The sequence below is a fragment of the Ursus arctos genome, unplaced genomic scaffold (genome assembly GCF_023065955.2).
Source record: "Ursus arctos isolate Adak ecotype North America unplaced genomic scaffold, UrsArc2.0 scaffold_6, whole genome shotgun sequence".
Taxonomy (NCBI): domain Eukaryota; kingdom Metazoa; phylum Chordata; class Mammalia; order Carnivora; family Ursidae; genus Ursus; species Ursus arctos.
This window is the reverse complement of record NW_026623078.1, coordinates 9,834,990-9,979,168: the sequence shown is the minus strand read 5'-3', so window position 1 is coordinate 9,979,168 and position 144,179 is coordinate 9,834,990. Positions and strand designations below refer to the sequence as shown.

The 144,179-nt window shown below is 35.8% G+C and overlaps 1 pseudogene; it reads right to left on the bottom strand.

Annotated features, from left to right (window-relative positions):
* Positions 1-143,333: 143,333 nt before the first annotated feature.
* LOC113268140 (ribosomal protein L18-like) overlaps positions 143,334-144,179 on the bottom strand; it is a 2,142-nt pseudogene continuing 1,296 nt past the window's right edge.

Here is a 144,179-nt window from a genome sequence, read left to right as displayed (position 1 = left end):
AAAAGGTGCTGGCAAGAATGTGGAGAGGAGGGAACTCTCTTGCACTGTTGGTGGAAACCCAAACTGGTGCAGCCACTCTGCAAAACAAAGAGTATGAAGGTTCCTCAAAAAGTTAAAAATAGAACTACCCTATGATCCAACAATTGCATTACTAGGTATTTACCCAAAGAATACAAAAATACTAATTTAAAAGAAAAAAATTCTTTAAATGAATCTGAAGGGTAAAGGAGGGTTGCAAACAATGAACCTAAAGGGAAAACTTACTTGATGTTTCAGTGATACCTCATGACATGGGCATGTAACACGTACTGAACAGATATATATATGACCGAAGGGCTAAATCAGACCCAAATTATATGAGCTCAATTAAATTAAAACCATCACTTATAGTTTTAGGTCATCTTATTATATATATATTTGGCCTGAGATACTAAAATTCACTCAAAGTTTCCAAATAATTTTTTATGAATCAATAATATCTTGTAAGTCAAGGTGTTAAACATGACTTAACTGTATTTAGCATGCTTTAAAAGAAAGCTTGGTCAGTGCCAAAGATAGCCAATATACAAGTCATTTATTATTTTAACCACCTATGTTTATACACATAATGACTTTCCTAACATTTTGATTTCTGCTTTTAAAGGAAAATGTCTGGTTCCAAGATTTATAGAACAAGAATGTAAGGCTTTTCCAAACACAGAAATGAGTGAGGTATTTGCCCGTCTATGTCTGACTTACTTCACTAAGCATAATGCCCACGAGGTTCATTTATGTTGTCACAAATGGCAAGATTTCCTTATTTTTTATGGTTGAACAGCATTCTGTTGTATATGTATATATATGTATATGTATATATATGTGAGTGTGTGTGTATATATACACACACATATATATATACACCACATTTTCTTTAACCATTCATCTATTGGTGGACATTTACGTAGCTTCCATATCTTAGCTATTGTAAATAACGCAATAGACATAAGAATGCACATATCTTTTTGAATTAGTGTTTTTAATTTCTTTGGGTAAATATGCAGTTGGTATTATTGGGTCATATGGTATTTCTATTTTCAATTTTTTGAGGAACTTCTATACTGTTTTCCACAGTGGCGGCACCAATTTACATTCCCTCCAACAGGGCACGAGTGTTCCTTTTTCTCTGTCTTTGCCAACACTCGTTATTTCTTGTCTTTTTTTATTTTAGCCATTCTGACAGGTGTGAGGTGATGCCTAATTGTGGTTTTGATCTGTATTTCCCTGATCACTGGTGATGTTGAGCACTTTTCTTGTGCTTGTTAGCCATTTGTATGTCTTCTTATGGAAAAATGACTTATTCAGGTGCTCTGCTCATTTTTAAATTAGATTGATCTTGTTGCTGTTGTTATTGAGTTGTATGAGTTCTATATATATTTTGGATATTAAGTTCAGTAGATTGCCTTTTCATTTTGTTGATATTTCCTTTGCTGTGCTGAAGCTTTTTAGTCTGATGTAATTCTACTTGTTTATTTTTGCTTTTCTTGCCTTTGTTTTTGTAATCTGATCCAAAAATTCATTGCTAAGACTGATGTCAAGGAGTTCACTGCCTGTGTTATTTTCTAAGAGTTTTTAGGTCTTTCATTCAAGTTAGAGAACAACAAACACTGTATGATTTCACTTACATGTGGAATCTAAAAAAAACAAAACAGACGAACAAATCAAATGAAAGCAAAACAAAACAAAATTCAAACTCATAGATATAAAGAATGGATTGGTGGTTGCTAGAGGGGATTGGGAATGAAAGGTGGGTGAAATGGGTGAAGGAGTTCAAAAGGTACAAGCTTCCAATTACAAAATAAATAAGTCCTGGAGGTGTAATGTACTACATACTTACTATAGTTAATAATATTGCATTGCATATTTGAAAGTTGCTAAGAAAGTAAATCTTAAAAGTTCTCATCACACACACACAATTTGTAACTATGTAGGGTGACAAATGGTAACTGGACTTTCTGTGGTGATCATTTTGTAATATATACAAACACCAAATCATTTTGTGGTACACCTGAAACTAATAAAATATTATATGCCAATTATACCTCAATAAAATAAAATGCAAAAAAGAGAGAAATTATTGAGGAAGGTGCAGTCTATAATTATTTGAGGCATTTTTAGTGTAATAATTTCTTGGATTTACTTTTAGAAAACCAAAGAAGTAATTCACTACCATACATGAAAACAAAGTATAAAATAGTCTTTCTGACAGTGCAGCTACATTTCTGTAGTTGTTTTGTCATTTTTCTGTAAGTTTTCTCAAATTGATATTACTTGAATTGTAATCAATAATTTACTTTCATTTTTTCATTTTTACAAAAAAAAGGATGCCTTCGATATTACAGAACAGTAAAGGTATTTCATTTAAGAATAGAAGAATGTACTATGGCTGCCAAATATACATTATGTTATTTATAATTTATGGCTTTAGTTACTGTTGTGTCTACTGATATGGAACCATATGACACAGAGGGACATTGTTAACTTTGTTTCCCTTGTACTTGTACTTATCTGATTTTTTAAACCTTACTTTCATTCATAGAGGAATTAAAACTAAAGAATCAAAGAAAATTAAATACTTAATATTATATTACATACATATGTTACTTGATTATACTTTTACTATAGTTAAGGGCAACTTTAATTAAGATAGCCTGAAAATCATTTGTTTTTTGAGACTATGTTAAAAAATAATATTTGTTTACTAACTAAAGATGGCTCGGTTTTTGTTCTCACTAAATTCTACACAAAGACCGAAAAGATTAATATAAAATTACAGCCCATCCTATTACATCTTCTTGCCGTGAAATAGATTTTATATTGCTAGTATCATCATATTTTTTTAAATTACAGTCTCCTTAAATTCCAGTTCGATGAAGAATGCACCAAAAGCCAAAATAAACTATAACAAATATAATCATAATAGGTAATTCTCACATGTTTTAAAAGCTCCAAATGTTCAATAACTAATGGTGCAGCTAATATTATAAAATATATGATAATTTAAATTGCAATTCTAATTATTTGTGGGCTTTCTTGATAATCCTACAACTAAAGATAGGAAATTTATTTTGAAGTCATTGACAATTTTATCTGCAAATTAGTTTATTTTTACTCCATCAGTCTAGACAACTTACCTAAAGTTTTCATGTGCTTCAAGGACTGTTAGAATAGCAGTGTACCATGAACAGACACATGATGTGACGAGACAAAAAAATGAAAAACATTTCCAAATTCAGGTCCAAAGTGTTATGAAAATCTAATTCCAACCCTGAGGTAAATAAAATATTTTTATTTAAGGATTGGCATACTCATGTTAATTTCATAAATATACTCTTCCATAATGATTGCTCTAAATCTCTTGTATCTTTAGCATTAATTCTGAGAAAAAATAATTTTTGTACTGTTTACCTGTTTGTAGGTACCTAGTATTGTAAATATAATTCAACCACAATGTATTGAATTTCCACCAATTTCTTCTTGGGTAAATGACCCAAATTGGGTGCAATGAAGATATAAAGATGAAAAAGATTCTACCTCTGCCTTCTAGGAACTCATAAGAAAAATTTCTTCAAGTATTGTATATTAAAATACATTATGTGTACACATATATACACACACTTAAAACTGAAATATATGTCTATCTTACCCATATACTTCGACACATATTGTCAAATACTTATGCCTAGAAAGTGCATACACAGACACATACACTCTTTTTGACAATTATTGTATCATTTGATTCTCCAAACAACTCTTTAAAAAATGAATATCGATATTATCATCTTATTTCCGTTTTATAGATTAAAAAAAAACCCTCAAAGATGAAATGTTATTTCAGTTCACATGGTGTCAAGGGTGCCTGGGTGGCTCAGTCCATTAAGCATCTGCTTTTGGCTCAGGTCATGATCCCAGGGTCCTGGGATCAAGCCCCACATTGGGCTCCTTGATCAATGGGGAGTCTGCTTCTCCTTCTCCCACTCCCCCTCCTTGTGCACTCTCTCTCTCTCTCTCTCTCAATCTGTGTCAAATAAATACATAAAATCTTAAGAAAAAGAAAAAGTTCACATGGTTTCTGAGTTTCCTAAGTCTGCCATAACAAAATAACAAAACCTGAGTGGCTTCAAACCACAGAATTTATTGTCTTAGTCTGGGGAAAAGGAATCTGGAATCAAGATGTCAGCAGGGCCATGCTCTCTTGGAAACCTGGAGGGTAAGGATCCTTCTTTGTGTTTTCCTAGTTTCAGCTGGTTTGCTGTCAATTGTTGGTATGTCTTGGCTTATACATGCATCACTCCATCCTCTGTCTTCATTTCACATGGCCTTCGTCCCTTTGTGTGTGCCTGTGTCCAAATTTCCTTTTTTTTTTTTAAATAAGGACAACAGTCATACTGGATTAAGGTCCACACTAATGACCTCATTTTAATTTGATTAACTCTGTAAAAACCCTGTCTCCAAATAAAGTCACATTCTAGGGTACTAGGAGTTAGGACTTCTAAATACCTTATAGAGGTACACGATTCAACCCGCAATATGGCAAGCAAGTAGACAAGCTGAAGCAGAGCTCAGGTCTCTTGCCTCTTAGTCTCAAACTTGTGTGTAAACTCTCAAAATCAATATATTCTTGCTACTGGTGCTGCTTGCAGTATCTGTCAAACATAATTGTTAGATAGGATATCTGAGTGGTACTAAATTTGATAATCAGATGAACTACCCAACGATCAATTGCAAATTTTAAAAAAATTACTAAATGTCTTCTCATTCAATCCCACGTAGTAAAAAACACTTCCTATAGAACAGCAAAATTGTGCCAGATTTTTCACCACTCATGCAAATACCTTTCTACAAGTTCTGGCCTTATCTGTCAAATAAATAGCCCACGCATAATAAATTCTGCATATGAGATGATGAGTATTCATTTTAAATTTTCTATAGAATACTTTATAAGATGGGAAGCTATCCTTTTTTTTTCTAAAAGGATATATTTCCTTTTACAAGTGTAGGAAATATAATAATCTCTAGCACTTTAAGATCCTAAGAAGCAAATTCTGAGAAACCCATGTAACATTTCTTGGAGATACTGAAACAAAGATAATATGTCTAGAAACCTACTCCTGGAAAACAACCAGGACCTACTAAATATCCCACAAGAAAAGACTGTAAGGATGCTTTTATTGAACTTTTATTTTAGATTCATGCTGTTATTGTGTATCTGCAGAAGAGGTCAACCTGTTCAGTTTACTGGGTTCAAAAACCTTGCTAATATCTGAAAAGGATACAATAACTAACATTAGATGAGTAACATTTTGTTTCTGCTTTAATTTACAAGGCTTAGCATGTGTTGATTTTAATTTGTTCAATCTTGGTCAAAGCTTTAATCTTATAAAAACAGGCAAAACTATATTTGCATTTCCAAATATCTTGCATTCTGTAATGCACACCTGTTTTGTGTGGAGTGTGTGGACTCAGTCAGACATTGAAAACAGCCACAATTAATGCTTTCTTTAACACTTAACTATCCATTGTAACAGACATATCAAATGGAATTTAATTTCTTTGCTAATTATATTTTCTTTGTCCAGACATCAACCTGATTTAAATCTTTAACAAATGCATATAAAATGTTTATAATAGTGTAATAAAATGTCTGGCAAAAAGAATAGCACCAGAACAGTATCTGATATAAAAGGAAAAGGAAGGAAGTATATAGTTGGAGTAAAATATTTTGGAATAAACAGTTAAACAAAAATGAATCTTAAACGAATCTTACAACATTTATTCCTGAATGTTAGTAATGCTCAACTATATTCTGTTCTATTTTTAGCCATTCTATTTTTAGCTTCACATTACTACTCTCAAAATCATAAGGGTCACAGAACAATGTAACTAATGAAATATATCTTAGACTTCTGCTCAGAGTTCAGAAAAGAGACAACAAAATGTCTCATTCTGTATGTTGCTAGATCATCATTAGCCACACTCTTGGGATCCATCCTTATTTTGTTCAGTTATCCACACAAACGGATCACTCTTTCTTTCCATGGTTGCTACAGATTTTCAGGAGTGGGGATACTACTAGACACAAATCGCCAGCCATTTTATAACTAATTTCTCAAAGTGTTAATATTGGCTGTACCCCTTTTCTGAATCATACTACAGATGCAGATCTAAGTAAATTCAGGGAATTAGATAAAGGCTTATCCATAATTACTCCTAGGTTTATAAAGTTATAAATGTAAGGAACATGAGAAAATAACACTTATTTTGTATCTAATACATGCTACAGTACTACAAGTTTTACACACTTACATGTAATTTTCATGGCAATCATTATGAGAGTATTTTTATCACTCTTTTGTGGCTGAAGAAATTGAAGTTTCAGCAACTAGAAGTAATTCCTAAAAACCAAATACCCAATTAGCTGTATAACCCTAATTTGAACTAAAGACTGTCTCTGGTCCCCAATCTGGGCTGGTTATACCCTGTCAAAAACATATAATTAAATACATTTATCTTAGGTATAAAAAAAAGAAAATAACTGGGTAGTGGTATGTTTGGGATGGGCAATTTGAAGTTAGAAATCTGGGTATAAATGGGTTATACCTCTCTAACCTTATACCATACTATTCCTCTATACTGACACTACAAGCTAGCAAAAAATATTCATCCACTGTACCCAAGCTTAACAATCGTATACCTTTCCAGTATCTTTACTCACACCAGTTAGGTGTGTCTGTGCCATTAGTATTGTGTGTTTTATCATTTCATCATTTATGGTTATGCACTACTTTCTCTAAACCCATTAAAAATATAAACCATTCTTCATGTAACATATCCATCCATAATGAAAACAACAATAATGGTAATAATATGTTCTGCTGTCTTACCACATGTGTTAGGGATTTGGATATAAACAGAACCTTACCCCTGTCCTTAAGCTGTTTTCAGGCTCATACTGTGAGCTTTGTCCTAACAAATGTATAAACACAATAGATGGATATACAGAAAGTGTCACGTTATTTACGCTTAGAGGAATAAGATATATTTTAATTTAAAAAGGTTTGTTTTTAAGTAAGGACAGATCTTCTAGGTGTAATGTGATTGGAAAGATATTGTAGACCAAGAATTTCAAGTGATGTGGATCCAAGCAGATGCCCCATATTTGACTCTGAGCACAAACATGCTCTTTGTTGTTGTGAAGTTATAATGGTTCTGCTTGTTGGAGGGATAAAGGAAACTCCAAGGACTAAATGGGAAATACACATAGTGTACTTTGTATGTGGCACTAAGTAAAGTTAAAAAATGTTTTACCACCTGCCTTCGCTATTATTATTATAAGTATTTGGTATTCACAAAGATATATTCAGTCCCTCAGCTGAGTGTTAACAAGCAGGTATCAAGAACATGGTGGTATGAGTTTAGAAGAGAATCCACATAATTTATAGGCATCAAAGCATAACTTAATAAGCATAATTTTATAAGCATGAAGTTATGTACCTGTCAAGAGTCATTTTTAATAATCCAAAAGAGAAAATAAGAGAAGCGGCAATAACTGACTTTTATTTTTTTTGTATTATGGTAAAAAACAACAAATTTACCATCTTAACCATTTTAAGTGTATAGTACAGAAGTGTTAACTATATATGAACATTATTGTGCAAAAGATCTCTAGAACTTTTCATTTTGCAAAACTGGAACTGCTGTTTGCACCCTCCTGGAGCCCCAGGCCACCTCCATCCTACTTTCTAACATTCTGACTAATTTAGATACCTCATAAACGTACAATTATGCAGTATTTCCTCTTTGCATCTGGTTTATTTCACTTAGCATAATGTCCTCAAGTTCCATCCATGTTGTAACACATGACAGGATTTCCTCCTTTTTTAAGGCTGCATAATATTCCATTGTAGGTATATATTATCTTTTCTTTATCTAGTCACTCATCGATAGACATTTAGGTTGTTTCCCTTTCCCAACTATTGTTATTAATATTGTAATGAACATGGATGTGAAAATATCTCTTTGAAATCTTGTTTTCAATCCTTTTGGGTATTTATCCAGAAGTGGAATTGGCCAATCATAGATTATATGGTAATTCTATTATTAATTGTTTGAGGAGTTTGCCACCTGTTTTCAGTGTTATGATTTCAGATCTTACATTTAAATCTTGAATCCATTTTTGGTTAATTTTTATGAGTGATATAAGAAGAAAGGTCTAGTTTCATTCTTTTAAATGTGAATATCCAATTTTCCCAGCACCATTTTTTGAAGATACTGTGTTTGTTCCACTCAGTATCCTTGACTCCCTTTTCAGTGTTTCAAATATTAGCTGTAATATGTTTTGAAATCAGAATGTGTGAGGCCACCAGCTTTATTTTACTTTCTCAAGATTCTTTTGGTTTTTTGAGGTCTTTTTGAGTTTTGAATTTTAGAATTAAAAAAAAATTCTGTGAAGAAATTCCACTGGGATAATGACAGGGATGCATTGAATCTATAGATTGTTTTGAGTAATATTTACATTTTAACAGTATTCAGTCTTCTAATCCATGAGCAGAAACTGTCATTCCATGTATTTGTGTTTATTTCTTCTAGCAATGCTTTTTAGTTTTTAGTCCTTTACAGAGTGTTCAGTGTTAATGAACAAAAAACAATTGATTTTTGTGTGTTGATTTGTATCCTGCAAATTTGATGAATTTATCAGATCTAACAATTTTTATTTTGTAGAATTTTTTGAATTTTCATATAAGAGCATGTCATCTTCAAACAAAGGTGAATTTACTACCTCATTTTCTACTTGGATGCTTTTTGTTTCTTTTTCTTACCTTATGTTATGGCTAGGATTTCCAGTACTATGTTGAATAGAAGTGGAGAGAGTGGGTATCCTTGTAGTCCTGAGAGAAAGCTTTCCATTTTCCACAATTAAATATGATGCTACCAGTAGGCTTTTGATATATGATCTTTACTATTTTGAGATAATTTCCTCTTATTCTTAGTCTATTGAGTATTTTTATTATGAAAGACATTGGGTTTAGTCAAATGCATTTTCTTCACCAGTGGATGACTGTGTACTTTTTGCCCTTTATTCTGTGTATTATAATGATCAATTTTCAAATGTTGGGTCATCTTTACATCCTAGGAATAAATCACACTTGGTGTTGGTGTATAATCCTTTTAATGTGCTGTAGATTTCAGTTTACTAGATTTTACATAAATATTCATCAGAGATACTGGTCTGCAGTTTTCCTCTAGTATCTTTGTCTAGTTTTGGTATCAGTGTAACCCTCACCTCATGCAGTGAATTTGGAAATATTCCTTCCTTTTCAGTGTTTTGGAATAGTTTGAGAAGGACTGGTGTTAATTCTTAAAAGTGTTTGGGAGAATTCTGCAGTGAAGCCATCTGGTTCTGGCCTTTTCTTTGTTGGGAGGTTTTGATAATTGATTCGATCTCCTGATTCATTTTCAGTCTGTTCAGGTTTTCTAATTTTTTGTGATTAAGTCTTGGGAGAGTTTATGTTTCTGGGAATTCATCCATTTTTTCTAGATTAACCAGTTTGTTGGTATGTAATTGTTCATAGTGGTCTCTTGTGATTCTTTGTATTTTTATGGCTGTTGGAATGTCTCTGATTTCATTTCTGAATTTTTTTTATCTCTTTTTGTCATTTTTCATAGTCTACTTAAGTTTTTTCAAATGTGTTCATCTTTTCAAAAACCAATTCTTTGTTCCATTGATTTTTTCCTACTCTTTTTCCATTCACCAATTCACTTATTTCTGCTCTAATATTTATTAGATCAAATAATTTTCTACTAACTTTGGGCTTAGTTTGTTATTTTTCTGGTTCTCTGAGGTATTAAGTTTAGGTTGTTGATTTGAGATGTGTCTTTTGATGTACATGTTTTCTGTTGTAAACGTTCCTTCTTAGCATTGCTTTTGCGACTTCCCTGTAAGTTTTGGCATAATATGTTTTAATTTTCATTTGGTTCAAGATATTTTTTAATTTCCTTTGTGATTTCTTCTTTGACCCAGTGGTTGTTCAAGGGTGTGTTGTTTAATTTTCACATGTTTTCCAATTTTCATCCTGCTATTGATTTCTACTTTCATTCTATTGTGATTAGAAAAGATATGTGTTATAATTTCAATCTTCTTAAATGTGTTAAGGCACGTATGTGGCTTAGTATGTGATCTATCCTGAAGAGTGTTCCATGTCCCTTGAAATGAATGAGTAGGTTGCTGTTACTGGGTGAAGTGGTCTTTATATGTCTGTTAGGTCCACGTGGTCTATAGTGCTGTTCAGGTTCTCTCTTTCCTTATTGATCTTGTCTGTCGTCTCTGTTATTGGAGGTGTGATACGGAAATCTCCAACTATTATTGTATTATTGTCTATGTCTTCTTCTAATTCTTTCAGTGTTTGCTTTATATATTTGGGTCCTCTGCTATGATGTCCACATATATTTATAATTGTGATATTTTTCTGGTGATTTGACACTTTTATCATTTTATAATGTTTTCTTTGTCTTTTGTGACAGTTTTTGACTTAAAGTCTATTTTTTCTGATATAAGTATGTACAACCCTGCTCTCTTTTGGTTATCGTTTGCATGGAATACCTTTTTCTACCCTTTCACTTTTAGCTTATGGGTGTTTTTACATCTAAAGAGACTCTTTGGTAGCCGCATATAGTTGGATATTTTTTCATCCATTCAGCCACTCTATCTTTTGATTGATGAGCATAATTCATTTACATTTAAGGTAATTACTGGAAGGGAAGGACATTCTATTGCCATTTTGTTAATTGTTCTCTGAAGGCTTTGTAGTCACTTTGAACCTCTTTACCTCTTTTCCTCTTTTGTCATATTCCTCTGGCTTTTGTGAATCCTTTTTGTGGTGTGCTTTGATTCTTTTCTCATTTTCTTCTACACTTCTTCTTGTTTTTTTTTTTTTTACCAGAGGGGTTATAGAAAACATCTTGTAATTATTACAATATAATATTAACTTGATAACAGCTTAACTTCAACTGCATACCAAATCCACTATAATTTACATCTTCCCCCACTCTACTTATGTTATCAATGTTATCTTTTAAAATATTTTTGGGGCACCTGGGTGGCTCAGTTGGTTAAGCGTCTACTTTTGGCTCAGTTCATGATCTCTGGGTCCTGGAATCCAGCACTGCATTAGTGTTCCTGCTCTGCAGGGAGTCTGCTTCTTTCTTTTTCTCTCTCTCCCTCTGTCCCTCTCCACCACTATTTTCTTTCGCTCTCTCAAATAAAAAAAAACAAAACAAAATAAAATAAAATATTTTTATGTATTAACATGGGTTTTTTTTGTTACACTTTTTACATGCTTTTATCTTTTAAATCTTATATCAATAGTGAAAATAATTCATGCACCCTCATTACTGTATTACAAAATCCTGAATTTGTCCGTCTACTTATCTTTAGTGGAGAGTTTTATATTTTTGTATACTTTCAAGATACTGTCTAGTGCCCTTTCATTTCAACTTGAAGGATTCCCTTTAGGAGTATGTGTTAAGCAGATATAATGATGATGAAACCCTCAGCTTTTGATTATCTGGAAAGGTCTTTATTTCTCTTTCGTTATTGACAGGTTTGCTGGATATAGTATTCCTGGTTGGCAGGGTTATTAATTAATTAATTAATTTTTAAATTTCAGAATTTTAAATGTATAATCTCACTCTCTTATGCCGTGTAATGTTTCTGCTGATAATCTTATGAATGCTCTTTTGTGTGTGATAAGCCACTTTTCTCTTGCTGCTTTCAAGAATTTCTCTTTATCTTTGGCCTTAGTCAATTTGGGCTGCTATAGCAAAGGCCCACAGACGGAGTGCACAAAAAAACAAAACTTTATTTCTCACAGTTCTGGAGACTTTATGTCTGATTTGAAGGTATGAGCATGGTTGAATTTTGTAAGGAAATTCTTCCAGGTTGTAGACTGCCAACTTCTTGTTGTATCCTCACATGGCAGAGAGCAAAAAGGAGAGGCAAGATTTCTTATGACTTTTATAACCCCACCCATATAATCCTAATTAATGATCAAAGGTCCCACTTCCTAATATGATTACACTGGGGACAGATTTTCTACACATGAATTTTAGGGTGACAAATATTCAGTCCATAACAGACAGTTTACTTACAATACGTGGTTTAGTATGGGTCTCTTTGAGTTCATTCTACTGGAGTTTTTTAGGCTTTGTGAATTTGGATATCCATTTCCCTCTTATATTCGGGACATTTTCAGCCATTATTTCTTAAAATTAGTTCTTTGTGCCTCTCTCTGTCTCTTCTCCTTTTGAGACCCCCATAACATGTAATTGGTCCTTTTTCAATGTTCCATAATTCCCTTTGGTTTTATTTACTTTTCTTTATTCTGTTTTCTTTTTTCCACCTCTGACCAAATAATTTCAAGTGGCTTATCTGAGTTAACTGATTCTTCTGTTTCATCAAATGTGATGTTGAATTTTTCTAGTGAAGTTTCAATTTAGTTATTGTACTCTTTAGCTCTAGGGTTTCTATTTGGTTCTTTTTTTTAAATTTTCTAGTTTTTAAAAAATAATTAATTAATTAGACACAGAGAGAGAGAGACAGAGAGCGAGCATGAGTAGGGGGAGAGGCAGCGGGAGAAGCAGACTCTCCCCTGAGCAGAGAGCCTGACATAGGGCTGGACCCCAGGACCCCAGGATCATGACCTGAGCTGAAGACAGACCCTTAACCAACTGAGCCACCCCAGTGCGCCAAATTTTCTATTTCTTTGGTGACATTTTCATTTTCGTGATTTCATTTAACTGTCTGTATTTGCTTGTAGCTCATCTTTAAGGTAACTTAAAGATATTTTGAGGGGCACCTGGGTGGCACAGCGGTTATGCGTTGTGATCGCGGCATTCTGGGATCGAGCCCCACATCAGGCTCCTCCGCTAGGAGCCTGCTTCTTCCTCTCCCACTCCCCCTGCTTGTGTTCCCTCTCTCACTGGCTGTCTCTATCTCTGTCAAATAAATAAATAAAATCTTTAAAAAAAAAGATATTTTGAATTCTTTGTCAAGTAATTAATAAATCTTCATTTCCTTAGGTTCATTTTCTGGAGATTTATCTTGTTGCTTCTATTGGGTCATGTTTCTCTGACTCTTCATATTCCTTCCCATTTTTTCCTAGGAATTGGACATTTGGAAAACATCACTTATCCTGGTCTAAAGATTGTCTTTGTACAGGGGAAGACCAATCAGCCTGGCTAGAGATTCTGGGGACCGTTCAACACTTTCTGATGATGTATCTTCTCTGGGCTGGGGCAAATAATTCCCCATGTAGAGAGATTTACTAGTTTTTTTGTTTGTCTTTTCTTTTTTCTAGAAGCTCTTAATCTCTTGCTCTTTCTGGTTTCTGTCCATTATACTGTAGGTTCTTTGATCCTGCAACAAGTCACTGATCTCTCCTGTTTTAGTGGCCCCCAGGCATTCAAGATATACTGATTTCCAGTCAGCACTCTGAATCGGGTGAGGCAGAAACCAGTCTTGGTAGCAACCTGAAAAGTCAAAACATTGGATGTATGTTCTGCTCTTTTTCCCTCCCAAGGGAGAAACCATGAGCTGTGTGTTTTCTCCTAATTGTACTAGGCTGTGCCAGTTTGCGGGTGGGGTTATTGGTGTGAAACATAGTACAATACCTTTCAGTGCAATACAATACAATACCTATGCACTTTCCTAGAGTACTGGGGCTTTATAACTTGTTTCTGAAGTTCTTATAAAGCCTTTTTTTATTGCATATTGTCATTAAGTCAGTGTCTTTGAGGGAAAACAACACTGGGGTTTCCTATTCCACCATCTTATTCAAAACTTACCAATCCAATTGTCTTTCTTCCTCCTCCTCCTCCTCCTCCTCCTCCTCCTACTCCTCCTCCTCCTCCTCCTCCCTCCCCTCCCCCTCCCCCTCCTTCTTCTTCTTCTTCTTCTTCTTCTTCTTCTTCTTCTTCTTCTTCTTCTTCCTTTTAGCAGGCTCTATGCCCAGTATGGAGCCAAACAAGGGGCTTGAACTCACAGCCCTGAAAATGAAATCTGAGCTTAGATCAAGAGTTGGACACTCAACTGACTGAACCACCCAGGTGCCCCACCAAAGGTCTTTCTTGTAGAGAGGGAGTAATGCTTGTGCTTTTGGTTTCATATAAGAGGACAAAATCTATGGCGTATCTCAGGGTTTCAGGTATCAGACTTAAATAAAATCTGTGTGCATAGGAGAGTCCTAAGTGAGTAAAGGAAAAGTAGATTTCAATAGGACTTTGTGCCATGTTCTTGGTGCATTTCAGTTTTCTCATTTCTGAAATGGGAATGACAATGGAGACATACCATTGAGGAGACACTAAATACCTAACTAATGTTTACAAAATATAATAAAATCCCATTATTATGTGAAATACTGCTGCAAACCTGAAGTAAAAATTAGTTATCCTTCTTCAAAGTTATGTAGCAATTTAATTACTTAAACATGATAGAAATCATTGCCCAAACCTTCAACAGACCAAGGACTTAATTACAGAAATATTATACAAGAAAAAAAGACAAAGCAATTTCACGAATAATTTACCATAATCACCCACATCATTAAATACAGGTGCTTCTTGTGAAAATGACTTTCCTTGAAACAGATTCAAAAAAAGATATAAATTATTGATGTTCATCTTAACATATATTTGTTTAAGATCCTAATGTCAGAATTGATACTCTGTCATTCTGATATTATTGCTTAGGTTACTGTCAGGAGTAAAACAAAATCATTCTATGTTCCAAGGCAGAGGAAATACTTGTCACACACACCTTTTTTTTTTCTAACCACCAAGAAAATTAGTCTTTCACATAGAACATTTTCACTGTATTCCAATAACTATCTCCACAGGGGGCTACTTGAAGCACTTGGAAGAGTTTAACAGCTCCCTGAAGGGCAAGTTTTTCTCTCTGTCTTTTGTTTATCAAGGAGGTACAATAGCTAAATTTGCAAATGTTTAAGACTCATTGTAATTGGCAAGTGTGCTGAGTGCAAATTTGATTATTTACCTTGTATTAGAATGTGAAGAATAATCTTTCTTTTTTTATAATAATTTTTTATTATGTTGTGTTAGTCACCATACAGTACATCCTTAGTTTTTGGTGTAGTGTTCCATGATTCATCATTTGCGTATAACACCCAGTGCACCATGCAATATGATGAAGAATAATCTTGAAATTTTTGTACAATAGTGACAAAGTTTTTCACTAAGTAGATGACTATATAAAGTTATTCAAGTTTATTTTTAAATGCTTTGGCTGAATAGTATGTTATTTGAAGGACAGTCTAACTTTTACGCTTTGATATTGGAAATTGTATTCCTCTTTTGGGGTTATAGACTCAGCCCTTTCTAAATAATCTCATTGAATCCTTAAATTTTAACAAATGACAACATGGTGATGACTCCCAGATCCATGCTGACAGGTATGGTCTTCAGACTTCAGATCCCAGGACTTTTTGGATACTATCCACACTGGAGTGTTCCACAGGCTCCTCAAAGGTCTTCTGTTCATATCTCCAATCTCAAGAAACTAGGGGACCTTCTTACACACACACACACCACACACAAACACACATCCTTCATCACCAATATCTGAACAAAATGCTCTCAAATCTTGATGGTTCTATCTCTTAAATACTGAAACTTTACACTTACTTCTTAGGTTTAATTCCTCCAGATCCCTCCTTGTTTGCAATAGAATTTCACTCATCTGCCTGACTTGACTTAATATCCTTCTTTCAGTTTCTGAGGAGTAAACAATTTGTAACATTCATATGACCACACTACTCCCTGTCAACAAGACCACTCAAGGTTCTGTCACTCATTTCTACTCTTTGAGGATGAGTGGCTGAGGGCTTCTGGAACATGCTACTCAATGACTTTTCTAGTTTGATACCTGTCTGGGCTTCAGTTTTTATATTCTAGCAGCATATAAGTGATAATCTGAAATAATTGTTGCTTAAATTTTTTTTCTGCATCATGTGCACACATTGTTAGAAGCATTTATGCCAATGCTAAACTTCACCCCCCACCCCCAAACTCTGTTGAATTTACCCTTCACACTTGAGCAAGTTTCTCAATATGGACCAATCCTTAGTTCCCACACTATGTCCTCATTTGCACAGGAGACCTCAGAAGCTTTCCAGATGGCTTCCTTTTTGAGTTTCCTGCCCCATCTTTCTTCTAAAAGCACATCTTTGAAAGACTGTCACAGCACTTCCTTTCACAACTTACTATAATTATGGGTTTTGTGTGTCTTTAATGTTGGCAGAAATTCAACTTTATTTCCCTTTTTATTACTTGAGACTGAGACTGTTATCTGGAGGCATTCCTAAAAGTTCTGAATAAATGCTTGTCTTTTTTTCTTACTGATTTTCAATTTGAGAATAAATGTTTATTTTTTAATTGCTGAGTAGGATGAAAGGTTGTGGAAATAGCAACTAGGTTTAAGATCAAAATATTTTCTAGGCATCAAAGAAATATTCATGCCACAGAATGGGTTTGGATGATTAACATTTCAGGAAGAAAATGAACAAAGCAAGAATTTCCTAGAGTTAAAATTCAAGACATGTTCTAATGATCTATGATCATAAAGTGGTATTGAAAATAATTTTATTGGTTTTCTTGTTGTTGTTGTAAATTTGTATTGCTATTTCCCCCAACTGATTGAGCCAAATGATTGATAAAGAAAAGTGTAGTGAGCAGCTTTGAAAATAACCATCACTTCCTAGAACTAACTACTTGATGCTTTGGAATTGGCTTAAAGCCTGTTAGCCTGTTAGCTTATGTCACCCAGAGGTCCAAAGCTTGCAAGCTTGAGGCATGACTATGCAAAGCCTTTTTCTTAGAATTTGTATTTCTCAAAAGAATGTGGATTTTACTGGCATTATATTTTGTTGTCTACTCTGATAATCAAACTAAAGAGCTTCCTGTTAAAATTGACAACACATAGCTCAAAAGTAATCGAAGGGAACAACAAATAAAAGCAAATTTGATAAATAGATTTGCTAAGAAAGGATGTGATTCATTTGAATTAAATATCATATTACTTAATGCTCATTCATGAATGGTATTTCTACTGAGTAATATTAGCAGGTAAAAATGAGACATCTTCAGTTTATTGTAAAAGAACTAAAATTTGTTAAAAAGACAGCCACAGATCCAAAATGGAGCCACTTGTGCTAGGCCCACATGAACAAACCGGGGCTTAATACCTACTAATTGCAGTTTTAACCTTCCCCAGAAATGGAGTCCTAACCAGTCAATATGGAATTTCCTGGTCGGCACTGGTAGGTTATCCAGCTAATAAGACCCTTCTGTCTCCAAAGGGAAATGATCTTGCCTGAAATAATTCCTTTTTTTTTTTTTTTTGGTTTGTTTTGTTTATGACTTCCTTGTCCTGTTTTTAAAAATCTTTTCCTTTCTAAGGGCCCTTGGAGCTCTTTTCTACTAGCCAAATGGGATGCTACCTGATTTGAATTGTCGAGTGAAGCCAATTAGATCTTTAAAATTTGCTCAGTTGAATTTTTGTTATTTAACAGAGCATACAAACATATGTTAGAAACATATATTATGCCAGGAACTTATAATACATTATCTAAATTAACAGTTGCAAAATCTTTTAGAGGCTTAGAGTAAGGAATTGTTTTTTTTTTAATATACATTTTTAAATTTAAATTCAATTAGCCAACATATAGTACAACATTAGTTTCAGATGTAGAGTAAGGAATTGTTAAAGATAAATTTCAGGAAAAGGTAAAATCATGATTCTCATAGAGATATAAAAATGAACAAATTTTAAAGAACTTATTTACTTAGATGGTTTGAGGGAGCCAGGCAGTTGATATAGCCTGTTCAAAGGAAAACTAAAAATTAACACAAATTTATATGGAGTAAAGAAATGTTGAGACAAATTACAGATGGGACAAAATTCATTTTCCTCAAGTGGAGAGTCAATTCAAATCACTACCTGACAGGACAGAAACTGTAGAATCTGATAGTTTCGAAAGGTTTACTATAGATAGCAGATGGTTTTTAAAAAATAAGATTTCTATATAACTAATTTCTGATTACACAGCTAGTACCTAGAGGAAAGGGATAAACCCAGATGAGTTTCCCTTTTACCCCAAATTATTCATCACCATGATTTATAAAAACTGTAAGTAGATGCTTCAAGTATTACTAAAATGTTATCACATCTTTTTTTGTTAGTTTGCTCTTGTGACAAATTGTTTTTGATAGAATTTATAAAGTCTATCTTCTTATATATAATTACATTATTTATGCAGCTGCAATCAGAATTGAAAATAATTTTGCAACTCTTGCTATTTTTTGGGGTAATGGGTATTAAAAATTAATTGAAGAATAATTACTCAAAAAATAGATTACTTTCTACTTTCTACTAATGTCTTTTATTTCATGAATTGACAGTTTATTATTACCTTTATTTTTTTTTCTCAAGACAGGCTCATTACAGGAATTATTTCATAATAAAACAGTTTGTTACAATTATGGGAAAAACACTGGATTTGGTGTCCAATCAGAAGATCTAAATTTGGTTGCAGCTATGGTATTAACTAGTTAAGGGAAGGTGGACAAATAAATTTCAGTATGTCTTAGTTCAGTAATCTGAAGGGGTATTAAATAAATCTCTCAAATTTCTTCTAATTTTATCATTATGAGAGTGTTTTAAAGTAGGATTATTACTCTATAGTTTTATTGTTAAGGCATAACTTTTAAAGGGCAAAATATGATTTTCATATAGATATGAAACTAACACATGTTCAAGATTTTATTTAACTTGCCATTAATGAGAGACTCTATTATATACGACAACTAGTTCAAAGGAGAAACCAAAAAAGCAGAAGATTTATAGATCACAAATTCTGAGTGGATTGCAAATGGATATAAAATTGGCTTTTCCAGAAGTGGGGTGGGGGAAGATAGTCAATGAACCTCATCCAGACAGAAATTATTTGCATGTCAATAGACAAGCCTCATTTGCATTTCCTTCACTTGTCTATAATTTACAGAGTTGCAAAATAACTCCAAGGCAGTGAGAGACACAGAGGCCCCCTAAAATCAAAATCAAAATCAAAATCAAATAACCCCATACAGTATGCTCTATCCAATGAAACACAATTTTTCTCTACATGAGCATGTAAACAAACTTTAAACTTTATCCTTCTTGTTGTCTAAAATGAGAATGTTAACTGTGGGAATTTCATGCATACTGAAATATGAGTATATGGTCATCGGTTCAGTATGGCAAGTTTTAATTTATGTGACATTTGAACATTTTTAATCCATTAATAGATATTAGTCAAGAAGAGTGGCCTGTGAGAAAGAGAAAGATTTGGTATCAGATCAGCTTGGGTTGACATACTGACTCCATGTTTCACGACCGGTGTAGTAAGACAGTTCAACTTTAAGTGTACTTTTCTTCACATGCCATCATAATAACATTTCTCTTTAAGAGGTGTTGTGAGTTTACCTGTATGATTACAGGAACACATTTGTTATGTTGTGATGGAAGGAGAACTGAGAAAGCGGGGAGGGGAAAAGGAAGGAAGAAGTGGCAAAGGAGTAGGAGAAAGAGAGAAATCACAGTGATTGCAGTAGATGTTTTTAAGAAACACAGAGTAAAAAGGAAATTGGACTGCCTTAAAGAAATGGAGAAGAATAAAGGAAAAAACATAATTAAGGGTAAAAATATATGATGCAGATAGTAAGTACTTCAAGAAGACCGGTAACGAGGGAGTTTGAGGATTTCCTTAAGACTGTCAACTCAGTTATGAATGAAGACTGCCCCCATGCAGAATTTGGGATTTAACATTTCCCTTCAGAATTAACTGTGGGAGAGCACACAGCAAAGGCAGATGGATGAACTGGGAAGACCAACGACGAAGGCAGCAGATTAAATACCTTATCAGAAAGTTCTTAGATAAAGGGTAAGGAATATGGAAGAGGATTTGAAAACACAGGTGTTGCAGGACAAGGCTAAAAAAGGCTGTATCTGACATGACTTTAGAGCCAAGTCCTGACTATGAGAACTCCCTCTCCTTCCCCATACCCCATCCGTTCCACTTGGTCCTCAACTGTGTTTCAGAAGAAAAACCTCTCTGCCAACTTAGTTCTGACTGGCTGGGGGGCTGGGGACCTGTGAGTTAGCTGACATGCATGTGAGAGTATTCAGTAATGACTAACTCCCTGAAAAGCCAGGAGTAAGGTCTATATATAAACTTAACAAAAAGAAAATTAGGAAAGAGGTTTATGGCTTCAATGGGAAAGTATGGAAGGTTCTATTTGGCTTTTTGATACTAGTAAGTAGTTGAATTTACACTTACTTTCTCGTCCTAAGGGTCAATCTTCTTCTAAACAGGAAACTCCCTCAGAGAAGGATGAATGGCAGCTATATTTTTGGGAAGCTCTGCTCAAAATGAGGTAATGTTTCGTTCTGTGGCTGCTGATTGTTCAAACACTTTTGGTTTAAAGTCATTTTCATACCACTTTTGTAAGCTATTAATCCCTTGATTTCCCCCAAATAAGACTTCCCAAAAAGTTTCATAAAGAAGAATCTGTGTTGGTTTTTGTGGAGAAGATTCAGTTCAGAAGTAAGACACCTGTAAAGGGAAATAAGAACATAAATTAGAACAAAGACGAGTAGGCAGGAAGTAGCAGAGCTATACATTATCACATATTCTGTTGAATCAGTCTTCAAGTCCTGTCAGTAGAGGGTGTTTACTGGATGTTAAGAATAATGAGGAATTTAGTGAGGGACATTTTGATGGAAAAATAAAGAAGAATAAAGACTAATCAGAGCAGACTACAAATCCAGGTTTTGGGTCCAGAATTCAGCCTAGTCAAAATGATTTTTAAAGGTTGGATTCAAAGTGTTTTCAGATGATTGGAGTGAAGATGGCAGTGATTTGCAGTTTACAGGATTTCTTGGTTTGCAGTTTGAGTGTATTTGTTGATGGCATAAGCATTAGTGTTACAATCACTGTTATTTCGCAGGGAATAGAAGATACAGGTGTTCTGGAGAACTACTTGAGTGGCCAGACAATTGTGGTGATGAATCCTTTGTAGTTTGTATCAACTTACCAGTTTCAGCTCACAGGTCTTCAGGAAAGGGGCAGCTGCATTAACCTAGAGTGCCAATAAGGATCTGGGCAGTCAGGTTTAATCCTTTTTGGCATTGTTAAAGATCTGATGAGAGTTCATTTTTAAAATAATGCAATTCAACAATGAAATTAGGTGGCTTTTATAATGTACAACATTTTATATAATAACTACAATTATGACTAATAACATTATTGTTATTAGGCAAGCAAGTATCAGAACATATGGACATAGAGGACACTTATAAATTTCTAGGAATTTCATATAATTCCTGAAATATTTATATTAATAGCATTTGTTCATATGAAATTTAGGGACAGATTAAACATCTCTTACTTGACAATGATTTTCATGCAATTCAGCATATCAAATAAGCCAACGTATTTTAACATTCCCATTTTACAAGGTGAAAAAACAAACACTTGGCATTTTCCAGGGACCCTCTGGGAAATCTTAAAGACAATTTATGATCAATAGTTCATTTAGAATTTGATGTTGGTCTAATATTATTAACAAATATGAGATCAAATCTTACTGATCTGAAAGTTATACATTATACTTCCTCTATTCTAGGGATTACCTTTTAAATTTCACACAAATACTATAACTTGAATTTTTCTTTTTTTCTTTTTTTTTAAAGATTTTATTTATTTATTCGACAGAGAGAGACAGCCAGCGAGAGAGGGAACACAAGCAGGGGGAATGGGAGAGGAAGAAGCAGGCTCATAGTGGAGGAGCCTGATGTGGGACTCGATCCTGGAATGCCGGGATCACGCCCTGAGCCGAAGGCAGACGCTTAACCGCTGTGCCACCCAGGCGCCCCTATAACTTGAATTTTTCTAATAATATCTAGATTAAACTTGACCAGAATCTACAAGTGTATTTCCATCTGCTGTAATGACCTTGACATTCAATGTTATTATTATCTTTATTAGTTGTAGATCGTTATTCATTGTTAAATCAATACCTATTCAAGCTTAACAAAATCAGGCTATCGTTCACTAGTGAGGAAAATCTCTAAGAAAAGGAAGGGGGGCCTCAGGTTTTATAAAGGCAGATGCAGAAGGGAATTAGTTATGAGGAAGTATGGAGAAAAGTCTTACCTAGGAATATGTGTAGGCAAGATGGTCCTTTGTGTTTAGCTATTTCTTGGAACAAAAAATTTCTGGGTGAATTTCTTAACCGCTGCTGTTTTGCAAGAATAGAGAGCTCGGGTGAAGCTCAGCATTGCCATATGTGACAAGTCTAAATTTATTGGTTTTGTTTTTTTATTTTGCTTCCAACTTTGAAGATACTCTGTAGTGTCTTCTTGCATTCAGTATTCTTTCTACTTCCTTATATATAATCATTTTTAAGCTGTAAAACCTCATTATGATTTTTATAAAAAAGAAAACCCAATTCAAAATAGACAAAGGATCTGAAAAGAGGTTACTTCAAAGAAGATATATAAATGGCCAATAAGCACATAAAAACGTGTTCAAAATGTTTAATTGTTGGGAAAATGCAAATCAAAACCACAATGAACTACCACTACACACGCAGTAAATGACTATGATAAAAAAAATAATAATAACAAACATTGAAAAGAATGTAGTAAAATTTAAGCTCTCATACCCTACTGGTGAGAATATAGAATAGTGTGGTTATCTTGTCAGTTATAAATAAAGCGGTATATCCATACAATGGTATATTATTCAGGTAGAAAAAAGGGAATGTAGTATTCATATATACTAAGGTATGGATAAATATTATGATAAGTGCAAGGACCCAATCAGAAAGGGCAGAAATACCATGTGATTATATTTATTTAAAATTTCCAGTAAATCAATACCAACAGAAAGTAGATTGGTGCTCATCTAGGGCTGAAGAGGTCGGCATCAAATAGAAACTAACTGCTAGGGGGTTCGGGGTTATTTTTTGGGGTGATAAAATGTTCTAAAATGGATTGTGGTAATGGTTGCACAGCTCTGTGAATATACTAAAAAACAATGAATAATATACTTTAAATTAATTGCATGGTATATAAGTTGTGTCTCAATAAAGTGGTAATAAAAATAAGTTATATGAACTTGTCAAATTTACTATATAAAAAGAAAAATAAACCTTAATTATAGTATTTTTCCTTGGATTTAAATTTTTTAATTTTTTAATATATGTTTCTTAGGTCTTTTATTGTTCCTTAATTCTGATAAATTTATTTGGTCTTTTTATTTTTAATATTGCATTTTCTCCATGTTGTTTGTTCTTTTATTCTGAAAATTGTGTTGTAGATTCTGAACCTTAGAGCTTATTTTCAATGTTCCTTAAAATTATGTATCATTTCCATGTTTAATCCCTCTTATGTAATAGAAAAATTCTTTGTTTGGATACTTCAATTTAATAATTTGCTATTCAACTGTTTGCACTCCAATACTAAGGTTTTGGTTTTATCAACATATATAAATTCTAAGATGGAATTATTTTTTTCATACATATTTTTCTCTTTTCAGTTATACAATATCCTTCACAATCATTTTTTCTCTCCAGGAGTAAGAGTCTATTTTTGATGATACCTATTAGGGTAAATAACACAAAGTAGGTTTCCCCGGGCCCCACCCTACGGGGTCTAGCATGGGTGCTTAGTACAGCTTCTTTCCTCCCTAGTCCTCTGCCTTAGTGGGTCTTTCCTCCCTAGTCCTCTGCCTTAGTGGGTTTCCCGAGGTGGTTTGCTGCTTCTTTTTTTTTTTTTAAAGATTTTTATTTATTTATTCAACAGAGATAGAGACAGCCAGCGAGAGAGGGAACACAAGCAGGGGGAGTGGGAGAGGAAGAAGCACGCTCATAGCGGAGGAGCCTGATGTGGGGCTCGATCCCATAACGCCGGGATCACACCCTGAGCAGAAGGCAGACGCCTAACCGCTGTGCCACCCAGGTGCCCCCCGAGGTGGTTTGCTTCTTAAACACAATACTCCTGCTTTCATTTTGAAAGGAATCCTCATAGTCTCTGTTCTCCTAAAGTTTACTTTGTCACTTTTAAGTGGAGCACAGCCAGGTATTTATTTTTATATTTACCATTTCTTTTCTGTCATTTTTCTAGGACTTATTGACAGAGGGTAAAACCATAACATGTTCAATTCCTCATGTTAATAGCTCAAATTAATAATGTTTTAGCTAATCTGAAGGAAAGAGTAAAGACAACAGAATTGACACCATGTTAGAAGAGTAATATAGAATTTAAACCTAATGTATAATAAAAAGGAGGTAGAAATTATAGGAACTTTGATTTGAAAATCATATGTTCAGAAGCTCCTAGAGTGCTAAAGAGGATCAGTTGGAGTTAAAGAAATTATTAAAAACTATAGATTTATCTTTAAATTAAAAAACAAATTTTATGAATAATGGTCTATATGTCAAAAGTTCTCCTATCTCATAATTTATAAGTGTAATGCAAGGAAAAGCAGAGATCCCATAATGCTTGGCTCAGTCTTTCATTAACATATGGTCTATTGAAGTTTACTTCCCACCAATTAAGTTAGAGTATGGATTATATCATTTTTTGAGTTAGTTTTCAATTTTTGTAGGATTAGTTATAGAAATCATTTAGACTAAACAAATTTTCACTGACTTTTTGAAAAACATGTTGCTAAACATAAAAATTTTATGATTATTTTAAACAAAGAGAAAATAAGTGATCTAAATTTGCTGATCTTTTCTATGATAAAAAAATGGAATTTAAAAGTATACCATATATCACCTTACTTCAACGCAAGGGTGACATGTTAGCACTGAAAAAAATCACTGCTTTTGAGAGAAAGTCATGATATGGAGAAATCTTTTAGGTATAGAGGCTTAGAAATGTTTCTTTAAAAAAAAAAAGATTTATTCATTTATTTTGAGAGAGAGAGAGATTGTGTGCATGTGCGTGAGCAGGGAGAGGAGAAGAGGGAGGGGGAGAGGGGAAGCAGGCTCCCCACTGAGTAGGGAGCTTGACTCAGGGCTTCATCTCAGGACCCTGAGATCATGATCTGAGCCAAAACTAACAGTCAGACCCTTAACAGACTGAACCACTCAGGCACCTTTTAGAAATGTTTCTATCATTATGTGATTTTGTTGCTGTAAACAATGTGTTACACACCCCCCCCCCAATATTTTATATTTCCAGAATTTCAAAACTTGTAAATGGAAACTTTTAACTTATTTAAAGTTCTTCTAAATGAAGGATTTCAGAAAATTTGAGCATATTTTCTAAACATATAAATATGTAACATTTTCCTATTAGTTTTAAAAAACAACCGACATCAGGTATTATGAAAAAGCACAATCTGAGTGTCAAAAATAACTTTTGCATAATTGACAGAATTTAACCATGGGCATCATGGTTAATCACAGTAATCACAGTCAACAATGTAGTCTATTCCTTTAGATCTTTCTATACTCTGAGGAATTTTTTTTCAGCTCTTAAGAAACATCAAATGGCAATCATCACACGGTAAATGGCCACATGTTAAAATTTGCTACTTTTCAGAATGATGGTTGCCAGCGGCTGGGGAGGAGGGGAGAATAGGGTACAAATTTTCAGTTTTGCAGATGGAAAGAATGCTGGAGATGGATGGAGGCAATTGATTGCACAACAAAATGTACTTAATGCCACAACAATGGTTAAGATGGTAAATTTTGTTGTGTTTTTTACCACAATTTAAAAAAATGTTACCTGTAGGTGGTGAGATCAGGAGAAAATATTTTTGTTCTTTAAATTATCTTTCTCAATTTTTCTATAATGAATATATTTGTTTTTATGGTTAGAAAAATAAAAATTAAATACTTTTATTATTATAATTTGCAATATGTGCTTTTTAATATATTCAGAAGGAATTTATTCAATGGAATGCAAGTGTTTATTGCAATTAAGTATCATCAAGAAGCAGATTCTCCATTTAGGATTAGTCCCATGAACTTTGTAATAAATCGTTAGAGAAGGGATACGTCCTAGTCACCTGCTGGGTCACGGTTCCTGCTTACCCTTGGGGACAGAGTGGAAAGACCAGGTGGAAAGATTGGCAGCCTGATATGAAGACACTTTTTAGTAGATGGGGGTGAGGTGGGACAGTTGCCAGGAGACCATGGCTGAGTTTGGGCACAGAGAACAATAAGGAAGCATTCAACATGATTTTAACATGTGGAGACAGATCTATGTTTCATTCCTTTTTTTCTCCTATCAGATCTTTTCTCTAGATTGAACATACTTATTTCCTTTAGGTTTTGTACCCTGAGCATGTTTTACAGAACTTCACCCATCTTCACCATTCTCCTCTGATTATATTTTATTTACATCTTTTCTAAAGTGGGACCAAGAGAAAATAAAAGTAGGTATATTTTGCATATAGTCATTCTTCATTATTTAAAGATTCTGTATTTATGAATTCTCCTAGTAGCCAAAACTTATTTGTAATTCCAAATCAATACTCACAGCACTTTAATGGTTATTTGTGGATGTGTGCAGAGTGGCAAATAATTTGAGTTACCCAATATGGATGTTCCCACTTAAGGTAGAGAACAAAGAAATGCTCTGCCTTCTTATTCCAGCTATAACAGTGTACTTTTTAATGCCATGGTTTTGTACTTTTTGTTGTCAATTTCTCTATTTAAAATGGCCCTTAAGCTTAGTCTGAACTAGTGTTCATAAGCACAGGAAGTCTGGTTTAGAGAGAAATTATGTGTATTAGATTAGCTTTGTTCAGGAATGAGTTACAGTACTGTTGTCCATGAGTTAGTGTTAATGAGTCAACAGTGTAAAAATTAAATAAGCTGTCTTTAAAGAAATAAACACATAAAGCAAGGTTATATATTTATTGGTTGATGAAAATATTGTGACTAGAGTCTCACAAGAACCTAATCTTGTATTTCTCCTGAGAACAATGGTTCAGTGTTCACTATTTCAGTATTCATGGTAACTTTATAGAATTTAACTATTGTGAATAATAGGAACTGACTGTACATCCACTAATGTAATTTATAGTCATGTTAGTTGTGGCAGCTAAATCACATTTGTTGTTTTATCTTGAGCTTGCTATATACTAAAATCTCAAAGTGTTTTCACCAATGATATTCTCCTACCACTTGGATTTGGATTTACAAAGTTAGTTTTTGAGGCCTTAGTATATATAGAATATTGTTTAAATGTTATCTGTTTGTCTACATCTCTAGCCTTAAAAATGTTCATATTCTGATTTTGTTATACAATTTATTTATTATTTTTATTTTCATAAATTTGATGAATATATCTTCATTTAGTTCATTCATAGAAATATTGACTGGGATATCACCAAGAAGGGCACTCATGTTCCATTACTAGAAAGAAACCTCTCTCCTCATTGCTGTAGCACTACTGGTCAGTAAGCGTACTTTAACTGTGGGCCAATCCAATTGTTTTGGCATTCAGGTCATCTAAATTCTTCCTGTTGAGAAAATTATTAACATACTTTTAGTGAAACAATACTGAATCAAATGATTTCAACTTGACATATTCATTGCACAGATCAATTACTTTAGAAATGTAACCAGGGTAAATGAAAAACTCATGGTCAACATTTTACAATGCTTTACAGAACTGCCTATCCCCTCCTTTTAAAACTCATATAGACCTGGGGTTTCTTCTTACTGCAGTAGCAATTGAAAAGTCTGTCTTTCCTAGAGGGTGAGCATAAATATCTATCTCTATCTCTATCTATCATCTATCTATCTATCTATCTATCTATCTATCTATCTATCATCTATCTATCATCTATCTATCTATCTATCTATCTCTCTATCATCTATATCTATCTATCATCTATCTATACATTTCTGAACACTTATCTGAAAAAAAAAAAGGATCCTTGCACTTGAAGGCTGATTCCACCATTGTATTCCGTAGGGTATTATAAGGTAGAGCTGTATAGTTTTTTTAAATTTCTTCTATGTAGTAGTCTCTATTTTGAACTCAGTCTATATTTTTTTGCATGAGTTAAAAACAATAAAATACTGGTCATCTTTCTTTATTTTTGACAGTGTCCTTTTCTTTTTAACTCTTTTGTATTGTGGCTATAAAATAGCTATGGCTATTTTGCTGTATAAAATATGATATGAATCAAACTAAATTTGATTAAATACGAATGTCTGATACTTCAGTTAGGAAATAAAAAGTCATTAATTTTCCTAACTAGTTGAGTAAAAATTGGAAATCTCTTTGGCTTTCATTTTTAATGCAGAAAAAATTTTATAATCAATCAAGAGAAAGTTTTTTGCAGATCAAGTTTGAGCATACTATGGACATAATAAAAAAAATAAAGAAGGTAATACAGTTACCATAGCTATTAATTCATCAGGTAGATTACATTAAATAATGCTCATCAATTGAAGTAAAGAAATTTAATTTGAAATCTAGATAGAATTGAAGAAATTTCTTAACTTTCTAGTTCTTGAGATCCGCCTTTCTGACATCACTTTAATAAGAATATTCTGATAACAGAAGCATCCTGATTCTTGCTGCAGATGGAAGTAGAGTAGTGCACGTTCATGTGCACACATGCGTGTGTGTGAGTACGTGTGTGTGTGTGAGAGAGAGAGAAGGAGAGAGATTATTCTTCTTCAAACTGCATTGTGGTGAACACATGAATAAAGAGGAAAATAGCAAGGAGAAGTTTGGTTACATATCTCATACTTCTATCTCTAGATCAATAATTTATTAAATTATTGCTTCGATATTTGTGAGCTGTGTGAGAAAGAGGAAAGAAATGAGAGAAATTTTCATCTCTTGTTTTTACTGTTCTGTCTCTTAGTATGAAAGGACGAGAGAAATAAGACCTGTTCAAAAAAAAACCAAAAACAAAAAAATGCCTTAAATTAGAGGCTTGATTAAAAGAATAAATTAAAATTTTTTAGCTAACCTAGAAATAAATTTTTTCTCTAGGGTTTATGAGATTAATTTTGGCCTAGAATTGAACCTTTTTTGCTGATCACCAGAATTTGTCCCCAGATCTAAAGCACTGTGACTGAGAGCAAATAAGAGACTCAATATTGTGATTTCCTTGAAACTGAGTATCCATTTACAGAAAAATAATGTGGGAAAAAATCAATACTTTTCTCTGAGCTAATCATCAGTTCCAATAGAATATTGACTTTTTCTTAATTGGGAAATAAACTCCTTTTATATGTTTGAAAACACAGCTCTTCATATCAGTTATCTTCCAAATATAACTGTGCTAAGCTGTATATAACTTAATTTCTATTTGCAAAAAAGAGTTATAGAAGCAGAATATTGATATATAATAGGACAATAATACTGCAACATTTTAGAGAAAATAAACTACTAGGGAGGATTAATGATAAATGAAAATTATTTTCAGCCCTTTCAAAGGGCAAAGAGATGATTTCCCCTTCTCTTTATTCAAGTGGCTCCTTAGAGAAACAGTGAATTGTAGTCCTTACACTAACCTTTGGAATAGAGATAAATGTCCAGAATTAAGCCTAGTCTCCAGTTTTTATAATTTAGAGTTATCTCCAAGGGCACAGGCCAAATAACATCTACATAGGTAAAAAGAGCAATTCAGGAATTAGCCTAGGGTATCTCAGGAGATGTACAAGAGACATACCAGAAGAGACAACCAAAGTCATTCTTTGTTCTGCTTTCCTGTATCAAACATATGAGGTTTTGTCCTGAATTCGCACTTTCCTTCTACCTTACATGCATGTAAATCTGTTCGTAATTACTCACTAATAAACTTATTCTCTTTCTACATCTCTTTGTCTGTGTGATTCTTAAATTAGTATCCTCATCTTAAGAGTCAGCATAAAGTTGTTTGCCAGCAAACATTTCCAAAATGACATTTTTAGGTCTCCAGAACCTTAATCAACTCACAAAGTCTATTTAGATACAAATAAGGTCAGAAGCAGAAGCCTCAGGAAAGTGGGTATGATGCTAGAGAATAAATAGCTATCACATGTTTGCTACTTAAATCATTAGTTTTGATGGATAAAACTAAATTCGAGAAGTTTGCTGTGTTGCTACCAGGGCTTTAATAATCAAGGACAGTGTAAAATCGGATTTGAAAGTGTTTCATCTCATAATCTGTTTCCTGTTAGAGAGATAAGGCCACAAGCAGAATAAATAATGAATTTTCCTGCGTTGCCATGACAGTTTATTTGATAGACTAGTGTGGTTCCCGGCATCACAGTCCCTTTTCAAAAATATATAAAGCAATCTCACTACGTTCTTAACATCTACTGAATTCCCCCCAAATTGTGTTAGTCAATTGATCAATGCTCTTTAGGACTGAGGCTTGAACTAAAGCCAATTGTTCCATAAGAAACCTCTCTTGGCCACAGCACACTATTCAACTGTGCTTTCTGTAGCTTTCAAAAAAAGATGAGTGAAATCAATAATTTGACCTTGCTTATCAACTGACAGAGTCTAGGTTGCCTGGATGTCCAAATAGATAGGTGGTGGGAAAATGAGGGCATCCCGGAGCATGTCCTTCCTGTTGCTTAAACGAGGTGGAGCACAGGACACCTACTAGGTCAAGAGGTCACAATGACCCCTAGCCCGAGGGACAAGTGACAGCAATGAAGGCAAGCAAACTAGTCCTTACTATGTTATTCCAACTAGAAACTAATTTGAATGTTTTATGCTGTGAATGATAAGGAGAAGGGGCAAAACATTTAATGTAAGCAGAAACTAGTCAGTTTCTTAAAGGTGAAGAAAATTTCTCTGCCCCCAAATTCAGTTTATTGGGAAGAAAAACATTTTATTTTTTATTTTAATACTTTATTTATATTTTTTCAAGTTTTTATTTAAATTCTGGGTAGTTAACATATAGTGCAATATTGTTTCGGGTGTAGAACTTAGTGATTTATCATTACAACATGCAGTGCTCATCACAAGTGCACTCCTTAAACCCCTCATCTGTTTAACACATCTCCCACCCACCCCCCTCCAGTAACCATCAGTTTATTCTCTTTAGTTAAGAGTCTGTTTTTGGTTTGCCTCTCTTTGCCCCCTGCCTCCACCCCCCACTGCCCATGTTTACTGGTTTTGTTTTTTAAATTCCACATATGAGTGAAATCATATGCTATTTATCTTTCCCTGACTGACTTATTTTGCTTAGCATAATAATCTCTTGCACCATCCATGTCATGTCATTGCAAAGGGCAAGATTTCATTCTTTTTTATGGCTGAGTAATATCCATACACCACTGCTTTATCCATTCACCAGTTGATGGACACCTGGGCTGTTTCCATAATTTGGTTATTGTAGATAATGCTGCTATAAACATCAGGGTATACGTATACCTTCAAATCAGTATTTTTGTATCCTTTGGGTAAATATATAGTAGTGCAATTGCTGGATGATAGGGTCATTCTATTTTTAACTTTTTAAGGAAACGCCATACTGTTTTCCAGAGTGGCTGCATTCCCATAAACAGTGTAAGAGGTTCCCCTTTCTCCACATCCTCACCAACACCTGTTGTTTCCTGTGTTAATTTTAGCCATTCTGACTGGTGTGAGGTGATATCTCATTGTAGTTTTGATTTGTATTTCTCTGATTAAGAGTGATGTTGAGCATCTTTTCATGTATCTGTTAGCCATCTATATGTTTTCTTTGGAAAAATGTCTATTCATGTCTTCTGCCTATTTTTAAACTGGATTATTTGTTTTTTTGGGTGTTAAAGTTGGTAAGTTCTTTATAGATTTTGGCTAATAACCCTTTATCAGACATGTCATTTGCAAATATCTGCTCCCATTCCGTAGGTCACCTTTTAGTTTCTTTGTGGTTTCTTTTGCTGTGCAGAACTTTTTATTTTGATGAAGTCCTGCCAATACTGCATTTTTGCTTTTGTTTCCCCTACCTTAGGAGACATATCTAGTAAGAATTTGCTGCAGGATTTTAATTGTTTCCTGTCTCACATTTAGGTCTTTCATCCATTTTGAATTTATTTTTGTGTATGGTGTAAGAAAATGGTTCAGTTTCATTCTTTTGTATATTTTCCCAACACTATTTGTTGAAGAGACTGTCTTTTTTGCATTGAATATCCTTTCCTGCTTTGTCGAAGACTACTTGACCATATAGTTCCAGGTCCATTTCTGGGTTTTCTATTCTGTTCCATTGATCTCTGTGTCTGTTTTTGTGCCAGTATCACACTGTCTTGATCACCACAGCTTTGTAATATAACTTGAAACCTGGAATTATGATTCCTCCACTTTTGCTTTTCTTTTTCAAGATTGCTTTGGCTATTTGGGATCTTTCGTGGTTCCATTTGAATTTTAGGATTGTTTGTAGAGCTCTGTGAAAAATGCTGGTGGTATTTTGGTAGGGATTGCGTTAAATGTGTAGATTGCTTTGGGTAATAAAGACATTTTAACACATTTCTTCTTCCAGCCTATAGGCATGGAATGCTTTTCCATTTCTTTGTGTCATCTTCAATTTCTTTCACAAATGTTTTATAGTTTTCAGAGTACAGATCTTTCACCTCTTTCGTTAGGTTGATTCCTAGTTATCTTATGCCTTTTGGTGCAATTATAAATGGGATCAATTCCTTGATTTCTCTTTCTGCTGCTTCATTGTTAGTATACAGAAATGCAAGAAATTTCTGTACCTTGATTTTGTATCCTACAACTTTACTGAATTCATGTATCAGTTCTAGCAAATTTTTGGTGGAATCTTTTGGGTTTTCTATGTAAAATATCATGTCACCTACAAATAGTAAAAGTTTGACTTCTTTGTCAATTTGATGCCTTTTATTTCTTTGTGTTGTCTGATTGCTGTGCCTAGGACTTCCAGTACAATGACAAATAATAGTAATGAGAGTGGACATCCTTCTCTTATTCCTGACTGTAGAGGAAAAGTTTTTCGCCATTGAGGATGATATTAGCTGTGGGTTTTTTGCATAAGGCCTTTATTATGTTGAGGTATGTTCCCTCTAACTCTATGTTGTTGAGGGTTTTTATCATGAATGGATGTCGTACTTTGTCAAATGCTCTTTCCACATCTATGGAAAGGATCATATAGTTCTTATCTTTTCTTTTATTAATGTGGTGTATCATTTTGATTGATTTGCAAATATTGAACCATGCTTTTAGCTAAGGAATAAATCCCACTTGATTGTGGTGAATGGTTCTTTCAATGTACTGTTGGATTAGATTTGCTAGTATTTCGGAGCACCTGGGTGACTCAGTTGGTAAAGTGTCTGCCTCCAGCTTAGGTCATGATCCCAAGGTCCTAGGATAGAGCCCCATGTCAGGCTCCCTACTCAGTGGGGAGCCTGTTTCTCCCTCTCTCTCTGCCTCTCTCTCTCCCCCTTCCCCACTCATTCTTGTTTTCTCTCTCAAATAAATAAATAAAATCTTAAAAAAAAAGGTTAGCTAGTATTTTATTGAAAATTTTTGCATCCATATTCATCAGGAATATTGGCCTGTAGTTCTCTTTTTTTAGTGGAGTCTTTATCTGGTTTTGTTATCAAGGTAACTCTGGCTTCATAGAATGAATTTGGAAGTTTTCCTTCTTTTTCTATTTTTTTGGAATAGTTTGAGAAGAATGAGTATTAACTCTTTTTCAAATGTTTGGTAGAATTCTCCGATGAAGCCATCTGGCCCTCGACTTTTGTTTGTTGGGAGATTTTTGACTATTGATTCAATTTCTGTGCTGTTTATTGATCTGTTCAAGTTTTCTATTTCTTCCTGTTTCAGTTTTGGTAGTTTATATGTTTCTAAGAATTTATCCACTTCTTCCAGGTTATTCAATTTGTTGGCATATAGGTTTTCATAATATTCTCTTATAATTATTTGTATTTCTGCAGTGTTGGTTGTGATCTCTCTCTCCTCTCTCACTCCTGATTTTATTTTTTGGGGTCTTTTCTCTTTTCTTTTTGAAAAGTCTGGCTAGGGGGTTATCAATTTTATTATTTCAAAGAACCAGCTCCTGGTTTCCTTGACCTGTTCTACTATTTGTTTGTTTGTTTGTTTCTATATCATTTATTTCTGCTCTAATATTTATCATTTCCTTTCTTCTGCTGGCTTTAGACTTCATTTGTTCTTTTTCTAGCTCCTTTAGGTGTAAGCTTAGCTTGTGTATTTGATACTTTTCCTGCTTCTTGGGGTAAGCCTGTATTGCAATATACTTCCCTCTTAATGACCACTTTTCCTGTATTCCAAAGGTTTTGGACTGTCATGGTTTCATTTTCATTTGCTTCCATGTTTTTCTTTTTAATTATTATTATTTCTTCTTTGACTTCCTGGTTGGCCCATTCATTCTTTAGTAGTATATTGTTTAACCTCCATTTATTAATGGTCTTTCCAGGTGTGTGTGTGTGTGTGTGTGTGTGTGTGTGTGTGTGTGTGGTTGACTTCAAGTTTCAAAGTGTTGAGGTCATAAAATATGCGTGTTATGATCTCAATCTTTTTGTACCTATTGAGGCCTGATTTGTGATCTGGTATGTGATCTATTCTGGAGAATGTCCTGCATGCACTTGAAAAGAATATGTATTCTGCTGCATTAGGATGAAATGTTCTGAATGTATCTGTGGAGTCCATCTGGTCCAGTGTGTCATTCAGAGCCACAGTTTCCTTGCTGATTTTCTGCTTAGATGAGCTGTCCATTGATGTAAGTGGGGTGTTAAAGTCCCCTACTATTACTGTATTATTATCAATGGGTTCCTTTATGTTTGTTATTAATTGTTTTATATATTTGGGTGCTCCAATAGTGGGGGCATAAATATTTGCAATTATTAGATCTTCTTGTTGAAGATAATTAGACCCCTTGATTATGATATAGTGCACTTCTTCATCAGTGTTTGGCTTAAAACCTAGTTTGTCTGATATAAGTATTGCTACTCCAGCTTTCTTTTGACTTCCATTTGCATGATAAATGTTTCTTCATTCCTTCACTTTCAATCTGCAGGTGTCTTTAGGTCTAAAATGAGTTTCTTATAGGCAGAATAAATGGGTCTTGTCTCTTTATCTATTCTGACACCCAAAGTCTTTTGATTGGAATGTTTAGTCCATTTACATTCAGAGTAATTATTGATAGATAATATGTATTTAATGCCATCTTATTACTTCTTCTGTTGTTTCTGGAGTTTTTCTCTGTTCCTTTCTGGCCTTTGTCACTTTTGGTCTTACTTTCACACTCAAAAAATCCCCTTTAATATTTCTTACAGGGCTGTTTTAGTGGTCCTGTACTCATTGAGTTTTTGTTTGTCTGGAAAACTCCTTATCTCTCTGTCTAATCTGAATGATAGCCTTGCTGGATAGAGCATTCTTGGCTGCAGACTTTTCCTATTCAGCACTTTGACCATATCATGCCACTCTCTTCTGGCTTGCCAAGTTTCTGTTGAGAAATCTCCAGCTAGCCTAATGGGTCTTCCCTTGTAAGTTAGGGACTTTTGTCCTGCTGCTTTTAGGATTTTTTTTTTTATTGCTGTATTCTGCAAATTTAATTACAATATTTCTTTGTGTTGTCCTGCTTTTGTTGCTTTTGTTGGGAAGTCTCTGAGCCTCCTGGATTTGGATGTCTGTTTCCTTCCCCAGATTAGGGAGGTTTTCTGCTATTATTCCCTCAAGTAAATTTTCTGCTCCCTTTCCCCTCTCTTCTTCTTTTGGGACTCCTATAATATAAATGTTATTCTGTTTGATGGAGTCACTGAGTTCTCTAAGTCTATTCTCACTATCCCTAATTCTTCTTTTTCTCTTTTGTTCAACATCATTATTTTATCTTCTATATCACTTATTCATTCCTCTGATTCTTCTATCCTTGTGGTCATTGCATTCAGTCTGTTTTGAATCTCGGTTATTGTATTTTTCATTTCTGACTGGTTATTTTTTACCTCTTTATCTAGGTGATAAGGGTCTTCCTGAAATCTTCCATTCTTTTATCAAACCCAGTGAGTATCCTTATGATTGTTGCTTTAAATTTTCCATCAAGCATAATACTGATATCTGTTTTGTTCAGTTCTCTGGCTATGACCTTGTTCTTTTCTTTTTTTTTTTTTTGGAATGAATTCCTCCATCTTTGCATTTTGTCTAAGTCTTTGTCTTCTTCTCTGTGTTAGAAAAGCCTCTTATGTTTCCTGCTCCTGAGAATAATGGCTTTATGATGAAGAGATCATATCGTTCCCAGGAACTGGCATTTCAGGGAGTATTTCTGGTGTATGCTATGTGCACTCTGTTGCTGTGTTTTGGCTGCTCTATCTTCAGACCAGTCATCTGCAGAGGCCCTCCTTGCCTGCAGTAGGCAGTGCTTGGACCTTGGCCAGTTTCTAGTGAGTTTTATCTAGGTATGCTCTGGTCTGCCTGTTAAAGAATATTGGATCCTACTTCTACTAGAACTGAGGCCCTGCAGATCTCTATTCAGGAGATGTGGTGGATGCAGGGTTTTCTGCTAGTCTTCTGGGGAAGGGGGCTACTGCACTGGGACTTAGCTTACTAGCACAAGAAGGACAGTACCAGCAGAGTGCAGGAGGGTAGTGGTAGTACTTTGTGTAAGCAGGCTAGGCAGTCAGTATTGGGGCTCAGCTGCATTCCACAGGTGGCTCTGTGTTTCTGTTGAGGGGCGGGGGAGGGAAATGGCACCAACTAGCCCCTTTGTCTCCAGAGAGGCATCTCCATGCTTGTTGCTCTGAGGAAAGCACTCCCAGAAGAGTGAATAATCTCCTCCCTTGCATCCCAGACATTTCTCAGATCACCATTTTCGTGCTGTCCCTCTCCAGGTTGCTTGCCTTCCTGGAGCAGTGCAGTGCACTTTGGGTTCTATCCCAGTCAAGCCTACTGACTTTTAAAACTCCAAACTTTAGGGACATGTACTGGTCTTCTGGGGGAGGGTTTAGCAGTGTTGGGATGCATGCAGGTTTGACAGAGAAGGGCAATTGTGCCAGAGCATGAGGGTGTCAGACTTGGAGCAAGCTGGTGAGGCAGCCATTGTCAAGGTGAGCTGCCCTCAGCAGGTGTCTCATGTCTATGCTGAGGGGGTAGGGGAGGAAAATGGTGCCTCTTGACTCTTTTTCCCTTGAGAAGCTTCTTTATGAATGCCCCCTCTACCAAGAAGAGTAAATAGTCTTCCCCCATGTGTCTTCGATGTTCCTGAGATCGCACCATCTGCCCCCAGGTTACCTGATGCCTCCTCTCCAGGAGTAGGGCAGTGCCCTGAGGGCTCTATCCCAGCCAAGCCACTGACCTTTAAAACACCAGTCTTCAAGCCCCACTGGTTGCAAAAAAACTCATGAAAATCAGCCCCTCTCACTTTCCCAGCCAATGGTTTTGGGGAACTGTTCTCCTTGTGTGTATATCTGTGTGTTCTTGCCTTTCTCCTTAACCAGGGCTCCCTCCTTTCCACAGCACCAGTGAGCCATTCTCCCTCAAACCATGTTCCACACTTCCTACCTTCCTCTATGTGGCGCCTTCTCTCCCTCTAGTTGTGCAGTTTGTTTTGTCAGTTCTCAGATAGATTTTATGGGTATTAAGAATGATTTGATAGTTATTTAGTTATGTTCTTGGGATGAGATGAATGTAGCGTCCTCCTACTATACCACCATCTTAACTCCCCTTAGAAAAACATTTCTTAGGGGCACCTGGGTAGTTCAGTCATTAAGCATCTGCCTTCGGCTCAGGGAATGATCCCGGCATTCTGGATCGAGCCCCACATCAGGCTCCTATGCTGGAAGCCTACTTCTTCTCCCACTCCTCCTGTTTGTGTTCCCTCTCTCGCTGGCTGTCTCTTTCTCTCTGTCAAATAAATAAATAAAATCTTAAAAAAAAATAAAAAATAGAAAAGCATTTCTTAAAAGCCCATCAACTGTCCTGTTAGTAGCAAGATATTTTAGGTGAAAAATGAAAACGGTACTTTTTTTTTTTTTAAGTAGGCTTTATGCTCAGTGTGGAACCCAATATGGGGCTTGTACACATGACCCTGAGATGAAGACTGAGCTGAGATCGAGAGTTGAACACTCAACTGACCGAGCCACCTAGATACCCCCAAAATGATAGGTTTTGGTCCATATAAAGACAATCTTAAAAAAAAAAAAAGACTATCTAGATTCTACCAGCATTTAGGTCAGTCTCATCCTCTAATAGTATATAATAGTCTAAATTAGCACTATTGCAAAAGACCAAAGGAAAAAGATAAGATAAAATAAGAAGTACAGGGGCACCTAGGTGGCTCAGTCATTAAGTGGCTGCCTTTGGCTCAGGGCATGATCCTGGCATTCTGGGATCAAGCCCCACATCAGGCTCCTCTGCTGGGAAACTGCTTCTTCCTCTCCCACTCCCCCTGCTTGTGTTCCCTCTCTCGCTGGCTGTCTCTCTCTCTGTCAAATAAATAAATAAAATCTTTACAAAAAAAAAGAAAAAAAAGAAGTACAAATAGTGTGCAAAACGTCCTTATTAATAATTGAATTTAATAGAAAACTTGCTTCTTTTTTTTTAATGATTTTTTATTATATTATGTTAGTCACCATACAGTACATCCCTGGTTTCCGATGTAAGGCTCAATGGTTCATTAGTTGCGTATAACACCCACGCACCATGCAATACGTGCCCTCCTTACTACCCATCACCGGTCTATCCCATTCCCCCACCCCCCTCCCCTCTGAGGCCCTCAGTTTGTTTCTCATAGCCCATAGTCTCTCATGTTTCATTCCCCCTTCTGATTACTCCCCCTTTCTTTATCCCTTTCTTCCCCTACTGATCATCCTAGTTCTTATGTTCCATAGATGAGAGAAATCATATGATAGTTGTCTTTCTCTGCTTGACTTATTTCACTTAGCATTATCTCCTCCAGTACCATCCATGTTGCAGCACATGTTGAGAACTCGTTCTTTCTGATAGCTGAGTAATATTCCATTGTATATATGGACCACAACTTCTTAATCCAGTCATCTGTTGAAGGGCATCTCCATTCCTTCCACGATTTGGCTATTGTAGACAATGCTGCTCTGAACATTGGGGTGCATATGGCCATTCTCTTCACTACGTCTGTATCTTTGGGGTAAATACCCATTAGTGCAATTGCTGGATCATAGGGTAGCTAAATTTTTAACTTTTTAAGGGACCTCCACACTGTTTTCCAGAGTGGCTGTACCATCTTGCATTCCCACCAACAAGGTAGGAGGGATCCCCTTTCTCCACACCCTCTCCAACAATTGTTGTTTCTTGCCTTGTCTATTTTTGCCATTCTAACTGGCGTAAGGTGGTATCTCAGTGTGGTTTTGATTTGAATTTCCCTGATGGCTAATGATTTTGAACATTTTCTCATGTGTCTGTTAGCCATTTGTATGTCTTCATTGGAAAAGTGTCTGTTCATATCTTCTGCCCATTTTTTGATTTGTTTATTTCTTTCTCGTGTATTGAGTTTGAGAAGTTCTTTGTAGATCTTGGATACCAGTCCTTTATCTGTAGTGTTATTTGCAAATATATTCTCCCATTCAGTGGGCTGCCTCTTAGTTTTTCTGACTGTTTCCTTGGCTGTGCAGAAGATTTTAATCTTGATGAAGTCCCATAAATTCATTTTATCTTTTGTTTCTCTTGCCTTTGGGGATGTGTGATGAAAAAGGTTGCTTTGGCCGATGTCGTAGAGGTTGCTGCCTATGTTCTCCTCTAGAATTTTGATGGATTCCTGCCTCACATTGAGGTCTTTCATCCATTTGGAGTTTATATTTGTGTATGGTGTGAGATAGTGGTCAAGTTTCATTCTTTTGCATGTAGCTGTCCAATTTTCCCAGCACCATTTATTGAAGAGACTGTCTTTTTCCCACCGGATGTTTTTTCCTGCTTTATCAAATATTAGTTGCCCAAAGAGCCGAGGGTCCATTTCTGGGTTCTCTATTCTGTTCCATTGGTCTGTGTGTCTGTTTTTGTGCCAGTACCATGCAGTCTTTGTGATCACAGCTTTGTAGTACAGCTCGAAATCCGGCATTGTGATGCCCCCAGCTTTGTTTTTCCTTTTCAACAGTTCCTTGGCGATTCGGGGCCTTTTCTGTTTCCATACATATTTAAGGACTATTTGTTCCAGCTCTTTGAAAAATGTCCTTGGTGTTTTGATCGGGATAGCATTGAAAGTGTAGATTGCTCTGGGTAGCATGGACATTTTAGCTATGTTAATTCTTCCGATCCATGAGCATGGAATATCTTTCCATCTTTTTATGTCTTCCTCAATGTCTTTCAAGAGTGATTTATAGTTTCTAGAATACAGGTCCTTTACGTCTCTGGTTAAGTTAATTCCAAGGTAACGTATGGTTTTTGGTGCTATTGTAAATGGGATGGATTCCCTAGTTTCTCTTTCTTTGGTCTTGTTATTCGTGTATAGAAAGGCAACCGATTTCTGAGCATTGATTTTGTATCCCGCCACGTTACTGAATTGCTCTATAACTTCTAATAGTTTGGGAGTGGCTTCTTTTGGGTTTTCCATGTAGAGTATCATGTCATCTGCGAAGAGAGACATTTTGACTTCTTCTTTGCCGATTTGGATACCTTTTATCCCTTTTTGTCGTCTGATTGCTGTTGCAAGGACTTCTAGTACTATGTTGAATAATAGTGGCGAGAGTGGGCATCCTTGTCGAGTTCCTGATCTTAAGGGAAAGGCTTCCAGCTTTTCCCCATTGAGAATAATATTTGCAGTAGGCTTTTCATAGATGGCTTTTATGAGATTGAGAAATGTACCTTCTATTCCTACACTCTGAAGGGTTTTAATCAGGAAAGGATGCTGTATTTTGTCAAATGCTTTTTCGGCATCGATTGAGAGGATCATATGGTTCCTGAGTCTTTTCTTGTTGATATGCTGTATCACGCTGATTGATTTGCGAATATCGAACCACGCTTGCATCCCAGGTATGAATCCCACTTGATCATGATGGATAATGCTTTTAATGTACTGTTGGATTCTATTAGCAAGTATCTTGTTGAGGATTTTGGCGTCCATATTCATTAGGGAAATCGGTCTGTAATTCTCCTTTTTGAGGGGGTCTTTGCCTGGTTTGGGGATCAAAGTAATATTGGCCTCATAGAATGAGTTTGGTAGCTTTCCTTCTCTTTCTATTTTTTGAAATAGCTTTAGGAGAATAGGTATTATTTCTTCCTTGAATGTTTGTTAGAATTCCCCAGGAAAACCGTCCAGGCCTGGAGTTTTGTTATTTGGAAGGTTGTTTATCACTGACTCAATTTCTTCATACTTAATTGGCCTGTTTAAGAAATCAATTTCTTCCTGTTTCAGTCTTGGTAGTTTATAGGTTTCCAGGAAGGATTCCATCTCTTCCAGATTGTTTAGTTTATTGGCATATAGCTGTTGATAAAAATTTCTAATAGTCCTTCCAATTTCAATGGTGCTGGTCGTGACCTCTCCTTTTTCATTCATAATTTTAATAATTTGGGTTCTTTCTCTTTTCTTTTGGATAGGTCTTGCCAGTGGTCTGCCAATTTTATTGATTCTCTCCAAGAACCAGCTTCTAGTCCTGTTGATCTGCTCTACTGTACTCCTGGTTTCTGATTGATTGATTTCTGCTCTAATTTTCGTTAACTGCTTCCTCGTGAGTGGATTAGGCCTGTCCCTCTGTTGCTGTTCCAGCTTCTTGAGGTGAGAATATAAAAACTGCATTTTAGATTTTTCTATTCTTTTGAGTGAGGCTTGGATGGCTATGTATTTCCCCCTTAGGACTGCTTTTGCAGTATCCCATAGGTTTTGGACTGTTGTGTTTTCATTCTCTTTGGTCTCCATAAATTGTTTAAGTTGATTTTTGATTTCCTGGTTTATCAAGTCATTCCTGAGCAGGATGGTTCTTAGTCTCCAAGTGTTTGAGTTTCTTCCAAATTTTTCCTTGTGGTTGAGTTCCAATTTCAGAGCGTTGTGGTCTGAGAATATGCAGGGGATAATTTCAATCTTTTGGTATCAGTTGAGACCTCTTTTGTGTCCCAGAACATGGTCTACTCTTGAGAATGTTCCATGGGCATTAGAATAGAATGATTATTCTTTGGTTCTGGGGTGTAGTGTTCTATGTATATCTATGAGGTCCAACTCGTCGACTATGGCATTCAAAGCCCTTGTTTCTTTGTTGATTTTTTGCATGGGTGTTCTGTCTATTTCTGATAGTGGAGTGTTGAGGTCCCCTACTATTAATGTATTTTTATCTATATGTCTCTTTATTCTGGTTAAGAGTTGGCTTGTGTATCTTGCTGCTCCCCTGTTGGGGGCATATATATTTATAATTGTCATATTCACTTGTTGGATACATCCTTTAAGAAAAATATAGTGCCCTTCTGTGTCTCTAACTATAGTCTGTAGTTTAAAATCCAATTTATATGATATGAGAATTGCTACCCCAGCTTTCTTTTGAGGTCCATTTGCATGAAAGATGGTACTCCATCCCCTTACTCTCAGTCTGAATGTATCTTTGGGTTCGAAATGAGTCTCTTGTAGACAGCAAATGGATGGGTCATTTCTTTTTATCCAATCTGCAACCCTGTGGCTTTATGGGAGCATTTAAGCCATTCACATTGAGACTGAATACTTAGAGATATGATTTTAATGATGCCATGTTGCCAGTCAAGTCTTTGTATTGGTTGTGACTCTCTTTTCTGTATCACTCTTGGGGCCTTTTTGCCTTTATAGAACCCCCCTTAATATCTCCTGTAGGGCTGGTTTCATGGTTATGAAATTGGTTAATGACTGGCGATTCTGAAATATCTATTTCTCCATCAAATCTGAATGACAGCCTTGCTGGATAAAGGATCCTTGGCTGAATGTTTTTCTCTGAAATAGCTTTAAAAATGCTCCCCCAACCCTTTCTCTCATTCCAGGTCTGTGTAGACAGGTCTGACATAATTCTGATGCCTTTGCCTTGGTACGTGAGAAATTTCTTTGCCCTGGCCGCTTTCAATACTGTATCCTTGGATCTCATATTTGCGAAATGCACTATGACGTGACGTGGCGTAGGTTTGTCGTGGTTGAGCTTGGGAGGGGTCCTCTCTGCCTCTTGGACACGAATGTTTGTTTCCCTTGCTAGATTAGGGAAGTTTGCAGCTACAATTTGTTCAAATATCTCTTCTAGACCTCTGTTTTTCTCCACCCCCTCAGGGATGCCGATGATTCTAACATTGGATCGTTTCATTGAGTCAGTAATCTCCCATAACCTACATTTTTGGGTGTGGATTTTTTTAAGACCATCTTCTATTTTCATTTTTTCCTCTATTAACCCATCCTCCAATTCACTAACACGTTTCTCTGCTTCGGTGACCCTGGCCGTCAGAGCCTCTAGTTTTGCCTGCATTTGGCTCATAGAATTTTTAATTTCTGTCAGATTCGCTCTCATTTCTGTCCTTAGGGATTCTATATTCTCAGTAACCTTTTTCTTAATACTTTTTTCGATTCTACTCATCATTTTGACCATTGTTACTCTGAATTCCATTTCTGATAATTTGGTTACATCCATATCCATTATTTCTGTGGCAGAGGCCACAGACTCACTGTCTTTTCTTTGCTGGGGGGGCTTCTCCTTCTTGTCATTCTATGAGGAGAGGTTGCGGGGTTGTCCAGAGCCTAAATTATTGACTGGGTCCCAGGCCGTGCCCCTTATTTTATAGGGATCTTAGGGATGTGGGCTTCTTCTTTAAAGATTTTATTTATTTATTTATCTGAGAGAGAAGACAGACAGCAAGAACGGGAACAGAAGCAGGGGAGTGGGAGAGGAAGAAGCAGGCTCCCAGCAGAGGAGCCCGATGAGGGACTCCTTTCCGGAACGCCGGGATCACGCCCTAAGCCGAAGACAGGTGCTCAATGACTGCGCCACCCCGGCGCCCCGGGTTGTGGGCTTCTTGATTTTTCGGCCTGCCTTCTGTGTTCTGGGGGAGGGGCCTGCCACGCAGATACTCAGGCAACCCTGTTTGGGTAGAGTCTCCGTGTCCCCTACGAGGGGGGATGGGGATGGGCACGCTGTGAGCTGGTATTTCCAGGCTTTTGTTCTCTGGCAGCTTTCCCTGGTGGTCTGCTGTGCCTCTTCTGAGAGTCAGAGCAGCAGCGGCCTAATCCCAGCCTCTGTCTCAGAACTGAGGGCTTGCGGCCTGTTCTCCACTGATGTTCTGGCCACTTTAACTCCGTTACTGTTGGTGCTGCTCAACCCTGCAGCGTCCCTGCCCTCACTTCCAGGGCCGGCGCGTCTCCATCCTTTGTGTTTCTAACGCCGCCAACTGCCAGTCGCCAGCCGCCCCCGCGCGCTCCCGGATCTCCGGGTCTCAGTCTATTTCTGGTGAGCACACCGGGATTCCGGAGTTCCGTGAGAAGTCTGGTGGCGCGCGCACCCGGTTCAGGGTCTCAGTCTACTGTTTCGAGGGTGCCGAACTCGAGTCCGCCCGGTCCCCCGTGCAGGTGGCTACCGCTTCCCAGCACCCAAACATGGCGGCTCCCTCCCCCTTCCGTTTATCTTCCGATATCTGTGCGCGGTTTCACGGCTCCCGGCTTGGTACCTCAATACTCAGCACTGGAGATGTTCATTTGTAGAGATCCAGATGTATCTTCCTGTGTCTCAGGCTGATTCCGTGGTTGTTTAGGCTGGTCTGGTACCTATCCCGCTTGACTCAGGGGACCAGCTGAAAAAGGGGTCCCCTACTCCTCCGCCATCTTAACTCTCTCTCTCCACTTAATTTTTTAAGGAGTTAGACTGGGTTCCAATAATATTGCAGTTTTTACTGTAACGTGCATAGATCCTTCATTCAAGAAGTATTTACAGAGCCTCTACTCAGTTGCAAGGAATTGCTCTGAAGACAAAAATAAGAATTAAACCTTTAAATACTTGAAGTTGAGTAGAAGGTACATAATTTGATCTATCCTAGGTGTATTTTCTTCACTGTGGCTGCCGAGGCTCCTTGGGAGAAAACTTGCTTCTTTTACCATAATTGCTATTGCTGACACTTATCAAATTGCTTTCTAAATTCATAATAAAAATTGCAGGACCATTAGCTAAAAATAATCTTTAAAAAACAAGTCATTCTTCCTCTACTTGCTACCAGTATCCTCAGTGCCCCTCACCCACTGCAATCTTCTTGCATGTTTGCTTTGCAAACTTAGGTTAATTATGGACTCATCAGAGTTCACTGCATAAAGTGACACTCAATGCTAACACCTTACCTGGCAGGGGTTCTGGGAAAATTAATTAGTGCTTGTGAAATGTTTTGAAGACTTAAAAGAGCATTAGATGTAATACACATCATTATCGCTCCCCAAATGAACTAATTTGTGTATTGGGTAGTTACTGGATGGAGGTGCTATTGTCTAATAGCCATAGGCAGTTATAGATCACTTCTTTGAATCAAGTATCACCAATGAAGATACAACACTCACAGGTTTTATCTTCTTCTTTGAAAGACAGTCATTCTGTAGCAACTAATGTACTACTTGAAAACATGTGCCAAAGTCCTGTTGGGTGCTACACTTTAGGTTCCACTCTGCGTTCCATGTGCTGGAGTCTGTGTGCTATCTTGCATGAAATCCAGGAGATAACACAATATGATATAAGAAAAATGTTTAAAGACCCTATCTTTAAGTACTTAGTCTGCAATCTAGTATGAAAAACGAAGCATATAATTATTTATAATGCAGCAATCACATTAGTCATCACTTAGATGTAATCCATTAAATGCTATTGGGGCAGAAGGATTCAGGAGAAAGGGGAAATCCTGCAGTTACTTTTAATAGAGTGGGATGAAATGGTAAGGGGTTCAAAGGGTAATGAGTGAGAGAGAAGTGTGGAGATAGAGGCAGAGGCCAGTCCATGAAAGGGTTCTGCGTGAAGACAATGGAGAAGGATCAAATGAAGATGACCATGGGGGAAGCATTGTGGGATTTGAATTTTAGAAAATTTCTGTGGTGACAGAAGGGGGGAGGGGCAATTAAGCGGGAGTTTTTTTTTTTTTTTCTTTTTAACAGTTATGTATGCATATAGCTCTCATTTTTACTATCATAAAACTGAGTGCATAATTTTAATGGGCAATGTGTTGACTTTTTATACATGTGACACCAGTGTTTCCACCAACCAGACTGAGTAAAGAGTATCTCCAGGACTCAGAACTGTGAGTTCTGCCTTTTCAGTCAACACCTTTCCTCCTAAAAGAGAAAACTGCTTTTCTGACTTCTGTTCATTATACCTGATTTTGAATGTCATGTAAATGTAATGTTAGAGGACACATGACTTTACATCTGGCTTCTTTTGCTGGGAAATTCTTATGTTTGGGAATTCACCTACGCTGTTGCATGAAGCAGTACTTCACTATCCCTCCTTCATTTTATTGTATATCATGTTTTTTTAATCCATTATTCTGTCTGATGGACATTTTGGTTATTTCCACTCGGGCCCTACTGTGCAAGTTGTGAAAAACGTTTTTGTACATATCTTTTGATGGACATATATGTTTTTATTTTTCTTGGGTTAGGGATAAAATTGCCAGATTATAAAATAGGCAATTGTTTAGCTTTAATAAACATAGTTAAAGAGTTGTCTAAAATGGTTCAATCACTTCATACACCACCAGCCATGAATGAAAACTCTGCATTCTTCTCAACACTTGCTATTGACAATCTTGTCAATCTTAGTTGGTGTGTAGTGATATCTTGTCTCTCATTAAGGTTTTTGTTTGCATTTCCCCAATGAGTTACTATGTTGAACACCGTTTCTTATGCTTATTGCCATTCGCTATCCCTTTTTATAAAAGACCTATTCAAATATTCCCCCCCAAAAATAAAATTAGGTTGTTATTTTTCTTATTGATTTGGAGATACATAGTCTGGACACAATTGCATGGGTAGATAGTGCAAATATGTTCTCACAGAGTGAGGCTTGACTTTTTTTTTTTTTTTTACTCTTTTAATGTTACCTTTTTAGGAACAGAATTTCCTAATTTTAATGGAATCCGTTGTAATGAGTCTTTTTTTTTTTTTTTTTTTTTTTTTTTTGGTTTTAAGACCAGGAAAGTCATAGCAATATTCTCTTATGTGTTCTTCTGGAAGCACTATTGTTTTATTTTTTATGTTTAAGTTTATTGTTCATCTTGAATTGTCGATTAATTAGTTAATAATTGTGCATAGTGTGAAATACAAATTATGTTTTGTGTTCTCCCGCATGGAAAACTTTCATAGGAAAGGTCATCATTTTCCCTTTTGTAGGTATTTAACAATGTAAGAAAGATAATTATAGCCTGGACTAAGAAAGTGTTATAAAAGTGGAAAGAACAGAACACATTTACTTGGTCAAGGAGATATAATTTACTGCACTTCATTAGTGATTTAGTATCAGTTTTGAGGAAGAGGAATCAAAGATTACTCAGGAATTTGCTTTGGGCAACAGTATAAATAGTTGCGTTACCTACAAAGATGGAAAGTGCCAGAGGGCTAGGCTGGGCAGGGAAGGGCAGAACAGAAAGGACATCAGTTTTCGCAAATTAATTTGAAGCTATGGATAGGAATGCATGTTTGGTTGGCTGTCTGCCAGGCAAGTTTCACAGTGCAGATGAGAGTCACCCAAAATAGAAACTAAAGCCACAGAATTGGAAAGAGAGCATCGTTCTAAGAAGAGATGGCTGTTATACTCAACAAGCTTACCGACAGTTTAGATATTCCAGACCAGTACAGGAAGAACCGAATAAAATAGTAGTAATCAGTAATAGTAAATAGAGAACTTTAGAAGGTTATACAGTACTGTACTCACACAAATCCTACTTCATGTAAATTGCTACCAAAAAAGGGACATTTAACAAAATCTAGATTTGGAAAAATGGGTCAAGTGTAGTAACATAGAAACACACAAAAACCCATTGTGTGAATGTAAATGGTGACGTGATACTGCAAAGTGGATCTCCTTTCCACACAGGACAGTTTTTCTCATGGCTTCTGTTAGGTTGTGGTGGGCCATCCTATGATCCTCAGCAAGTGCAGATTCTCAGGCTCTGCTCACCTTTTACATTCACCATCTGCTTTGAGCAGGCAGCACTGTCCCCATTAGGAGGCCTCTGGCTGTGGAACTACTGTAGGAACACAGAGTACAGGGGCTCCAGAGCTCAAAGGAGGTCTCCTACCAGTGATGTGAAACAGCCCGCAAAAGCCTGGAAAATTGAATGTAGGGCATCTGTAGTTCTAAGAAAATAACATGGGTTCAGGGACAGGGCTTTTTCATTTTTTTCAAAAAGAAGTTCAATCCCAGTTTTGCTGTCCTAATAAATGACTTCTAATTATTCCCTGGTATTTTAAAATCTTTATCTATACAAGAGTTCCATTTACGTAAAGTGTTGTAATCAGAGCTAATTTACAAAAATAGAGTTTTGTTCTATGTTTTCAATGAATAATCATATTAATGTGACATAAACATATAAATAAAACAATGCATTCCGAATTTTCCTTTTAATGATAGTATAATATTTTATCCGAAAGTTAAACATTTAAAATACTTCCATGTATTGTGCTTACAGAAATATGTTTATATTTGTAGTTCTTTCTATTCTTATATATCAAATTTATATTCATAAAATGGAAAATAAATTCTTGGTGAAGAAAACAAACTCATACAGAAGGAATGACAGTAACCCAAGTATGGGCCTCTAAGTAGACTTGCCAAATACATGCTTTAAAATTTGTTATTTCAATTTAAAAATCTTTTAAGAATGGTGAAGGAAAGTGGATCGAAATGCATAAAAACAATGGCTAATGTTAGTGACAGAGGGTGAGCATTTGGCAGGAGCTTGGTTGGTCTGGTTCGTTAGCCGAGCCAATTCAAGCTAGCTTGTTTGTGAGGCAGCTTCTCCCCCTCTGACAGAAGGTGTGCCAATTAATTGAACACATGAGGCCCCTTGGTCTAAGCCTAACATTTCTTTTAAACTGGTATTTAAACTTATGAAAGGAAAGCTACAAACTAGGATAAATACCTGCCAATATTGTCTCCTTTCAAAATTAATAAACTTGTGGATTTTACAGTCATGTTAAAAAGTCCTGTGTACAAACAGTTGGAAAAAGCTATAATGGTTTACTCATCTCAGTTGCTTTGGGGTGACTGTATAAAATATTCAATACTATTTTCTCCTTAAAAATCAGATTTTCCTTTCAGTGGTATTTCTTACAGGTGAATGTAATTCACAGATATTTACATGACATACATGAATCATATTTTCTTTAATTTTTAAATTTTTTATTGTGGTAAAATACACATAGCAAAAACTTTACCATTTTTAAGTGTTCAGTTTCACAGCATTAGGTATATTCACATTGTTGTGTAACTATCACCACCCTCCATCTGCAGAACTTTTTCTATCTTTGTACACTGGAGCTCTGTACCCATAAAAACACTAACTCCCCATTTCCCTCAGCCTCTAATAACCATCATTCTACTTTCTGTCTTTATAAATTTGACTACTGTATATGTGGAGTCATACATTTGTCCTTTTTGTGACTGCTTTATTTCACTTAGCATAATGTCTTTAAGTTTCATCTACATTACAGCATTTATCAGAATTTCTCTTTAGTTTTTAAAGGACATACACATATTATGAAAATAACCATACCTAACCCATAATAAATGGGTTGTGGTATAGTAATGTGAAAAAATGCAGAAATAATGAGATAAAAAATGAGTTTATACTTCCCCAAAATGCTGAGGAGAGATTTTGAAATTCAGATTAGCATCAAGAAGGTGAAGAAATACAGGTTTTCTTCCAGTGGGTGGGAATGCTGAGGGGAAAAGTAATTGAGGGAAGCCAAGGAAGGTAAACACACTGGGAAATAGCACCATGTTATTGTCAAGAATTAAACTTCTTGTCTCTGGTGGTACCTCATTTAGCCCTCAAAATGACCTTAAAAGTTGTGCCTCTTCTATCCTGTCCATGGTAGCATCAAAATTGTTATTACCAAGGGGTTAAGCTGAAGACCAAGAATCATTTGCAAATAGAGTGAATTTCTGATGTATTTTTAAAAAAGATAACAAGGGAAATATTTTCTAAAAGGAGAAAGGTATTTAGCATAAAATGGTGGGTTTGATAATCATTTTCAACTAGAATTAAGAATACATTGTTTAAAATTAAGCACCTAAGAATGGAACTGTAATATCTAGGTCCTCACTTTGGTTCTAAAGATTTTTGGCTCAAGGGAAGAAGAGGCTTTTTTATGTTTTTAATAACTCTCCGAGGATTCAATGAGTTATTTTGGACACAGTGACTTCCACATTCCTGGAGATGTTGAGCAACAGTAAAGAAAGAGGAATTGTTCTGAACACAGTCCAACATTGCATGGGTTCCAAGATCAGAGGCTCTTATAATGCTCTAGCCCAGTGATTCTCAAACTTGAGAGTGTATCAGAATCACCTGCACTCTTGGTTGTCCTGTGTTGATGACCATTTTTTGATTCAGTAGGTCCATGGTGGAACAGGAAAATTTGCCTCGCCTGAGTCCCGGATGATGCTGATGTTCCTGGACAAGAGAGAGATTTTGAGAAATTCTACTCTATCACATAACACACAGTTTGGCAGATTAAACAATTTGAAACCTTGGACCTTGTCTTTAAAGAGTTAAAAATACAAGCTAGCATATACTATTGAATGATACAGCAATGACAACAGTGAACAAACTTCAGGGAAATTGGTTCTATATAGTGTACATTGTTTTATTTTTACTGCATACATGGAGTCTAGACAAGACTTTGGAATTTTTCCAGTGTTACTGACAGAACATTCTTAAAAAGCTTTCATATATTAAGGAATTTAATAAAAAGGCATGAATGTATGTTAAAATAGGACACTTGGAAAACAACTTTTAGTAATTAAGTCTTACTCTCAATTATAGGTTTTAAAATCTTGTTATTTAGACAGACAATCTCATTGGCAATGACTCAAACACCTCAACTCTGGGTATGCTCGTGACAGAGGCAGATTGGTGACAGTTTTCAATATTTTGGCCCTTATATATTGTGAACAAACCTGCAAGATCAAATTATCTTAAAAGTTACTAAGCCAGTGATATTTCCAAAGGTCAACCTGTCTCTTGAAATCCCCTTTTGGATAATAGTAATTGTTGTGTTATGGTCACAGTTCAATTTCATCAGCCATCAGCAGAAGAAGATAATCTAGATGTGAAGGGACTGCATGCCCAGGGGTGGTAAGAATCTTGGGTTACTGAAATAGCAGTGATCATAGATTCAATATTAAGTTTGCACCATACCTAAGATAAAAATGAAATTCTTTATGGTTGTTTTGTTCTTATCACCACAGAACTTACCCTTAAAATATTCAGAAGCATAGTATTTATTGAACGACATTTTATTTCATCCAACTCCCCATGTGGTCATGGTAGCAGGGCAAGCCTATGCCAGTGAAGAGAAACCAAGAGGCATTTTCTGAAAGTTGATGATGTTTGACATCTTGCAGAGAGGGAGGAGATGCATGGATGAATTCTTCTCTTCCCTGATTTTATCACTACTGGACTAGGGTCATCCAAACTCAGTCAAGTCCAGCAAATACTATTCTAATAAGATTTGAATTTCTTAGAGAATTGTTTAGATATTTGCTCCTTTTAATAATAATAAAAAAGCAACGTCTTTGATTTTCAGTGAAAAATCTGAACATACATCTTATTAATGAAATACGTGATGTATTGGTAAAAATATATCATAAGCTATCCTTAGTCACTTGGGTCCAAAACTACCTCCAATTCTTGCCTACTGGAACATAGGACTCTCCAGAAAGGATTTATATCTTTCATTTATTGGGCCGCTTCCTCAAGGCCAAGGACAATAGTATGCAATAAATAGTTACTCACTAAAAACTTGTTGGATTGAGTTATTAAATGTATTAATTATACTTGTAAACCTTTAGTGATAAAAAATTGACTTATTAAAATAGTTCAATTAATTTATATTTCTAAACATTATAATATTTAAAAAAGTAAAAAATAAGAACCATGGGTTTATCAGTCCAGACATGCAATTTCTGATATGGCAAACATTTCAAATATATGTGGAATTGTCTTTGTTTTGATCTGTGTAATTGAGTTTTAGGTTAACATTTAAAAATACTGTGAGTCCAACCTGAAAATGTCAAGCTTTCTTTTGACGTACTGTACTACCAAGTTTCCTAATTTGGAGCACATCAGGATTAATTTACACATTAATAAAACATATAAATTACTCCATTATCTGACGAACTGTCAAAGACACCAGAGGCAAATATATTGTATGTGATAAGTTGAATGATGAAGTGGGGAACATGTTACTTAAATTGAAATGTTCCATTTAAAGCTCAATGTAGTTTTTTAAAGATTGGATTTTATCATTGTTATATAATTGTAAAAGTGAATTTCATGTTCATTTCAATTTTTAATGCTATACATTCTTAAATATTGACTGGGGAGTCAGTTTCAAATCAAGGACAGGAATGTTATTGGGAAAAGTCTAATGGTAGTTTAATATTTTCCTCCTAACTTGTAGAAGTTTGCATAGTTTCATACTTCTGTAATAACAACTTTAAGAATGTAAGTCCCATGTAGCTTTGTGCGTGTGTGCGTGTATGTATATGTGTGTGTACACCCACAAACTGATAATCTTGGAAAAGGCTTCACTCTTTAATCACAAGATTTTAACAAACATTCCATCAAAAACTTACTTGGAAATCTTTATCATGTGTATTGGACAGTCTTAACACAATATGAATTGGTCATTCATTCCTTCAATAAAAATTATTTATTTCTTATTCTATTTCATCCACTGTGGTTGATATAACTGGCATGTTCTGTCTAGCTCCTAATAATCCCAAAGCTCTGTGGGATTATTGTAAACAAAAAACAGTGGACTCATTGAGTACACCAGCCCTTATTCACCAGCTGGTATTGAAGAAGGAGGGAATCACTTCTGTGTAAGACTCCTATTGTTGCACAGACATGAGGGAACCACATAAGACTTAGCACCAATAAATGTACCATTAGAGAGGACAGGTGATACACTAAATTTAGATAATAAAAGGTTAAGGCCTTAAAATATTTGCAGTAAGAGATTTGCTTTCTATGAAATTATAGCTAGAGTTATACCTAGAGTAACTAAATCTGTGAAAAGGATAGAATTAGCAATCTAGAATATCATTAACCTGAAATTAACCTCGGACACCACAATTCCGTGATGATAATTTTAAAAGGCAAGAAATTTTGAAAAGTCCTCATCCATGTTCTAGAGGAGCACTTTCCAGTAGAACTTTCTGTGATGTTGAAATTATTTTGTATTTTCACCATTATTTGGTAGTTACAAGATGCATATATAGCCATTCAATGCTTGGAATGTGGCAGCACAACTAAGGAACTGAATTTTAAATTTTATTTAATTTTAGTTTAAATTGAAATTAAATAGCCACATGTGGCTGGTGTCTATTGTATTTGACAGCATAGCTCTAACAAGAAAGTGAGCCTTTTTTTAAAGGTGGTTTAAAAAAGGTATTTATTAGTATAAACATCAGCATGTGGTGAGATAGGCAGTTTCCCTACTGGACTGGATGACATGGAGTAGGAGGAATAAATTCATTAACAGCAATCATATGAGAAAACAATCCCATGACAAAGATAAACTTCTGCAAGCCACTGGGAGAACCCAAATCACTCCTATTAGCCAAAATTGGTTCTTGTCTAAGCCTAAACAATCTGGCAGGATGAAATGAGGACTCCCATTAGGCTCATATTATAATTCATTTAAGATTTTAAAAAGTAGAGGTCTACATTTCTTGAGAACATTTGGGTAACTAAGGGACATTCTAGGGACATGCACAGGGTGGTATTGAGATAATCTCTGCCTAAGTGGTTCCTTAGTTTAGATAATTCAAATTAGCTATAGGTAGCTTCCAAAGTTTCCAATGAGCTTTTGAAACTTACGAAGACTACTGCTTACCTGACTGCTGAACCTTTACTCTTAGGGTTGTTTATACCAATATACCAATACACACCCAAGTAGTGAGCATCACTATAATCTAGATATAAAAACATTTGCATTACATCAAATGTTTCTTTGTGTCTCTTAGAAATCAACCTCTTCCTCCTTGCTTCCAAGCAAACACTGATCTGCTTTCTGTCACCAGGGGTTAGTTTTGCCAATTTTAGAAATTCATATAAATGAAATCATTGTTTGTTGTCTTTTGGGGCTGACTTCTTTAACAGTATGTTTTGAAATTCATTCATGTGTATGTGTGTTAGTATTTTATTCTTATTTATCATTGAATAATACTCTATTTTATGACTATACCAAATTTCTTTATCTATTGGTGAACATTTGTCTTGTATCCAGTGCTGGGTTATTATGCAAAGCACTTCTATAAGTATTCCTTTACAGCTTGTGAGAGAGAGAGAGAGTGTGTGTGTGTGTGTGGCACCTGTGATCTGCAAGCACGCATACATTTACCTGTGTGTTCTAATTCTCTTGAGTTAATACCTCAGAGTGAAATTTCTGGGTTTCAAGATAAAATATTTTTATGTTGGAAATTGTGTCAATAAATTAAGGAATTTTCTGGTTATTTGGAAGGTAATTTAATGTTAAATCCAAAACTCTTAATGCTATCATTTTAGGAATATTTATTGCTCCTTCTCACAGAAGTATCTTGATATCCTATTATTACGATCTTCTATTGTAATGGTTACTTTTACCTATGCCTCTTAAGGGGTGTTAACATAACGTATTATGGATACAGATGCAATATAAAATAATAAAACTGAAACCAAAATTCCAGGCTTGTGCCACTTAAAGTTTTCGGTCCTATTAATATGAAAAAAATACTTTTATTTGTAGAATATATATTTAGGAACTTTAAAAAAATAGTTTACAGCTTTTGAGGTATTTTCACAGATATCACATAATTTCACTGGCACTCAGTGTCACTTTATTTATTTGATTATATCAAAGGTTTCATTTCCCAACAAAATGTAGTAGTGATATTAAGTGCTATGACTTTAATTAATACAATTTGATAGAAACTCTAACATTTTCAGTGCAAAGACCCTGAACAATGTTAGACATTGGCACTGCATATTGGCTTTCCCCTTTTCCACAAGGAAGTCATAGATGACCACCCTGGATAGAGAGGACTATCTCAGTACAGGCAGGGAAAATGATTAACAGACTCGTTGAGCAGTCTCCGGGCTGTGCAAGAGACAGCACTCTCATTTGTTTATTGCAAAACCTTCTACTTCCTGGCAGCTGGCTAATTTTTATCCCAAAGATGCCTGTTTTATCTTGGCTCCCATCTTTAAATGACATCATATTGAAATGCTTGGGATTAGAGGCAAGAAACAGAGGCTTCAGCTGCCAAAAAATTAAAAACATTTCAAAGGCAAACACATTCTGTACAAACTATCAAATAAACGAAATTGCTCGTCCTGCTGGACAATCAGTACCATATTCATCAGCCACCTCCTTAGTTCATTTTCACCTATACATGCACAATTGTGGTCACGTCTTCAATGCTTCCTTTCTTTGATTTTCATCTGGACATTCAGTCAAGAAATAAGGCAAATGGACTTGTCTTTCTAATTATTTGTGGGCCTTTCCTCACAAAGCACACTTGAAAAGTTTAAAAGTTAATAATTTTAAAAAATGCAAAATTCCAATTTTAAGTTATCTTGCATAGTTGGAAGGGACACTGATGGATCTGGAAACATTGTGTTGCACAAATGCTTTGACTTGACCTATATAAAATAAAAACAAGCATTATTTTCTCTTCTTTTTTCTTCTTCTTCTTCATCTCATTTTTGTCTTATCTACAAAGAGCTACATTTGTTAAAAGCTTATAGAAAAAGCAGCAGGACCAAACATGAGAAAGTTATTCTGAGTTGGCACAAACTCAGAAGAACTTTGTAGACCTGGAAATCTCATCCTCATGATATCAAGCTGTTTAAATTAATGCCATCCCACATTCAACTATATTTTATATAATGCTATTTAAGAGTTGAATTGAGTTGCAGTGACAAGTTGATATAATGAAATATAATAAAGACATTTCATTATGTACTAATTTTTTTGCAGTTTTCAATTTGTATTTTGGAACCTGATTTTTCCCCCCAGACACTTAAAAAAGTTAAGGTCTTGAGCAGTGTGTTGTTATCAAAGACTACTAAAGGAATGTGCTGTGAGAAATGGTACTCGGAATAAAATGGATATTGACACATCTTTTCAAAATCCACCTGAAGGGTTAGGTGGTATTCCCCTTCCCTTCTCAACCCTTCCCTTCCCATCCCCTCCCTTCCCTTCTTCCTTCTTTCAATATAGTTAATATACAACATTATATTAGCTTCAGGTGTACAATATCATGATTCAACAATTCTATACATTACTCAGTGCTCCTCAAGATAAGTGAACTCTTTTTTTTTCAAAAGATTTTCTTTATTTATTTGACAGAGAGAGATTGAGAGCACAAGCAGGGGGAGCAGCAGAGGGAGAGAGAGAAGCAGGTTCCGCACTGAGCAGGGAGCCCGATGCGATGCAGGGCTTGATCTCCCTGGGATCATGACCTGAGCTGAAGGCAGACACTCAACCCACTGAGCCACCCAGTTGCCCCAAGATAAGTGCACTCTTAATCCCCATCACTTATTTCTCCCATCCTCCCATCCACCTCCCCTCTCTGGTAACCATGTGTTTGTTCTCTATAGTTATGAGTCTGTTTTTTGGTTTGTCTCTTTTTTTTCTTTGTTCATTTGTTTTGTTTCTTAAATTCCACATATGAATGAAATCATATGGTATTTGTCTTTCTCTGAGTGACTTATTTAGCATTTAGCATTTAACATATAGCATTATACTTTCTAGCTCCACTCATGTTATTGCAAATGGCAAGATTCCATTCTTTCTTAAGGCTGAATAATATCCATATATATGTATTATATATATTCATGTATGTATATCACCATATATATATCGCATCTTCTTTATCCATTCATCAGTAGATGGACACTTGGGCTGCTTCCATACGTTGTCTATTGTAAATAGTGCTACAATAAACACAGGGGTGCATAATCTTCCAAATTAGTGTTTTCACACCCTGTGGGTAAATACCCAGTAGTGTGATTACTGGATCATATAATAATTCTATTTTTAATTTTTTGAGGAATCTCCATACTGGTTTTCACAGTGGCTGCACCAGTTTGCATTGCCAGCGGCAGTACATAAGGTTTCCTTTTTTCTCCACATCCTTGGCAACACTTGTTGTTTCTTGTGTTTTTTATTTTAGTCAGGTGTGAGGTGATATCTCATTGAGTGATGTTGAACATCTTTTCATGTGTCTATTGGTCATCTGTATGTCTTCTTTGGAAAAATGTCTGTTCGTGTCTTCTGACCATTTTTTAATTGGGTTATTTGATTTTTGAGTGCTGAGTTTTATAAGTTCTTTATATATTTTGGATATTGACCCTTTATTGGCTATGTCATTTGCAAATATCTTCTCCCATTCAGTAGGTAATTCCCTTATTTTTCTAACTTTGATCTCAGGCATTATTTGCCTGAGTACCTTAATTTTAGAAAATTAATTACTTTTTATTCTTTCTTTTTAAATAAAAATTTTTATTGTGGTAAAATACATATAGTATAAAATTTATCATCTTAACCATTTTTAAGGGTTTAATTCAGTGGTATTAAATACATTCATATTGTTGTGACCATCACCACCATCCATCTCCAGAATTGCCCATTTTGCAAAACTGAAACTATAAACACATCAAACAATAATTTCCCACTCACCCCTCCCTCCAGCCTTTGGTAACTACCATTCCACTTTTGTTTTTATGAGTTTGACTATTCCAAGTAGAGTCATACAGCATTTGTCTTTTAGTAACTGGATTATTTTACTTAGCTTAGTGTCCTTGTTCTCCCATGTTGCAACATAAATCAGAATTTCCTCCATTTTTAAGGCTGAATAATATATATATATATATATATATATATATATATATATATATATATATACACACAATATTTTCCTTATTCTTTCATCTGTTCATGGACACTTGAGTTTCTTCCACCTTTTGGATATTGTGTATAATGCTAAGATGTTTATAGCTATACATTTCCCCCTTAGCACTGATTTCACTGTGTAAGTTTTGGTATGTGGTTTTTTCATTTTCATTCATCTTTAAGTATAAGCTAAATTTTCTTTGTGATTTTTTCTTTGATTTATTAATTGATTAAAACTGTGTGGTTTAATTTCCAAAAATTTGGGGATTTTCTAGTTTTCCTTCTGTTATTGATGTTTACTTAAATCCTGTTGTGGTCATAAAAGGTATTTATTTATTTATTTATTACTTATTTATTTATTTATTTTTAGGTAGGCTCCATACCCAGTGTGGAGCTTAATGTGGGGCCTGAACTCACCAATATCAAGACCTGAGCTGAGATCAAGAGTCAGAAGCTTAACTGACTGAGCCACCCAGGTACCCCAAGATACTTCATCTTTTTCAATTTATTGAGGCTTAAATTTTAGCCTAACATAGAGTCTGGAGATCTGGAGAATGTCACATGTGCAATTGAGATTAATGTGTGTACCATTATTGTTGGGTAGAGCGTCCTATATATCTGTTATGCATAGTTGTTTTATTGTGTGTTTCTCTATTATTGAGTGTGTTATATTAAAGTCTTCAATTATTATTGTATAAATGTCTACTTCCCTTTAATTCTATAAATTTTTGCCTGATATATTTTGATGGCCTGATACTATGGGTATAATCATTAATAATTCTTATATACTCTTGTTGTATTAAAACTTCTGTAAATATATAATCTTTATTTATCTCTTGTAAACCTTTTTATTTATTTTTTAAATTTTTTAAAGAAAGAGAGCAGGGAGGGAGGGGCAGAGGGAGAGGGAGAGAGAGAATCTTAAGCTGCGACTCTGTGTCCAGTATGGAGCCTGATGCGGGGCTCTGTCTCATGACCCTGAGACTATGACCTGAGCTGAAATCAAGAGTCAGATGCTTAATTGACTAAGCCACCCAGGGACCCCTCTTGTAAATCTTTTAAAATTAAGGTCTATTTTGTCTTATATTAGTATAACCACCCTGCTTTCTTCTGGTAACTATTTGCTGCAGTATCTTTATCCATCTCTTCACTTTAAGTCTATTTGTGGCTTTGGATCTAAAGTGATTCTCTTGCCCATAATAATATAGTTGGATGGTGTTTTTCTCCCCATGCCATACAATCTGACAATCTCTGTCTTTTGATTGGAAAGTTTAATCCATTTACATTTAAAGTGATTACTAATGAAGAGGAACCTCTGTTATTTTTCTATTTTCTCTATGCCTTATAGCTTTTTGGTCCTTCATTTCTTGCATTACTACCTTTTTTTGGTATTTAGTTTATATTTTGCAGTGAAATGTTTTGATTACCTTCTCATTTCCTTTTTGGTAAATTCTGTAGCTATTTTCTTTGTGGTTACCATGGGGATCCCATACACTATTCTAAAATTATAACATTCTAATTTGAATTTTTACCTAAACACTTCAAAACCAAAAAGTCTCTGCTACTTTAGAGCTGCATCCACACTCCCTTTTAGTTATTGATGTCACAAAAATTACATTTTTATATGTGGTGTGTCTAAAAAGATAAATTAATTTTTTATTCATTGTCTCTTAAATCATGTAGAAAACAAATTACAGAGTTGTAAACCAAAGTTACAGCTTTTAAAATTGGAATTATTTTTTAGAACATATTAGTCATGGTTCAACATGCTCAAGTCAATAAATATGATACAACAAATTAATAAAATAAAATAAAATAAACATACGATCATCTCAATAGACGCAAAAAAAAAGACAAAATTCAATATGCTTTTCTGGTAAAAACTTTCAGGAAATTGGATTTGGAGGAAAATAGCTCAATAATAAAAGATGTGACTAAAAGATATTCAGCTAACATTAAACTCAATAGTGAAAGGTTGAAAGCTTTTCCTCTAAGATTTGGAACAAGGGAAGAGTGCCCATTCTCCCCACTTGTATTCAACATAATACTGGAAGTCCTGGCCAGAATGATTAGACAGGAAAAAATCATGATGACATGATCTGGTTTACAGAAAATCTTAGACTCCACCAGAAAAATATTTGAACTAATAAATCCAGTAAAGCCTCAGGATACAAAATCAATATCACAGAATCAGTTGTATATCTATATATTACAATAAACTATTAAAAAATAGAGTAAGCAATCCCATTTGCAATAGCAATGTGAATAATAAAATAGTTAAGAATACATTTAACCAAGGAAGTGAAAGATTTATATCCCCAAACTACAAGACTTTGATGAGAGAAACTGATGAAGGTACAAATAAATGGAAAGATATATTGTATTCAAGTATTGGAAGAATTAATATTGTTAAAGTATAAATACTATCCAAAGCCATCTATTGATTCAATGCAATCCCTATAAAAATTCCAATGGCATTTTCTACAGAAATAATAAAATCCTAATATTTTGTATCCTAATATATTTGCATGGAACCACAAAACTTCCAAATAGCCAAAGCAATTTTGAGCAAGAAGAAAAAGCTGAAGAGATCACACTTACTGATTTCAAATTATACTACAAAACTATAGTAATCAAAACAGTATTGTACAGGCAGAAAAACAGATACATAGACCATTGGGATATAATTGTAACCCAAAAATAAACCTATGCATATATATTTAATTAATGTTTGACAAGGGAACCAACGGTATTCAATGGGGAAAAGATGGAAAAATGGTATTGGGAAAATGATATATACATGCTAACGAATGAAATTGGGCTCCTATTTTATACTATTGACAAAAATTAACTCAAAATTGATTAAGGTCTTAAAGGTGACACCTGAAACTATAAATCATTTTCTTCCTAGAATAAAATATAGGAAAGATGCTTTGTCATTTATCTTGGCAATGAGTTTTTGGATATGACACCAAAAACATAATCAATGAAAGCAAAAACTGATAAGTGGGACTCCATCAACTAAAAAGCTGCACAGCAAAAGAAATGATCCTTATAATGATCATAACTAATGGGGGAAAATAATTTGCAAACCTTATATCTGATAAAGTGTTAATAGCCAATATATACAAGGAGCTCATTCAAAGCAACAGCAAAACAAACAAACAAACAAACAAAAAACCAATTAAAAAATGGGCAGAGGACTTAAGCAGATATTTCTCTTAAGAAAACATACGAATGCCAAAAGATACACTAACTTGTGCTCAACATCACCAATCATCAGGGAAATGCAAATAAAAACCACAATGAGATATCACCTCACACCTGCTTGAATGGCTATCATCAAAAACACAATATATAACAAATGCTGGCAAGGATGTGGGGAAAAGGAAAATCTGATTTACTGTTGGTGGGAATGTAAACTTGTACAAAGTTAAGGAAAACAGTATAAAGTGTCCTTCAAAAATTAAAAATTAAAAATAGCAATCCCACTTCTAGGTATATATCTAAAAGAAATTAAATTTCAAATGAATTTTAAGGAGATATCTGTACTTGCATGTTTAATACACTATTAATTGCAATAGTCAAGACATGGCAACAACATAAGTGTCCATAGAGGGATGAATGGATAAGAAATATGTGGTAAATATAAAAAATGGAATATTATTCATATATAATAATGAAGGGAATCCTGCCATTTTCAAAAACATGGATGGACCTTGTGGGCATTAGGTTAAGTGAAATTAATCAGATAATGTTCACTTATATGTGAATCTTAAAAGCTGGAATTGATAGGAACACAGTAGAATGATGGTTACTAGGGATTGAGGGGTGGTGGAAATGGGGAGATGTTGATCAAGTGATATAAACTTTCAGTTATAAAATAATAAGTTCTGGGGATCTAAGGTACAGCATGGTGACTATAGTTAACAATAGTGTAGTATATACTCAAAAGTTGATGTAGAAGTAAAATTTTAATGTCTCAGCAAACAGCAGCAACAAAATGGCAATTATGTGAGGTGAAAGATGTGTTAAATAACCATATTTTGGTAAACATTTTGCAATATATATGTGCATCAAATCCTCACATTGTACACCTTAAACTTACACAATGTTGTATGATAGTTATATCTCAACAGAGCTGAAAAACATATTAAAATGATAGTAACTCTATGAGGTAATATTCATGTTGTTTTTCTTGATTGTGGTAAATCACAATGTGTACCAAATCATCAAGTTGTACATCTTAAATACATACAATTTTATTTTTTTTGAAGATTTTATTTATTCATTGACAGAGAGACAGTCAGTGAGAAAGGAAACACAAGTGGGGGGAGTGGGAGAGGAAGAAGCAGGCTCCCAGTGGAACAGGGAGCCCAATGCCGGACTCGATCCCAGGACTCTGGGATCATGCCCTGAGCCAAAGGCAGATGCTTAACAACAGAGCCACCCAGGCTCCCCTACAATTTTAATTATTGATTATATCTCAATAAAGTTAGGGAAAAAAGAACATATGTAAAAAGATGTATTAGTTTCTTTAATCATGAAGAAGAAAAAAGCTGCACTATAAAATGAAGTTATAATACTAGCTATTACTATTGCTCATGTATTTACCTTAACTGAGATCTTTTTTTCTGTGTATGGCTTCAGGTAACCTGCCAGTGTCTCTTCATTTCAGTCTACAGAAGACCCTTTAGTATTTCTTGCAGAGCAGGTCTAGTGGTGATGAACTCCTTCAGCTTTTGTTTATCTGGGAATATCTTAATTTCTCTCTAACTTTTGAAGAAGATTTCTGCCAGATATAGGATTCTTGGTTGACAGTGTTTTTCTTTCATCACTATGAATAGATAGGCCCACTATCTTCTGGCCTTCAAAATTTCTGGTGAGAAGTTGGCTGATTATCTTATTGAGGAATCTTTGTATATGAAGAGTAAATTCTCTCTTACTGCTTTCAAGTGTCTCTCTTTGTCTTTTGGCAGTTTGATAATAACAGTTCAGGCTACAGTTTGTTGAGCTTCTTGGACGTTTATTTTTGTCTTTCATCAAATTTGGGAAGTCTTCATCGATTATTTCTTCAAATAACCTCTCTGCTCCTTTCCGTCTCTCTTTTTCTACTGGGACTCCCACATTGTGTGTGTTGGTCTTCTTCATGGTGTCTCACAGTTACCTTAGATTCTGTTCACTTTTCTTTCTTTCTTTCTTTTTTTAAGATTTTATGTATTTATTTGAAGGAGAGAGAGAGAGAGCACACATGCTTGTGGAGGGGCAAAGGGAGAGAGAGAAGCAGAATCCCCACTGAGCAGGAAGCCTGATGCAGGACTCCATTCCAGAGCTCTGGGATCATGACCTGAGTCAAAGGCAGAGACTTAACTGACTGAGCCACCCAGCTCACTGATTCTGTTCACTTTTCTTCAATCCTTTTTCTATTTGTTCTTCCAACTTGATTATTTCCATTGTCCTATCTTCAAGTTCACTGATTCTCCTGCTGGGCATATCTGCCTTTGAATCCCTATCATAATTTTTTTTCAGTTACTATATTTTCAGATCTAGAATTGTTTTTAAGGTTTTCTATCTCCTTATTGGTATTTCCATTTTGTTCATACGTAATTTTCTTCACATTCTCCACATCCTTCTTTAGATTTTTGACCATCTTTAAGAGAGTTGTTTTAAAGTCTTTGTCTATTAGGTTTGCCATCTGGTTTTTCTCTTCTGCTGTCTTATTTTTTCCCCTTGCATGGGCCATACTTTCTTGTTTCTCTGTATGCTTTGTGATTTATTTCTTCTTGAAAACTGGATATTTGAATCAAATCATTTGGTGACTCTGGAAATCAGATTACCCCCCTTCCTGTGTTTACTAGTTTTTATTTTTGTTTTTGGATTATTGCAAGCTATCTCTGTGCTGGGACTCAAGATGTACACTTAAGATATTGGGCTTCTTATGAGCCTGTGCCTTTCTCTGGGCATGTGTAGTGACTTCCTCCATTTTTCCTGTGTATATGGTTGCTTTTAAATGTCCTACACTTTAAATATCTGGTCCCTGAAAAGGGAAAAAGAGAAAAATAAATAGGAAAGGGCAAATAAAATGAAAAAGAGGGGAGGGAGGAGAATCTGGCTTTTTAAATCCCCTGAAAGTCACTTTAGTCCAACTGGGAGAGATTTCCAATAGCAGGAAGGGCGCTCTTTGTTCAGAAGAAACAATCAGCAATGAGAACACAGATCCCTATATTTGGGGAATAGGGTCTCCATTGCCCACCTTGAATACTGCCAGCTATGTGAAAGCTGCTCTGAGAACATGAATGGATGCTTGCCATGGGGGATAGGGGAGTGAGGAATGGGTAGCTACTGCTGAACTAAATATGAAATTGACTGAAATTAACTGCCATTTACTGTTCAAGCCTTTTCCTGGAAGTTGCAAGCCTTCTGACAGACTCTGGTATTCCAAAATAGTTAAAACCAATGGATTATGCTAGTGCAATTGTGGTCTAGGTGAAGAGACAGAGTCCTTTTACTTCCTACTTCTCCATCTCCCCAGAACCCTTCTATACTTGCTTTGTGAGGCATCTTTATCTTTGGTATTCAAATCACAGTCTAGTAATCATACCTAGATTGCATGCTCCATTTGCTTGGTGACTGTGTTTTGGTCTAGGGGCTGATTCCAATTATCTCACCATAGTGAATCACTGAGTGGAAATAAATACTTTCTGTCACATAGCTGATGAAAATGTATTATCTTTCCCAGTGCCTTATTACAGTTGCACTTTTATTTTTCTGTATACAGATTTCTGGTATGTCTTTTATGAAGCATATAAAAGAAACCTTGAGTGGTTATTCCTTAAATCTAGCCTTCAAACAAACAGATTTGAAAGAATGGAGAAAAGAATGTAGCAGTGAAACAAATAAAACAGTAAGCAGAGAATAAACACAAATCATAAGGGACTTTGAAGAAATTAAGTCTAGTACCTTCAAGACACTTTTAATATCTCTTCCCATTTCTCTTATCCCTTTTTCTATACATCTTCCATAAATTATCATAGAACACAGATTTTAGTTCTACTCTTCCTGCTTGTTTTATTTTTACCAAGTCTTGTAGAAGATTCAAGTAAAAAGCAGGTTATTAATTCAACAGTATTTATTGCATTCTTAATATGTGCCAAGATCTCAGTTGTTTGCAGAGAATATAATAATGGCTTATACATTGTATTATTTAGGGCTCTTCAGAGAAAAAGGACAATATGCTATGTATGTGTGGGTGTAGATTAAAACCCTCACAAATACAATATATATATAGTACAGTATATATGTCATGAAATATATAGTATAATATACAAAATGATTAGATATTTTCTCTCTGCATATATGTGTATTCACATAAAATATATTTTATATTTATATAAGTATAAATATTGATCTATGTATTTTTATATATGTATATATTTCACATGATTGTGGGGGCTGGCACATCTAAAATCTATAGAGCAAGCTGACAGACTGGACTTATAAGGGTTGATGTCACAGTTCTAAGTCTAAATTCCACAGGATGACAAGATGGAAACTCAGAGTTTCCATTTTGCAGTCTTGAGTCCTTCTTTTGTAGGGAACATCAGTCTTTGCTCTTGAGCTCTTTAGGTGATTGGATGAGAACCATCCATATTATGGAGGGTAATCTGCCTTACTCAAAGTCTACTGATGGAAATGTTAATCATATCTGAAAATATACCTTCAAACAAAATCCAGACTGTTGTTTGACCAAACACCTAGGTATCATAGTCTAGCCAAGATGACATATAAAATTAACCATCACAGAGATTATCAGAAAAACTGAGACATGTGTTAAGGGAGCTGATGTTATAATAGTAATAATAATCCGTGTTATTATACTTACAATTATAACATAATATTAAGAAACAAACATGAAGAGAAAAACAAATATTTGCTATGTTTATAATTGGTATACTTAGGCAGTCTATATGGGTTTTCACTGCACCACTCTTGCAATTTTTCTCAGGTTAGGTTTGAACTTTTCAACATAGCATTTTTGGAAAAAAAAGGTGGTTGTAAATAAATACATTTTGAGCAAATGTAAAGTGTAATATGTAACATGATACACCTACACATGTTTACAATACCAACAGCTCCATTTTATTGGAAATGGGGAAGAGAAATCAGGCAACTCTCAGAAGAGCTCGATTCTGATTATCTCACCATTTGTCTTGTAAGACAAATACTCTGGACAGGCAAATAGGAGTGGCAGAATGTAGAAGACATGGACATCTTTGTCATATAATAATGCTGAGCAATGATTTGAAACCTGAAAGTCCCTGTTCCTATAAGAAAAAGTGACAAAACTGTGATATTCAAAATGGAAATAGTGCTTACTAAACAAATTTTGTTCATCATCATTCCCTGCATGTATGTTTTAGTCCCAGCAGATAACAGAGGTCTTGGCATTTTTTTGAGTACAATGCATATTGTTAAACTAATTGATTTCTACTTGAATCTACTACAAGATCTGGTGAAAATAAAGTATATAGGAAGAGCAGAAAAAATAGCTGTGTTCTATTACATTTTCTGGAAGAATGTATCAGAAGAGGAGAAGAAAGTTGATAAGGAATGTTGAAGTCTCTTGAAAGAAGTGGACTTTCTTCAAGTCCTTTATCATTTAAATTACCATATTGTGTCCTCTACATGACCAGGACAAGTTTTCTCAGACAGAGTACCTCCAAGTGTATGGAGATTACACACACTAGCCATATGCACTCATGGATTCTGTTTCATTTTATTTATTTATTTATTTATTTATTTATTTATTTATTTATTTAAGATTTATTTATTTATTTTAGAGAGAGAGAGAATGCCAAGTGGAGGAGCAGAGGAAGAGGGCGAGAGAGTCTTAAGCAGACTCTGTGTTGAGTATGCAGACCAACTTGGGGGTTGATCTCACCACGCTAAGATCATGACCCCAGCCAAAACCATATACCTGACTGGGCCACCCAGGTGCCCCTCATGAGTCCTGTTTTAAAAACACATAAAGCAATATGGAATGTACAATAAAGTTCAATTTGATGCCCTATGTGGATACACATGGAAATTTTTGGTTTGCTCTATATGGTATATATTATTTATTTCTAAACACTAGGTGTTTCCTTAAGCCTGAGACATTGTATAAAGGATAGAAATGGTAGAATATTAAGAGTCAATGAAACAATGTCTCATCTATTCAAAAATTTTTAAAAAGTTAATGCCAATTTGGATTACTCTAAACACCCAGACACAGAGAAGAAACCATAATTGAAACAGAATATTTAGAGACTAATTGGTAACTAATTTGTATTGTATAATAAACAATATCAAGAATAAAATATCAAACTCTGGACTAAGGAGGAGAGTTATATTGTAAGAGGGGAAGTCTTCCCATTCTAAAGTATTAGGATTTGTTGATAAGACTACTCATATATAAATACATAGAAAATTGCAGAAATCACAGAAATTATGTTTCAGGAGGATAATTTTTAAAGAAAACATTTTCATTTTTAAAATTGCAAAGCAGTACTTTTCAGGAAAGATGTTAAACATCAAACTAATTGTAAGAGTGCGAATACATTTTGTTTATATAAAGCTCAATGTTTTTTTGTGTGTGTGTGTAGTTTCCAGAGGAATAGTTTTTATTTTCACACCTGCCAAAATTTTTATGAAAAAGTATTCTTTTGTCTCTCAGTGACTGAATAATTGTTATTTTCTGTCATCATGTTCCGGATTTCTCATACTGAAATGAAATGCCTTTTTCATTAAGCCATGAAAGATCTTTTATTTTTTAAAAAATCTCATTTAAATGTGGTTTCCATTCTTGTCTGAGAGAAATTTCTACTTTAGGAGGGTATTTGACATTTTAACAACAGTTTGTCATCTCCCATGTGTCATGATTGCCAATTAATTTGTAACCTTAGGGAAGGACCAAATGAACATGTCTTGAGAAAGGCTTCTGTTTGATGTCTTATCAGTATCAATTCTCTCCACACTGGTGGACCACTATCACCTAACTGGCAGAGACAGCAGTGCTGTTTATAATACACCAAACACACACTGTAGTCAATGAAACCTTCTTGTTATATAGGAATTCAAATACATCAAGCTGTTTAAATTATTATACTTTTCACTTTGATTTTTAATTTATGTTTAATTGTATCCACTTAATTTCCCTAGCACTATTTCATTTATAATTAATTTTATAGGAAAGAATCATATACTTCCATGAGTTTTACCTCAGGCAATCTAACAGCTGTTTTATAAGCTGTTCTTTTCAAGCCTTTTTGAATGTTTGAATGTTATAAGATATCAAATTCATTGTTAGTCATTTCCTGTTTACAATTAAACCAAAATATGGTTATAAAGCCTAAAGACAAACCTTCTTAAATATAAAATGAATGGAATCAAAATGTTTTTTGTTGTAAGTGGTAAAACTGCTTTCATAAGGGAAAGAAAAAAATGCAAGAATTAGACTAGATAAAACTTTTCTATAAAAGAGGCAGCATCCTGTAGAGGTCAAGAATATAGACTCTAGAGCGAGATTAGACCGTTTGAAATCCTGAATATATTGCCTGAACTCCTGGATTTTGGGCAAGATATCAAACCTCTCTGAGACTCAGTTTTATCATTGGGTTGTTAAATGAATCATTTAGTTAATATTTAGAAATTATATAGAAAATTACCTGGCATAATGCTGTGTTAGTGTTGGTTAAATGAAGTAAACAAAAAGTCATATATACCCATTATTCATTTTCTTTTCACCTGGATTCAATAGTTTTGTTCTATTAGATTTGCCTTTTAAAGAATTATCATTAAATTAATTTTGGCTTACTTTATATCCTTCAATGGAAGTTCATTCTGACCTAAACGTTCGAGAGTTCTACTTTGGAAATCCTGACATTTTCAAATATAGGATTGTCTGTGTTTTTAAATGTACAAAACAAATTTATATTGTTTATAAATGTATAATACATAATAAATATATAGTTAAAAATAAAAATCGTGATTACTGTAATGAATATAGTAGTTCTCATAATCCAAACAATTAATGTGAAAAGGAAAATGCCAAAAGTTGCACATCCTAGGTTTCAGTCAAATGCTACAAGAAGGGGAAGAAATTAAGAGTGTGACTAAAGTGGTTGCAAATAATTTGTTAAAGACTAGGACTTCAAAGGAGGTAGATTTCTGGCAACGTGAGTTCCTCTAGATAGGTAGAGAACTCTCACAGCAAAAATGAAACTTATAGATCAGGTATAAATAAAATATTCATCACAGTTGAGTTTGAAAGCAGGGAGGAATATGCTCAGATATTAAAAGTAGAAATGTGATCAGAATGTTGTGCAATGCATCTGGGCATGTTCTAATAGTAGCTGCTGGTATCAGACAAAGTAGAGCTTCCTGATTCAACCACTATGATTGAGACAAGAGACAAGTCTTTAGGCTATGCAGAGTGGGACAGTAAAATAGATTTCTCAGGTTTTGGGGGGACCCTAAAAAGCCCACTCTCTTAATGAAATGCCGAATAACTATGTTCACATTATTGTAGAAAAGAACTTTAGCTCTTTCATTTTGAAAAACTAAAACTCTCTATCTCTTGAACAACCTCTCATTATTTTTTTAATCTCCCTATCCCCTGGTAACCACCATCTACTTTCTCTTAGAAACTTTACAAAGTTTCTAAGAGTTTGGCTGTGTTGGGTACCACACATAAGTGGAATTATGCAGTATTTGTATTTTTGTGTCTGGATTATTTCACTTAACATAACGTCCTCAAGGTTCACCTATGTTGTAACATATGATGGCATTTTCTACTTTTTAAAGGCTGCATACGTAGGAAGATACATCTGGATCTCTACAAATGAACATCTCCAGTACTGAATATTGAGGTACGAAGTGGGAAGTCATGAATCCGTGCACAGATATCAGAAGATAAATGGAAGGGGGAGGGAGCCGATGTGATTGGGCGCGGGGAAGCAGTAGCCACTTGCACTAAGGAGGTGGCCGGACTCCTGGAACGGCACCCACGAGAGAGCAGACTGAGACTGTGAGCCTGAGAGCGCACATGCGACCAGACTGAAAACTGGAGCTTTGGAGTTCTCACTGGAAATAGACTAAAACTGGGAGCTCGGGAGCGCATGCATGCGTCCAAACTGAAAACCGGAGTTCCAGAGTGCACACTCGAACTAGACTGAAACCGAGAGCTCAGGAGCACACGCGCGTGACTAGACTGAAAACCGGAGCTCTGGAGCACTCACTGGAAATGGACTGATACCAGGAGCTTGGGAGTGCAAGCGCAACCAGACTGAAAACTGGCGCTCCGAATGCGCACAAACCACACTGAAACAGGGAGCTTGGGAGCGTGCGGGAACCGGGGGCGGCTGGCGGTGTTAGAAGCAAAAGGACAGAGATGTGTGAGCCCTGGAAGTAAGGGCTGGGAGAGCGGCTGTGGGGTGCACAACCAGGGATGCTGCAGGTTTTTAGCAGCACTGACAGAAACAGAGTTAAAGGGGCCAAGAGAGCTCAGTGGGGAGTGGACTGAGATCTCTCTGTTCTGAGACAGAGGCTAAGACGTGGCCACTGCTGCTCTGACTCTCAGAAGAGGCACAGAAAACCACCTGGGAAAGCCACCAGAGAACAAAAGCCTGGAAATACCAGCTCACATTGTTCCCATCCCCAACACCCCTTCCAGGGGACAGGGCAACTCTACCCAAACAGGGTTGCCTGGGTATCGTGTGGCAGGCCCCTCCTCAGAAAGCAGGCTGAAAAATCAAGAAGCCCACATCCCTAAGGTCCCTATAAAACAAGTGCACACTGCCTGGGTCCTGGTCAATAATTTGGGCTCTGGGCATCCCCGCAACATGTCCTAATCAGAATAATGAGGAGGAGAAATCCTCCCAGAAATGAAAAGATAATGAGTCTGTGGCCTCTGCCACAGAACTGATGGATATGGATATAACCAAATTATCAGAAATGGAGTTCAGAGTAACAATGGTCAAGATGATGTGTAGGATTGAAAAAAATACTAATGAAAATATTAACGAGAATATAGAATCCCTAAGGGCAGAAATGAGAGCGAATCTGGCAGAAATTAAAAATGCTATGAATCAAATGCAGTCTAAACTAGATGCTCTGATGGCCAGGGTAAATGAGGCAGAAGAACAAATTAGTGAATTGTAGGGTGGGATGATAGAATAGAAAGTCAAAAGAGAAACTTGCTTCAAAAAACTCCAATCTCAAGAATGTAGATTATGGGAGATTACTGACTCAATGAAACGTTCCAATGTCAGAATCATTGGCATTCCCGAGGGGGTGGAGAAAGAGAGAGGTCTAGAAGAGATATTTGAACAAATTGTAGCTGAGAACTTCCCTAATCTGGCAAAGGAAACAAGCATTCGTGTCCAAGAGGCAGAGAGGACCCCTCCCAAGGTCAATGAGAACAGACTACACCACATCATGTCATAGTGCAATTCACAAATATTAGATTCAAGGATACAGTATTGTGGCCAGGGCAAAGAAAATCCTCACGTATAGAGGGAAAAATATCAGAATAATGTCAAACGTATTTACAGAGATCTGGCAGGCTAGGAAGGGTTGGCAGGGTAGTTTCAAAGCTCTATCTCAGAAGAACATGCAGCCAAGGATCCTTTATCCAGCAAGGCTGTCATTCAGAATTGATGGAGAGATAAGGACCTTTCAGGATCAGCAGAAACTGAAGGAATTAGTGACCACCAAACCAGCCCCACCTGAGATATTAAGGGGGGGGTTCTATAAAAGTAAAAAGGCCCCAAGGGTGATACAGAACAGAAATTTACAATCTATAGAAACAAAGACTTCACAGACAACATGACATCATTAAAATCATAACTCTCAATAATCACTCTCAATTTGAATGGCTTAAATGCTCGCATAAAACACCACAGGGTTGCAGATTGGATAAAAAGACACGACACATCCATTTGCTGGTGATCAGACTCACCTTGAACCTAAAGATACATCCAGACTGAAAGTGAAGGGATAGAAAACAATTTTTCATGCCAATGGACCTCAAAAGAAAGCTGGGGTAGCAATTCTCATATGAGACAGATTAGATTTTCAAATAAGACTGTAGTTAGAGATACAGAAGGACACTATATTATTCTTAAAGGGTGTATCCAACAAGAGGATCTAACAATTATAAATATCTATGCCCCCAACAGGGGAGCAGCCACGTACACAAGCCAACTCTTAATCAGAATAAAGAGACATATAGATAATAATACGTTAATAGTAGGGGACCTCAACACTCCCCTCTCAGCAATAGAGCACCGGAGCAGAAAATCAACAAAGAAACAAGAGCTTTGAATGACACACTGGACCAGATGGACCTCATAGATATATATAGAACACTACACCCCAGAACAACAGAATACTTATTCTTTTCGAATGCACATGGAACTTTCTCCAGACTAGACCATATACTGGGTCATGAAACAAGTCTCAACCGATACCAAAAGACGGAGATTATTCCCTGCATATTCACAGACCACAATGCTTTGAAACTGGAACTCATCACAAGGAAAAATTTGGAAGAAACTCAAACACTTGGAAACTAAGAACCATCCTGCTCAAGAATGATTAGGTAAACCAGGAATTTAAAAATCAGTTTAAACAATTTTTGGAGACCAATGAAAATGAAAACACATTTGTCCAAAACCTATGGGACACTGCAAAGGTGGTCCTAAGGGGAAAATACATAGCCATCCGAGCCTCACTCAAAAGAATAGAAAAATCTAAAATGCAGTTTTTATATTCTCACCTCAAGAAGCTGGAGCTGGAACAGAAGAACAGGCCTAACCCACGCACGAGAAGGCAAGTGATCAAGATTAGAGCAGAGATCAATGAATTAGAAACCAGGAGCACAGTAGAGCAGATCAAGAGAACTAGAAGCTGGTTCTTTAAAAGAATAAATAAGATTGATAAGCCACTGGTGAGCCTTATTCAAAAGAATAGAGAAAGGACCCAAATTAATAAAATTATGAATGAAAGGGGGAGATCACAACCAACACCAGTGAAATAGGAAGGATCATTAGAAACTTTTATAAACAGCTTTATGCCAATAAATTAAACAACCTGGAAGAAATGGATGCCTTCCTGGAAACCTACAAACTACCAAGTCTGAAACAGGAAGAAATTGATTATTTAAACAGACTGATTAATTATGAAGAGATTGAAGCAGTGATCGAAAATCTCCCCCAAAACAAGAGTCCAGGGCCAGATAGATTCTAACATATATTCAAGGAAGAAATAATACCTATTCTCCTGAAACTGTTTCAAAAAATAGAAACAGAAGGAAAACTACTAATCTCATTCTATGAGGCCAGTATTACCTTGATCCCCAAACCAGGCAAAGGCCCCATCAAAAAGGAGAATTACAGACTGATATCCCTGATGACTATGGATGCCAAAATTCTCAACAAGATCCTAGCTAATAAGATCGAACAGTACATTAAAAGGATTATCCATCACGACCAAGTGGGATCCATCTCTGGGATGCAAGGGTGGTTCAACATTTACAAATCTATCAGTGTGATAGGTCATATCAACAAGAAAAGCATCAAGGACCATATGATCCTCTCAATAGATGCAGAAAAAGCATTTGACAAAATACAGCATCCTTTCCTGATTAAAACCCTTCAGAGTGTAGGAATAGAGGGTACATTTCTCAATTTCATAAAAACCATCTGTGAAAAGCCTCCAGTGAATATCATTCTCAATGGGGAAAAGCTGAAAGCCTTTCCCTTAAGATCAGGAACACGACAAGGATGCCCACTCTCACCATTATTGTTCAACATAGTAGTAGAAGTCCTTGCAACAGCAATCAGACAACAAAAAGGGATAAGAGGTATCCAAATTGGTAAAGAATAAGTCAAATTGTCTCTCTTTTCGTAGATGATATTATACTTTATATGGAAAAACCAAAAGACTCCAACCCCAAATTACTAGAACTTATAGAGCAATTCAGTAATATGGCAGGATACAAAATCAATGATCAGAAATCAGTTGCATTTCTATACACGAAAAATGAGACTGAAGAAAGAGAAATTAGGGAATCCATTCCATTTACAATAGCACCAAAAATGATACATTATCTCGGAATTAACTTAACCAGAGACATAAAGGATCTATATTCTAGAAACTAGAAATCACTCTTGAAAGAAATTGAAGAAGACACAAGAGGATGGAAAAATATTCCATGCTAATTGGATCAGAAGAATAAACATAGTAAAATGTCTAGGTTACCCATAGCAATCTACACTTTCAATGCCATCCCGATCAAAATACCAATGACATTTTTCAAAGAACTGGAACAAACAGCCCTTAAGAGGCCCTTAAATTTGTGTGGAACCAGACAAGGCCCTGAATCACCAAGGAATTGTTGAAAAGGAAAAATAAAGCTGGGGGCATCATGTTGCCAGATTTCAAGGTATACTACAAAGCTGTGATCACAAAGACAGCATGGTACTGGCACAAAAACAGACACATAGACCAATGGAACAGAATAGAGAACCCAGAAATGGACCCTCGGCTCTTTGGACAACTAATCTTTGACAAAGCAGGAAAAAACATCCAGTGGAAAAAAGACAGTCTCTTTAGTAAGTGGTGCTGGGAAAATTGGACAGCTATATGCAAAAGAATGAAACTTGACCACTCTCTCACACCATACACAAAGATAAACTCCAAATGGATGAAATACCTTGATATGAGACAGTAGTCTATGAAAATCCTAGAGAAGAACATAGACTGCAACCTCTTTGACATCGGCCACAGCAACTTTTTTCATGACACATCTCCAAAGGCAAGAGAAACAAAAGAAAAAATGAACTTGTGGGACTTCATCAAGATCAAAAGCTTCTGCACAGCCAAGGAAACTGTCAACAAAACTAAGAGGCAGTCCTCAGAATGGGAGAAGATTTTGCCAATGACACTACAGATAAAAGACTGGTATCCAAGATCTACAAAGAACTTCTCAAACTCAATACACGTGAAACAAATAATCAAATAAAAATATGGGTAGTAAGGAGGGCACGTATTGCATGGTGCGCTGGGTATTATACGCAACTAATGAATCATCGAACTTTACATCAAAAACCAGGGAAGTACTGTATGGTGACTAACATAATATAATAAAAAAACATTTAAAGAAATGGGCAGAAGATATGAACAGACATTTTTCCAATGAAGACATACAAATGGCTAACAGACACATGAAAAAATGTTCAAAATCATTAGCCATCAGGGAAATTCAAATCAAAACCACATTGAGATACCACCTTATGCCAGTTAGAATGGCAAAAATTGACAAGGCAGGAAACAACAAATGTTGGAGAGGATGTGGAGAAAGGGGATCCCTCTTACACTGTTGGTGGGAATGCAAGTTGGTACAGCCACTTTGGAAAACAGTGTGGAGGTCCCTTAAAAAGTTAAAAATTGAGCTACCCTATGATCCAGCAATTGCACTACTGGGTATTTACCCCAAAGATACAGACGTAGTGAAGAGAAGGGCCACATGCACCCCAATGTTCATAGCAGCATTGTCCACAATAGCTAAATTGTGGAAGGAGCCAAGATGCCCTTCAACAGATGACTGGATTGAGAAGATGTGGTCCATATATATAATGGAATATTCCTTGGCCATCAGAAAGAATGATTACCCAACATTTGCAGCAACATGGATGGGACTGGAAGAGATTATGCTATATAAGCGAAATAAGTCAAGCAGAGAAAGACAATTATCATATGGTTTCACTCATTTATGGAATATAAGAAATAGGAAGATGGGTAGGAGAAGGAAGGGAAGAATGTAGGGGGGGTAAACAGAAGGAAGAATGAATCATGAGAGACTATGGACTCTGGGAAACAAACTGAGTGCTTCAGAGGGGAGGGGGGTGGGGGACTGGGATAGGCCAGTGATGTGTATTAAGGAGGGCACATATTTCATGGTGCACTGGGTGTTATACGGAAATAATGAATCATGGAACATTGCATCAAAAACTGGTAATGTACTGTATGGTGAGTAATATAACAAAATAAAAATTATTAAAAAAATCAAATAAAGGCTGCATAATATTCCATTGTATGTATATACCATATTTTCTTCATGCATTCGTCTGTTGGTGGACATTTAGGTCATTGTACCTCTTGACATTTGTGTATAGTACTACAATAACCATAAGTGTGCAAATATCTCTTTGAGATTCTGTTTTCTATATTATATCTATTTAAGGAATCTCAATATCCATGTAGACTCAAACTCATGACCCTGAGATCAAGAGCCACATGCTCTACCAATTGAGCCAACCAGGTGTCCGAGATTCTATTTTTAATTATTTTGGATGTACACGGAGAAGTGGGATTGTTTGATCATATGGTAATTCTATTTTTAGTTGTTTAAGGAACTCCAGACTTTTCTATAGCAGTTGCACAATTTTACTTTCCCACCAATGGTGCACAATGGTTCAATTTCTCCACACTCTTACCAACACTTGTTATTTTCTGTTTTTGATGGTGGTGGTGGTGGTGGTCATCTTGACAGATGTGAGATAGCTAATTGTGATTTTGATTTGCATAGCACTGATGATTAGTGATGATGAGCACATTTTCATAAGCTTGTTAACATTATGTATGTATTCTTTGGAGAAATGTCTGTTCAAGACCTTTGCCTATTTTTAAATCTGGTTGTTTGCCTTTTTTGTTGTTTAATTATAGGAAGTTCTCTCTATATGCTGGATATTAGTTCCTTATCAGACGTCTGATTTTCGAATATTTTCTCCTATTCCATAGGTTGCCTTTCTACTCTATTAATTTCTTCCTTTGATGGACAGGAATTTTTAATTTTGATGAAGTCCCATTTATCTATTTTTGCTTCTGTTGCTTTGCTTTTGGGTCATCAAGAAATCATTGTCAAATCCAACATCATGAGACATTCTCTTATATTTTCTTCTAGTAGACTTATAGTTTTACATCTTATGTTTCTCTCCTTAATCCATTTGAGCTAATTATTGTATATGGTTTAAGGCAAAAATCCAACTCATTTTTTTGCATGTGAATATCCAGTTTTCCCAACACCATTTGTTTAAGAAACTGTCCTTTACCCATTGTGGGGTCTTGGAACACTTCTCAAGTGACCTTATATATGAACACGTTTTTTATTTTGTAATGATCACTTTTCTAAAGAAAAATTTTTATAATTTGAGAATAGTTTTAGATTTATAGAAAGTTATAAGGATAGCACAAGTACTTGTACACATACCCACACCCAAATTCCGTTATTATTAATATCTTATATTACAAAAGTGAATTTGTCACAACTAATGAATCAATATGATATATTATTACAAAGTCTTCACTTTAAGGCTGCCTGGGTGGCTCAGTCAGTTAAGCATCTGCCTTTGGCTCAGGTCATGATCTTGGCTTCCTGTGCCAGGCTTCCTGCTCAGTGGGAATCCTGCTTCTCTGTCTCTTTCTGCCCCTCCTCCCAGCTCATGCTCTCTCTCTCTCTCTCCCTCAGTCTCTCTCACACTCACATAAATAAATAAATAAATAAATTAATTAATTAATTAATTTAAAAAATCTTTTTAAAATAACACCCCAAAACAAAACAAAACAAAAACCCCAGTTTATACTTTTTCAGATTTTCTTAGTTTTTCCTAATATACTTTTCTGCTCCAAGATCTCATCTAAGATATTATATTTCTCCTTGTCTCCTTCAGCTCCCCTAAACTGTGACACTTTTTCAGACTTTTCTTGTTTTTGATGACATTGACAGCTTATATGAGTATGGGATAGGTATTTTGTAGATTATTCTTCATTGAGATTTGTCTGATTTTTTTTCCCTCATGATTAGACTAAAGTTAGAGATTCTTCAGAGGAAGATCACAGAGGTAAAATGCCAGTATCATTATACTCTATAAAGGGTACCAATTATCAACATGACTTGTGACTGTTGGTTTTGACTTTGCTCACCTGAGATGGTTTTTTTCAGCTTTCTTCACTGTGATGTCACTCTTCCTCAACCCTTTCTTTTCCACACCATTTCCTATTGAATAAAGTCATTATGCTGCCCCCAACATGGTATTATACACTAACTCCTTGAAAATGGAACATTTATACTAATTATTTGGAATTCTGCATAGGAGATTTTTCTCTTTCATTTATTTATTTATTCAGTTATATATATATATATATATATATATATTATAATTTGGTCATACTACCCGATTTTGTTGATTAATTTTTTTCCATTTTTATGGCTAAAATTAAAAATTACTGAAGGCACATCCTTTACTATAAACAGTCTGAGCAGTATATTTATCTCCAAGTCTGTAACATGTATGAATGTAATGCACATGTATATATGAAAGCCTGCAATTCTATAGAGCTAGAGGAAAAGTGTGGTGATCTTTGGCCTGGTTAGGAAGTATTTACAAAGAATACCATCTTTGAGCTGTGCTTGGAGTATGAATGAGCATCTACATTACCTTGGCATACTCTCTTTCTCTTGCTCTGTTATCAGTGGCTGTAGAACCTTACAGATAAACTATACTTACTTTCAATATTAACTAATAAAATATAATCCAGCACTCATGCTTTTGCCTCTGACAACTAATGTGACCAAGCAATCAAAATTGGTTTTTTGTTCAGGTATATATGTTAAATTTAAATATTATTGATGCTATCATAAGGAAACCAAATGTCTTGTTTTCACAATTAAAGTCACTGTTTCATGAGGGAGAATTTAATGCTATTTTTCAAGGTTTTCTTTTGTGTTCTGGGGAGAGAAGAGTTAGCCAGAGTAATTTTTATATCATTTATTGTTTTAGTTGTTGTTAACTCTTTTATTATTTTCCTTTAAGTCTTATGCTTACACACTAAAGAGATGTGAGAAAATTAACTCCTTTTTTTCTGAAAATGGTGTAAATTTTCACCAACACTCACAAGCATGCATATTATTAAATGCCTCATGCCTAAAGGTTATGGTATTAAAATATCTTTAGAAAATGATATATTCTTGGAATAGTACATTACAATCTTTTGGGGGAGGGAAAAGATTATTTTGCTTCATCGTCATTGTAGTTAATCTAATAGACCCAGGACCTAAACTTTCATGCTATTTTATTAATATGTCAATCATGACACAATGAAAGTGTAAACTCTTATTTTCAAGATTGGAGAAAAGAGAAATTCCTTTTCAAAGTATAATTACTAGAAATGGAATAACCATTTACTACAGGAGAAAATTAATAACCAGGGACTGTATTATAAACCAAAGATTCATAATTCTATACTCTGGCATACATCTCTAGACTATGTTTGTGATATATAAATTGTACATTATACTATGCTAAAGGCTTAGTGTAAAGTGATTTCAACAACACTGTCATCCTTTTTTTTTCCTCATCAAAATGTAACCAGTAGTGGATAATTAGAGGAAGTATATCCCCTGTAGTGGTGGAAATAACAAAAGTAACACTTTGCATTTGGATGATAGCTCCATATACCCCTGGGAAACCGAATTCCTTAAGACACAATAGCCAAATATCTTTGAGATGATCATATAGCAGCTGTTGTATTGATTTTTATTCAACTGAAATATTCATAAGATGTCATGCAAATTATCATAAAAAGCTTCCTTGCCAAAACAAAGCTATTAAATCATGAGAAGCTTCATCTTCAGTTGGGTTTCAGACTACCACGCAAAGGAACTGACACTCACACAAATAAAGGCATATAATATCTGAGAGTTCTAATTAAACTGAAAATTAGGTAGTACAGGGTCAATGTTTAATGAATCAGAGCCAGTGTTTCTTAACACAATTTCCTTCTGGCATCCTTGCATCTTCCCACTCTAGATTTTTTTTTTCATTCAGTAGCCTTAGTGATTCCTTTAAAGGCTACCACCTTAAACCCTTCTCCACATCTAATGAATTATCATGACATAATAATTAACTATTAAAATGAGTCTCAAATTATCCCTGCCTAGCAGTCTTAGTTCCTGGCTGTTTACTTCGTTTTTGCCTCAATCACTGTGCTAGCATACCATGTTTCCTGACCTCAGTTTCATCCTCCCTACCATGATGGGGTTGTATGTTCTGAGTTGCAGATCCCTTCATGGAACTTTCATTTCCTCCCTAATTCTATTCTAGGCTGTTTGGGGCCGAATTTTTACCCCACCCCAAAGTTCATATGTTGAATAAGGGCACTTGGGTGGCTCAGTTGGTTAAGTGTCTGTCTTTAGCTCAGAGGGTCATGATCTTGGAGTCCTGGGATCCAGCCCCACATTGGGCTCTCTGCTCAGTGGGGAGTTTGCTTCTCCCTCTCCTTCTGTGTTTCTCTCTCTCATTCTCTCTCAAGCAAATAAATAAAATCTTAAAAATTAAGTCATATGTTGAATAGCAACCCCAAGTACCTCAGAATGTGACTGTATTTGGAGGTAGGGATGTTGAAAACATAAAATGGGGTCATTAGGGTGTGCCCTAATCCAATACAATTGTCCTTATAGGGAGATTAAGACACAGACATACACAGGGGGAGGACCATGTGCAGCCACAGTGAGAAAATTGCCTGAACAAGCCAAAGAGAGAGGACTCAGAAGAAACCAATTCCCCCAACACCTCGATCTCAGACTTTTAATCTCCCAAACTGTGAAAAGTAATATTTCTGTTGTTTAAGTCACCCAGTCCCAGGCTGTGGCACTTTGTCGGGGCAGCCCTGACTAATTCCAAACTCCTGGACATGGCTTGTGCATTTCTTTATGTCAGGTGTCTCAGACTTATCCTTCATTTATCTGCTCTATTACACTATTTTTCTTTCTTTGTTTTTAAAATTTCTCCACTTCCAATGTATGAGTTTCTTTTTTTTTTTTTTAATTCAGATTAGGTATTGCCATTTTAATTTTTTTGAGGTTTTCTGAAGCAATATTTATTCTTAGGCAAACATAGTATCTTATGACTCTATTTTATAAACCTTATTGTGTTTGCACATGTCTATCCTTTTCTAGATTTAGTAATTTTGCACTGTTTATTTTTGAGTCCATATCTTGGGTCTTCACTTTGATTCCTGAATTTGCTCAATAAATATAAGTTAGAATGGTTAAATGGAGGCTTTGTCACCATTGATTAATCTGTAGGCTTGGGATTTCATAATGGTTCTCAGTGTGCCAGCAAATGTATCTAACAGGAAGTCATAGAACTAATTCACACTGTAAGCAAATACCTGAACTAACCATGAAATAGTCATATGAGGTAGGACAATGAATTAAGGATATTCTTAATCACTTAAAATTGTATGGTTGCTAAGAGAGTAGATCTTAAAAGTTCTCATTACAAGAAAAAAATTGTGACTACGTGTGATGGACGTTAGTTATATGTGTTGTAATCATTTTGCAATGTATACATATATCAAATTTCTCTGTTACACACCTAAAGTTAATGCACTGTTATAAGTCAGTAATGTCTCAATTAAAAGTAATTATAAAAAAGAAAGAATTTTAGCATAAATAATTTTAAAAGTTATCCAATCCTCAGTATTTCCAGCTCAACCTGAGCCTGGGTTTTTCTTCCTGTCTGAGAAATTACAGAAGCTTGGTTAAATACTGAAAACAAAGGAAACCTCTTGCTAACCTTCAGTTATAGGTCAACTGGAGCATTCTAGGTTGAGATCACTCCCTGTCGAAGCTAAGGGAAGAGGGAATATTGTATTTCGTACAGAATTTTCCTTGCTGAGATGCAATCATGCAACCATATTAAAAGTCTAAATCAATCCCCATCACTTTGTAGTGGCCCCCAAAACATTCTAGAAAAAATCTATCATTAACAAAGACTTCTGAAGCCTTCTATTAGGGAAGGTACATGAAAAATATTGAGGAGGTGCGCCTGGGTGGCACAGCGGTTAAGCGTCTGCCTTCAGCTCAGGGCGTGATCCCAGCGTTCTGGGATCGAGTCCCACATCGGGCTCCTCCGCTATGAGCCTGCTTCTTCCTCTCCCACTCCCCCTGTTTGTGTTCTCTCTCTCACTGGCTGTCTCTATCTCTGTCAAATAAATAAATAAAATCTTTTAAAAAATTAAAAAAAAAAGAAAAAAATATTGAGGAAAGTATTAGGTGTATAGGGATAGGAAAATTATTTTGAGACATTGCCTTAGAAAAATTAAAAATATTTGTTTTTCTTAAGAGAACAAAAATAAAATTGGCCCCTTTTCCAAACATTAAAATCACTCAAAGAATAGAGTTTCTTAGGTATATCTGGGCTCCTCACCAAAATCATTCAATTACTTTCTATAAGGACTTGAACATACTAACATTCGCCTTAGTCTTTGTATTACCACAATAAAAACACATCAATTTATTACTGTTTCAGTTCTTCAACCTTTTGCATAGGAAACCAACTACTTTTCCAAACCATCAATTTCCTTTTGAATTTATTCATAGCATTTCTCCAAGATAAGTGCATATATTTTAAAATAATTCTTTTCATCTGAAAGTAATTTTAGACTTATAGGAAGTAGCAAGGATAGTACAGAGTGCTCCCAAGCATCCTACACCCAGTTTCCACAATTGTTAATATATTTTTTAAAGATTTTATTTATTCTTTATTTATTTATTATTTATTTAGACATGAGCAGGAGGATGGGCAGAGGGAGAGGGGAGAGAATCTCAAGCAGACTCCGTGCTGAGCACTGATTCTGACGTAGGACTCAACCCTGAGATCATGACCTGAGCTGAAATCAAGAGCTGGATGCTTAACCAATGGAACCATCCAGGAGCCCCTCAATTGTTAATATTTGTATTACTAATGGTATATTTGTCTCAAAAAAAGGAACTACATTACTAACAGCTAAAGTCTATGCCTTATTTAAACATCCTTGTTTTTATCTAGTCTTTTTTTATATTCTAGCTGCCCATCTAAGATGCCATATTACATTTATTCACCAGGTCTCTTTAGGTTCCTCTTGGCTGTGACAGTTACCCAGACTTTTCTTGTTTTCTACGTCCTTGATGGCTTTGAGGAATACAGGTCAGATATTTTGTAGACTGTTTCCCAGTTTGGGTTTGTCTGCTGTTTTTCTCAAGTTTAGATGAAGCTTATGGATTTTTGGATGGAGGGCACAAAAGTAAAGTGTCATTTCATCACATTAAATGTAAGACAGGTGCTATCAATATGACTTCTCACTCTTGATGTTAACTTTGACCACCTGGCTTAAGTAAGTATGTCAGGTTTGTCTTCTGTAAAATCAATATTTTCTTCCTCTTTTCCATACTGTACTCTTTGGAAGGAAGTCATAAAAACCACTCCCATTTAAGGGGTGAAGAGAAGTGCTGTCCTTGAGGGGTTAGAATCAACAATAGTTATTTGGAAATGTTCTATACCAGATATACGTCTCATCTCTCCCATTTATTTATTTCTTCAATCAATTGTTTGTATCAGTATGTACTCATGGATATTTATTTTATAATTTGGGTCATATTCTAATATAATATTATTTACTTTCTTGCTCAAATTATTCCAGCATTGTCCATAGGGAACTCTCTCTGTCGGCTCCTAGGTCTTCTTGACACATCCCTATCATTGTATGCTTTTGTTTTGCTTAGTTTTATTTCTTTAAGCGCTTTCTTACTTTCTGTCACTACCGGCCACCACTATCAACATGCACTTATTTGTGCGTTCAATCTCAGTGTGCATATACAGAAGTTTTGAGTTTTGCAACATATCCCGGTAAAAAACAACTTTTTCAACTAGAATACAATGCTTATATATAGATCCTTTTGTCTTTGGCCTTAGAGTTTCCAGTAATTTCCAAAGTCACTTAAGTCAGCACCAGTCTTTTTTCCCAACCCCTTCAGAGAAATTATGTCATACATTTGTAATAGAGTTAGATTCTTTTTCACAGTCTGTACTCCATTCTGGGATCATTTGAACTACTTGATTTTTAAAATTCCTGTACATTAAAGGTCACTGCTATCTGTAAAATTTTATGGATTTTGTGAAATTCATGGACTCATGTACACACCATTGCAATATCATTACATCGTATTCCTTAATGACCCTAAAAAAAAAAATCTGTGCTTTATTTATTTATAAACCAATGGTAACCACTGACTTATTTTTAATCTCTATTGCTTTGCTTTTTCTGTAACACCACACAAATAAAAATAAAACTTCTCAGATTTTTCCCCACTTATCAATAATCATTTAAGATTCTTTTATGTTTTTCTGTGGCTCAATAGGTCATTTTTCAGGGCACCTGGGTGGCTCAGTCAGTTGTGCATCTGCCTTCCACTTGGGTCCTGATCCCAATGTCCTGGAACTGAGCCTTATGTCCTCAGGGAGCCTTGCTTCTCCATCTCCCACTGCTTCTGCCTCTCTCTCTGTGTTTCTCATGAATGAAGAAAATATTTTTTAAAAATGCTTTTTTTTTTTTGGGTGAGTAATAACGTCCTTGTGGATGACACCAGTTTGCTATTCATTCACTTATTGAAGAAGATATTGGTTGCTTCTAGTTAAGATAATTATGAATAAAGCTGTTATTAATATTTTGCACAGACTATTGTGGACATTAGTGTGGACTATTGTGTCATTTTTGGAGTATAGGGTAAAACAATGTTTAACTTTATAAGAAATTCTAAAACTGTTTTTCAAGGTGGCTGTACCATTTTGCATTTCCAACAGCAATGAATGAGAGTTTTTGTTTTTCCATATCCTCACCAGCAATTAGTATTGTGTGTTTTTAAACTTAATTGTTTTTACAGTTTGTAGTGGCATCTCGAAACTGTTTTAATTTGCATTTTCCTAATGACAAATTATATGAAGCATCTTTCTATATGCTTATTTGCTCTCTATCTATCATCTATTTACCTATCCATTTATCACCTATCTAATCTATCTATCTTCATTGGTAGGTAGACTTTCAGATCTTTCACCTATTTTGTTAATTGAATTTTTAATTTTCTTATTGTTGTATTTTAACTGTTCTTATTATATTTTGGATGATGTCCTTTACTTGATATGTAATCTGCTAATATTTCCTCTCAGTAAGTGACTGGTCTTTTCTGTCTAGTAACAGCGACTTTTACAGGGCAAAAGTTTTAACTTTGATAAAAATTTTAAAAAGTTTTTTTTTCTTTTATGGACTAGGCTTTTAGTGTTCTAGTTAGAAATTCATTGCCAAATCCAAAACTGTCTTGAGTTTATTCTGAGTTATAAGGGGTTTTGCATTTTACATTTAAATCTAAAATCCATTTTGAGTTAATTTTTTTATAAGATGTAAAGTCTGGATCTAGTTTTATTTTTGTGCATATGGATGCACAATTGTTTAACACTGTTGAAAAGATTATCTTTTCTTCATTGAATTGCTTTTGTGTTTGTTCAAAAATTAGTTGACTATATATCTTTTGGTCTATATCTGAGTCTCTTCTATTTTGTCAAGCATTGTATCTATTCTTTCACTAATGCATTAATTTTTTATATATGTGTTTATATACCTGTTTGTGTGAGAAATAAAGAGATAAGGAGAGAAATACTTTTCTTTAGTTCAAAACCAGCAAACTGTATCATCATGCACTATAATTCAGTATGTAGAGTATAAGTTTCTAAATTATATTTTCTCACTAAACACTGACATTTGAGACAAATGCAAGTTATTTCCTAAGGCCATGTTATGCATGGAGTAAGCTACACAGTAGTTAAAAAACAAAACTCGAAAACTGTTTCCTTTATTTTAGAGAAAGAATATGTTGAACAATGACTGCCTCAAATAAGATCTCTGAAATTACAAAAGGTCATTCAGTAAATTTCAGTAAGAATCTTAAGAAGAGAATAAAATTTGTTAAGAAATGATAAAATGTGTTTTTCAGTGACTAGAATTTACATGAGATTTTCTATTAGCACCACTGCTATGCAGCATTTAAGGGAAATGGAGCTTGATATTTATGTTTTCCAGGAATTTTAGAGACAACAGCTTTACCAGTTATAAGTCTTTGGAAGAGATGACTAAGGAAGGGGTCTTACTTCTACAATGTCTCCTCTGTAGCTAATGCTCAGAGATGATGTTATGCTACTTTAGTTTGAGGACACTCAACTGTGGGTGTGTTGCTGATGGGATACAGATGATAAAATTGGGGCTGCTGTAAACAGCAGTACTTCATGCATGGTGAGTTGAAAGAAAGTGAAGTAATACATCTTTAGATGCAGTTCCTTTGGCCCTTGACTGTAACTGACAGTAAAAAAGACTATGAGCTCATCTCAAAAGTACATGTCCTTTTTCTAGTAACGTAGTATAGAACCAACATCCAGAAAAGTCAGTCATTCCTGGGTAATGGCTATCAACAATCTGAAAGATTTCTATCCTGATATAACCAGCTTGGGGAGGGGGGGGGAAGAAGAAGAAGAAAGAAAGAAGAAAGAAAGATCAATCTAATGCAGAGAGAGCCCAAGATTTAAGAACTGTGCTTTGTCTCCTGTTCTGCTTTTATTTATCATCTACTAATGAAACAAACATTTAGCCTACAATTAGTGATCTGATCCTGGTCTGCTGCAGTTTATAACAAATGTCTTGATGCAATTGTCAGTGATGCCTCCCTTTATTTTCAAAAATATTTTCATGTATGAAAAATATATGATGGCTCTACCACCAATATTTTCAACTGACTAGGTTTTTAAGATGTCATTTTAACCTTTTCTAGACCAGAAATAGATGAAATAAAAAGAAGAAAAAGTGATTTTAGTTTCTGCATAATCTTCATTTATATAGTGACAAAGGACCATAAGAGTTTATTATTCTCATGCACAATTGGACAACCTAGATGAAAATAGATACATTACTAGTACAACCTACAAAGACTGAATCATGAAAAAATAGAAAGTCTGAACAGAATAATAATGACAATGGAGATAGAGCCAGTAATCAGAAACTTCCCAACACAGAAAAGCCCAGGACCAAATAGTTTCACTAGTGAAATCTGCCAAATGTTTAAAGAAGAATTAATTTCAATCTTTTCCAAACTCTTCCAAAAATAGAAGGGAACACCCTCAGAATTATTTTATGTGGTCAGCATACCATAATACCAAACCAGCGAAGGACACTACAAGAAAAGAAAACTACAGGCCAGTATCCCTGATTAATATAGGTACAAATGTCTCAACAAACTCTCAGCAAACCAAATTCGATAGCACATTAAAAGAATTATATACCATGATCAATGGAATTTATCTCTGCCAGGATGAAAAGATGGTTCAAATATGCAAATCAATGTATACGACACACCACGTTAATAGAATAAATGATAATCATAATCTTCTCAATAGATGTAAAGAGTTTTTGACAAAATTCAACATCTTTTTATGATAAAAATGCTCAATATATTGAATATAGTAGGAGTGTATCTCAACATAATAAGGGCCATATATGACAAATCCACAGCTGAAATCATATTCAACAAAAGTTTGAAAGTATTTACTCTAAAATCAGGAAGAAGACATGGGTACTTATTCTCTTTATTCCTATTCAACATAATACGAGAAGTCCTAGCCAGAGCAATTAGGTAAGAAAAAGAAATAAAAAGCATACGAGTCAGAAAGGAAAAGATAAAATTGTCTGTTTTCAGATTACATGATTTTATAAAAGGAAAATCTTAAAGACTACAACAAAGCTGTTAGAAATAATAAATGAATTCAGTAATGTGACAGGATATAAGACCGACATATAAAATCAGTTGCATTTCTAAACATTAATAATGAAATATCCGAAAGAAAAATAAGGGAAACAATTTCATTTACAATGGTATCAAAAAGAATAAAGTACTTAGGAATAAATTTAACCAAGATGAGAAAGATCCGTACACTGGGAGCTATAAGACATGAATGAAAGAAATTGAAAAAATCACAAAAGATGGAAAAATGCCCAAATCCATAGACTGGAAGAATTAATGTTACTAATCAATTTACAGATTCAGTGGAATTCTTATCAAAATTGCAATGGTATTTCTCATAGAAATAGAAAAGAACTATCCTAAAATTTGTATGGAAACATGAGATCCCAAATAGCCAAAGCAATCTTGAGAAAGAAGAACAAAGCTGGAGGCACCACACTCCCTGTTAAAACTGTATTACAAAACTATAGTAAGCAGAATAATATAGTGCTAGCATAAAAACTAACATATAGACCAAGCTACAGAATTCATAACCCTGAAATAAAGCCAGTTATACACAGTCAACAAGTATTTGATGTGGGAGCCAAAAACACTCAATGGGGAAAAGATAGTCTCTTCAGTGAATGGTGTTGGGAAAACTAGAAAACCACATGCAAAAGAATGAAATTGGACCTCTATATTTCTTTTATAAAAAAATTATTTATTTATTTATTTATTTATTTATTTATTTATTTATTTGAGAGAGGGACAGAGCAGGAGGAAGGGCAGAGAGAGAGGTAAAGAGAGAAAAATCAAATAGACTCCATGCTGAGTGCAGGGCCCAATGTGTGGCTCTATCTCACGACCTGGAGATCATGACCTGAGCCAAAATCAAGAGTCAAACACTTAACAGATTGAGCCACCCAGGAGCCCCCAAATTGGACCCCTATCTTACAGCACTCACAAAAATTAACTTGAAATGGATAAAAGACTTAAACGTAAGACCTGCAACTGTAAAACTAGAAGAGAACAGAGAAAAAGCTCCTTGACCTTGGTTTTGGCTACACTTTTTGGATGTGACAACAAAAGTAAAAGCGACAAAAGTAAAAATAAACAAGTCGTACTATATCAAACCAAATAGTTTCTGCATAGCAAAAGAAACAATGAGGCAACATACAGAGTGGGGAAAAATATTTGCAAACCAGACATGAAATCAGGAGTTAATATCCAAAATATATAGGCAATCTTACAACTCAATAGCATAAAATCAAATAATGTGATTAAAAAATGGGCAGAGTACCTTCATAGACATTTTTCCAAAGAAAACATATAAATGAACTACAGGTACATGAAAGGATTCTCAACATCACTAATCATCAGGGAATACAAATCACAACCACCACAAGATATCACCTCACACTGTTAGAATGGCTATCATTAAGAAGACGAGAGATAACAAGTGTTGCTGAAGATAAGGGAGAAAAGGGGACAGTTGATAGGAATGTAAATTAGTGCAGCCACTACAGAAAACAGGAATGAATTTCCTCAAGAAATTTATACTAGAAATATCATATGATCTAGCATTTCCATTTCTAGGTAGATGTACAAAATAAATGAAATCATGGTATTGAAGAGATCTCTGTACTCCCATGTGTATTGTAGTGTTAGTCATGATAGCCAAGACATTGAAACAATGTATCTATCAATAGACATGTATCAATACATATATACTGGAATATTATTCAGCTATATAAAAGAAGGAAATATTGTCATTTGTGACAACATGGATGGACCTCGAGGGCATTATGGTAAGTGAAATAAGTCAGGTAGTGAATAACAAATGCTGTATGATCTTGCTTGTATGTGGAATCTAAAAACAGCCTCTCAGAGAAGCAGAATGAAGATGGTTGCCAGGAGGTAAGGGGTGAGCAAATGGGGAAATGTTGGTCAAAGGGTACAAACTTCCCGTGAGACGATGGATAAGTTCTGGGGATCTAATGAACAGCATTACATAGTTAATGCTATAGGTAACAATACTGTATTATATACTTGAAATTCACTAAAGGAGTAGATCTTAAATGTTTTCACCACACACATACACAAAAGAAATTAATTATGTGTGGGGATGAATGTGTTAACTAACTTTACTGTCATAATTATTTTCCTATATATATACATCTAATCATCCCACTGTACACCTTAAACTTACACAATATTACATTTCAATTATATCTCAATAAAGCTAGTTTAAAAAATTATCTATTATACAATATAGTTTCTAATGTAAGAGTTTATTTCTAGACATATTTATGTAGAGAAAATCTACAAGGATTTGAAGTGCAACATTTGTGACAGTAATTCAACAGAATCATATTTCTGTAACATATGTTTAATGCAAAAGACTGTCTTAAATGTACAGCATATAAAACAATAATTTTGCATATAATGCTAAAATTATATCATTCTATTTCTGATGTTTCTTTAATCCTAACATAGTCCTTCTCATTTTATGCCCTTTGAATGTTTTATTTATTTTTAACAGATAGAACCAAAAAACAGTAATATATAGTGCAACGAGTTAGAACAAAGAAATTGGAGTCATACTGTTTCAGCTCAGTTGCCAGCTCTGCCTCTTGATAGCTGTGCAATTAAGCCTTGCTTAAGGCCTTTGCCCCTCAACTTCCTAATCTGTAAAATTGTCATAAAAATGGACCTTCTTAATAGTGGGCATAAGGGTCAAGTAAGATCATAATTAGAGTATGGAACATGATCTGGATATAAACATTTTTTAAACATTATTATGAACAGTGTGGTTTCTTTCAGCTTTCATTTCTCATAGCAGGATGCCTACAATACGAGGTCAGATGTAATAAGTCATTTCTCCACTGTTCAGTTGAATAAGCACATTGTTAAGAAGTTTGGTCTTACCTGACCCCTGAACCAGAGTCAAGACAGCAGGTTTTGCTCTCTCCTAAGAGCAAAGTCTTGTGACTTTGGACAAGACCTTGAATGTCCAGGACCTTGCATTCATATACAGAGACAAGGCTAAGAAAGCTTGAAGGTCCTTGCCAGATCTAAACATTTATAGTTTCATGAAATAAACAACCACTAATAAAACTAGTAGAACCTCAGTTCCTAGGAGTCTATTGTCATCTCTATAGATTGCCTATTAAAAGCTCTATCTCACTAATTGTGTGCTATCCCATGCTTTTCTGTCCCACTAGTTCCCATTTAAGGAGTGAGGGTATTATTCACTCAGCTTGATTCAGTGCTGATCAGTGTTCTACCAACATAGTGTATTTATTTGAAGACATGCTAACTAATGAGAATACAAAGTGCTAACTTAAAGGGGAAAAAACAGTGCAAAGAGAGAGGATTCTGAAGACATGTGCTTGACAACTTTAGAGTAGTATCTAGAATGTCACTGTATGCATTCCCTGGGGTGTCTTTTTTTCAAGAATCTCTTAGGTGGGTTTCCATGAAATGTTTATAAATTCATCAGTCAATATATGTGTTCTATTGAAATAAAAAATAACAAATTTAATGCCTAGTTTTAGGTCTGGAAAAATATTGAATATTGTGAGACCAATTGCTTTAGAAAATATCTCAGAAACCCTAACAGCATTAACTGATCGGATGCAGATCTAGGGTGAAGGCTGTGAGGTTGGATGTGGAGATCCTATAACCTTGTTTCAGACTTTGCTGGTCCTGATTCATTTCTAGCATCATTTGGTATTTTGAATTCACAATAAGGACCACAGTCACTTAAGACGCCTGGGCTGGCTTAGGCTTCCATGATTATTTAAAGGTCCCAGGACACTGTTCTGACTAGAAACATCCAGCACCTGGTGGAGAACCAGCACAGTGTTTTTCAGTGCTTCTTTATTAATGAATGATAAAAAAATATATATTCCTTAAGACTTTTCTCTCTATAGATTCTGTTTTCTGAATTGTCAGTCATTAAATATCCAGAGGGAGCTTTGTGACTTCTGAACAATCATAAGCTGTTTGGTGCTCAAATGTTCCAATTCATTTTAGATTTTTAAAACTTTATATCCTGGATAGTAATATTCCAAATCACCAAAGGATCTCACAGAGCATCCTTTCAGCTACCATTTTGATTTAGATATTAGACTTGGGATTCTTATAGACAATTTTCAACTGTCCCTCAAGGAAAATAACTAAAAGAAATAATTTTTTCCTTTTAAGATAAATAATAAACAGAGAAACATCTGTATCTAAGGTAATTTAGTCTTTAAGAAACAGTTCTCAAAGGTACTCCAACAGTTATGGATTGCTAAGTGATTAAATAATTCATACTTCCTTGTGGAGCTGGGTTTTAACTAGAAAAAAGTAAATTGATCTCAATTTACAAAAGCCTTCACATCTAAAAATATATCAATATCTATACATTTTTTCCCTGCAAGGTAAAAAAATAACTTTTTTTTAGAAATCTAAATACATTTTTTTAAAAATTATTTTTTCCTGTTCAAAAATATGTGTAATGTTTAAACTGGCCAGGATAATCCATGTCATTGTACTTTGTGCTTTTTAATTTTTTATAGACCCATTTGGTTATTTTTTTAGTCACTGCCTTTTTCCCCCCAAGGTATTATCTACTTCTTAATCATTGGAATTATTGCCTTCTCACCTTATTGTAAGAAGTTCCTGTACTAGATGGAGCATCAAGGGATTGCTCTGGCAACTTGTCTGTATCTACTGAACTTGTCTTAGATAGTGACTGCTGTGTCTCTATTCCTTTACATGATTTATTGTGCAGCTTTGGCACATCAAAACACGTTTTGAAAATCACCTGTTATAATGCATGTCAATGTGTTCTTGAAAGTGTAGAAATTAAATGCGATTTTTGTAAGTGCAAGGGCTATTTCAGAGAGCAGAATCCTGTGAAAATGTATGGAAGGGGTATTACAGATGCGCTGTCTCATGCAAAAATCACAGACACACTCTTGTCCCTCAGGAGTTAACATATGTCATGTTCAGATAATGCATAGAACTAGAAATTAAATTCTCTGGGAAATGTTCATTTCTTTCTCTTAAGTCTGTATACTATAAACTCTCCTGGTTTTGCAACATGTATACTGGATTGAACTCTCATTTACCACTGGTGGGAGTGTAAATTGGTAACATGCTTTAGAAAACTGGTTGGCAGTAGCTACTTAAGCTGAATATACTCTATAATCTAATACAGGGATTCCATTCCTAAGTAAATACCCAACAGAAACTTGTACATATATTTACAAAAACACATGTGAGAATGTTCATTGTGGTGCTATTTATAATTGCCCCAAACTTTAAAGTATCTGAATGCTCATCACCAGTTAAATGGTGAATAGAGTTGAGGTGTATTCACACAATGGCATATGTAATAAAAAGAATGATCTACAACTGCATGCAACAAACATGGATGAATTTTGAAGCGTAATACTGAGCAAAATATGCCAGGAAAAATAAGTTTTTACCAAAGAATTATATAAAATAGGGATAGAAACAGGGAAAATGAACCTATATTCCTGAAAAACAGGATGGTGACTGCCCTTTGGGAATGATAGTATAAGAGGCAGTGTGGAACTTCTAATGCACTTTTTTTTCCCCTTGAATTTGAATCCCAGCACTTATACTAGCTATTGACTATACTAAGTTAAAGACTGCCTCTGCGTAAGTTTTCTCAACTTTATTATTTTTTTAATTTTTTAAAAAGATTTTTGTTTATTTTTTGACAGAAAGAAAGACAGGCAGTGAGAGAGGGAACACAAGCTGGGGGAGTGGGAGAGGAAGAAGCAGGCTCCCAGCAGAGGAACCTGATGCGGGGCTGGATTCGAGAACACCAAGATCACACCCTGAGCTGAAGGCAGACGCTTAATGACTGAGCCACCCAGGCGCCTCAGTTTCCTCAGCTTTAAAATGGAAATAATAATAGTGCCTATCTCATAAGTTTGTTAGAGGAATATCCAACATACAATGAATTCTGTAAAATACAACTAGCTCTAAATAATATACAATACATTCTATACGACAGTTATTTCCTTTGGAAAGTTATGTTTTCTAAACTAGGAGTTGATCATCAAAGGGGCATTAGATTTATCTGTCATGTTGTATTTTTTGTTAAGATTTATTTATTTACTTGAGAGACAGAGAAAGAGTGAGGGGAGGGGCAGAGGGAAAGGGAAAGAAAATCGAGTGGACTCCCCGCCGATTGTGAAGCCTGACACAGAGATTGATCCCAGGACCCTGAGATCATGACCTGAGCCAAAATCAAGAGTCAGCTGCTTAACTGAATGAGCGACCCAGATGTCCCATATTTTTTTTAATACAGCATGTTTGTATAATAATTTTAAATTATAATTAATTTATGATATTCATATTATAAAAGCAAAAGATAAATTGGTTTTAGTTGTATGTGTGTATGGGTCGGGTTAAGTTGGTTATAAAAAGACAGGTATCAGATCTCCCATTTAAGTCTTTAATTCATTTTGAGTTTATTTTTGTGCATGGTGCTAAAAGGTAGACCATTTTGGGGTGCCTGGGTGGCTCAGTCGCTTAAGCATCTGACTCTTGATTTGGGCTCAGGTCATGAGATTGATCCCTGTATTGGGCTCTGTGCTGGGCATAGAGCCTGCTTAAAGTTCCCTCTCTCCCTCTCCTGCTGCTTCCCCCCAAAATAAATAAATAAATTACTTAATTAAATCAAATAAAATAAAAATAAATAAAAGGCAGTCCAGTTTCTTTTTCTTTCTTTCTTTTTTTAAAATATGAGGCTTCCCAGTTTTCCCAATACCATTTATTGAAAATACTGTCTTTACTCCATCGTATGTTCTTCCCTACTCTCTCATAGATCTACTGACCATATAATTGTGGGTTTATTTATGGGCTTTTTATTTCATTTCATTGACCTATGTATCTATTTTTGTGCCTGTACCATATTGTTTGGTTATTATGGCTTTGTAGTATATCTTGAAATCCAGAATTGTGAAGACTCTAACTTTGTTCTTCTTTTTTAAAGATTGCTTTAGCTATTCAGGATCTTTTGTGGTTCCATACAAATTTTAGTGGAATTGGGCAAAATGGATGAAGGGAAGTGGAAGATATAGGTTCCAGTTATGGAATGAGTAAGTCATGGGGATGAAAGTCACAACACAAAGAATATTGCCAATGATATTGTAATTCCAAGGTTTCAGGACAGATGGTAGGTACACTTGTGAATTTAGCAAAATGTACAAACTTGTCTAATCACTATGCTTTATACTTGAAACTAATGTAACATTGTGTGTCAACCACACTCAAATGAAAACAAACAAAAAACTAAATCAAAACAAACAAACAAAAAAGATAGGGATACAATAGACCTTCTAATAATGGATAACTGGAGCTTAGCAAAACTATTGTTTCTGTTACTATTGGGGAGAAAATACAGTTATGTATTTAAAAAGTGAAGTGATTAGTACAAGGATACCTGGACAGAAAGTTAATTTAAAATTAGGTTTCTTTTTTCTTTTTTTAAAATATTTTACAACTAATACTCTTTTTTTAAAAGATTTTATTTATGTATTTGACAGAGAGAGAGACAACCAGTGAGAGAGGGAACACAAGTAGGGGGAGTGGGAGAGGAAGTAGCAGGCTCCCAGCGGAGGAGCCCAATGTGGGGCTCAATCCCAGAATGCCGGTATCATGCCCTGAGCCAAAGGCAGGCGCTCAAGGACTGAGCCACCCAGGCGCCCCTAAAATTAGGTTTCTGATTATAAAGTCTGTTGATTTTCCCCTCTAATATACTGAGAGACTGAATGTACAAGTGGACAATGAACAAACCATATGTGACAATGGAGCTCTGACCCACAATCTCTGCAACGAAGTCTGACCGAATCTTCCGTATTTATTTTATTTAATTTTTTACTCCTGCTTTCAACTAAGCAGCAGACAGAGAAAACCAAAGATACTTCCCAATCTAACCATATATGGTGCCCGCTTCTAGTGAGCGTGTCTTCAGCTTCCCATTCCAACAATTACAACCGCTGGACTATAGTGTTCCTTTTTTCTTTTTAAAGCTCACCCACTCCTCTGCCTTTGAGTCTCTGTTAAAATGCAAGTGACTGTGGCTGACTCATTTGCTATAGCAAACTCTGAATAAAGAGCTTTCTTGTTTACTTCTACAGAACTGACCACTGTTAAAACCAACATGCCTAATAAGGAAGCATTTCAGTTATAGGAGAGAACTGTCCTAGAGAATTCTTTCCATCTCTTTATTAAAGCTTTCTTTTATTTTTGCTGAGGAAATTTCATCTTTCTGTTTCAATTTTGAGGGCAGACAATTATAGTGTTTCCTGGCACTTATTTTTGTACATAGTCTATCAATTTATGGAAGGATAACTGGTATCTGAAGGAGGTGAGATGGCTTTTATTTTGTAATATTTATATATTTAATGTCTACAAATTAAATGTAAGAAATCAGGGAAGTTCCTTATTCAATTGTCAGGCTGCATGGTATCTCATGAATCTGTGTGAGACATTTCCCATCCTAATAAGAGTTCATAAACCCATTTAAAAATGAATAGGAAACTTGCTATTTGATCTGTATCGGGGACAATGTTAATGATGCTTTATAATTTCCTAGCATACACACTTCTTTTTCTCCAAGTTTTTTCTTTTTTTTCTTTTTTTTTTTTTTTTTTTTTTTTAAGGTTTTAAGAAGATTTTTCTTTTATTAAGAACTAACAATAAAATGTTATGGTTACAGGAAAACTAAAAATTACGATGTTCACTCTGAAACAAAGGAGCATATTTTGTATTCCATAAAAGAAATCTTTTTTTTTTTTTTTTATTAATAATGATTTTTTATTATATTATGTTAGTCACCATACAGTACATCCCCGGTTTTCGATGTAGGGCTCGATGATTCATTAGTTGTGTATAACACCCAGTGCACCATGCAATATGTGCCCTCCTTACTACCCATCACCGGTCTATCCCATTCCCCCACCCCCCTCCCCTCTGTAGCCCTCAGTTTGTTTCTCATAGTCCATAGTCTCTCATGTTTCATTCCCCCTTCTGATTACCCCCCCTTTCTTTATCCCTTTCTTCCCCTACTGATCATTCTAGTTCTTATGTTCCATAGATGAGAGAAATCATATGATAGTTGTCTTTCTCTGCTTGACTTATTTCACTAAGCATTATCTCCTCCAGTGCCGTCCATGTTGTAGCAAATGTTGAGAACTCATTCTTTCTGATTGCTGAGTAATATTCCATTGTATATATGGACCACAACTTCTTAATCCAGTCATCTGTTGCAGGGCATCTCGGCTCCTTCCACGATTTAGCTATTGTGGACATTGCTGCTATGAATATTGGGGTGCATATGGCCCTTCTCTTCACTACGTCTGTATCTTTGGGGTAAACACCCAGTAGTGCAATGGCTGGATCATAGGGTAGCTCAATTTTTAACTTTTTAAGGGACCTCCACATGGTTTTCCAGAGTGGCTGTACCAACTTGCATTCCCACCAACAATGTAGGAGGGATCCCCTTTCTCCACATCCTCTCCAACAATTGTTGTTTCTTGCCTTGTCTATTTTTGCCATTCTAACTGGCGTAAGGTGGTATCTCAGTGTGGTTTTGATTTGAATTTCCTTGATGGCTAATGATTTTGAACATTTTTTCATGTGTCTGTTAGCCATTTGTATGTCTTCATTGGAAAAGTGTCTGTTCATATCTTCTGCCCATTTTTTGATTTGTTTATTTGTTTCTCGTGTATTGAGTTTGAGAAGTTCTTTGTAGATCTTGGATACCAGTCCTTTATCTGTAGTGTCATTTGCAAATATATTCTCCCATTCCGTGGGCTGCCTCTTAGTTTTTCTGACTGTTTCCTTGGATGTGCAGAAACTTTTAATCTTGATGAAGTCCCATAAATTCATTTTATCTTTTGTTTCTCTTGCCTTTGGAGATGTGTCATGAAAAAGGTTGCTTTGGCCGATGTCGTAGAGGTTGTTGCCTATGTTCTCCTCTAGAATTTTGATGGATTCCTGTCTCACATCGAGGTCTTTCATCCATTTGGAGTTTATTTTTGTGTATGGTGTGAGATAGTGGTCAAGTTTCATTCTTTTGCATGTAGCTGTCCAATTTTCCCAGCACCATTTATTGAAGAGACTGTCTTTTTCCACCAGATGTTTTTTCCTGCTTTATCAAATATTAGTTGCCCAAAGAGCTGAGGGTCCATTTCTGGGCTCTCTATTCTGTTCCATTGGTCTATGTGTCTGTTTTTGTGCCAGTACCATGCTGTCTTTGTGATCACAGCTTTGTAGTACAGCTCGAAATCCGGCATTGTGATGCCCCCAGCTTTGTTTTTCCTTTTCAACAGTTCCTTGGAGATTCGGGGTCTTTTCTGGTTCCATACAAATTTAAGGACTATTTGTTCCAGTTCTTTGAAAAACGTTCTCGGTATTTTGATCGGGATAGCATTGAAAGTGTAGATTGCTCTGGGTAGCATGGACATTTTAACTATGTTAATTCTTCCGATCCATGAGCATGGAATATCTTTCCATCTTTTTATGTCTTCCTCAATGTCTTTTAAGAGTGATTTATAGTTTCTAGAATAAAGGTCCTTTACGTCTCTGGTTAAGTTAATTCCAAGGTAACGTATGGTTTTTGGTGCTATTGTAAATGGGATGGATTCCCTGATTTCTCTTTCTTCGTTCTCGTTATTCGTGTACAGAAATGCAACTGATTTCTGAGCATTGATTTTGTATCCCGCCACGTTACTGAATTGCTCTATAACTTCTAATAGTTTGGGAGTGGCTTCTTTTGGGTTTTACATATAGAGTATCATGTCGTCTGCGAAGAGAGACATTTTGACTTCTTCTTTGCCGATTTGAATACCTTTGATCCCTTTTTGTTGTCTGATTGCTGTTGCAAGGACTTCTAGTACTATGTTGAATAATAGTGGCGAGAGTGGGCATCCTTGTCGTGTTCCTGATCTTAAGGGAAAGGCTTCCAGCTTTTCCCCATTGAGAATAATATTTGCAGTAGGCTTTTCATAGATGGCTTTTATGAGATTGAGAAATGTACCTTCTATTCCTACACTCTGAAGGGTTTTAATCAGGAAAGGATGCTGTATTTTGTCAAATGCTTTTTCGGCATCGGTTGAAAGGATCATATGGTTCTTGAGTCTTTTCTTGTTGATATGATGTATCACGCTGATTGATTTGCGAATATTGAACCACGCTTGCATCCCAGGTATGAATCCCACTTGATCGTGGTGGATAATCCTTTTAATGAACTGTTGGATTCTATTAGCAAGTATCTTGTTGAGGATTTTGGCGTCCATATTCATTAGGGAAATCGGTCTGTAATTCTCCTTTTTGAGGGGGTCTTTGCCTGGTTTGGGGATCAAGGTAATATTGGCCTCATAGAATGAGTTTGGTAGCTTTCCTTCTGTTTCTATTTTTTGAAATAGCTTTAGGAGAATAGGTATTATTTCTTCTTTGAATGTTTGGTAGAATTCCCCAGGAAAACCGTCCGGGCCTGGAGTTTTGTTATTTGGAAGGTTGTTTATCACTGACTCAATTTCTTCATAATTAATTGGCCTGTTTAAGAAATCAATTTCTTCCTGTTTCAGTCTTGGTAGTTTATAGGTTTCCAGGAAGGATTCCATCTCTTCCAGATTGCTTAGTTTATTGGCATATAGCTGTTGATAAAAATTTCTAATAATCCTTCCAATTTCAATGGTGTTCGTCGTGACCTCTCCTTTTTCATTCATAATTTTAATAATCTGGGTCCTTTCTCTTTTCTTTTGGATAAGTCTTGCCAGTGGTCTGTCAATTTTATTGATTCTCTCCAAGAACCAGCTTCTAGTCCTGTTGATCTGCTCTACTGTACTTCTGGTTTCTGCTTGATTGATTTCAGCTTTAATTTTGGTCAACTGCTTCCTTGTGCGTGGATTAGGCCTGTCCCTCTGTTGCTGTTCCAGCTTCTTGAGGTGAGAATATAAAAACTGCATTTTAGATTTTTCTATTCTTTTGAGTGAGGCTTGGATGGCTATGTATTTCCCCCTTAGGACTGCCTTTGCAGTATCCCATAGGTTTTGGACTGTTGTATTTTCATTCTCATTGGTCTCCATAAATTGTTTAATTTGATTTTTGATTTCCTGGTTTATCGAGTCATTCCTGAGCAGGATGGTTCTTAGTCTCCAAGTGTTTGAGTTTCTTCCAAATTTTTCCTTGTGGTTGAGTTCTAATTTCAGAGCGTTGTGGTCTGAGAATATGCAGGGGATAATTTCAATCTTTTGGTATCGGCTGAGACCTGTTTTGTGTCCCAGAACATGGTCTATTCTTGAAAATGTTCCATGGGCATTAGAATAGAATGAGTATTCTTTGGTTCTGGGGTGTAGTGTTCTATATATATCTAAGAGGTCCAACTCGTTGAGTATGGCATTCAAAGCCTTTGATTCTTTGCTTAGTTTTTGCCAGGGTGTTCTGTCTATTTCTGAGAGTGGAGTGTTGAAGTCCCCTACTATTAATGTATTTTTATCTATATGTCTCTTTATTCTGGTTAAGAGTTGGCTTGTGTATCTTGCTGCTCCCCTGTTGGGGGCATATATATTTATAATTGTCATATCCACTTGTTGAATACTTCCTTTAAGAATAATATAGTGCCCTTCTGCATCTCTAACTATAGTCTGTAGTTTAAAATCCAATTTATCTGATATGAGAATTGCTACCCCAGCTTTCTTTTGAGGTCCATTTGCGTGAAAGATGGTACTCCATCCCCTTACTCTCAGTCTGAATGCATCTTTGGGTTCGAAATGAGTCTCTTGTAGACAGCAAATGGATGGGTCATTTCTTTTTATCCAATCTGCAACCCTGTGGCGTTTGAAGCCAGAATTTAAACCATTAATGTTCAGGCTGAGTACTGAGAGATATGCTTTTAATTCTGCCATGTTGTCAGTAAAGTCTTTGTTTGTATTGGCTGTGACTTTCTGTTTTGTATCACTCTTGGGGCCTTTTTACTTTTATAGAACCCCCCGTAATACCTCCTGTAGGGCTGGTTTCGTGGTTACAAAATTGGCTAGTGACTGTCGATTCTGAAATGTCTTTATTTCTCCATCAATTCTGAATGACAGCCTTGCTGGATAAAGGATCCTTGGCTGCATGTTTTTCTCTGAAAGAGCTTTAAAAATGCTCCCCCAACCCTTTCTCTCATTCCAGGTCTGTGTAGACAGGTCTGATGTAATTCTGATGCCTTTGCCTTGGTACGTGAGAAATTTCTTTGCCCTGGCCGCTTTCAATACTGTTTCCTTGGATCTCATATTTGCGAATTGCACTATGATGTGACGTGGTGTAGGTCTGTCATGGTTGAGCTTGGGAGGGGTCCTCTCTGCCTCTTGGACACGAATTTTTGTTTCCCTTGCTAGATTAGGGAAGTTTTCAGCTACAATTTGTTTAAATATCTCTTCTAGACCTCTGTTTTTCTCCACCCCCTCGGGGATGCCGATGATTCTAACATTGGATCGTTTCGTTGAGTCAGTAATCTCCCGTAGCCAACATTCGTGGGCGTGGATTTTTTTAAGACCATCTTCTAATTTTATTTTTTCCTCTATTAACCCATCCTCCAATTCACTAACCCTTTCCTCCGCTTCCGTGACCCTGGCCGTCAGAGCCTCTAGTTTTGCCTGCATTTGGCTCATAGAATTTTTAATTTCTGTCAAATTCGCTCTCATTTCCACCCTTAGGGATTGTATATTCTCAGTAATATTTTCCTGAATACTTTTTTCAAGTCTACTCATTATCTTGACCATTGTTACTCTGAATTCCATTTCTGATAATTTGGTTACATCCATATCCGTTACTTCTGTGGCAGAGGCCACTGACTCACTGTCTTTTCTTTGCTGGGGGGGGCTTCTCCTTCTTGTCATTCTGATGAAGAGAGATTGCGGGGTTTCCAGAGCCCAAAATTATTGACTGGGTCCCAGGCCGTGCCCCTTGTTTTATAGGGATCTTAGAGATGTGGGCTTCTTCTTTAAAGATTTTATTTATTTACTTATCTGAGAGAGGGAGACAGACAGTCAGCAAGAACGAAACAGAAGCAGGGGAGTGAGAGAGGAAGAAGCAGGCTCCCAGCGGAGGAGCCCGATGAGGGACTCCTTTCTGGAACGCTGGGATCACGCCCTAAGCCGAAGACAGGCGCTCAATGACGGCGCCACCCAGGTGCCTCCGGTTGTGGGCTTCTTGATTTTTCAGCCTGCCTTCTGTGTTCTGGGGGAGGGGCCTGCCGAGCCGATACTCAGGCAACCCTGTTTGGGTAGAGTCTCCGTGTCCCCTGCGAGGGAGGATGGGGATGGGCACTCTCTGAGCCGGTATTTCCAGGCTTTTGTTCTCTGGCGACTTTCCCTGGCGGCCGGCTATGCCTCTTCTGAGGGTCAGAGCAGCAGAGGCTGCATTGTCGCAGAACAGAGGGATTGCGGCCCGTTCTCCACTGATGTTCTGGCCACTTTAACTCTGTTACTGTTGGTGCTGCTCAACCCTGCGGCGTCCTGGGATGTGCGCACCAACTCGGCGACCCTGCCCTCACTTCCAGGGCCGGCGCGTCTCTGTCCTTTGTGTTTCTAATGCCTCCAGCCACCGGCCCGCAGGTCTCTGTCCTTTGTGTTTCTAATGCCGCCAGCCACCGGCCCGCACGTCTCTGTCCTTTGTGTTTCTAATGCCGCCAGCCACCGGCCGCCCCGTCTCTGTCCTTTGTGTTTCTAATGCCGCCAGCCACCGGCCGCCCCGCAGGCTCCCGGGTCTCCCGGTCTCAGTCTATGCCCGGTGAGCACACCTCGATTCCGGAGTTTCGTGAGAAGCCTGGTGGCGCGCGCGCACCCGGTTCAGGGTCACAGTCTGCTGTTTCGCGGGTGCCGACCGCGAGTCCGCCTGCTCCCCCATGCAGGTGGCCCGCCAGCCGCCAGCCGCCCCGCGCGCGCTCCGGGAGTTCCCGGTCTCAGTCTGGATCCCGTGAGCACACCGGGATTCCGGTGTTCCGGGAGATGCCTGGTGGCGCGCGCGTTCATGGCTCACCGGTCTCAGTCTGCTCTCTCGCGGGTGCCCTCTGTGTGTCCGCCCGCTCCCCCGTGCAGGTGGCTGCCGCTTCCCGGCGCCCAAACGCGGCGGCTCCCTCCCCCTTCCGTTTATCTTCCGATATCCGTGCACGGTTTACAGCTCCCCTCTTGGTACCTCAATACTCAGCGCTGGAGATGTTCATTTGTAGAGATCCAGATGCATCATCCTGCTTCTCAGGCTGATTCCGTGGTTATTTAGGCTGGTCTGGTACCTATCCAGCTCGACTCAGGGGACCGGCTGAAAAAGGGGTCCCCTACTCCTCCGCCATCTTCCCAAGTTTTTTCTTTATTTGTTGCTTCTGTCTCTTTCACTTTAAAAAAAAAATCTACTTTGTATTATTTTTGTTGCTATGAAGGTGCTAATATTAATTTGTTTTGTGGCCCTTCTTGGTCAAGCTACTGACTGTTATCATTTAGCAAACTAAAGTTCAGTTAGATCTATCACATCTGCTTCTGATTTCAGAGTATGATTGTATGTTGCAGTCAGCACCAGAATGCAGCCATCTGATGTAATACCATAGTTTATTATTCACTAAATCAGTTCACTCTCAAAATAGTGATTGCAAAATATTGATGTTTTGCTTCCCCTGCTTATAAGCACACTGTGTATTAAAAATATTGAACTTTACCTGATTCCTGTGCTTTCAGAAAACAGCAAAGTTGATAATTTACCTCACCCTTTTGTGTTCCAGGAAATGGCTAATTACAAAAGATACTCATGCCCCTATATATTACAAGATAAGCTCAGTCTCCATCCCTTCCATGACTCCCAACTGGATGACTCCCTTGTCCACCGGCTTCTATAAAAATCAAGGCCCATCCCTTCCTTTTCTTTTAGATGTTCCTCATTAAGAAATATAAATTGCTGTAGCCTTAGTTGTCATCTCTTTAATTGTCTAATGTGTTTTATCTTTCAGAATGATCAGCTCTACTTCAATATAGCCTTGCATATAGTTTTAAATTGACAATAAGTCCTACTGGATTCTTAATCTCATCATTTATTTCTTTCCTAGGTAATTTGCAATGCTATTTTATTCACATACCATTCCCTGTCAACAGAGTGAGATATTGAAAGTTTAGTGAATTCCAGAGCTTAAAAATTCTTATGCATTGTGGAAACTAACCCATTTGTTACCTACTCTATTTATTGTCTAGTCTATTTTAACATAACTTTATTATCCTATTGCCCTCACCAATGTAACTTTAGTATTCCAGAAAATACTTGCCTGGGAAGGTAAACATTGCAAACAGTGTTAATGTTCATTCTAGGATTTTTTTTTTTTAAGATTTTTATTTATTTACCCAGGGATAGTGACCTGAGCCAAAGGCAGAAGCTTAATCCACTGAACCACCCAGGCATCCCTCTAGGGTTTTTTGTTTTGTTTTGTTTTGTTTTGTTTTGTTTTGTTTTAAGTAGGCTCCACATCCAACATAGAACCCAACACAGGGCTTGAACTCACAGCCCTGGATCAAGACCTGAGCTGAAATTATGAGTCAGATGCTTAACCAACTGAGCCACCCAGGTGCCCCAATTTCTAGGAACTTCTTAAAAGGACCCATTGAGTCTTCACTATATTGTGTCCATCAATCCTAATGACACCTCCACATTCTAAGACTCACCTTAATCCACACTAAAATCAATAAATACTTCAACTTTGCCTTTCCCTCTCTGACACACTACTGGGACTTTATCCTCAGTATCATCTTTCCAAAGTTGCATTGATCATATTTTGGGGAGCTAGAATTTTAAAATAAGCAGGAGTCTTCCGTTTCATTTATTTTCTTATTTATGTATTAATTTTTAAAAGATTTTATTTATTTACTTATTTGTCAGAGAGAGAGAGAGAGCTCAAGCAGGGAAAGCAACAGGCAGAGGGAAAAGCAGGCTCCCCACTGAGCAAGCAGCCCAATGTGGGACTGGACCCCAAGACTCTGAGATCATGGCCTGAGCCAAAGGCAGATGCTTAACTGACTGAGCCACCCAGGTGTTCTAATTTCTAACGTTCCTTTTAAAGGCTTCTGATAGCCATTACTTCTATGTTTATTTTTGTTTTTTTTAAACCAAAATATTATAAAACTTTTCTAAAATGTATAAATACCACCTCATTTTCATGGAAAAGAGGGGGGGGAAACCCTCTCAATTTACAATATATATGTTTCCCTTACCAGAATAAACAGTTTCCTTAGTCTAGACATAAAGAGGTTTCCTCAATAACTGATCTCTTAAGCTCAAAATGTTCTCCCTTTTTTATTTTTCTATATTTTTCAAGTTAATGACCTATTCACCTCCCACCAAGGTGGCCAACTGATTCTAATGGTCTCACTGTCATTCTGATGAGGTGTGGTTGTGCTGGGAAACCAGAGTGAAACCAGGATTTCCGGAGCATGCACTCGAACCAGACTGAAACTGGGAGGTTGGGAGCACACATGCCACCAGACTGAAAACTGGAGCTCCAGAGCATGCAAACCACACTGAAACAGGGAGATCAGGAATGCGTGCGGGAACCAGGGGTGGCTGGTGGTGTTAGAGGCACAAAGTGCAGAGACATGCCGGCCCTGGGAGCAAGGATTGGGAGAACGGCTGTGGGGCACACAACCCAGGAGGCTGCGGGGTTTTAGAAGCACTGACAGAAACAGAGTTAGAGTGGTCAGGAGAGATCAGTGAAGAGAAGATTGCGATCTCTCTGTTCTGAGACAGAGGTTTGGATATGGCCACTGCTGCTCTGACTCTCAGAAGAGTCACAGAAAGCTGCCAGGGAAAGCCACCAGAGAACAACCCCCCCCCCCAAAAAAATGGTTCGCACTGTGCCTATCTGCCCCCCAGGGGACAGGGCAACTGTACCCAAACAGGATTGCCTGAGTATCAGCGCAGCAGTCCCCTCTCCCAGAAGGCGGGCTGAAAAAACAAGAAGCCCACATTCCTAAGGTCCCTATAAAACAAGTGCACATTGCTTGGGTCCTGGTTAATAATTTGGGGTCTGTACATCCCCACAACCACACCTCATCAGAATGACAAGGAGGAGGAATCCCCCAACAAAGGAAAGAAACAGAGACTGCGGCCTCTGCCACAGAACAATAGATATGGATATAACCAAATTGTCAGAAAAGGAATTCAGAGTAACAATGGTCAAGATGATGTGTAGGCTTGAAAAAAATATTAATGAAAATATTAGCAAGAGTATAGAATCTCTAAGGGTGGACATGAGAGCAAATCTGGCAGAAATTAAGAATGTTATGAATCAAATGCAGTCTAAACCGGGTGCTCTGAAGGCCATGGTAAAGGAGGCAGAAGAACTAATTAGTGAGTTGGAAGATGAGATGATGGAAAAGAAGGAAAAAATGGGACCTTGGCTCAAAAAAAATCCAATCTCAAGAATGTAGTTTATGGGAGATTACTGACTCAATGAAATGTTCCAATGTCAAAATCATCAGCATCCCCGAGGGGTTGGAGAAAGAGAGAGGTCTAGAAGAGATATTTGAACAAATTGTAGCTGAGACCTTCCCTAATCTGGTGAAGAAAACAAGCATTCGTGTCCAAGAGGCAGAGAGGACCCCTCCAAAGATCAATGAGAACAGACCAATACCACATCACATAATAGTACAATTCGCAAATCTTAGATCCAAGGATACAATCTTGAAAGCAGCCTGGGGGAAGAGAATTCTCACCTACAGAGGGAAGAACATCAGAATAACATCAGACCTGTCTACAGAAACCTGGCAAGCCAGTAAAAGCTGGCAAGACATATTCACAGCACTGAGAAGAACATGCAGCTAAGGATTCTTTATCCAGCAAGACCGTTATTCAGAATGCATGCAGACACAAGGACCTTCCAAGACCGGCAGAAACTGAAAGAATATGTGACCACCAAGCCAGCCCTACAAGAAATATTAAGAGGGGTTCTATAAAAGTAAAAAGACCCCAAGAGTGATAAAGAAAAGAAATTTATAATCTATAGAAACAAAGACTTCACGGGCAGCATGACATCATTAAAATCATATCTCTCAATAATCACTCTCAATTTGAATGGCCTAAATGCTCCCATAAAACACCACAGGGTTGCAGATTGGATAAAAAGACATGGCCCATCCATTTGCTGTCTACAAGAGACTTATTTTGAACCTAAAGATACATCCAGACTGAAAGTGAAGGGATGGAGAACCATTTTTCATGCCAATGGACCTCAAAGAAAGCTGGGGTAGCAATTCTCATATCAGACAGATTAGATTTTAAGGTAAAGACTATAGTTGGCTGGTGATGGGTATTGAGGAGAGCACATATCGCACGGTGCACTGGGTGTTATACGCAAGTAATGAATCATGGAAATTTACATCAAAATATGGGATGTACTGTATGGTGACTAACATAACATAATAAAATATTTTATAAAAAAAATAAATTAATTAATATTTAAAAAGACTGTAGTTAGAGATACAGAAGGGCACTATATTATTCTTAAAGGGTGTATCCAACAAGAGGATCTAACAATTATAAATATATATGCCCCCAACAGGGCAGCAGCTGATACACAAGCCAACTCTTAACCAGAATAAAAAGACATATAGACAATAATACATTAATAGTAGGGGACCTCAACACTCCCCTCTCAGCAACAGACAGATCACCTAAGCAGAAAATCAACAAAGAAATAAGAGCTTTGAATGACACACTGGACCAGATGGACCTCATAGATATATATAGAACACTACACCCCAGAACAGCAGAATACTCATTCTTTTTGAAGCACATGGAACTTTCTCCAGAATAGACCATATACTGGGTCATGAAACAAGTCTCAACTGATACCAAAAGATGGAGATTATTCCCTGCATATTCTCAGACCACAATGCTTTGAAACTGGAACTCAATCACAAGGAAAAATTTGGAAGAAACTCAAACACTTGGAAAATAAGAACCATCCTGCTCAAGAATGATTGGGTAAACCAGGAAATTAAAGAAAAACTGAAACAATTTATGGAAACCAATGAGAACGAAAACACATTGGTCTAAAACCTATGGGACACTGCAAAGGTAGTCCTAAGGGTAAAATACATAGCCATCCAAGCCTCATTCAAAAGAAGAGAAAAATCTAAAATGCAGTTTTTATATTTTCACCTTAAGAGGCTGGAGCTGGAACAGAAGAACAGGCCTAACGCACGCACAGGTGATCAAGATTAGAGCAGAGATCAATGAATTAGAAATGAAGAGCACGGTAGAGCAGATCAACAAAACTAGAAGCTGGTTCTTTGAAAGAATAAATAAGATTGATAAGCCAGTGGTGAGACTTATTCAAAAGAATAGAAAAAGGACCCAAATTAATAAAATTATGAACGAAAGGGGAGAGATCACCACCAACACTAAAGAAACAGAAAGAATCATTAGAAAATATTATCAACAACTATATGCCAATAAATTAAACAACCTAGAAGAAATGGATGAATTCCTAGAAACCTATAAACTACCAAGTCTGAAACAGAAAGAAATTGATTATTTAAACGGACTAATTAATCATGAAGAGGTTGAAGCAGTGATCAAAAACCTCCCCCAAAACAAGAGTCCAGGGCCTGACGGATTCCTCGGGGAATTCTACCAAACATTCAAAGAAGAAATAATACCTATCCTCCTGAAGCTGTTTCAAAAAATAGAAACAGAAGGAAAACTACCAAACTCATTCTATGACGCCAGTCTTACCTTGTTCCCCAAACCAGGCACAGACACCATCAAAGAGAAGAATTACAGACCAATGTCCCTGATAAATATGGACGCCAAAATTCTCAACAAGATCCTAGCTAATAGGTTCCAACAGTACATTAACAGGATTATCCATCACTACCAAGTGCGATTCATCCCTGGGATGCAAGGGTGGTTCAACATTCCCAAATTGATCAGTGTGATAGATCATATCAACAAGAAAAGTCTCAGGAACCATATGATCCTCTCAATTGATGCAGAAAAAACATTTGACAAAGTACAGCATCCTTTCCTGATTAAAACCCTTCAGAGTGTAGGGATAGAGGGTACATTTCTCAATTTCATAAAAACCATCAATGAAAAGCCTACAGCGAATATCATTCTCAATGGGGAAAAGCTGAGAGCCTTTCCCTTAAGATCAGGAACACGACAAGGATGCCCACTCTCGCCATTATTGTTCAACATGGAGTCTAGTTCAACTAGAAGTCCTTGCAACAGCAATCAGACAACAAAAAGGGATAAAGGTATCCAAATTGGCAAAGAAGAAGTCAAACTGTCTCTCTTCGCAGATGACATGATACTTTATATGGAAAACCCAAAAAACTCCACCCCCAAGTTACTAGAACTCATAGAACAATTCAGTAATGTGGCAGGATAGATAATGAATGCTCAGAAATCAGTTGCATTTCTATACACAAACAATGAGACTGAAGAAAGAGAAATTAGGGAATCAATTCCATTTACAATAGCACCAAACATCATAAGATATCTCGGAATAAACGTAACCAGAGAGGTAAAGGATCTATACTCTAGAAACTACAGAACACTAATGAAAGACATCAAGGAAGACACAAAAAGATGGAAAAACGTTCCATGCTCATGGATTGGAAGAATAAACATAGCTAAAATGTCTATGCTACCCAGAGCAATCTACACTTTCAATGCCATCCCAATTAAAATACCAATGACATTTTTCAAAGAACTGGAATAAATAGTCCTTAAATTTGTGTGGAACCAGAAAAGGCTCCAAATCACCAAGGAATTGTCAAAAAGGAAAAACAAAGCTGGGGGCATCACATTCCTGATTTCAAGCTGTACTACAAAGATGTGATTACAAAGACAGCATGGTACTGGCACAAAAACAGACACATAGACCAATGGAACAGAATAGAGACTCCAGAAATGGACTCTCGGCTCTATGGGCAACTAATCTTTGACAAAACAGGAAAAAAAAATCCAGTGGAAAAAAGACAGTCTCTTCAATAAATGGTGTTGGGAAAATTGGACAGCTATATATATATACAAAAGAATGAAACCTGACCACTCTCTCACACCATACACAAAGATAAACTCCAAATGGATGAAAGACCTCAATGTGAGACAGGAATCCATCAAAATCATAGAGAAGAACATAAGCTGTAACCTCTTCGACATCAGTCACAGCGACATTTTTCATGACACGTCTCCAAAGGCAAGAGAAACAAAAGAAAAAATGAACTTGCGGGACTTCACGATAAAAAGCTTCTGCACAGCAAAGGAAACAGTCATCAAAACTAAGAGGCAACCCACAGAATGGGAGAAGATATTTGCAAATGACACTACAGATAAAAGGCTGGTATCCAAGATATGTAAAGAACTTCTCAAGCTCAATACACAAGAAACAAATAATCAAATAAAAAAATGGTCAGAAGACATGAACAGACACTTTTCCAATGAAGACATACAAATGACTAACAGACACATAAAAAAATGTTCAACATCATTAGCCATCAGGGAAATTCTTTTTTTTTTAATATTTTATTCATTTATTTGACAGAGAGAGACAGCCAGGGAGAGAGGGAACACAGGCAGGGGAGTGGGAGAGGAAGAAGCAGGCTCCTAGCAGAGAAGCCTGATGTGGGGCTCAATCCCAGAACGCCGGGATCACGCCCTGAGCCAAAGGCAGACGCTTAACAACTGAGCCACCCAGGCGCCCCCATCAGGGAAATTCAAATCAAAACCACATTGAGATACACCTTACACCAGTTAGGATGGTAAAAATTGACAAAGCAAGAAACAACAAATGTTGGAGAGGATGTGGAGAAAGGGGAACCCTCTTATACTGTTGGTGGGAATGCAAGTTGGTACAGCCACTTTGGAAAAGAGTGTGGAGGTCCCTGAAAAGGTAAAAATAGAGCTACTCTATAATCCAGCAATTGTACTCCTGGGTATTTACCCCAAAGATACAGACTTAGTGAAGAGAAGGGCCATATGCACCCCAATGTTCATAGCAGCGTTGTCCACAATAGCTAAATTGTGGAGGGAGCCGAGATGCCCTTCAACAGATGAATGGGCATAGAAGATGCAGTCCAGATATACGATGGACTATTACTCAGCCATCAGAAAGAGTGATTACCCAACATTTACAGCCACATGGACGGGACTGGAGGAGATTACGCTAAGTGAAATGAGTCAAGCAGAGAAAGACAATTATCATATGGTTTCACTCATTAATGAAACATAAGGAATAGCAGGGAGATCAGTAGGAGAAGGAAGGGAAGAATGAAGGGGTGTAAACAGAAGAGGGAATGAACCATAAGAGACTATGGACTCTGGGAAAGAAACTGAGGGCTTCCGAGGGGTGGGGGGTTGGGTATTGGGATGGACCAGTGATGGGTGTTAAGGAGGGCACGTATTGCATGGAGCACTGGGTGTTTGTTATACACAAACAATGAATCATGGAACACTACACCAAAAACTAATGATGTACTGTATGGTGACTAGCATAACATGATTTAAAAAAAAAAAGAATTTGAGGAAACACAAAGGTCAGTAAATAAAGGGAAGGGTTACTCAGCTTAAGACCTTTGCCTGAAGAAGAACTTTCGGAATGGTTCTTGCACTTGTAACTTGGCAGAAGCAAGCCCACAAGAGCTTAGCACAATTTTTAGAGAATTGTTTTGCCAAGGAAACAAGTCTGGCCTATAAAAGCTTGTGACTGTTCTAAAGCATATTCCTTCCTCTGAACATGTTTCAGCAGAATATGTCAAGGATCACTTCTTTGGTTATGGGACCACTACAATGGTGAACAAGAGAAAACCATCCAAAGAGCAGTGTCAGTGACCACAGAGAATAGTTGACAAGGAAGTGCCTCTTGATGAACAGAACCACATTCCAAACAAGATATCACCTGTACTCTCAGTGCAAGGGATCCGGTAGGATTCATCATTCCTGCAGACCAGTCATTGCTGTGTGAGCGCCATTCTTATCTTTTGTAAATTGGAAATTTTATGACCAAAAAAAAAAAAAAAGTCTGTAACCATGTATGGTGATGGATGTTAACTAGACTTATTGTGGTGATCATTTCATAATATACACAAAGATCAAATATTATGTTGTACACTTGAAACTAATAAATATTTTATGCCAATTATACTTCACTAAGAAAAATTAAATAAACAAAAAGCAAAAAAACCCCAAAATAATTACAAAATTAATACCAAAGTGTCAAAATCAAAACAATATCTATCTATAAAACCTTGCTAATGAAACCTCTCCTAATTTGCCCTTGCATTACTGTGCACACATAATAAAGATGAAAACTCTTATTTTTATACATGAAAAATGATGAATAAGCTAATGACAATATCTAGGATAAAGAGATATTAATTATAAGACAATTCTCATTGTTTGGAATAAATCTATGGAGGCTCTCACTCATGGCAAACCCCCACCTTCAATCTATGATATAATTTTGCCCGAGAAAAGGTAAAATGACCTAGATCTTGTTTTTTTAAAAGCATTTTTATAAACCTAGAGACCCAAGATCTTAAAGCAAAACAAAATAAGATAGACTTTCCTCTAGAAAACATAGTACACGTTTTCTACATCATTACTCTATTGTTTTGCCAAAAACCAAGATAATACTACCAATCCCAGAAATGGGTTAGTGAAAAAACTAGAGAAAAGCTGGTAATTAAAATCTGAGAATATTATTCTTAAAGTGCAACAGTTAGGGACTGAGAGTAAGATTTCTAGTTGGTGATATCAGTAAGTGATAGAGTAAATTAAAAAAAAATCACCCTTTGTAAGAGGAACCAAGAAAATCAGAACTTAAGTGAAAAAGACTTCGAATGACTCCAATAGCAAGACAAATCAGAAATTAGAATTATCACCCAAGAATTTTAAACCAAGTTCAATAAAAATGATTCAGCAACCAGTTATAAATTTCCTTAAAAGAAATGGAAAGATAGTAAGTTGAAGCAAGTAAATAGGATGGGGGGAAAAGTGGAAATTATAGAAGTGAAAAATACAATAACAAATGAAAAACTCATTGGATTTTGATAACAGAATCAATGGACTTGAGAGAAGAGGAAGAGAACATACTAATCAGAACAATAAAAAGAAAGTATTCTGAAAAATAAAGTGAACACAGCCTCAGAAATTTGTAGAACTATAATAAAAAGTCTAACTTTCAAATTATGGGAGTCTCTGAAGGAGAAAGAGGATAGGGCTGAATGAGTGGCCCAAGAAATAATGTTTGAAAACTTCTCAAATTAGGTGAATGATACAAACCAACAGATTTAAGAAGATGAGTGAAAGTTGAACAGAATATTCCTTAAAAAATCCATACACAGACACATCATATTAAATTTCATATTAAAAAGGAAGATAAAAAAATCCCGAAAACAGGCAAAGATGAATGGCATATTACCTATTGGGATAAACCAATTTGAATAAAAGTGGATCTTCATCTGAAGCCATGGAGGCCAGAAGAAAGTACACTCTTTTTAAAATATCAAAGGAGAAAAACTGTCCACCATAAGTTCTTTATCCTGTGAATTTATTCTTCAGTAACAAAGAGAATAAAAGAAGAAGAAAAAAATAAGGGAATTTGTTACTAACAAAATGACTATTAAAGATTGGCTAAAGCAAGAACTTTAAATACAAAGGAAATGACTAATAATATGAAAAATTAGGAAGAAAGAAGGAACAGTGACAGAGCAGACACATAGAAACATATTTTGTGTTCATATTCTTTTTCTCTTTGTTATTTTGTTCATATACTTTTAGTTCAAACAGATTGTTTTTTTTAACTTTTGATTCCATTTAACCACTTCTCCCACCTCCTATCTCCACCTCTACCTCTGGCAACCACCAATCAATATGTTCTCTGTATCTATGAGCTTGCTTTTTTATTCTACATAAATGAGATCATACAGTATTTGTGTTTCTGTGCCTGACTTATTTCACTTAGCATAATGGTCTCCATCCATCTATATTAGTGCAAAGGACAAAATTTCATTCTTTTTTTATGGCTAAAGAATATTCCATTATATATGTATGCATATAATATATAATATTTTTGTTGTTATATAATATATAATTTATGTAGTTTATATATGTGTATATATGAACAATCTCTTTATTCATCCATTGATTCACATTTAGGTTGTTTCCATATCTTGGCTATTGCAAACAATAATGCAGTGAGCATAAGGATGCATAGATGTTTTCCAGTTAGTGTTTTCATTTTCTTTAAACACACACTTAGAAGTGGAATTTGCTGGATCATATGGCAATTCTATTTTTAATTCTTTGTGGAACTTCCATATTGTTTACCATAGTGGTTGTATCAATTTACATTCCCACCAACAGTGCACAAGAGTTCCTTTTTTCCCACATCTTTACCAACATTTGTCTTTTTGGTAATAGCCATTTTAATAGGTATGAGATTATACCTCATTGTGGTTTTGATTTGCATTTCTCTGCTGATTAATGATGTTGAGCATTTTTTTCATGTATCTGTTGGCCATCTGTATGTCTTCTTTTGAAAAATGTTTATTCATATTGTCTACTCATTTTGATTGGATTATTTGGGGTTTTTTGCTGAGTTTTATGAGTTCTTTTTTTATAATAATATTTTTTTATTATATTATGGTAGTCACCATACAGTACATGAGTTTTAGGAGTTCTTTATATATTAGCCCCTTATCAGATATATTATTTGCAAATATTTCCTCCTACTTAGTAGGTTCCTTCTTATTTTGTGGATGGTTTCTTTCTTTTTTAAAAAATATTTATTTATTTACTTCGGAGACATAGAAAGAGTGTGTGGTGGGGGGAATGGGGCAGAGAGGAAGCAGACTCCCCACTGAGTAGGGAGATGGCCTCATGGCTCCTGACCTGGATATCATGACCTACGTGAAACTAAGAGTTGGATACTTAACTAACTGAGCCACACAGGCGCCCCGTGGACGGTCTCTCTTGCTGTGCAGAAGCTTTTAGTTTGATGTAGTCCCATTGGCTTATTTTTGCTTTTGTTGATTTTGATTTTGGAGTCAGAGTCAAAAATTCATCACCAAGACTTATGTCAAGGAGCTTACTGCCTGGTTTGGTTTTTTGTTTCTTCCTTCCTTCCTTCCTTCCTTCCTTCCTTCCTTCCTTCCTTCCTTCCTTCTTTCCTTCCTCCTTCCTTTCTTTTTTTTCCCCCCTTAGGAGTTTTATGGTTTCAGGTCTTATGTTCAAATCTTTAATCTATTTTGAATTGATTTTTATGTATTGTGAAAGAGTGGTCCATGGAACAGAAATTGTAGTATCTAATACTCATGACAATGATATTTAAAGGTGAGAAAGGTAAACAGAAGCAAGATGTCAACACTATAATAAGGGGTACAATGCCTATACCAGTAGTTTGTAATAAGTCAAATATGTATAGTGTAATACCCAGAGCAATCGCTACAAAATTATACAAAGAATATACAAAACATGCTTGCAAATAATAAAACTTCAAAATACAAGAAACAGAAACTGATGCGGTAGAAAGAAAAATCCACAATTATAGTTGGGAATTCAACAACCCTCTGACAGCTAGTGATAAAATTACTGGACAAAAAAGCAAAGATATAACAAATCTAAACCATATAATTAACCAACAGGATGTAATTGATATATATATGTATATATAGAACACAGTATTAAAAAACAGCAGAATACACATTGTTTTCAAGATGCATGAAATTCTCACTAACATAGATAAACATCAAGAAATTTAAAAGAATTGAAATGATAAAAGTGTTACCGGGAAAGCTGTAAACATGTAGAAAACACACAAAACCCTTTGATATTATCCATGAAGCAAAGATAAAGTCTCAAAGGATAGTTTAAAAAATACATAGAACTGAATGAAAATAAAAATACAACACATCAAACTATGTGAGATGCAGCTAAAGCAATGCTAAGAGGTAAATTTATAGTACTAAAAATGTTTACGTTATTAGAAAGGAAAGGTCACAAATCAAAGTTCCTATTGCAAAAAATTGGAAATGAACTCAAAGCCAGGAGAAGGAAGGAAATAATAAAGGTCAAATAAAGTAACAAACTTGAAATCAATTAAACAAACACAAAAACAACAGAGAAAATAAAACAAAGTATATTTTAAAAAAATAAATAAAACTGATAAATATCTTGCAAACTTGAAAGAAATAGAGAAGATACAAATCACTAATATTAGAAACACAAGAAGGGGTATTGCAATATATCCTTCAGCCATTACAAGAATAATAAGGGAATACCATGAACAACTTTATGCTCATAAATTCAACAACTTAGAAAAAAATGTACCAATTCTTTGGAAAAGATAAAATACAAAATCCAACATAGATGAAATAGATAATCTGAATATTTCTATTACCAGTAAATGACTGAATTCATAATTAAAACCTTCTCACCAAATCTTTTAACACAAATAATTTCATGGGAAAATCTTACCAAACATTTAAAAAAGAATGAACACCCATTGTACATGGTTTATTTGAGGAAATCAAGAAAGTAGAAACATTTCTCAACTCATTTTATGAGGACATTATTACACTGACACCAACACCAGAAAAGATCACAAGAAAAGTTATGGATCAATATATGCAAAACAAAAATTTTCAAAAATATTATTACCCAACTTAATCCAGAAATGTATAAAAAGAAGTATATACCACAGATAAGTGGGTTTTATCCTAGATATGCAAAACTGGTTCAACATTATTTAACCAAGCAATGTAAATTATCATATCAATAAGCTAAAGGTGAAAGATTCTATTATCACATCAGTTGGTGAAAGAAAAACATTTGACAAAATCTAACATTATTTGGTGATCCCAGCAATTATTAGAGGGGAATTACCTCAATATGAGAAAACGTATGTTTAGGGAGATCATCAAGAGGATGTGGTTGCTGATTGACCTATGAGCTGGATCCTGGAAACCAGAGGCTCTTCGTCCCCACCCCTGTCCTTGGAATGTGGGTTCTGTTTATCTTCTCTGCTCCAATGATACAGCCTTGAGTTACTGATGTGTTGAGACCATCTGGATGTTATACATTACTGAGCCCAGTTAAGGCCTCTATATAAACTTATAAGATTTGAGGGTCCTATATGGAAGTTTACTCGTTTTGTGGCCACCCAAGACAAACCTCATACATAAGTTCTGTTGCTTATTAAACCTGCCACTTACCCATGGGTAGTGGCTTGCCTCTTTCTTTAGTCTCTCCCTGCCCTCCTGACAGAATGTTATGTGTCCATACCTGATGGGTCTGCTAATGCATTATCTTTATTAAATCACATGGAGACAGAAGTGAAGGCCCTGAGTGATCTGCTCTCCAGCTTTGAAGAGTTAATGAATTGGTGGATAGGATCATGGGACTCTAAAAAAAAAAAGTTGTCACTGATTTGGGGAATCATTGTCTTAATTTGTGCTTTTTCTTGTGTGTGCCTATGTTGTTGCTGTGGCATTTGCCTCCAGTGCAGCCAGATAGCTACCGAATGAGCCACCTCCATGTTCCTGAAACCCCTTGCTGAATGCTTAGGACACACTCCAAGAGATAGGGGGCATATGAGATTGTAAGAGTGGGTCACTGAGGGTGGAGTGTTGGAGGAGGTCATCAAGAGGACATGACTGACCCCTGGCCATGAGCTGGACCGGGCAATTGAAGGGTGAGGAGCCTTGTCCTGGAACGTGGGTTCTGTTTGCCTTTAGAAGGCACCCAAGACAAGCCTCAGATGTAAGTTCCCTTCTGTTAAACCTGCCAATCTGGAGTGGTCTGTCTCTTTCTTTGTTCCTCTCTGCCCTCCTTGTAGAGGGGTCAGTTTCAGATTACATCTGAGACACTCACTAGCAGTTTCCAAACCAACAATGCATCTATAAAAACCCTGTAGCTTATGCAGAACTTAGTGTTGAAAAGCTGAATACTTTTTCCCTAGAAGTGGGAATGAGTTGACGATTTCCCACTTATACCAGTTCATTTCTTTTTCTTTTTTAAGATTATTTATTTATTTATTTGAGAGAGAGAGAGCAAGAGTGTGCACGCACAATGGGGGGGAGGGGCAGATGGAGAGGGACAAGCAGATTTCCTGCTGGGCAGGGAGCCTGATGGGGGACTCCATCCCAGGACCCTGAGATCATGACCTGAGCCAAAGTCCCTCAGATTCCACTTAACAGACTGAGCCATCCAGGGCGCCCCTTACCAGTGTTTTTCAACATGACACTTTTCAACACAGCATAGGCACTTCTATAGGACAAAACCAGTAAGTTAAAAAAAAATATTTAGAGGAATACAAATTGGGGAAAAAAAGGAAAAATGTCCCGATTTGTAGATGACATGACTGTATGCATAGAAATCTTAAGGAATCCATAAAAACAAGCACAAATTGCTGGAACTTCAGCAATGTCACACAAGAGAATATCAATACATTTTAAAAAATCACATTTCTACACATCAACAATGAGCATGAGGAAACCAAATTTAAAAACAATACTATTTACAATTGCTCCAATGAAATAAAATGCTTAGTTATGCTTAATATAGACTTAATACTTAAAAAAATTCAGAACGCATTTACATGTCTGTATATCTATATACCTGTATATCTACCTGTTTTAGTGTCCGAATTCATGTGTCCAAAATAGAATTTATGATCTTTCCCAAACTTAATTATGTTCCTTCTTTTTAGTGACAACAAAATAGTGGCAACATTCAAATTTTGTTTCATATTAAAAACTGAGATCTGACAATATTTTACACTTTGATTCCTAACCAGAGGTCCAATTACTAAGCCTTGTCAGTTCTAAAATTCTCAGATTTACCACTTCTCCCCATTTCTACAACTCCCAGCCTCACCGGTAGTCTGCTGTCTAGTTTCCCTCCAAGGCATGTAGACAGCATTCAGACGATCACTATAAAAAGCACATTTAATCATGCCATTCCTCAGCTTGCAGACCATCCAATGGCTTCTCACTGCCCAGACTTCTTGATGTAAGCAGAAATAGCTTCATTTTGAAAGATCTCCCTCCCACCAGTCACAATTTTTCCTATAATAATCTAGCCACAAGTATTTCCTTCAATTTCTTAATTTTGAAATATATCCTTCAATATAGCCTTAATCCATATGATATTTCCCTTCTCCACCTCCCTTTTTATTGGGTAATCCTAATTTTCCTTCAAGTTCTATATCAAGTTTGTTTCCTCACACATCCTTATTATAAAACCAGTTAAGAGATCTTTCTTCCATAGTGTTCCATACAATCATGCATGTTTTTCTATATGTATATGTGGACAGTTAACTCTATGCGTTCAGCTTTCCTCACCAGACTGTGAGGATGATTTTGTCTACCTTCCAGCTCTGTGGTGCTTGAAATCCGTGTAATGAACAGAGTAATGACCACATGAATATTTAAAACATGGCATACTGTGGTATTCCAATTCTGAAATTTTAACATCTCATTCGCAATCGATACTGTTAGTGTCTTATTTGGTATTATGAGCAGCTATACTTTTGCAGATTTTTAAAATATATATAAAGATGTAACATAATCATTCAGTGAACATTTGGATTTGAAGTGTGTGCTGCAGTGATTGGAGCAGAGAATATCGTGTCCAAAGGCCTGATTTTCCCCCTTGCTCTTCTGCTCTCTATGCCTGTGATCTAGGGTCAACATCGCTTTCCTCATCTATAAACCTACCTCCCAGGATTGTGAAAAGAAAGGAAATAATGCATATGAATGGGCTAAAATAGAACTCAGACTATACTAACTTCCTAACAAAAAAATATTATTAATAGTATCCATTTTACTATTGTTTGTAAAGTTTCACCATTGCAATTATATGTCAGAAAATGACCAAAGATATAAAGTTTAGGAGAAAAGTTTATATACTTCAAAAAATTAATGTTTCTGAATTATCTGTGGATTTAGCTTATTCTAAGAACACTAAGCTCAACTATATGTCTAAGAGGGAAAATACTGTGTGAGTTCACTGACTGAGTAATGTTATTCAAGAATTTAGTGATGACCACAGACCATACTAGATCACGCTGTAAGGGACCAACTTCCTATAACCAGAGAGAAGAAACAATTTTGCAACATCATTTTATAAAAAATCACTAGTGATGTATTAAGAAATTTATTAATTTTTATTATATCTATCTTTATAATAGGCCAGTCAACCTTGTCAAGTTAGGACTTCTATCCCAGTTATTTCTATTAAAGCGTTCAAATGAGCTATGAATTTAGAATTAAAATTAATATTTTTATGCTTTAAAAACAATTAAGAGACTGTCAAATTCAATCAAGTAAATATCAGGTATTGATTAAGTAGAACATTGTAATTTTTTGACCTAGAGGATTTCAAACTATCTCACCAGGAGATGTAGAGAGTGCGTGATGTAAATGGTTATACAGATATAGGTAGACAAGTGACCCATGCTACTTTTCCTTATTTTAGAGTTTAGGTATGTGAGAAACAAATGAACCAGGAAAAAATAAATAAATAGGGAATGGCAATGTTGATTAATAAGTGAATTATAATAAATAAAATAGTTTTATATAAAAGCGTGATTCCTTGTAACTGTTCTTCATGCCCCTATCCTATTTCTGAATGAGTCTTTTATAGGTCCATAAGTATCACCTCAACAACATGTATAAACAATGGCTCTCAAGCTGTGGTGTGTTTCAGGATCACTTCAGGAGCTTGAAAAATGCAAACACCCCAGCCGCGTTCTCCTCCCACAAGCCTGGGTTTCTGTGTTCTTATCAGCTCTCCAGGAGATGCTGATATACATCGATGTTTGAAAACCTTATAAAATGACAGCCAGTGAAATACAGAGCTTTATAGAATTTTCTAAAGCATTCTCTGTCTCTATCTTTGTCTATCTGCCTCTCTTTCTCTGAATTATTTTTATACAATTCCTCGTGATTTTCTCTATCACACCTTTTTTCTCTCTTGGCACACTTGAAAGATTTATATTCACAGATGTTTCCAAATGCCCAGGTGTTTGGCATCTTAAATTTTAATATATAGGTGCTTGACAGAAATTGGGCATTGTACAGGCAGTCCCCACCAGGGTATGCATAGTCTACCCTGATGTTTTTTGAATTTTAAAGTCCCAACATTCCCTCTTGGCATGGTAAATGTGTACAGAGGTTCAGATTGAAAGAATCCCCGGCGGGTAAAGAAGAGCCAAATTCAAATAAACAGGATCTTTGTGCTCTGCTGGAGGTATAGGACTATTCTCTCTTTTAATAAAAGACAGCACTCATGTTAATAACATGAAAATGAATATCTAATATCAATTCAAGGTAGTGTGTGGTCTCTCCCTACTGTGTAATTACCTGAACAAATACAGAACATCTAAGTAGGTTCTGACATTGCCAAACATGCAGCCTATTCCTTCCTTCAAGTGGAATCATAGGAGAAAAAAATGAACACCTGGGGTATCAAATAATTGTTTTAGTTTTTCCTGAATTTCATCTACTGGAAGAAATTGATACTCAATAGAGGTAACGAACATTTGCTTTACAACACAATAATCTCATATGGGGCACTCAATAGAGGTTTATGAATTAAAAGTACATGTTCTTACATCTGTGGAGCTAAAGTATTTCAAGCAGTGAAAGATACAAATAAGAAAAGATCCTGCCAAAAATAATTTTATCTTGATAGGACAAATTATGCAACTAGAAAATAGACCTTTTAAAAATCCTGAATATATGACTAATATGCATACTGCAAACATATTAAAATATCCACACTTTTAAAACATATTTTAATATGTAAAATATTCTGGCTATTAAGAAATTTAATTTACCACTTTGTGTATTTTGATTAACATTATAAACACGTGTAAGTTTTAAATAGTGGATGGATAAAAATTTATTAAGTTGGAAAATATTTTGAATAAAACCAATTTCAGTTGCATTAATGGTTGTGACTAAATGATAACGATTAATATAAGAACTATAAATATGTAAATATTACTTTAAAAATATATCTCATCATAGAGTAAAATGGTTCATGTAATTGTCAGCAGTATATTTTATTGAGGCATATAAATGTAAAATGTCAAATTATAACAATTTTGGAAAACACACTTTGATTATGTTAAATTATGCATGTAATATTAAAATTAAGATTAAGATAAAAGCAATAAAAAAGCCTTCAAACTTGACCTTATTCATTGTAATTCATTTGTCCTAAGACCAATCCTTCAAAAGTTGTGGAGTTGTAACTTTAAAACTAGAAATATTTCCACAAAAAACTTTAGGTTTTGGGATCAATTAAATAAATGAGTCAAACTAGAATTATTGGTTTTTTCATTCCACTTTTTATCTTACCTTCACTTCTGGATATATTCCATGCACATAAATGGAATGTATATGAGTGTGTATGTAATACATATGTGATATATAATTCACACACATGACATGGATTATTCTTTCAAATGTCACCTTGTAAAAAAAAACAGAGAAAAAAATTCTTAAAAAATAGCACAAGAAAAATAACTTCATCATGGAAATATCTTATTGCTAATTGTATTTCCAGTCAAATGGAAAAATTAAACTCAATTTTTTCTAGGTGACTACTGCAGCAGAGAAAATGATCCAGGATTCCCTCGTGTTTTCTGACATTTCCCAGCTAGTTTTACATTTAGGTTCAGGCCTCAGACCAATAGGATATGAGCAGAAGGGATGTGTGTTACTTTCAGAACAAGCCCATTTGAACTGGATATAAATTCACATACACTCTGTTTTAGATCTGCACAGCTGGAACAAAAATACCTTGAGATGAAGGGTTTGCAGAAAAGAAGTAGTTGCTGGTAAGGGTCAACTGTCTCTGACCCGTCAATGAGAAATAAATATTTGCTATACTAAGCTATACTAATTCTGAGTTTTACTTATTCTGCAGTGTAGTCTGGTGTAACCTAATATAGCTACCTACAGTGATGAGGCTGAGATTATCCCCCACCTTGTTTCATATATTTGTTCTTTTGAAGCTTGGAGAAAAATGGTTTTCTCCTAAGTAATTCTTTTGCACATTACATTGCTATACAATCAAGGCAAGATTTCCCTACTTAAAATTAAATTAACAATTCTAAGTTGTCTAGTCTGTGTATAAGAATCTATTTTGTTTAATTGTTCAATTGACTCATCACTTTCTCCATAATAACTAAATATGGGGCAACAATCTTACGTAGTATTAAGAGTGCATAGCAATGCCAAAAAAACTGAAAACCAAATTCCTAGTTCTTTGTGTGTCACATTATCAAAGAATACAACGAAATGCATTACTCCTGTCTTCTATTTAGATTTTGATTTATTGCTTCTATTTAATAATTGTATAATTTGGAATTGGTTTTTAGTGTGTGTTTGTTTTTTCTATTTGTTTTTCTTTGGAAGAGGGAGATCTGATAGTGTTTTCTCCTGAGTCTAGTTCTATATGGTAAGATATGTGTAGATCATTGATTTGATTACAGATTCACCTTCCAGCAATGTTTGCAGTTACTAACTCAGTAAGAATACCTATGGAATAAATGGTTATTGAGTTTATCTTGTTTACTGAACACTGTTCTCAGAACTGGTCATTCAGGGAAGAGACAGCCAACATCCCACCTTATGTCTCCCTAGGGCTAGCTTCAGAAAAGAATCCAGAGTGCCTCAAGCCTGTATACCATTTATCCAAAATCCCCTTTATTTTGGCACCAGCAGGTATCTGGTGGTTCCTATACACACACACACACACACACACACACACACACACACAAAACACAAATGTACTGAGTCTTCCACTGTGGTTTTCCCTCATTCCACGCTCCATATCTAATACTCTTTTTTCTTTTTCTTGCCATGAAAACTTCTCTTTGGAGAAACCACCCTTCCCTCACCGTATAGTCACCATTCTAGTCCTCTAATTTTGTGGAAATTGCGTATTTCCCTGTGATTTAAGGTGGTGTGATCAGAGCACTCCAATCTAATTCTCACAGTTCAGGAGTGAGCCTGTCACTCCATCTGTGATGCATGACCTTTGCCTGAGCTTTTGGGACTGGGAGATAAGAGACAGAGGGAGAGATGCCACTTGAAAATGCAGCCAAAATGGAGAAAAGCACTTGTATCTTCTCGTGTTTCCACCCACTAGACCCACACTAGGTATGATCAACCTGGTCTTCTTTTTCCTCAAACTAGTCTACATTCTGTTTTTGTGGCCAGTCACCTGATCAGCACCATGCTGGTACTTGTTTGATAGTGCTCTAACAGCAGCTGCCTCATTAAGTTGTCCCAAAGTCTGGCTCGGGACTGGCATTCAGCACGATGCTTAGAAAGCTTGTCCATGGGTCACTTTGTTTTCTAATACTCATCTCTTTTTCTCTAGCACTTGTCTGATGTTATTTGAAAATAAACATGCTTTTCCTTTTCTCTTGATTTTGTTCAATCTCCTTTCTAAAGTTTTTCTATTTACGTATCCATTTCTTTCATTCAACTCTCAGAACCCAAAGGCACTATCTGCCTAGAATGTTAAGTACTATTTCAAAGCAAAGAGTGTATGTTAAACCTAGAATCTCAGCTGGGCCATTTGTATATATTTTCACTGCACACATGTCAAATGGTATAAATAAAGATCTCCTGGATCCATTCACATTATTTACTTACTCTCATTGACACTTTCTAAAGTGGACGATCATTAAAATGTATAATGTAGGTCTATCTGAATTCAACTGTTTACTTATTCTCCAGAAATATTGGAAACAAGCAGTTATTTTTCCCAATAAATCAACAAGTATATGCAAGAGCAGACAGATGACAATGCTCTTGGTATTTTTTCCATCCAATCAGAAAAATGTGAAACCTTGAAATATATATAACTCACACTATGTGGAAGATGAAAGAACTAATGTTCCTTTATAACAAGACATTCTCTTACTGGTTTCAAGGCTGTATTGGTATATTCTACTCTGCTTGCCCTGAATAATATGTCAGATTTCCTGGCTACCAACAGTATCATGGCATAGAGTCATAAAGCAATCACTGTCAGTACACTGGAGTCATTTTTTTTTGTTTTGTTTTGTTTAAAGATTTTATTTATTTATTTGACATAGAGTGACAGCAAGAGAGGGAACACAAGTAGGGGGAGTAGGAGAAGCAGGCTTCCTGCTGAGCAGGGAGCCTGATGCGGGGCTCGATCCCAGGACCCTGGGATCATGACCTGAGCTGAAGGCAGATGCTTAACAACTGAGCCACCCAGGCACCCCTGCAGTCTTTTTTTAACCAGATAAACACTCACCAATGCAAGTCATTAGTTCTCTGCATCTATACATGCATTGTATCCACACCATTGTCTCCAACTTCTTGCTGAATATTCAAACTTAATTTAATTTAACTTTAAGTATGAATTTTCTTCATATATTTGTTTTTACCTGATTGAGAAAAGACATCTTTTCTTGCAAGTTTCCATCATACCTGTCTCTTCCATAATGTCTTCTCAAATTACTTCTCGCCTTAGAAACAAATTCACTATTGTGTCATTTCCTAAAACTGATGCAATTTCTAAGTATGGCGTTTTAATCTTTATCACATTTCCACATAGTGGGCAGTGCTGTTTAATCAATATCCAACTTTAAAAAACATAACAAAAAATAAACTCAGATTGTGTATGTCCTTCCTGGAGACACAGTGATAATATGACATGACATGTAATATGCAGCATATCACATTTATCATTTTCTCTGGTCCCTGCTAGTTTGCCTAACATATTCTATACAGTCCAAAAAAATGTGAGTAATTACACTGAATGAGTGAGTGCTATGTTATAGTCTCTGAAGAGTCCAGGTTTGTCATCCTTGCTGCTGTGCTGCCTGGCTCCTCAGTGGATTAGTTTGAAGCAGAAAAAATGTTGATCTAGGAGCGCCTGGGTGGCACAGTGGTTAAGTGTCTGCCTTCAGCTCAGGGCGTGATCCCGGTGTTCCGGGATCGAGCCCCACATCAGGCTCTTCCGCTATGAGCCTGCTTCTTCCTCTCCCACTCCCCCTGCTTGTGTTCCCTCTCTCGCTGGCTGTCTCTATCTCTGTCAAATAAATAAATAAAATCTTAAAAAAAAAAAAGAAAGAAAAAATGTTGATCAAGAAAGCTATATATGATAAGAGTGAAACGGTCATACCTAGGCAGGTTGATCCCCTGGTTAATCCCCTGGCTCTACCTATAAGAATCTGAGAGTTTCTAAGGTTACAGTTCATGACTTTTGCCAGAAAATGGCATTCTTTTCTATATTGTACTGATCATTCCAGTATATTGTACATTGTACTAATTATTTCAGGGAGGTAGAAATTCTATAACCATTCACAGTATATATAGCCAATCTTAAATGAGTTTTTATAGTCTGCTTGTTTGTTCATAATAATTATATAACTCAAATTTCTTTAAATTTCAGAAGAAATTTCCTATTTGATCAAGAATGTCAAAATTAAAAAGGAGACATCAAATTTGTGAATGCACACTTATATCAATCCTGTTTTTAAATTAGACCTACAGTGTTACCTTCAGCTTGGTTATAATTTCACCACATGTTTCTTCCTCCAAAATTGTGACTGTCTGCCTGTCATTCTGGCATTCAAAAAGCTACTTCTCCAGGAATGGCTTTGACAATATATGGCCTCAAGCTGCTTTGTTTCTTAGAGGTTTGGAACCATGGCTGTCTCCGGGCTTGCTTCACCTCTGCTAAAAACCTCTAAAAGTTTCCATCTTTTCCCACTGGGTATCATCTTCCCGTACATTGTAGCGAACATTCCCAACTGGGACACTCTTTTAAGCCCCCACAAGCTGCAGGGAAAACTAACAGACTGGAGGAGGCATGCCTCCAACGATCTGTTTCTCAGGTATTTCTTGCAGAGCAGAAAAGGCAAATAAAATGAAGGCCATGATTGAAAGCTACACCTGATACGTCCTGTTGACAGGCTTTTTCCTTCCAGCTGGAATGATAGTCTATCTGAAAGCTCTAGTTACATGCTATTGTTGCAGTGCCTTCAGAAAGTACTCCTCCCCTTCCTCCTCTTTTTAAAAAGGCAATCTGCTTTTTCAAAGCCTGCTCTGTAAAATTATTAAAGTGATACATAGAAATGAATTTTATACATGATATTTTCCTTCATCACATTACAAACAGTATATATATAGAGAGAGAAAGATCTCTGTAATCTATATCTATCATTTATCTATTATCTATCTATCATCTATTTATCTATTATCTATCATCTATCTATCAACCATCTATCTATCATCTATCATCTATCTATCATCTATTATCTATCTATCTATCTATCTATCTATCATCTATCTATCATCTATCATCTATCTATTATCTATCATCTATCTATCTATCTATCTATCTATCTATCTATCTATCTATCTATCATCTATCTATTTATCATTTATCTATCTAGCAAAATGAGCCTGTGTTGACTCACTACCAGTTGAAGAACTATAATGTTATCCCCTCCCTTGGGCTTCTGCATTGCAGGTCTCAATCTTTTCTTCTCAGGTGACTTTATCTTGATTTTGTGTTTTTATCATTCCCTGTCTTGCTAAAAAATATTTCAATCATATATTATATATTCTAAAGCATATATTGCTCTGTTTAGCCTGTTTTTAAGCATTAGAAAATGCTATCGTTGGGGCGCCTGGGTGGCACAGCGGTTAAGCATCTGCCTTCAGCTCAGGGCATGATCCCAGCATTATGGGATCGAGCCCCACATCAGGCTCATCTGCTATGAGCCTGCTTCTTCCTCTCTCACTCCCCCTGCTTGTGTTCCCTCTCTCGCTGGCTGTCTCTATCTCTGTCAAATAAATAAATAAATAAAAATCTTTAAAAAAAGAAAAAAAGAAAATGCTATCATATTGAAGGTAGCTTTCTGTAGCTTTCATTTTTTTTTTCATTTTTCATTTATTTTATTTATTCATTCGAGAGAAAGAGAGAGCATGAGCAGGGAGGAGAGGCAGAGGAAGAAACTGACTTCCTGCTGAGCAGGGAGCCAGATGTGGGGCTCAATCCCAGGACCTGGAGATCATGACCTGAGCCAAAGGCAGAGGCTTAACCATCTGAACCACCCAGATGCCCCTCATTTTTGTTTAAATATGAGGTTTAGGATTTATCTATGTGGGCAGCAGGGGGTACCTGGGTGGCTCAGTTGGTTGAGTGTTCATCTCTTGGTTTCGGCTCAGGTCATGATCTCAGGATGGTGAGATCGAGCCCCCCCCTACCGCCCCCTCTGTGGGCTTCTACACTCAGCATGGAATCTGCTTGAGATGCTCTCCCTCTCCCTCCCCCTATGGCCCTTGCCCTACTTGCACTTCTGCTCTCTCTCTCTCAAATTAAAAAAAAAAAAGATTTATCTGTGTGATTGTTTTGCACTTGCACTGTATTTTCTTCTCTTTTCTGTAATGTTTACTTCTCTGTAACATGCCATTTTTGTAACGGTACCATTAATTATACATTGGATTAGCAATTGATATTTAATTGTTCTCCATTCTTGGTCTTATGATGAATACTGTTAAGGCCATTTTTGTACATGCTTTACAAAGTGGGGTAAATTGCTTTCTAAATTGGTTTTTATACATACTCTCCTACCATGCTTCCTAATTTTTGCTAATACATTGGTTGTAAAATAATATCTTACTCTGTTCATAATTTCACAATAAAGGTTGAGCATTATCATCATGTTTATTTGATGATATTATTTCTGTTGCTGAGAAATGTCAGCTTATATATTTTACTCATTTTTATAGCGGCTATTTTCTTTTCCTTATGCTTTTTAGGAATTTCCATATATTCTGAATATAATTAATTGTTTATAATATGTATTGAAGATAACTTCTGCCATTTTGTAGCAAGGGGAACCTAAGATTATAAAGAGATTTCAATATGTTTTCTTCTAAATGTTTAAAACTTTGACTTTCATGTTTAAATCTTGGATTTGTGCAAAGGGTGAGGTAACAGATTTCTTGTTTTTCCATATGGAAAATGTATCATTTATTATTTCTCTGCCGTTCTAAAAAATGTTTACTGTACCTTAAAATTCTTATAGCAATGCATATTAGTACTGCTTGATGAATTTTTTTTATATGGATATACTTGTGTAATCATTACTAAGCTACATAGGTGTAATATTCTAAGATAGAAAACATTCTAGCATCTCAGAGGTTTTCTCATATCTATTCCCAGTCAATAAACATCCCTACCCCATGAATTAATCATGTGATATGCAATAAATTACACGGGCATACTCTTAAACTTTTTATGAGTGGAATAATATAGTATTTTTTTTCTGTTTTATTTTCTGGAGAAAAGTTTGTGCTTCTCGTGGATGCCACTCCATTAACACATATTTTTTATGTTATATGTACTATATAGTGTAGTCTTATACTATATATGTACTATATACTGTACTATGTGAAGTGAGCTACAGAAAAGAAAATGCTATTAAGAAAATCATAAAGAAGAGAACATACATTTACAGTGTTATACTGTATATATATAAAAAAATCCACATATAAGTATACCCACACAGTTCTAACCCAGGCTGTTCAAGGGTCAACTGTATAATATAGCTGATGTTTGGAGCAGGAAAATGTGAAGAAATATTAGGAAATGAAATTAGAAATGTGAATGCGTTAATATTAATACATACTTGGTATTCTAAATTTTTTTTTCATACCCCAAATTTCAGCAAGTGGAATATCATAAACAACAAATTATCCTTGTTATACACTTGGGATGCTTAGTGACTTATAGTCTTCTCTATTGCTGGATTCTATTCCATTACTTCAGTTTTATTCTTTTTTTATAGAGATTTTTACTTCATACACTTGTTACCATTCACCCCAAACTATAATTAGGTCACATTCACCAAGACATCTTCTTCCTTCTTGACGTCTAAATTTATCCCTGCAGGACAGGTAGAAAAATTAAAATGAAAAACATCAACATTATAAATTTAAATTAATAGGTATGTAAAAATTTTTCCTCATATATATACATATATATATATATATATATGTATACACACACACACGTATATATACACAAACACATATATATGTGTCAATTTCAGGCCTTCTTAAAGATTATTAATAGTTTATCATTAATTAAATGTTCATTACTAAAGAGTACAAAGTGAAGTCTGAATTAATACAAATCAGTACTTACCTTTTTCTGTCTGACCTATTTCACTCAGCTCAGGGTCCATCCACGAGCTGCATAATGTGCTCATCAATGTTCATCCATGTTGAAATGGGAGGATATCTGGCTGAATAATAATATTAATAATATTAATAATCATATTCTGTTGTCTCTTGCTTCTTGAAAAGAGCCATTCCAACAGGTGTGAGGTAATATCGCATTGCGATTTTGATTTGCATTTCCCTGATGATCAGTGATACTGAGCATTTTTTCACGTGCCTGTTGGCCATTGTAGGTCTTCTTTGGAAAAATGCCTATTTTGTTCTTCTGCCCATTTTTTAATCAAGTTTTTGTTGTTGTTATTGTTGTTAAATTGTATGAGTTGTTCATAAATTTTGGATATTAACCACTTATCTGATACCAGGTTTGCAAAAGTTTTCTCTCATTTTGTAGATATTCTTTTCATTTTGTTAATTCTTTCTCTTGCTGTACAAAATACAAGTACTGTATGATATCACTATATGTGGGATCTAAAAAAAATAAAATCAAAACCTGTAAAATCAAAAATCAAAAATCAAACCTGTAAAAAACAGAAAGTAAAATGGTAGTTACAAGAGAATGAGGGGGTGGGGATAAGATTGATGGTGTTTAAGGGTATACTTATAATGAGTAGTACATAAGCCATAGAAATTTAATACACGGTATAATGAATATAGACAATAATATTGTACTATAATTATGTAATGTGGGGACACCTGGGTTGCTCAGTAGGTTAAGTGTCTGTCTTCAGCTCAGGTTACGATCCCAGAGTCCTAGGATTGAGCCCTACATCAGGCCCCTTGCTCAGCAGGGAGTCTGCTTCTCCCTCTGCCTGCCACTCCCTCTGCTCATGCTCTCTCTCTCTCTCACTCATGTTCTCTCTGACAAATAAATAAATAAAATATTTAAAAAATATATGTAATGTGATTAATATTGCTACCATGGCAATCATATAACAATATACAAATATATAAAAATAGCATGCTGTACATCTTAAACTTACACAGTATCACATGCAAATTTATTCAATAAAATACTAAATATTAAATAAATATTAAATACTAAAATATTAAAATCAAATCAAATAAAAACAATCAGGCTTATATTTACTATTTCTACCAAACAGAATTTGTTGGAAACTTGATATCTTTGCCTAATGGAAGGAAACTTAATTTATACCCTTTACTCTAATCAAAAAATATTTCCTGTAATAAAGGAGTGAGATTTCAATACGGCATATACCACTAACATTCTAGACAGAAAGAGAAACATAGAAACTGATAGGCTGGCCCTATTTAATATCTATACTCATGTTGCTAAGTAAATACTGTCATGATATAAAGCTGACTATTAAACAACAAGGTTTTGAACTATGCAGTCCAGTTATAGGTGATTTTTTTTGCCTCTTTTATTTTTAAAAATTTTAATTCCAGTATAGTTTTATAGTGTTATATTAGTTTCAGGTGTACAATATAGTGATTCAACAGTTATAGGCTGATTTTTTTAACAGTACATTATTGTAAATGTATTTTCTCTTCCTTATGATTTTCTTTTTCTTTTTTTTTTAAGTTCAAATACCGACGTATAGTACATTAGTTTTTGATGAAGTAATTAATGATTCATTAGTTGCGTAATACCCAGTGTTCATCAGATCACATGCCCTCCTTCATGCCCATCACCTAGTTACACCATCCCCCTACCCCCCTCCTTTCTGCAACCCTTAGTTTTTTTCCCGGAGTCAAGAGTCTCTTAATAACATTTTCTTTTCCCTAGCTTGCTTTATTGTAAGAACAAAGTATATAATAATATACAAAGTGTGTGTTAATTGACTAAGTTATTGGTAAGGTTTCAGGTTAACAGTAGGCTATTAGAAGTTTTGGGGGAGTCATAAGTCATATGCGGAATTTTCAACGGCATGAAGATCGGCACCCCTAACCCTCACATTATTCAAGGGTCAGCTGTATTATGATGATGCTTATTTTCTAATTAAGAAATTTGAGCAGTTGAAGATGCAAATACAATGAACTTTCTGGGAGCAATTAATGAGAAGAGCAACAAATTAAAAAACTGAATAAAGTGGGACTAAAAACAGCCTGAGGTACATAAAAAAGATCAGATTACTTTCTTCTTTACTTAATTTGTCAAAACTGTTTCTGCTTGAATTGTACATCTGGGATCTCTGAATTTCACTGTACATAAACTATATAGCAATTGAAATTTTTTAAGGGAACAGAGAAATTTTTTCTTTCTCTCTTGTATATGGAGTCCAGAGCACATGGAATGTAGCAGTTTCCTTTCTCCAGAGGGCAATCTTGGCAAACCTGGCTGACATCCTCATACTAACTTTTGAACCCAGAGTTAACAAAACCAGGTTAGAAACCCATGCACGTACTCTTGCCTTTTAAAATGCTTATGTTCATCTGGATTTAATTTCTATTACAAAAGCACATGAACAATATAATTACAACTTTCTATGTAACATAAAACATCTCATATTAAATTATTAAATACTATTTAAACAATCACTGAATTAGCTAGTCATTAAAGCATACTGTACCTGCTATATCCAATAAGCACAATTTGAGAAATGTAATTAGAAATTAGTTTTATTTTTGTCTTCATTTAACCCTCTCTAGGAGGTGGCGTAAATTACTTTTCTGATTGCTTTCAAGTAATAAAAGCTCCATAGTAGCTTTAAGGTACCGATACTGTCTCGGTGTCCTCCCTTTCTCCACATATAAGCTTGCTGTAAGTGGGAACACACGATTCTAGAAGCAAGCATTATTACCTATTTTCTTCTCACACACTTTCTTCCCACGTGAATGGCTAATTTTAGATAAAAGGTCAGAATATTCTTTCTTGACCAGTCCTGTCATAAAATTACTTTCTACACCCCCAGGCTGCAGAAGGTTAAAGCTAATTCTTTCCCTATGGGTACGAGAATGGCTATCTTTTCTTCCCAAGGTTTCTTTTTAGATCCCTTGCCCCTGCCCTTCCAGTCATTGTATTTCTCTGGTGCTACCTTTCCAGGAAATCCCCCATACAAACTTTTTTTTTTAAGATTTTATTTATTTATTTGACAGAGAGAGAGAGAGAGACAGCCAGCGAGAGGGAACACAGCAGGGGAGTGGGAGAGGAAGAAGCAGGCTCCCAGCGGAGAAGCCCGATGTGGGACTCGATCCCAGAACGCCGGGATCACGCCCTGAGCGTGAAGGCAGACGCTTAAGGACTGCGCTACCCAGACACCCCCCCCCCCTACAAACTTTAACATGGCTGTCCGCAGGCTCTGCTCCTCACCTACACCACTTAACACCTATGCATGTTAGCCCTGTCAACATCTGGAGGGCAAGAAAATCTCAGCTGAACTGTTTCTCTCATACCCTGTTCTTAGAGAAAATGTCCAGTCCTGATGTCTTGTACAGGTCAGACACTAGTCCACTACATTGCCCAAACTGTAGGGCTAAGTCCCTAATGGTCTTATTGAAACTTCTCTTTCTAGACTTGAAGTGAAAAAAATAGAATCCCTTATTCCCCTTCATGATGAGCAGGAGTAGAGACTTGGGTAGAGAATATCTTTTTCAGCAGAGATGTTTTCAAAAAACAGAACTTCAGTGTCTACTCCCTACCACTTTATATCTTCCTTTTGGATTTTACAACCCCTGAAATGGTTTCTGTCCAATTACTTTGAAATTTCTGCTTTGTGATCTTAAACCTCCCTTTGAGCTTTCATATTCTTTTGAATTTTGGCATCTAAGTCTCTACTTTCCATTAATATCCTCTTATGATGAATTCCTGTTGAGAGGTTTCTCTGCAAAAGGTAACCAGGTTTCTTCTAGTATGTTCTCACATTTAATTTCGGAAGCGATTATTTATCATTGTGAAGGAAAACTTTACAACTTTTTTTAGAGTAAAGAAACTGCAATTTCCTGGGCTCTAACAATTTTGGTGTTAGAAGCCTAAGACTTTTGTATTTAGTATTCACCTTGTGACTAGAACTTTCTTTTCAGGGAATCCTCTTGCAGCTAACCGGGGGCGTTTTCACCTCCTATAGAAGCTAAGAGTTGGCTATACTGTGCACTTTGTGGAATTACACTGGTCATTGTTTCAAATAAAAGACACAACGTAACAATACAGTGCTAGGATTTGCTTACATTTTTTAAATCAAAATCCAGTCCCCAAATTTGAAGACATTTTTATTGTAATGGTGGAGAAGGAGAAATATAAACAGATAATTTGCAGTAAAATGTGGTAAATTCTATAACAGAAATATGAACAGAACCATATGGAAATGAAAGAACTGGAGGAACCCAGAATGTCTGGCATGGGGGAAAGCACTGTGTTGCTAGACTGAGGAAAGAAAGGAAACTCAGATGGGAAATAAAATTATCTAATTCTGTGATCATTTTAAATGCATTTGGAACAGAAAATGAGTCCAAAATATTTGTCAATTGATTCAACAAACACCGGTCTTCTTTACATATTGATATTTCCCTTGAAGCATCTGATATCCTTTGAATTAGTATGTGGTTTTGTATCTGTAACTAGATGCAGTGCCTTGCATCCTAACTTTCTGTTACTCTGTAGTTTTAGATTTCCATAATTACTTCCAAAATCACTGAAGGGCATTGGATTTGCTCTCCTCTACTCTGACTCATTAGTCAACATTCCTTCCTTGATAACTAGATATCAGCACTAGCTAGCTACCCAAAAGCATCTTTCTGCTCTAAAAATGATGGACTTATAATTGCAATTTCCCCAGAAACAAATATGAAATCTCTGTTCTGAAATAATTTAACTATAACTTAAATTGGCATAGGAAGTGACCTTTAATTAACATCAAAGAAATGTGTTTGTATATCAGTGGTCAGGTTTACATTTTGAGAGTTAGGAAATGGTTAGATCATAAATTTGATGGGTAGGGATAACTGTTTATTTCATAAAACATCAGACATTGATAATAGCTACTATTTCTAAAAATGATCTTCTAATAACACATTTTTGTCCTCAAAGTTGTTGAGTGTTCTTAAGAGACAATTTGAATTATGGTTTCAAAATGATAAAAACCAAAAACATTTAAAGTTGGAGACCAGGATTTGATACATTATATGAACTTCAGAAAACTAAGATTTATAGAGCATATGATTGCATATAAATGAATTGCAATATTGATGAAAGGAAGCAAAGACATCAGTTGTACAAGATATAAATATGTCCTAGTAGTAAATCACCATTTCCTGGCAGGGAATTTATTGTTATGGGTCATTTTTACATATAGTTTTAGAGCAAAATTTATGTCATGTCAATAGCCAGGCATGTTCAACATTCATTCACTCATTTAACAAATATTTATTAAGCAGTGTGCCTGGGTGATGGGAATAAGATATGAATAGAAATGGTCAGAAATGGTCCACCCTTTAATAATGTTTAGTGCACGGTACTCAAATACTCACTTTATTAAACATTAAAATTCCTCCTACACATTAACTATAAAGGATTGGAGAACACACAGGAAGAGCTGGCTCTTTGCTCTAGTATGTATTAGAGGAGAAAGGGGTTTTAAACACTTTTCTTGAAGTACTTTGCAAAGAATGATACTTGGTCACAGACAAATGAGTTTTCACAAGACTGGAAGGTTAAAGGGAATGTAGTTATGTCAGGTATAAGCAGATAGATATTAGTGAGAACTCTTTTTTTTTCATTTTTCACAAAAGCTAGTGATAATTTCTGTGTAAGCACAACATAGAGTTATAGTTTTAGAACTTAGAAGAAAAACTGAAAAGGAAACTTAGGGCCTCTCTATTAAGGGTTTTTTACAATGATTAGCTAGTTAATCTATATATGCTAGACAATAGAGAATTCTTCAAGAATTTTAAGTAAGGTAATGACATGGAATTATCTCACATCTCTCTGGGGGAGGTGCAGAAGATGAAGTAAGCAGGGGTGGGACGTGGGGTGGGAAGGAAAGACCAGAGACAGGAAAATAAGTTAGGATGCTGACTTCATAATTTTATGGGGTGCTCCAACTATACAATGGCAAGGAGAAAAGAGGAGGAGGAGCCATTTTTTAAAAAAGATTTTATTTATTTATTTGACAGAGAGAACACACAAGCAGGGGGAGCAGCAGAGGAAGAGAGAGAAGCAGGCTTTCGGCTGAACAGGGAGCTTGATGGGGGGCTTGATCTGAGGACTCTGGGATCACAACCGGAGCTGAAGGCAGACGCTTAACTGACTGCGCCACCCAGGCTCCCAGGAGAGCCATTTGTATTGAAGATAAAAAGAACCATGAAAATATGAATAATTTATATATATGACCTTGAATTTTGGTTGCAAATATTTATTTATATATGCTTATGTACTTTTACCTACCAAGTTTCAAGTTTCCTTATGGATTGGCATTACACAAAAATCACTGACTTCTGTTTTCTGCTGTAAATATTTAACTGAGAATTGTAGCACTTGTAAAGAGGGTGGTTTCAGGTCCATGGGCTTTGAGAGTCATGTTTTATCATACTGAAACAAGTCGGTTTGGGTGTCTTATCTGCCTGTCATTTACTATGTGGAATCACGTGTGCTCTAATGCGGATAATACACATTTACAGAGGACTTTGGACTCTTTTTTCTAAGTCATCTGTTCAAAGTATTTGACCATTTTTGACTTTTTATGTTCTACACAGAACAGAACAGAGACATAAACTGAAAGTCTGCCAGTAAGAGTGTGGGCCCAACTACTGAAAGTGTGGACAATTGTAAGGATGGAAGATGTTCATGATCTCATCATTCTGTTCTCTTCATCAACATAAACAACAGTTCCATTGTGGTTCCACTGCAGTGGTGTGCTGAGCCTGAAACCACCTGAGGAGAGGGGATGGCCCCCTAACTGCTTAGTAACTTGAAATGGGTCCTTGTGGGAGTATTTCTTCAATGGAAATATGCAAACATCCCATATTGTGACATTTTTATTGGAGAGCCACTTTACCAGCTCACCTCTGTCCGAATTTGTAAGATGCTAGAGCATTAATATAATCATCAAGGCACACTACAACAATAGATATCCTTTTATTTCTTTTTAAATAAATTCTGGCATTTTCTATTAGTCATGAAGACAATTTTAATAGAGAGAAAAATTATGGAATTAAATTGTGATTAGTGTCTAATAGCAAGACCTTCTTTTATTTTACCACAGTAAAGTTTTACTTAAAAACATAATGAAACAGATACCACAAATTGAATATATTTCACGAGTAGTGGGAAAAATCTAGGTTTTGTGGTTTATGCAATTTGGAGGGCCTTCACTAAGAGAAATGAAACAAAATTAAGGTGACAAATTAAATGCAAAAGTGAATATTAGAATAAAAAGGAAATCACAATAAATTACATATTTTAATAGGCTAATAAATATAAACATCAAAAAGTCCAGGGGCACCTGGTTGGCTCAGTCGTTAAGCGTCTGTCTTTGGCTCAGGACATGATCCCAGAGTCCTGGGATTGAGCCCCATTCAGCTCCTATGCTGGGAGCCTGCTTCTTCCTCTCCCACTCCCCCTGCTTGTGTTCCCTCTCTTTCTGGCTATCTTTCTCTCTGTCAAATAAATAAACAAAATCTTTTTTAAAAAGTGCAGAAAAATAACCTGTTTATTAATAACCTGATATACCTCTATATCATCCTATAATTTTTCACTGCATATTCTTTTGCTGTTTTTTAATATGACCATGACTTTGCACTATTGTTTTATCTAAAAGGGACAGAAAGACAATTCAGTTTTTCTTCTAGCATGGTTGATTGCAATTTCTCTTTTATTATTTACACTTGAGATGCATGAAACATGGATATTTATGTATTTCATGCTCACTAGTTACAGAATCCACCCAGAGCCTATACGTGGAGTTGACTGTGAATAACATAAATATATCCTACTAAGCCCAAACTCTGCTTCCCCCTGTCCCCCAAAAGCCCTTGGCCTTTCCAACATCATTTCACATTTGAGAGAGGAGGAAGTATGAGAGAGGAGAAGAGAGTACAAAAAGACAGCTGTCTGAGACAATTGAAGTAAAAAGATCTGCAAAACATTCAGAGATTTGAGTGTGCACGCACATTGCTAGCCCTCTAGAGGCCTTGGAGAGGGCCTGTGCAAGAGACACCATGTGGTTCCACACAAATTTAAGGGCTGTTTGTTCCAGTTCTTTGAAAAATGTCATTGGTATTTTGATCGGGATGGCATTGAAAGTGTAGATTGCTCTGGGTAGCATAGACATTTTAACTATGTTTATTCTTCCGATCCATGAGCATGGAATATTATTCCATCTTTTTGTGTCTTCTTCAATGTCTTTCAAGAGTGATTTGTAGTTTCTAGAATATAGATCCTTTACCTCTTTGGTCAATTACGAGATAACATATCATTTTTGGTGCTATTGTAAATGGAATGGATTCCCTAATTTCTCTTTCTTCAGTCTCATTGTTCGTGTATAGAAATGCAGCTGATTTCTGAGCATTGATTTTGTATCCCGCCACATTACTGAATTGCTCTATAAGTTCTAGTAATTTGGGGGTGGAGTCTCTTGGGTTTCCCATATAGAGTATCATGTCATCTGCGAAGAGAGACAGTTTGACTTCTTCTTTGCCAATTTGGATACTTTTATCCCTTTTTGTTGTCTGATTGCTGTTAAAAGGACTTCTAGTACTATGTTGAATGATAATGGTGAGAGTAGGCATCCTTGTCATGTTCCTGATCTTAAGGGAAAGGCTCTCAGCTTTTCTCCATTGAGAATGATATTTGCTGTAGGCTTTTCATAGATGGTTTTTATGAAATTGAGGAATGTACCCTATATCTCTACACTCTGAAGGGTTTTAATCAGGAAAGGATGCTGTATTTTGTCAAATGCTTTTTCTGCATCAATTGAGAGGATCATATGGTTCTTGACTCCTTTCTTGTTGATATGATTTATCATACTGATTGATTTGCGAATGTTGAAAGGCCCCAAATCGTCAAGGAATTGTTGAAAAGGAAAAACAAAGCTGGGGCATCACGTTGCCAGATTTCAAGCTATACTACAAAGCTGTGATCACAAAGACAGCATGGTACTGCAACAAAAAAAGACACATAGACCAATGGAACAGAATAGAGAACCCAGAAATGGACCCTCGGCTCTTTGGGCAACTAGTCTTCGACAAGCAGGAAAAACATCCAATGGAAAAAAGACAGTCTCTTCAATAAATAGTGCTGGGAAAATTGGATAGCTATATGCAAAAGAATGAAACTTGACCACTCTCTCACACCATACACAAAGATAAACTCCAAAAGGATGAAAGACCTCGATGTGAGACAGGAATCCATCAAAATCCTAGAGAAGAACATAGGCTGCAACCTCTTGACATCGGCCACAGCAAATTTTTTCATGACACATCTTCAAAGGCAGGAGAAACAAAAGAAAAAATGAACTTGTGGGACTTCATCAAGATAAAAAGCTTCTGCACAGCTAAGGAAACAGTCAACAAAACTAAGAGGCAGCCCACGGAATGGGAGAAGATTTTGCAAATGACACTACAGATAAAAGACTGGTATCCAAGATCTATAAATAACTTCTCAAACTCAATACATGGGAAACAAATAATCAAATCAAAAAATGGGCAGAAGATATGAACAGACACTTTTCCAATGAAGACATACAAATGGCTAACAGACATATGAAAAAATGTTCGATATCAGTTATTGTGGAGAAACATAAATAAAATGTTTGCCAAGGGAAGGTGGCTATGTTTATGGAGGATCTAAATCTGCTTTGTACAATGTGGTAGCAACTGAGCAAAATGCTTTTGAACACTTGAAATATGGCTAATCACAACTGAAATGTGCTATAAATACAAGATATACACTGAATAGTGAAATATGCATATTGTTTGACAGTATTCCATTTGGATTGTTATTTTATGCTTGAGTTTTGAGAGTTCTTTATACATTCTAAAAAGTAGTCCTTTGTCAAATTTAATTTGTGATTTCAAAATATCTTCTCCCAGTCTAATTTGTCTTTTCATCTCTTTAACAGAGTCTTCTGCAGAACAAATATTTTAATTGCATGAATTTTGGTTTATTGTTTTGCTTTATGTACTTTGTTTTTGTTGTCATACCTAAGAACTCTTCACCAAGCCATAAATACCATGGATTTTTCTCCTGCTATCTTCTAAAAGTGCTATTGTTTTACATTTATGTATAAATCTATAAACAATTTTAATTTGTTTTTTTTCTTTTGTGAAGTTTATATCAAGTTTCCTTTCTTTTTTTTTTTTAACATATTTATATCCAATTACACCAGCACCATTTGTTGAAAAGATTAAACTTCCTCCATTAAATTGCTTTTGAAAAAGATATTTGAGTGTGCTGCAGAGGGCTATTTTTGGGCTCTCTATTTTTTTCCATTAATGTTTGGTAGAATTCACCAGGGAAGCCATTTAATCTTGTTTTTTTTCTTTGATTTTTGATACTTATTCAATCTCTTTACTAGCTATAAGTTTATTCAGAATTTTTATTTCATCATAATTCAGTCTTGGTAGGTTGTGCATTTCAAAAATGTGTTCATTTCACATAAATTATCCATGTAATTGGCATACAATTGTTCATAGTCTTTTTTTTCCCTGAAAAACTTTTTATAATTTAACCTCTTCCAATTCTTTTTTATTTTTTGCTTTTCTCTTTTTCCTTGAACATTCTAGATAAAGGTGTATCAATTTTGTTAATGTTTTCAAATAATTAATTCTTGTTTTCTTTTTTTTCCTATTGTTTTTCTGTTTCTTACTTTATCTCTGATCTCATCTCTATTATTTCCTTCATTCTGCTGGCTTTGTGTTTAGCTTTTTCTTATTCTTGTAGTTTCCTGAGGTGTTAAATTAGGTTGTTGATCTGAGATCTTTGTTGTTTTTAAAATTAAGACTTTATTGTATAATTTTCCCACTTAATACTGCTTTCATTGCATTCCACAAGTTTTAGTATGTTGGTTTTTTATTTTTATCTGTCTCAATGAATTTTATAAATTTTATTTTAATTTTTTTACTTATTTATTATTTAGGATTGTGTAGTTTAATTCCTACATATTTTGTTTTTTGTTTTCTGTTTATTTTCTCTGTTTTGTCATTTCTCTGTCTCTTTTCCAGGCTTTCTTCTCATTTATTTGAACGTATCTTTATTATTTTAAAAAATTACTTTAATTTATATATAGTGCTTTTTAGTGTGTTTGTTTTAGATACTTTCGTGGTTGCTTTGAGTACATTATATATTCCTACCTTATCACCCTCTACCGGTATCAACATCTTACCAGTTTGAGTGAAGTGTAGAAATCTTACCTCCCTTTATATTCTTTTTCCTTTCACCATTTATAATTGTCTTATATATTTATCCACATATATTGAAAACCAAGGAGATTGTTATAAGCTTTTGCTTAACTGTTGAACATAATTTCAAAAACTCAGGGAGAGAAAATTCTTCTGTATTTACACATATTTTTGCTTTTTACATTGGGACTTTCTTCCTTCTTTACATTCCAAGGTTTCTTTTTCATTGCTTCCTTTCTGTTCAGAAAAATTCCTTTAGTTATCTTTTTAGAACAAATCTATTGGTGACAAAATCTCTTACTTTTCCTTTGTATGAGAATGTCTCCATTACCTCTTTATTCACGAAGTTTGTTCTCATTAGATAAAGAATTCTAGGATGATAGTCTTTTTTTTTTTTTTTTTTTGCAGCATTTGAAAGAAATCTGTGCCATTTTCTTGTTATTTCCATAGTTTCAAATGAGAAACCCATTGTCATCAAATTGTTTTTCACTTGTTAAGGCACTGTTTTCTCTGGTTGCTTTCAAGATTTCATCTTCTCCCTTAGTTTTTAGATATTTGACTATGATGTGTCTTAGCATGGATTTCTTTGTGTTTGCTATGCTTGTGGTTTGATCATCTTTAATTTATGAGCAAAAAGTTTAGGATTTTTGACCAATTTGGGAAATCTCCAACCATTTTTCTTCAAATAGTTTTTCAACCCCACCACTTTCTTCTTTCCTGGGATTCTGAAGGCATAAGTGTAAGGTATTTTATTTTTAGTCTCACAATTCCCCAAGGCTCTCTTCTTCTTCTTCTTCTTTTTTTTCCCCTTCAGTCTATTTTCTCTGTGCTGATTGGGTCATTGATTTGGTTTTATCTTCAAGCTCACTTATGGTTTCTCCATTCTTTTTATTCTGCTCTTGAGTCGATCTATGGAAGTTTATTCTTCTTGTCATTATATTTTTCATGTCTATAATTTGTTTTTGCTTTATATCTTTCATAATTTTAGGTGAGACTTTCTTTTTCTTTGTGAGGACTATTTTTTTTTTTTCATTTATTCAGCATGGTTACTCATTGAAACATTTTTCTAATAAAGATTTTTATTTATTTATTTGAGAGCAAGAGTGAGAGCGAGAGTGAGAGAGAGAGAGAACAAGTCAGGAAGAGGGAGAAGGAGAAGCAAACTCTCCCCTGAGCAGGAAGCCTGATGTGGGGCTGGATCCCAGGACCCTGGGATCATGACCTGAGCTGAAGGCAGACACTTAACTGACTGAGCCACCCAGGTGCCCCTGAAGCATTTTTTATGTTAGCTGTGATTTATGATTAAAATCTTTGTCAGATATTTCTAACATTTGTGTCATCTTGGTGTTGATATCTGTTACTTTTTGTACACAGTCTTTTTGAGAATGATTTTCAATTGAAATATTATTATTATTATTATTCTATGAGACTTTTGTATTATTTAAAACTTATGTTTCAGCAGGTACTGTGTTTCTACTCCAGAGAAGGGAAAGGAGCACCACCTAATTACTGGAAGATGTGTGTAAGTCCAGGTTTTCCATTTGACCTCTGTTGACATTGAGGATGCAGAAAATAGAGGAACCTTCTCTTTGGTTGGTGAGTTTGGTAGTGCATGTCCCCACTGAACTTTTTCTGATACCACTGCAGAAAGAAGAGGGAGAGGTGCTTTTTTGTCACTGGGCTGAACTGAATTTCAAGCTCCCCATGTGGCCTCTATTGATTTTGAAAGAAGGAGATATGCAGGGATGAAACTCACAGACTTTCACTCAGGCTTCTCTGAAACCATCGCAGCAGAAACTTGGGGCACCTAATTGCAGCTGAGCAAGAATGGAATTTAAGCTCCCCCCACTTGGCCTTTGGTGGTGTGAGTGGGTGGAGATGTAGCTTTTCTCTGGTGTTTGTCCAGAGCAGAGCGGTTATTGTCTAAAAGTTTTCTGCCTTTTGAGGGTGCCCCATTCCTTGTCCTTTGACTAGAGAGAGTAAGCTTCCATGGGCCTTTTTATCTGTGCCTGTTGGTGTTTCCACATTGCTGGCTTCTCTGAACTCAGTATGAGAAGTATGAAAGAAAAAAAATACCTGGACATTGTATATAAAACACATATAAACAGATTCTGGAAAGTCCCTTATTTTCTCTACTTTTCAGAATCTGTTTATATGTGTTTTATATACAATGTCCAGGTATTTCAGCTATATTTAACAAGAGAAATAAGGAAAGCATTTCTATTCCATCATCCAACATTTACTTTTTTTTTAAAGATTTATTTATTTATTTGTCAGAGAGAGGGAGAGCGAGTGAGAGAGAGAATGAGCACAAGCAGGGAGAGCAGCAGGCAGAGCAGGCAGAGAGAGAAGCAGGCTCCTTGAGGAGCCTGATGTGGGACTTGATCCCAGGATGCTGGGGTCATGACCTGAGCCAAAGGCAGATTCTTAACCAACTGAGCCATCCAGGCATCCCCAACACTTACTTTCTGAAATAGTTTTGAAAAACAAGATACATAGCAAATCGTTAATTTGAATGATTTTATTAGTGCTTTTATTTCAGAACTGCTTTATTTTTTTCTAACATGTATTACTAACTTTAATATTTAATGATGACTAACCATGTTTCTTTTACAAGCACCACAATTCTTAACACCATTGTTTATTTTATAAAGAGTTTGGTTTTTTTTTCAATCAAACTCTTATAGACAGGCCAATAACAGGCTTAATTTTATAGGCTTACTTTGTGTATGGAATTATTGGTTAATACATTATCATGAAGCTTCATAA